The sequence below is a fragment of the Lichenostomus cassidix genome, chromosome 6 (assembly GCF_008360975.1).
Source record: "Lichenostomus cassidix isolate B80296 chromosome 6, HeHo_3.0, whole genome shotgun sequence".
Taxonomy (NCBI): Eukaryota; Metazoa; Chordata; class Aves; order Passeriformes; family Meliphagidae; genus Lichenostomus; species Lichenostomus cassidix.
This window is the reverse complement of record NC_139487.1, coordinates 6,595,264-6,706,934: the sequence shown is the minus strand read 5'-3', so window position 1 is coordinate 6,706,934 and position 111,671 is coordinate 6,595,264. Positions and strand designations below refer to the sequence as shown.

The 111,671-nt window shown below is 40.7% G+C and overlaps 3 protein-coding genes across 7 annotated transcripts; 2 read left to right on the top strand and 1 right to left on the bottom strand.

Moving 5' to 3' along the window:
• Nucleotides 1-317: 317 nt before the first annotated feature.
• LOC146435129 (pancreatic lipase-related protein 2-like) lies at nt 318-15,095 on the top strand. 3 transcript variants are annotated; one of them, XM_085064746.1, is made up of 14 exons: nt 318-451; nt 3,364-3,461; nt 5,336-5,384; nt 6,193-6,347; nt 7,349-7,474; nt 8,920-9,054; nt 10,761-10,869; nt 11,457-11,573; nt 11,652-11,774; nt 12,664-12,782; nt 13,330-13,459; nt 13,644-13,755; nt 14,288-14,455; nt 14,936-15,095. In XM_085064746.1, the coding sequence occupies exons 2-14, from the start codon at nt 3,459-3,461 to the stop codon at nt 14,997-14,999; spliced, it is 1,410 nt and encodes a 469-aa protein (XP_084920872.1). In that variant the 5' UTR covers nt 318-451; nt 3,364-3,458; the 3' UTR covers nt 15,000-15,095. The 3 variants fall into 3 exon arrangements, with proteins under 3 accessions (XP_084920872.1, XP_084920874.1, XP_084920875.1); XM_085064748.1 differs by lacking the exon at nt 3,364-3,461; XM_085064749.1 differs by lacking the exons at nt 318-451; nt 3,364-3,461; nt 6,193-6,347.
• Nucleotides 14,936-29,393, top strand: LOC146435128 (inactive pancreatic lipase-related protein 1-like). Of its 2 annotated transcripts, none has more exons than XM_085064751.1 (13): nt 14,936-15,010; nt 18,201-18,249; nt 18,999-19,153; nt 19,574-19,699; nt 21,628-21,762; nt 22,774-22,882; nt 23,968-24,087; nt 24,327-24,446; nt 25,889-26,007; nt 26,486-26,615; nt 27,495-27,606; nt 27,911-28,078; nt 29,274-29,393. In XM_085064751.1, the coding sequence occupies exons 2-13, from the start codon at nt 18,201-18,203 to the stop codon at nt 29,335-29,337; spliced, it is 1,407 nt and encodes a 468-aa protein (XP_084920877.1). In that variant the 5' UTR covers nt 14,936-15,010; the 3' UTR covers nt 29,338-29,393. The 2 variants fall into 2 exon arrangements, with proteins under 2 accessions (XP_084920877.1, XP_084920876.1); XM_085064750.1 differs by lacking the exon at nt 14,936-15,010 and adding an exon at nt 17,618-17,801.
• Nucleotides 29,394-39,699: 10,306 nt separating this feature from the next.
• HSPA12A (heat shock protein family A (Hsp70) member 12A) lies at nt 39,700-91,522 on the bottom strand. 2 transcript variants are annotated; one of them, XM_085064744.1, is made up of 13 exons: nt 91,295-91,521; nt 80,233-80,385; nt 78,334-78,419; nt 76,318-76,445; nt 69,970-70,156; nt 68,993-69,097; nt 67,047-67,163; nt 52,263-52,434; nt 49,187-49,273; nt 48,541-48,645; nt 47,870-48,128; nt 46,125-46,228; nt 39,700-44,871 (listed from the first exon to the last, which is right to left on the bottom strand). In XM_085064744.1, the coding sequence occupies exons 2-13, from the start codon at nt 80,246-80,248 to the stop codon at nt 44,237-44,239; spliced, it is 2,001 nt and encodes a 666-aa protein (XP_084920870.1). In that variant the 5' UTR covers nt 80,249-80,385; nt 91,295-91,521; the 3' UTR covers nt 39,700-44,236. The 2 variants fall into 2 exon arrangements, with proteins under 2 accessions (XP_084920870.1, XP_084920869.1); XM_085064743.1 differs by lacking the exon at nt 80,233-80,385 and having other exon boundaries at nt 91,295-91,522.
• Nucleotides 91,523-111,671: the final 20,149 nt, after the last annotated feature.

Here is a 111,671-nt window from a genome sequence, read left to right as displayed (position 1 = left end):
TGAACTCCCCCCCAGTGGAGGGTCAGTCATTCCCTGTAACATGAGCTCACAACAACCAGCTGAGAAATACGAGAAAAATTTCTCTTTCCTGAGAAAGCATTTCATGTTGGCTGTTTGATTGTTTCACCCAACAACCCCTCCGAGGGCTCAAACAGCCTTGTCCTGCTTTTCTTCCAACCAACAAAACTTCAGGAGGGGGAAAATGCTGACTAATTAGATAGAGAGAGAGAGACAAGAAAAGGCAACATCTGTTCTATCCAGCATCGAGGGGATCGCTCTTACAAAGGTTCTCAGTCACCCACACCAAGCCTGTAATTAGAGCTGTGTGGGCAGGTCTGCACCTACTGTCGTGGGACTGATTCCAAGAGAAAAGGGCCAGCAGCCACCAGGGTTTGACAGGGAGCTGGCTGAACAGAGCCTGCAAACAGCAGCCCTTCCTGCATTCAGAGGGGTAAGTGCTGAAAAATCACTGGGGTTTGGGGGAAATGTCTGTACCACCTGCAGGTCTGGGCTGGGAGACTCCAGATTAGAAATAACCAGGCTGAATGCTGTGTGAATGTTGTGAACATGCAAAAAGCACACAGCAGAACTCAGAGGGACTCTGAGGACTCCCTGGCAGCAGCTGTGAGGCTAAAAACTTTTCAATTCCAGGAAATCCCGGTAGGAGATGGGAGTTTCTGGGCTGTGACAATGCAGTGAGGCTTGGAAAACAGGGTGGATTCAGTGGGGCTAAGGTAGTTGGAGAGGGAATATGTCCCTGTTTTTAAAGGAAGAGCAAAATGACAGTGTTTGCAGATGGTATCTGGACTTCTTTTATTTTTAAGGGGAAATGCATTAAAACACAAGTAACAGCAGGAATTAAAAGGGAGCATAAAAAGGGCTACTTATTTAAGCATTTTTAGGAGCACTGCAAATTTGAAGGGAGAATGGAAATGGGGAAGAACTATGGAGCTGTTTTGTGGAAGGATGGGAAAAGTGAGACTTTTTTTGGTAGACTACTGTACACAGGAGAACTTGAACTAGTCATTGACAAGGGCAATTCTGCACTTCAGAAATGGTAAAAGGCCAACAGTGTTGGTCTTGGAGTTGACTAAGTTTAAAAGCAGCTTAATCATGGAGACAAGCAGTGGAGATCACCCTGGAGAGAGAGACAAGAGGCCTGGTGGTGGCTGCAAGTCACTTGAAGGCTCCCTGGTCACTCAGAATTGGCACAGCCACTTCCCAAAGCTGAATCACGTTTGTTGTTGGATTGTTTTGGTTTTTTATGATGCTTGTAGTCAGATTAAATTATCATAATTGTCTCTGTAAACTTGAATATAGGAATACCAGTGTAAGGTCAAGGTAAGAACCCTATTATTTAGAAAATCTGAACAAATAGTTCACATTAGGAAGCCAGAGACTTGTTATTAAATATGATTTCTTCACTATTATCCTACAATTTCTTTAGATTGTTCACCAGTTCTAAGCAACTGACCTAAACACCTTAAAAGCCAAAATCTTACAGCACCCTCCAACTAACATACCTACTAACCTCTTATTGGAGCTCTTCCCACATTAAATACCTCAAGAAAATAATTTGCATCACTATTCTGAGTCATTCAGGTTAATTTCCTAGTCCACTGTTTCAGATTCAGTTTAAGAGGTCGACTGGCACTCAGAAAAATCTACTACCCAAGCAGACAAGGTGTGTGAGTCCTGCCTTGCTGTGGTTATTGCTTTTTATTGGGTGGTTTGGAGGGAGAAAATCTGCAAAAGGTTCTGCACATCTTTGATCTGCTACAAAACTGATTTCTCTTATATTAAATTTGTGGGTTTCAGAGCTAATTCAGTTAAGGCCACTTTCCTCCTGCAGAGCCTCACTGTGCATAAAAGCTGGTGAGCAAGCAGGACAGGAGGCTGACCAATGTCAAGATGATATTTTACTTGTTGTTACTCATTTGTATTGAAGCAGAGCCAAAGAATCTTCATCCAGAATCAGGACCACACATTGGGCTGTTCATGGGGAGGAGCTGGTGATGAAATTAAGTCTTTAACAATTATGCCAGAGATTAGCAAGTTCCTTGACACTTCAGAATTTCCACTAATATATTAGGAAGACTTTTAGGGCCTTTTCAGTTACAGCTTCCTCAGATTCACCTCAGCTCTGCAAATATGACAAGCAGTGTGACAGCATTTACTGTCCCAAACACCAAAAAATAATCCTACATTCAAAACCTTTGCTTTTTTTACTATACTTTAGTCTACATCCAGTATCTTTTCAGTCTGAGCATAAGTCCAGCAATACCAGTGTTGAAAGCTGGCATTCAGTGTAATGCAGGAACTGATTCCTCTAAATCCTTCATCAGTGATAACCCAGCAGGAGCAGTGAGTAACTACAGGGCAAAAAACCCAAAAAACTAAAAAGCTAAAAAACATAATCACAGCTTGATCATGGTATGATATGATGTATGATAAGATATATTATATGTGGTATGATGGTGCACTGTAGCAAGAACTGTATTTGTAAATCCAGGAGCTTCCTTCTAGTTCTTCCAACTGTAGCCTGAAATGCAACAATTACTCAATTTTTAATCTACTTAATCCATGCGTTTAATTTTAATCTACTTAACTATTGTAGTACTGCTTGTATATAGTTTTCTTAATGGAAATATCAAGTGGCAGAGAAGATCTTAAAATCCAAGTATCAGGTGACTCAAAATCTTGACTTTACAAGACTGTCAGTTTGTCAGGCCATGTCACTAAATTCAATTATACAGCTTAATCTTTCAACAGTTTTTCCCAGTTTTTCTTTCATCACTGAGGATCCTGTGAAGAGTTTCATTACTCTGCCTCAGGGTGATATCAGACTGAAATCTTTCATTCTAGTTTTTTACCTGTTATTATATTAGTTTTCTTCAAATCACGTATATGGAATTTTCTTAAAAATCAATGACTTAAAAAAAATTGTCAATAATTTTTTCATAATTTTTAAAAAGAATCTCAGCTATGAGTTACTGAAGGCCAGTGATTTTTGAATATGCAGTTCCAACAGCTGTTCTGCAGATTTAAAATTATTATCTGAAGAGAGAATCACCCTGAATACTTTTTTTTCTCTGTTGTGAATTTCACCTGGTTTTGGTAAAGATAGACAAAAAACATTGCATCTTTTTAATTCTTTCATGCATTCAATATTTGTTCTTAATTCTGATACCCATAAATTATACATGTTGACATTGTTATTTTCCCTATGAAATCTATGTAACTTCTATCCAATAATTCCCAGTTAACAATATTGCCCTTTTTTGCCCTGTTTTATTCTAGTTTCTTCCACTTTATCAAGGTACCCATAGGTTTTAAATTACTTTTCTATTACTTTCTTTTCAGCATAAAGCTGTCCAGTTTTCATTGAAGAAAACAGTAACCATTTTGTATCTTGGTACTGCTCACCAGAGAAAGAGATAACAAAGGGTTTTAAGAGAATGGTGAGTAAAATTCTCAGCAATTCTGCTCATAACAAATATAATTTTAAAAATCTATTGTTTATTGTTGAAAAAAAAATTTTATTGGAGCGAAATTGTTGGGTTAAAATGCTGATTATGAAAACTCCTGAGATTTGGCCTTGCTTCTCATTTAGAGTCTCTGTGAGACTACTTAGTGCATGTGCTAAGGAAGGTGTGTGGGTACATGTGTGGGACTTCAAAATGCTCTGCAGACACTCATTATGAGACTTTCTCATATCTCGCCAACCCTCCACTCTGGCCATGAATCACTGATTGAGCAATGCTGTCCTGAAGGTGACTTGGTGGCCTCTTGTGTGGGACAACAAGTGGAGCTTTTATACCTTAGGATGGCAGCCCACGAATATTTGTGGATTTCTTTTGAGCTGAACGTCAACTGACAAATATTCAGTGCTGGTTTTGCACATCTCCTGTCCACTGAGATGGCACCTGAGCTCAGCACCTGGCAGCCTTTTGCCAGCAGCTCTGGGTAGGCTGAGATCAGAGTCACAAACAAGTCATTCCAGTTCCTCTCGTTCAGCACTACGCCTCCTGAATGCCCAGTGGAAGAATTTTCAAATGGCATGCTGCCTGTGCTCCTTTTATAAAGACATAATTTTTTATCCTCTTTGCAATCTTTTTGTCATTAACATACACTGATATAGAAAGGCTTCCCACTAAAAAATTATCTTCTACCCAAACTACAGCACTCTTAATTGCAGAATGCATCAACATTCCACAAATGATAAATTTCTGCTGCTCCTTTTATTTCCTTTTTTTCCCCACATGTTCATTTCTCATTTCTGCCTACAAAGGAAGATCCTTTGAAGGAAATTACTGATCACTTTTATTGGGAAACAACCTCCCACATTTTCTTCAATCATTGCTTGCCTTTCAGATTTTAGGTCTGAAAAGAAATTCCACTCTCCTTCCTGCTGTAGTGCTCCTGCCATGGACTGTACATCTCCTGGGTATGAGGGCTGTCCATTACATATTAAATCCTGGGGAGCTCTCCAATTCATTTGATGAGCCACATCAGCTGTGATTTTCCTGCACTGTCATTGGGTTCTCATCATGATGATGATAACCCAATGACAGATATTCCAGCTGCTCCTTTTGGCTAACAGTTGGGACATCTCTGTTCTTGTCCTTCACCAGCTGCTTACAATAACTCCTGATCCTTTTCTCTCGTGTTTTACTGCCAGACTTCCTCTCTGCTTTCCACTCTTCTCGAGCAGATCATTTTCCCCTCTGTTAACTACATCAATGGATAAATTAGACTTAAGATCAGAGCTGTATTTCCACAGAAATTTCATGATTCCTCTCAGCTCTGCACTTTGCAGCTCCTGCTCACTGCTGAGATATTCATCCTCACTCCTCTGCCCTAACACACAAACAAAACAAGCTATTACCAAACAGGGACTTCAGAGTTTATTAGAGAGTGCTGTGGCCTATCCCGTTTGGCTTTGTTAGGAAACCATGTCATTACAGCCAAGTAATCCCACTTCCATCAAAAACAAGCCCAGAGGTGGATCACATATCCCTCCTGTCTGACATGTGCCACAAAAGCTGCAAGGACAAATTCTGTAAGATTCCCAATTATTTCTTCTTTGTTTCTGTAAGAATTTTGTGGTGTCAAGGACCTTTGGAGTGTTGTGTCACTGTTTTGTGGTCAGTTGGTGTCTGCCAGGACCCTCAGGTCTCTTTCTGGCTGGTGGATCCCCTCAGGGTAGAGGCCACTGTGTGAGGCTGTTTCTTTCCAGGTGCAGGTCTTTGCATTTCTCTTTGTATTACACTCTTTTAAAAAGGACAAATCACTCAAAATAAAATGCTTAACCTGTGTATTCAATTTCCTTTAGGTGGTTGGAATGTGGATTATTGCATTTTATCTCCTTGGCACAGTAGCAGGTGAGAAATCATATCTTTAAAAATTACCACTATAAAGTGAATTCAGATGAAATGGTATATAGGAGATGATGACTGTTATTTTCCTTTACATTGAAATTGTAGTATGATTTGTGGGTCATTGTATGGCAATGTCTATTACTGTGCTTAGAACTAATGCTAAAAGGCTCTGCTGTGTTTAAAATTTATTATTAAGAGCACCAGAGACACAACTCTGTGCTGAAAATCCCCAGAGAAATTCAGTCATGAGTCCTACTTCTGTCAAGGCAATGCAAGATCTGTCTTTATATTACTGCTCTATACAAGGAACTGATCAGCAACAGGGTGCTCAGCACAACAGTGCTAAAACATAAAAGTTGAGTGTAAATGAGCATGACACCCATTTGATCTAGAAAAAAGCTCCTATATTGAAGGAAATGTTCATATCATTCATAGTGCAAGGTTACCTTCATTCTTGTGGCAGAGACACAATGCTTTGGAGTAGCAAGCTTGCAGGAGCAATTCTAACAAGCATTTCTTACAAGGCTGTTTTTTAAAAAGGAAGTGAAGTAATCCTTTACAAGCCTAGAAAGTGGTGTCAAAGCAGTGTGTGGGTCTTTACTTGGTTTATGCTCAAATTATTTAGCTTCCCTTGAGTTCCCACTTCAGGCAGTACGCATAAAGGAAACAAAAATGACCTTCAAAAATGGATTTCAAAATCAATCATAAAATGAAATCCTTTGTTTTTCGCTCTTCCAATTGCTGTAGTCTCGAATGCATCATCAAGCATAAGGGAATCATATATATAAACAAGCTGTTTCTTCTCCTCTAGGTAAACAAGTTTGCTACGACAGAGTTGGCTGTTTTACAGATGACCCACCCTGGTCAGGGGTACCAGGGAGACTTCTGCCAGGGTTGCCTGATCCTCCAGAAAAGATGAACATCAGCTTCTCTCTCTACACCAGAGAAACAGGAAATAACTCACAGGTGACATTTATTTTTAACATCAAAAGCTGACTGAACCTAAAAACGTTTGTTAACTTGGCACAAAGTCTGTGTCAGTCACCATAGGCAAACAAGTCAGAACCAGAAGATAGTCTGAAGGTACAGTAATGAATGTACTTTGGGGTAAAGCACAAAAAAATTGTTATGAATGAGCTGTAGGGCACAGCAAGCCCTCTGGTATTTTCCTGAATGAGGATGTAGGTTATGGCAGACTATGTTTTGCATATATTTAAGTCTCTGAGGGAGGCTGAAGCACATAAGACACACTCAGCAGCAGGTTGCTCAGCACTTGTTGTTGATAAAATAAATCAAAATACAGCTTGCACTACTTCCCATTCAACTTTAGCATATCTGTGATCTAGAACACAGCCCTTCCACACCCAAAACTCCCTGAGCTCTCATCACAGCCCCTGTGTTTGTCTGAAAACAATACAGACAGATAACATTCTCAAGGGAAAATAGATAATTAAGCAGCTTGCAGCAATGTGTGAAGATCAGCTTCACCTACTGCCTGCAGCCCTTGCATGAAAATCTTCCAGGCTTTCTGGAGTGGCTAATGGGAAAAACAGGCTCAGCTTAGAAGCAGAGCAGCACATTGGAGCCAAAGGTCAGAAAAAGGACAAGCTGGAGCAGGAATTGTGGAGCTGGGGGGCTGCTCCCCAGGGAAACTCATCCAGCTCAGGCCGAGTCACCCTGGGACAATGTGGCACTTTTAGGTTGCTTCTTGTTCTGCAAAAGAGGTTTCTTCATGTAATTAGCAAAATAGATGGGAGCAGAAGAAACCACATGGGCACAACTTCTTTGAAACCACAGTGGAACTGAGAAAGAAGAGATAAAGGGATACCCCAGTTGCAAACACCACAGACTTTGTCCTTTCAGAGTAGTTCCTTTAGTCCTAAGGGGATGACCTAGCTGACTTTTTAAAGTGTTTGAAAGTATGAATAGATAAACCTTTTTTTTTTTCTTTTTTTTTTAACCTCCAGGTGATCTCTGCGATAAACTCCTCAACCATCCAAAAGTCACATTTTTCCCCACAGAGGAAAACCTCCTTCATCATTCATGGATTTGGCAGCACTGGAAAAACAGGCTGGGTGGTAGAAATGTGCCTGGTATGAGAGAAAATCCTCATCAGCTCTGTTAGCATCCTTTCAGCATTAATGTCCCCCATGCATTTTACACTTCATTAGGTAGTAGAAGATGCAAACCAAGAATTAAATGTCACACAAGCCAAAATGTTCTCATTCAGGAAGACACAGAATACCTCAGCCTCCTTGGTCCTATCTGACATAGTTTTTCTCTAGTTTCCATTCCCAAGCCCTGCAGCTCAGATTAAAGCAATAACTGAGCACAGCTGCCCCTGATCTCTGCAGAAGTGTCTAGATATGGGTTGGACACCAATTCCCTGCTGCTCCCTTTAGCAGCAACTAAACCTTCCTTCAGTCCAAAGGCCCTCCTGACTTGTAAAGCTCAAGTTTCAATCTATAAATACCACTCTGGTTCACCACTACTCGGTTCTTCAACAAAACACCAAGCAACCTAACAACAACAAACCCCAAACAAACAAACACAAGGACACCACCAAACTTTTTGCTTTCTGTTTGATTACAGAGTCCAGTGAAACAATATTTCCAATACAAAATGTGGAAGCTCCCACAAAACCAGCAGTGTGCACCTTGGCTCTGGCAGATGAGCAAGATCTGCTCTAGTTGCTGCTGCTTCTGTGCTGGCAGGGGAAAGGCCAAGTTGGAAAAAGACACCACTGGATACCAAGTCACAAATCTATGAAAATTGTAAATCTAGAATATTAAATTTCCAATTTTTTTTCTGTTGAAAAGAAACAATAATTCTTTCTGGCTCTCTACACTACAAACTTTTGGTCCCCACAGCAGAGAGTCCAGGATGCACTATCATTTCAAGCTTCTGTTTTCTTTTTCATTCACTTTTAGCTGTTTTTCATGGATTCATTTTTGTTACCATTCTTTGTTCTATTCAAACCTTAAGTGAGACTTAGTCACAGGCAGCTGTAACTGCAGACTAACACATGATTCTTCCACTGGAAAAACTACTGATCTCTGCAAGACCAATGTTTCCTTTGCTGAAACAGAACCTTTCTGCTCTCTTCCAAATTTTTTTTCAGTCTGACATGACTTTTTCAGTTTTAAACCCACTTGGTAAATAAGACTATTCTTATACAGTTCAGTTAAACTACCAACATCCCTCGAAGAAAGTCACAGTACTGTACATAGAATCTACTGCACAGTTGAATGGCATTTCAAAAGTATTTCAAATATGTATAGAAATGGTGTATAAAGTAAAATATTTTTAATACAGTTTTCATCACTGATATTTTTGGAAGAATTATTTGTTATATTCTGTCTTGTAAGAAGATGCATGTTTTAGTGTGGTACAGGCTACAGTGAAAAGTCCCATTTAGTAAAGAATGACAAAAATCATTATTATTATGTTCCCTTTTAATACCTATTCTGATTTAAGCTGATCCTCTGATTGGTGTTTTGTTTCTTTAAATACTTTGCTTTTTGTGTTCCCACACCAGCTGCTACTGGAAGTGGAAAACATCAACTGCATTGCTGTGGATTGGAAGGATGGAGCCAAAGGCACCTACGTCAGTGCAGTGAACAACATCCGTGTGCTGGGGGCTGAGGTTGCTTATTTCCTAACGACTCTGCAGGTAAAGGACCCTGCTTTGTCACCTCAGAGGGTGCAGAGGGGTTGGGACATTGCTGCTCAGGGGTTGAACCTTGTCCACTAAGGCCAGGCAGAGCTGTGCAGTTGGGATCCAGCTAATTATGGTAATTATCACCCCTAAGAGGGCTAATCACAGTCGCAAAGGACACAAATTGAGCTGTGACTGGGAAGATTTGCCGATTAATTAGAGACCGGTAGGTGGCAACGTTTCCATATGATGTTAGAGGCAAGCCTGCATTCCATGGAAATGAGGCGAGTTCAGTGCTTTTAAGAGTTTTGCCAGCGTTATATACCCTGGCCAGAAGTGCATTAATACCTCAGCTTAGCACCACCGAAACGAGCAGTAGCTGCTTTATGTGAAAATGCCATATTTGCTGTCTAAAGGCACAACAAACTGTCCAGCTGCCTTCTTCTGGCTCTGACCTTGGGCAAGTCAGTCAGACCCCAAGGCAGTGCTCACATTTGCACACAGAGTGCAGAACTGCTCAGCTGCAAAGTTTGTGCATGAGCATTTCCCACCGATTTCAGAAAAATTCAGAATTACTTGGAGCAGCTGAAAACCAGAATCTGTTCTGGCACTGGACTTGATCCTGGCCAGGAGTTGCTCATCTTAATGAGCTGCAAGAGGTGGTTCAGAGCCCACAAGGCAAAGTGTCAACCTTGCCAGCACCTGAGGATTAAAGAGCTCTTTCCCAGATCTGCTGCGCTGCAATCTACTGTTCCTACCTAGGAAAATCATATCTAGCCTCACACATTTGGCTTTTGGATCATTCTCCTCTGTGTGTAATTAGCAGGTCATTTGAAGATGGGTTCAGTTTCTCATTTGCTATCCTTGTTACTGCACCATTTGCAGTCTAGAGCACCCTTTCTTCCACTACAAAAATGCATAAATGATGCTTGGACTTCTTTTTTTTTCCCTAATCTACAAATTTCTGGAGTTTGGTTGTAGGAAAGGTTAAGCTGCATTGTAAATGGAAGCACTGCAGTAAAATGTATTCAGGGAAATCTGTCATCTAAAAGTAAAGGCAGACAGACCCATTCTCCAGATCTGCTTTAATTTTGGTAGGCACATTACAAAACTTAATGTAAAAAACTCAAGCAATTAGCAGCCTTGCTGGTTTTAATTGGTGCAAAACCCAATGAAATATGTCCCTTCTGTCTCCCTTTCCACCTTCAATTCAAGTGTAATATCTCAGCAGTGCAGGTCTTGTATAATGAGATCTGGCAAAAAGCAGAATGGATTTCACCCCACCTGAGCTTGTCAGTGAAAATCTTATTTATGATATGATCACATATTTGAAACAGACATGGAGAATAGATATGTGATAAAAAGGGGCTACAAAGTAGAATAAAGAAAAAAAAAAATTATGTAAGATTGCATTAGGCATTGATCCAAATGAGAAAGGTGGCTCTTATTTTGTCCCCCATGTTAATGGAATTCAGTAAGCATATTCCAACACTACAACAGAGAATCCTTCATCACTATGCATGTAAAATTCCAGATGGGATCATTCTTCTGTCAATTCTTGGTCTAATTTAAACAGCAATTAACTCAAGGAGCTCACACCCTGTTTGCTATGCAGAAAGTCGGTCTAGCTGTTCCCAGAGGCCCATAATGTCAGACCTTCTCTTTGCTTGTTATTCAAAGCCTGTGTTCTTATCTCCTACCACCACCACTCTAATGGTCAGAAAATGTTCGGGTATTCCCCTTACGAAATCCATTTAATTGGCCACAGTCTGGGAGCACACGCGGCGGGAGAAGCAGGAAGAAGGATCCGAGGCATCAGGAGGATAACAGGTAAGCTGCTCACCGAGATGCACAGCTAACAGCATGTGTTTGAAGGAAAACAACTAGCAACACGCTGGAATTAAATTACTAGCAGTGCTGGGGATACCTGTCGTGAGAGCAGACAAAATTTGTGCTTCTCAGAAATAAGGATAATTATTATATGTTCTTCCTCTGTTTAGGTTAAGTGCTGTTTGGTGGAAGGACAAGCATGGTTAAAATGTTTGCAACATTACCATCATTCACTGGGTTACATCATGCCCCACACAAAGCTAAAGCAATAAGAACTCTTAGTTTTCTCCATTTGTAAATCTTTACAGGACATTAATAAGCTCAGAGATAATGAAATACCTCCTTCCTAGTAGTACAATATGCCATTATATAATCTATTCAAAAGATATTTTACTTGGAATAAGTTTTAAAAAAGGTTCACAAAACCATACTATTTACATATTTTTTACAGCTTGGCTTGGAATTCACATCATTATTTGGCTTGCTTTCTGCAAAACTAGACATCTGATATCATAAGTTGGCAAAGCACATATTAAAAAATGCAACAATTCTCTCCTCTCTCCACCAACAAATCGTTTTTTCCCTAGGTTTAGACCCTGCTGGGCCCTATTTTGAAGGCACTCCTCCTGAGGTGAGACTGGATCCCACAGATGCAGGCTTTGTGGATGTTATTCACAGCAATGCTGCTCACTTTCCTGCTGCAGGTGAGTGTCCCTGTGCCAGCAGGTCCCTGCAGGGATGGCCATGGCACCAAACTCTGACACCTTCCCTGCCTGTCTCAGGGCTTGGGATGTACAACACCACTGGGCACCTGGACTTTTACCCAAACGGAGGAACTGTGATGCCTGGATGTGCTAATTTACTTCCAGAGGTGAATAAAAGTGACTTTGAACCCATCATTGCAGGTAAACTCACAATTCTGACATGTGTTGTACTTTATTTTTGTTCAGTTCTGAAACATGAACGGTGAAAATTGCCATCTGTTTGGGAGAAAACAGGAAAACAAAATGGCTTTTTGCCTGTTTACTCCTAAGTTAAGAAGGAAGTAAGAAACAATAAAGGCTGGGACAGAGCAGTGCTCCACAGAGAATGCTGTGGGGAAAGGAGCTGTCATGTAAGCTTTGCTTCTGTAATTTGAAATCGGATGCTAACCCCAAAAAGGCAGGAAACAGGGAGTCTGCAGGTTCAACAACCCCAGAAAGAGATTTTCCAGGCTAAGATAGGCCAAATCAGCAGCATGACAGCACCACATCTTCTTTCTTACAATTTCTATGAAGAAGATCCATCACTACAAGTCATGAATTAGGTAAAAGCACTGAGTTTTCCCAGTGGACATGCCACACCTTTGAACCTGAGATTTCTCTCTTTTCAGAGATTTTGGGCAGGTTGGCAGAACATTGGTAGGGTCTTCACGCTTTGTTAAGCCCTTAAAACTGTAATGAATGTTGTCTTGCTATGACATCTCACATATACATATATATATATTTTTATATATATGGCTGTCTTACTGTCTTCTTAAAAGCGACTACTACATCACAGCAGACCAATGCATCTCATTTGAAATCTTGGGGTAATGGTACACCATTTTCCAGACAAAACACAAACAAAACAGCAATTTCTCCTGCGACTCGAAACGCTCAAATTCAGACCAAAAAGAAATTTTTACAGACCCATGCTGCTGTTCTGTTCTGTTCTGTTCTGTTCCTCGGCTGTTTCCATGGTGAGGCAAGTGCAACTCTAGTAGAGGATAACAGGAGGTTGTTTCACCCAAGCTCATCAACTTTTCCCCAACAGACACTACACTCATTGGGGGATGTCACCACTCTCGCAGCCACGAGTATTACTTTCACAGTATCCTCTATCCCACTGGATTTCTTGCATTTCCCTGTGAGACATATGAATGCTTCGAGGAGGTAAGTACATCAGCCCAGGAAGGGGTAAAGGAAATATTCCAGGAAATTTGGAATCAGAGTCTTCACCCCAAGCCTTTAGGCAAAGGGAAAATAGGTTACATAGATCCCTCTTACTGATGCCTGGCTGGAAGAAGAAACATTTAGAGCCCCCAGAATCCTTGGCTGCTCTCTAATTTATACTGGGCACTGATTAGAGCACCTAAATACATGTGCTTACAAATGCTGCAGTTTCATTTCCCCCCATTTGCGAGTGCAGGCAAGTCCCCCTCCACTAGGAGGGTAAAATGACTTATATTTTGCCCTAGAATATAACTGAAAAACATTTGAACTAACAACTTTCAGGCTATTGCCCTACACAGGTATCAAACCTGCTCCTTCTGCAGGAGCCATTAGCTAAAACAAGTTTATAAGGTTTTGGTGTTAAGTTATGAAAGTACAACACACTGCCACAGCTTTGCAAGATCAGAACAGCATCCTGAGCCTTAATTTCATCAGGGCTAGCATGAAAAAAATATTTCTCATTAACTGATGCTCTTATTTTCCCTAGGGAGAATGTTTCCCATGTCCAGAGGAGGGATGCCCAATGATGGGGCACTATGCTGACAGATTCCCATTTAAATTGGACAGGGTAGACCAAAAGTATTTTTTAAATACAGCAGCAGATGAGCCTTTTGCTGGTAAGTGGAGAAGGTTTGTTACAGTTGTTCACAAGTTTGAAAAGTGCCTTGTGATTTACAGCCATTCACCTGTGCTCCTTCTATAAACAATTGCTAATAGCTCTGAAAAAGAATACTACATTACTTACCAAAATTCAAGCTCACCAGTGATAATCTGCATTTCTTTTTGCTTTCATTTATGCAGCTTGGAGACAGCAAGTATTTATTAAACTGTCTGGTGTAAGGAAAATAAAGGGAGACATAAACCTGATTTTCTATGACACACAGGGGCACACGAAAGATTATGAAATTGCCAAGTAAGTTAAATTAATAATTTCTCTACAGTATTTAATACTGACATTAATCTACACATTTTCCACATATTTAAGCAGTGTGAACACTAATTCTGCATTGCAAATATTATGCTTAACATCAGATATGAAAGAAGTTATTACATAAGTAAGATCCACGAGGGCAGATGGATGGTTGTAAAAAAGGAAATTACATTTCCATGAGTTCTGTGTTTCTGATCCCTGCAGTGATCCCTGCAAACTCAGCACTCATGGGCTCTGGGGATTACCCCAGTGTCACTCTTGTCATATCAATTTAAAGTGCTCAGTAGTGGTTTCCAATCTCTCCTTGTTCAGAGCCCTGGTCCAGTACCCTGTGATCTTAAAAAAAAGCAAAAATGCAAATTTCTATTGTCAAAAAGGGAAAACCTGAAAATTTGTGGAGAATGGGATTTATTTCAGTAATCTCAGAATTACCGAAACTAATGTTGCTGTTAAACTTAATGTTGCTGTTAAACTAATGTTAAACTTAATGTTGCTGTTTTCATTCTATTTGCAGTGGAGACCTCTCTCAAGATGAAGTTTACACAAAATATCTTGATGTTGAAATCAACCCCAAAAATACTACAAAAATTGAATTTCTCTGGAATAAAGCCATATTCTCTCTGCTCTGGGCTAGATTGGGAGCAGAAACAGTCAATATAATACATGGAGAAGATGGACGAAGGTAAGTATATCCCATTTACAGGTCAGAAGGCAAGTGAAAAAACTCTGGGAGACAAGAATGAAAAATGGTCTTAAATTGGACACGTGGTTTGTAATCAACAACGTGAATTTCAAAAAGGACAAGGAGAAGAATTGCACTTTGGACAGAAAATCAGATGTTTGACTGCACACCAGGGAATAACTGCCTGGAAAATAATGCAGCAGTGAATAATTTGAAATGTACAGTTTTTTCATAGCAAAACAATTACAAACCAAGATAAAAATATTAAACCTCCATTTTTACAGCTGGTCCCCAAAAGAAGGAAATTCACCTTGTTGCTGTTAATATGCAGATGGTAATAATTTGTGCAGAAGGCTTTTAGGAAGGTTTAAGTTGGATTATGGGTTGGACTAACAACCTTCAAGGTGACAGCTGACAGCCTCTCATTTCTCATTGGGTGAAAAGACATAAATCTTGATCCAAGCTTTTTTTTCTTCCCAGATCAACATATTGTGGCCATGGAACTGTGGCATACGGAGTCCCTCAGTTACTCACACCTTGCTAGAGGTCACCAAGGTCTGTACACAGCAGCTGAGTAAACCCTCAGCCTTGTGCATGGAAATGTTGGCACAGAAGGCAATTAAAGGAGTGTAAAAAATAAGTTTGTTGCTCCCTTTGGTTTTTTTTGTTTCTTTGCAAACACACTTGTCAGTGTTTTTCATGTTTGAACCAAGTTTGTTGCCCTTGTTACTGTGGAGCAACTGGAAATCACATGTGCTAAAATCCATTTATAATACTGCACAGTCTCACCTTACCAGCTCCTCAAGGCAAGAACTGAGCCCCACCACACCGAGAGACAGAAAATCTGGGATATTATCAAATGCTCCCAAGGCAATGTCCTCAGGACACCCCTGAGACTCAGAATTTTCCCAAACACCTCCTTTCTGCAGCCTGGGCTGCTGCTCAGAGCTTTCCAGCCCCACGGGAGAGCATTGTCCTCAGGAGACACCCTGGGAAGAGGCAGGAGGTTATTCCTGCAGGTTATTCCTGCAGGTTATTCCTGCAGTTCAGCACAGCCCTTTGCCCCTGCACCTGCTTGGAAAAAGCAGGTAAGGCAAACCTCAAGTGTTCCCCACTTTGGAAGGAACTAAACACTGAATCCCAGCTCCTGGCTGCTGTTTACTTTCAAACACAAACCTTGGCAGTGGCCACTGACAGTTCTGGGGAGAATCTCTGAATAACCAGGCTTTGCAAAACCTGGGACTGACCATTTCCCATTAGAATGAACACTCCTGCTCTGAAAAATGTGGCATGAGTGAGCCTCCTGCAGCTGTAAGACACTGAGGCAGTGGATATTTTTCTAAGCATAAAACTCAAACTCTGAGCTAATGAATAGGAAGAAAGAGTTAATAATTTATTCACTCCCATTTCCCAATGTTTGAAAAATGATGTACAAGCACTTAGATAAACTTCTAAGAAAGAGGGGTAGAAATACCATAGGGATATATTTATGAGTATAAACTTGTGAATGAGATGTTGAAGAAGAAAAATCCCAGCCTTACTGTATCCTTGACTAAACACAAGCCTGTACAAAATTAAAAGCATAATTAAACACAAGTCTGAGGTTCAGCCAGACAGACCTGCAGTTCTGAGTCCTGCAAGTCTCCTGGGGGTTTGACATGTGGCAAGGAAAACAGGAACAATGCTGGGAAGCACTGCACTGTGTCCCAGGAGAGACCTCAGCATCCTGCAGCACCAGAAATCCACTCCTCTCCTCTGCCTGCTTCCTATTCCAGACTATACCTTCTTCAGGATTGCAGAAACATAGCTGTGCCTTAATTTATCTTTTTTTTTTTTTTTTTTTAATCAAAAACCATCCTTCTTCCAAAGCCCCCAGCTGTGAGGCCACAAGGAGCAGAGCAGCTCCTCCAGGCTCAGAGCAACCTGCATGGTGCTGAGGGATCTGCACCCCAGCCTGCCCAAAGGAGGAGAGAGCAGCTGAAATCCAGCTGACCACAGCCTAAGGAATTGTCTATTTGTTCTGACCTGTATTGTTACAGTGTTGAATAAGAGCAGCAGGCCAACTGATAAAATCCTCACTCAAATCTCTTCCAGCAGCTCTTAAATTAAATGGGAAAGACTGCTCTCCCCTCATTTTGAAGGAGTATTAAAGCACTGGGGCATGTACTGCTTCTCCTTTACCACTGATAAAATCACATTTAATTAAAATTAAATTAAAATCCCACTTCAAATACAGACAGGAGGAGCACCAAGCTCTACATCAGCATCAAAGGTGGTATTTTAGTAAGAAAAAAAAAAAATTTCTCCACTGTTTAAAGAATCAACCCATTAGTACAGGTGATAGCAGAGTAGCACCTGAGGTCCATCTGGTCATTCCCAGAGATGGAGATTAGGAACATCAGCTCTGCAAACATAGAAGGCCATAAAGCAAAGCCCAGCTGACGAAGGTCTGAGTGGAGTCAGCTCAGGTCTCATTTCTTCTTGAGTCCACTTACAGCCTTCTCCTGAAGATAAAGAGGTCCAAGAGGCTCCCAGACCTAGTCCTGGGCTTTTGCACAGGCTGTTTTCCACATATTAGTTGATGTTTCTACTGGAAGAATTTAGTGAGCTTTGTAGCATTCCAGCCATGTCCCAATGTCTGGGGGAATTTTTATATTATTTGTGTATATTTCCAGTGTGTTTGCTCTCAGTTCATCACTCAAAACTTTTCTCAAAGCTTGGGTTACATGAGTGGTACAGAAAGGATCCCAAGGGTTACACAACCATTCTTCTATCATCTACTTATTTAAACAAGGAAATTAAAGTTATACCAGGAGAAGGTCAGACTGTTTCACTGTGAAAAGAATAAACCAAGCCCACTTAGAGGTTTCCCAAGGGGGATAAGCCTTCATCAAAAGACCCAGAAAACACAGGAGCATTTCACACCTGAAGTCACTTGATGCAGGGCAAGAAAGGAGACTTAAAAACCATGTGGTTCTCTACTAACTCCCCCAGCAGAGCTTCTACACCCCAACTATATAACACCAAAAATAAAAGCTTGTCACAGCCAAGACACAAAGATCCATATAATTCTCTTTCATGTACCACTCCTGATGAGCTGGGAATGACCAACCCCTGGAACTCCAATCCTATTGTGGGCTCCAGCTCACCGACTCAAGAAATTTATGTCCATGGATTTTGGAGTTATCAGAGAAACAAACCATTAAAGTGGTTTTCCAGATCAGTTATAAACTGTAATCTGAAATAAATATTCCTATCTTTCTAGGAACGTGTCCAAGGATAAAGCAGACTATAAAAAGTTCATGCAAAATTTAAAGGTTAATGCCAGGAGCTTCAAGGCTGCATCGTAAGTAGTTCAGATCTGGGGTTTTTCTTGTACCTCATCAGATTTGTGGCTTCTCAGAGCACAGGAGTGCAAAGGGGAATGGCAGCTCATTTATGTGAATCCTTATGTTAATCCCAAAGTAGCTGCTGTACATCTGATGGGAAGTGTAGCCTCAACAGGATAGAAATCACCCTGGAGTTAAGCTCTGCTTTAGTTTTTTTATGGCCCCCCAATGTCCCGAGGAGCAAGCAAACAAAGCTGACTCATCCTTGTCTGGCACACACAGCAGCCAGGCATTCATCCTGCAGGAACAACAGGCACTGTTCACCTTGAGAAAACTCAGCACCAGAGGGCTGAGTGGGCTGCTTGCTGCTCGAGTAGGTTAGCAAATCCTAGCTGCTTCTTTTTCTGCTGTTGCAGATGCTTGGAATTTGGATTCTCGCCCTGGTTCTGCTCAGTGCAGCAGAAGGTAAGCATGTGGGGTTAGTGTTTGTTTTGCCTTTCTACACTGCTGTGTTTTTCACCTATTTTCTGGGTATTATTCTATACCATGGTGCCTTAAAACTTAATGATGGAGGTTAATAGGATTCACTTTCCCACACAAGGATGGTGAGATGTGTGCATGTCAACTTTCATCTCCACTCTGGGAATTCTACCCCAGGAGTGATCAAGAAAAGCTGATTTTTCTCACCTCAGAACAAAGCAACTGCTCTATTAAATATAGGGAATTATTTCCTGTACTCTTTGTAGTGATGGAAGTGGAGAAAAAGCCAGGGGCAGGGGGTGGAGGCAGTCTGATGAAGGTATAGCTTTGTACTCAGCAGAAGACACTGACTTGTGTAGAATGAGATTTCTCATGTCAGCTGTTCAACACCATCTCAATTTATTGCTGATTATCTGCAATATTTTGGCTTGGTGTTAGGAAAAACTCATCAGCTGTCTCTGCCTTGCACAAAGCACCAGCTTGGGAAGATACCCAAGGAATGGCACAGGAGGAACTCCTCTGAAGACTTTGTTGATGAGAAATAAGGTGGCTTCTCTCCTTGGGGTTAACTGCAGCTTCTCAGGATGTAGGAAAGGGCAACTGCTGGTCTTGGCTTTCTGTAAACCATGGGATTTTCCAGGAACAAAGAGACCCCCAGAGAAACCATGCTATGATTCTTACTGCTCCATTCCTCTGCTCATTCACACATTACTGTTTTGATCTTCACGCTACAGGCAGAGAAGTTTGCTATGACAGGCTTGGGTGCTTCACAGACGATGTGCCCTGGTCTGGGACCACGGAAAGGCCAGTCTATAAATTACCCTGGAAACCAGAGAGTGTTGACACTCGCTTCCTCCTGTACACGAGAGAAAACGCTGATGACTTCCAGGTAACAACTCTTGTGGTTTAAACATTAGTGAATCACATGCAAAAGTGGTAAATAAACACAGACTCCAGCTGTGTTCCTGAAAAGTTCTGAACTTCCACTGTATTCAAAAAACCACCTCTTCCAGGAAACTGAGAATTTTTGGGTCTTTCTTTTTCCAGAAATAAAATGAAAACACATTAAAAGTAAAGTCTTGTCTGCTCTAAGAGAGGTGTCAAATCTTGCTCTGAATAGAGATACAGACCTGAAGCCCTAGCCAGGTGAACCCTTGCAGAAGAGTTCAACATTGCATACCTTTTAAACACCTGCACAGATAACCAGAGTTCAAGTCTTTGCAATTTTGAAAACTTATTTGCAGAAAGCAGATTTAAAGGTTTATTAAGTTATTATCTACACTAATTTGATTTATTATTTTAAATGTAGGAAGTCTCTGCAGTCGACAAGTCAACAATTGAGAACTCAAATTTTAATACAAGCAGGATGACCAGATTTATTGTGCATGGATTTGTAGACAATGGAGAAGAAAACTGGCTGTCAGACATGTGCAAGGTAGGTACCACAGGGACACCCTTAGTTTGCATTTATAAACACATTCTTATAAATGGTCTGGTTTTTCTATTTCTAACCAATTCTTCTCATGGTATTTGTAGTGATAAGAATGGGAAAAGAGGTCACATTTTCAGATTGTATCCAAATTAAATATGTAGATTTACACCTTGAGGAAAGGCATGAAGTAAAATGCATTCAGCTTTTCTCTTTAGAGTGAGTGAGAAGAGGATTTGACTGAATAAGTGCCCTTTTTCTTGGTAAAAACAACACAAATCCTGGAGAAATATACTGGTCAGGACTGGGGTGATTCCAGAAATACCTGCAGACTCATAGCTCCTGAATGCTAGTTCTCCAGCCAAGAGACAATTTCTAGATGGGAAAGGTCTATCAGAAAGCTTTGGGCTGCCCTGTGGGTGCTGCAGGGTGAGCACATGGCCATGACCAAAAGCAATGAAGATGTACAAATGTAGATCCAGAGGAACCTCAAGGGAAGCATTTCCAACAAAGCTTTCGATCTAGGACTTGCTATGAGCACTGAACGTTGCAAAGCACTCTGCTTTATTGATTTCTGTGCTAATTCCACAAATTATTTCTAAGCCCTGTCCCTACACAAAGTGCAATTCCAGTTTGTGGTTTTCTAAGTCTTCCAAAGATGCTTTGTATTGTAGCTGCAGCTCATGAAAGCCTCTAGTCCTACAGCACAGAGCAAAATACCAGCTGATGGCACTTTAGGGACAAGGTTTTTCAACCATTAACACAATTAAATTTTTTTTTCATTATTATGTATTCCTATCTTACTTATGAGAACACTGGAAAAAATGTGAATCTAAAATCAAGGTCTTTCACATTTATTGCATTGCCATTGTCTGCTTCTTTTTGATACTAGATCGAAAGAAAAGAAAAATGAGGAATTATTGGTGGATTTGTTAGTTAATAATTTGTTGAAAGTATCAGAAGCAGATTGATGGTTTTATAATTTTCTGTCTCACATTTTGCACTCTTAAAATAGAGAGCTTTTTCCTGGAACTTCAGAATCAATGAGGTAGCTCACAATTTATTTCAGCTCACAATGTGCTTCAGCTAGTCCCTTAAATCCATTTGATCAATTTTCCAGGATGTAGGGGCATGAGATAAATCCTTAAATTCTTTACGGTAACCAGTGTTTTATCACAATACTCTAATTTATTTATATGTAGAGACAAATTGGTCTCAGTGAATATTTGCAATAACGAGTGGAGCAAAGGGAATTGTGAATACATCAATCCTCCTATGTGTATCTGTTACTTGCTTTCCTTCCCATTAAGCAATAATTCTATATGCATATTGATTTTCACCTCTTCTAGCACAGTCACAGACTTTATTGCCTTTTTTGTCCTTTGCCAGCTGTTGCAGCCAGTTAAGCTGCTAAAGCAAAATACTTTTAGCCAAACAATCCAGCTCAGTGGAGAACAGTACAGATTCTGATTCTGTGGCAAAGTCTCTGCCTGCATATACATATTTCCAGATAAAACCATAAATCTGAAACAAATATTCAGGGACACCAGCAGTTTATACGTCCTCTTATAAAAATGCATTCTCTTTCTCACAAATCTCCATCAGAAAACAACTCTTGACTTTTATCATCAAAAATATGACTCCTAATTGAGTTTGAATTAGAGTAGTACTTTTAAATCACTGAAGTGAATCAGTGCATAGGCAGAGCTCTTATTTAATGTTACACACCAAACTTGATTGAAAATAAAAATTGAAAGTGTTGATATTGTTTTCCCTTCTGTAAAAAATACTGCTCTAGGTGTTTGAAATAATTACTCCATTCCATGCCACCCATTCTCATACAAGTTCCCACAACATTTGGGATTTGAATCAATTCAGCATGAACAATTCCATATTGTATTTACCATGGTTTTTACTTTTGTTTTCCCAAACAGAGGATGCTTACTGTGGAAGATGTGAACTGCATCTGTGTGAGCTGGAGGAGAGGAGCAATGTGTCAGTACACCCAAGCATCCAACAATGTCCGTGTTGTGGGAGCTGAAATTGCTTATTTTGTAAATGTTCTCATGGTAAGAGTCTGCTGTTTCTAAAGCTGTAGTTATAGTACTGATTTGAAAGGAATACAGCTCTGGAACTCTCACAAATGTGGATATAACCAGCAGAAAATATTGTCCTCTACTCCACAATCAGTTGTGCTGAAAAGAAACTTTTTTTAAAAGGAGAGGACTGTGTGACAATGGCAGGGCCTGCCAGCTTAGGGATAGGAAATTCTACAAGACGTTCTCTTAGTACAGCCAAAGAGCTCCTCTGTAGATGTTAACAAATGCAGTGTAAAATTTTAAATATGCAGAGATAATGGATATGGCAAACTGCTTTCTCATGGAGGCAGAACCTACCAAAACCTAGCAAAGGGCTCCCAAGAACACCAGAAAACCAGCTGGCAGCACTGGCTGGGGACAAGCAGGAGCCACCAGGGAAAGCCATGGTGGACAGGACAGTGCCCAAAGCTACAGGAGGTGCCACATGACCCCTTTTGTAGCCAAGTGAAGCTTGGTTTGAAGCCTTCTTTTAATCTAATTGCTTTCAACACACATTTTCCATAAAAGAGCTATAAGTAACTAAAACCAGAGAGTGTGCTGGGTCTTTGAGTGCTCTGACCCATCTCTCACTCTCCACATCTGCATTGCAGCTATTGAATTAGTGTGCAAGAAGGCTGAAAACATCTCTCCTCTCCTGCCCTCCTCCAGCTGTGCATGATGCTTAGCCTGCCAGGTGTAGCTAAAAGTTCCTGCCAGGACAACTCTTGCAAGCCATCAAGCATCCTGTGAATCTTGAGGAAGGATACAGAGCCCCTCAGGACTCTTCAGAGCTGTCTGGAGCTGTAACAACCTCCAAATGAGGGCAGCACCTGAATAAGGAGGTTTGGAAAATCTGTGTTGGACAGAAGTGGCAAACAGACTCTGAAACCCTATAGGAGCTCCTGAGTCAGCAGGGAAACTAAAAGTAGCTTTTCACCCCTAAGCCTGCCCTGTTGGTGATGCAAGCAGACCCAGCAGTGTTTCTCTGTTGCTGTTTCCTAGGATGAGTATGGATACTCCCCAGCTGACGTGCACATCATCGGGCACAGCCTGGGAGCTCATGCTGCGGGCGAGGCTGGCCGGAGGCGCCCGGGCATCGGCCGCATCACTGGTCAGTCACTGCTGCCGCAGCCTGCTAGAGCCACCTAACACAACCCTGCTGCCCACTGGCCCTTGGGATTGCATCTGTGGGCTGCAGGGTAGTCAGGGGAATTGGAATATTACAGAGCTCAGCCCCTTCTCACTGTGCCCCAAGGAGGAGAGCCCTGGTCAGTGTGGCAAAAGTGTGAGGTTTATTCTGCTTGCACACATTACACAGCAAAGGGATTTTTTTTAACATATTCAGCACTTGCAGAGGTTAAAGCTGTGGGTTTGATCTCCTTATTCATCACACAGGCAATGCATAAGGGCATTGTGCATTAAGCAGAATGGCCTTTCATGCATAAAAGGCAATTTTGGGTATTGTTAACAAAACCCTCTTCAGTTGTTACTTTTCCTCAGGGATTTCAGGCTAGGTGAAACTTGGACTAATAGTCTACAAAATTCAGTTTAAAAGCAAACCCAAAATGTGCTGCCCAGGGACAAGAAGAAATGCAAATATAAGGTAGCAATAATTGTGCAATTTGCAAGACTTTACAAGCACCTGAAATTGCTGCAGCAATTTGGGAAGCAAATTGATTCCATTTTCTGTTAGGTTCAAAAGCAAAGCTTTTTGCTTCAAAACCAGATGTTTTTTCCCCAAAATCTGACTGCAGCCAGAAGTAGACAGGCAGGTTTCAACACCTCCAAGCAGGTGGGGTGATATCAGCAGAAATTTCCCTTTGAGTACTCTCAAAAAATGGACTCTAGAAACCACACACAGGGATCACACTTGGGATGCAGATACAGTAACCCCAGTTTGGGTAATGTTATTAAAGAGAAGTTCAATTAAAAAAAAAATTATTTCCAAGTGTTGGGATTCAATATTGCTGTAAGTATGTAAAGCAGTAAAATTTAATAGGCTTCAGGTAAAAGGTGACTTCCTGGGAGAAAAGCCACTTCTAAGAGAGAGTACACATCCTCATTTTATTAATGCCTGTCTTATTTAAAGAACCCTAGGCAACTATATGTGTGATATTCATTATGTATAATCAAGCAGTGCTATGTGAAATGATTCTACATCTTTTTATCCATACATAACATGACTTTTTCTCTCAGGACTGGACCCTGCACAACCTTACTTCCAAGGCACTCCACCTGAAGTCAGGCTGGATAAATCTGACGCAGACTTTGTTGATGTTATCCACACAGACTCAGCGCCCACAATCCCCAACTTAGGTGAGTATGCAGCTCTACTGTTCTGATACAAATTATTTGTGCCCTGTGACACTTAAGTTTTCTGACTTCTCCCTGAGAATCTTGTGCTGTGTCACAGACACAGAAATACAAATACACCACTTCAGTCACTAACAGTTCTTACCCTAAAACACCATGCACAGACAAACTTGAAGCCAGAAGTTCCAGGTAGGAGACAATATTAATTTAAAACATGCTTACCCCTGTTTTAAATGCTTCAGGCTTTGGCATAAGCCCAGCCATAGGACACATTGACTTTTATCCAAATGGAGGAGAGCAGATGCCTGGCTGTGGGAAGAACCCTGTGTCACAGATTGTGGATCTCGATGGCATCTGGGAAGGTGAGTGAGTTGATTGCATTACAAATTAATGGGAAGGTTACCCCTCACAGTGTAGCCACTTATCTTTCCTTAATTCAGGTGTTTTCCATTAGTTTTTGTGTATCCACCAGCAGTGGCAGCTGCAGAATGCAGTGAAACTGTTCATGTGCTCAAACCACACAACTTTTCCAGAGCTTATTAAAAAACAAACAAGGCAAAGGGTTTGCCTCTGGAAAATGTGTTTCCTCTAAAGGATCTAATAGCAGAAACAAAAGTCACTGGAGCTGTGCCAAAAATTCAGAAGTGTCTGTAAGAACATATTGCACTTAGTGTGCAGTTGCCCAGCAGCAGCACTGGTGGAATTGGGCAAAGATGTTCACAGTTCTCCTGTGAGAGCATCTTCAGCTGAAATTCTTCTGAGATACAGCAATTAATTCAATTCCTTGTTAAGGTACCGATTACAATCTGAGTTGCACTGAAGTGATGTCATTGTGTCTATTTTTAGGCAGCTAAAAAAAGATTGGCACAGTTGCTCAAATACACAGTTCTTTGTTGCTTTACGTGGTTCTAATAAAATCTCTAAGTATCGGAGAACCCTTGTTTGTCTTTCTAAAATTAAATTGCACACAAGATTGAAAAAAAAAAATACAGAAAAAATCCAATAATTTCTGCTGCAGAGATTTTTCAGAACATTATCTGAGCTCTTTCTTACACTACTGCAAATACCTCAAACTCTGGGAATCCATTAACTGATTTGTGAAAAATAGCCTTTTACTCCAGGCTTTATTCAGTGCAGCTGGAGGCATTACTTCTTCATTCTCCCCCCTCCCTTTTTTTTTTGATAGAGAAAACTTGTTATCAATAATGGGGAATTAAAGCACAAAGAAATAACTGCGTTGTGTAGTCTACTTTTTAACCTAAAGCCAGGAAAATAAAGGTAACACAAAGGAAAATAATATATTCATTATTTTAATTTTAAGAGTCTCCCTTTCATAAGCACCCCCCAAATAATAATAATTTTGTTTTGAAGTCCTCAGCTGGAGCAAATCAGCACTGCCCTAGGAAGTTCACTGTTAAAGACTTTTCATTTGGTTTTCCTTTGTTATGGTAATGAAACTGTTGCCTACAAAAGACCTGCTTCAGGCAGCTCTCGTTTCTATTGTTCAACTCGGTCAGATTGCTTGAATAAGTGTTTTTTGAGGGGCAGGGGCTGGGCTGAGCTGCACAGCCAGTCTCCACACAGCATTTCGAGTTTGCATTTTCTACCTGTTGAGGCAGTGACATTCCTTAGGGCATCAGCTCATCAGAAGTTAAGGTTCCAACTTCATGTTTGATCCTCCAAGAACTGTGAGAAGGCTTTTGAGGAGGAATGATGCATCCCAGTGCCATGGCTAGGGCTGTGCTGGTTTCTTTTTTCCAATGGTAACAGAAATATGAACTAACCTGAGGACATCTTTTCACAGGAACTCGGGACTTCGTGGCTTGCAACCACTTGAGGAGTTACAAGTACTACTCGGACAGTATTATCTACCCTGATGGATTTTTAGGCTATCCTTGTGCTTCATATGATTTCTTTCAAGCAGTAAGTATTTCCCAGAGCCTCGGGATGGACCATATAGAAGATTCTGGCTCTTGTTTATACATCTGAAATTCAGTTTATTCGTGCTAGCTTGCACCCTGTGTGCAAGAGGAGCATCAGACATCCTAAAGTGCTGCAGCACTGCACCAAGAAGTAAAATTATACATGATAACCTGCTGGGGTCAGGCTGTGATCAAAGCACTTTGGTGACTGAAAATGGCCCCAGGGACAAAGCAGTGGTTTATGGACCAAGGTCAGGAAGCTCTTCCTTGTCCCAGACTGGGAGACAGGGAACTGCAGCCCAGGAGTTACCTAATTTATAGCATCTTTCCCAAGTCATAGAAAGAGTTACTTGGAATTTCTTGCTGTGGTGCAGAGCCAGTGTGGTGGGTATATTAAAATGAAATCCTTTGACTAATTTTTTTTCCTTTTCCTTGGCTGGCTGGATTATGTTATTAATAGATATATTTGTTTTCACTAGGGAAACTGTTTCCCATGCCCAGCAGAGGGATGCCCAAATATGGGTCACTATGCCGACAAATTCAAGGACAAAATTAAAACTGATTTCATGAAGCTTTACCTGAATACTGGAGAGGCCAAGGATTTTCCTCGTGAGTTTTGAATGTTTCCATTGCTACATATTCCTTGTAAAAAAAATTTTATTTTCCTGTTTGCCAATTAACTGTAGCAGATGAACACATCACAGTGCAAAGTCTCTTCAGTTCTTTATATTTTTTAGCTATTTTGCTTCACCACTAATGCCAGTTTGGGGCCCTACAGTATGGGAAAGTTGGTGACAAATTATAGAGTCTATTGGAGTTCACTGAGACGTTCAGTGGATTTTAAGGTGCAAGGAGAAGGGAGGAGAGACAATGCACAGCAGTTGCAGCAAGGGAATTTCTTACTCAATAGCATGAAAATTGCAGTCACAATGGCAGTGGTTAAATGCAGGAAGAGGGTCCAGGGAAGATGGGAAATCTCAATCTTTGGAGCTGCCAAAAACTCCATTTGACAAAGGCCAAGAACAAGCTGATCACAGCTGGCCTGGTTTCATAAATGGGTGGACCAGACAACCTCAGTTAAAAGAAAGTTCCCACCCACAAAAATTATTTTCCTTGAGCTTCAGATTTTGTTCATGCTGCTTAGATTCTGTAAGTATCCATATTTATTCCTGACACCCCCTTATTTCCAACTTCACTGTGTATGAAACCTTCATGGTCAAAATGCTGAGATTTGTATCATATTTACCACAATATAGACTATTTTCCTCTTTTTTTCTCTCCCAGAAAGTAACACAAATGTCTACCACGTCTCATGTTGATGTCATTAGGACATAATGATAGATTTAACTCACTAGTGTTTTGTATCTTCTGCTCTCAACTGCACTGTACAGACAAGAAAACAAAAACCACAATCCACTACTAGCATTTGATATATTAGAGGTGTTTATCCCTGGGTGCAATCTAACTCACTGTATTTCTTCTGTGTAGTTTGGAGGTACAAAGTGACTGTGACCCTTGCTGGAAAGAGTAAAGTAAGAGGATATGTAAATGTTGCCCTTTATGGCAGTGATGGGAACACAAGGCAGTACCAGATCACCAAGTAAGTTAAAAATTCATCAGACAAGAAACTTTTCTTCTAGAACTCTTAATTCATATTTTTAATTAATAATTCTGTTTAAATTGATCTTATAAAGAGAGACACAAAGAGGCAGCAGTATTGCTGCCTCTGAAAAACAGTGATATGGGATGAACTACATCAGAAATCTGTCAATACTGTTGTTGCCATATAATAAAATAAACACTGTCTTCCTGCTAAATGTCTACCCTCTTGCCACCACAGCAGAGCCTTTGAGATGACTGAAATTCTGCCATGCCTCACATCCTTAAAATGCTGTTTTTCACAGGGGAACCCTCAAACCAGACAACACCTACACAGCCTATATTGATGCAGAAGTTAATGTAGGAAAAGTAACTAAGGTTAAATTTCTTTGGAACAACAACTGGATAAACCCAACTCTTCCTAAACTGGGAGCTGCAACTATCACAGTGGAAGTTGGACAGGATAGAACAGAGTAAGTATATCCATTGTGAAAATCTTGAAAGTTACTTGAGAAAACAGGTGACAAAATTATAAGTGGGGTGAAAGCCTTTTCACAAGAAAAGCTATTCAAAGCATTAAAAGGAAGATTCTCAAGGAAACCTTTTCTTTCCATCCTTTCAAGACACTGTTCATCCACAGTTCAGTTTCCTACCACTTCAACCCTTTGCCTTAAATAATCTCAAAGAAAAACTTAAAGTCTTTCCAGGCTTTAGAAGAGCAAACTTTCTGTACAACCCTTTGGGTGAGCAAAATTAATTCTGGCTTGGACTGTCAGCATCATTCTTGCCAAGCTCCCCCTGTCCTGTTTGTGGCTCTGGTTTGCTGTCAGCTGGAAGCAGCAGAAATACTCCATTGGTGATCCCTGGGGTCAGGATTGACAAAAGGATGGTGAAAATGATCCTGTGCTTCCAGTGAGGGAGACTAACACTTGGAGCCTGCACTGAAATTCTGCATATAAACATGAGGGAAAGAGGCTAAAATGGATTTCTCCAGACTTTGTGAAATGTGGCTTAGATGTTCTGATTATAGAAGCAAGATTTCCTGATCCAGTTTTACTAATTTTCCTGAACTGCTAGACATGAATTCCCTCATTTTCTTGATCAGTTGTTTTATTTTGTCCACACTGAGATTTGTTATGTAGAACAGGAGGTACAGGGTAAGTTTTAGACCTATTTACAAAGGCACTGTTAAAATTCCATCACTTAAAAGATGACATGGGAGGGGAAAAAGTTTCAAGCAAAGTGAAATTATTACAGCCCAGCACCACTTTAATTTACCTTAAAGCAGAGATCCTAAGTCTGGTTGTAGTTTCTATCACCAAAGCACATTGCTGACAAGGTGTATTCCTGTAGATAGGAACTCACACTTCTACTCACTTGTGGCCCTTTGCACAAGTAGTTGTGGCCATTTACACAGTGATGGTAGCAAAAACTCTGGGGAAAAAAAACAAAACTGTAAAATTAAAGTAAGGCAGGCAATGGAGCAGAATGAGTACAGCCCATCAATGCTTTCCCCAGCAGCAATATTTCAAATTTAGAAGCTCAAAGTTCGTTCTGCTCAGTTGTGTCAAGTGACAAATCAGGTTGAGTTAACATCAAAATAAATCCACTGGTATAATTTCAGCAGCTGCTGACAGCTCAAGGTGCTTGCATTTGTTTTCTCCTCAGGTATCGTTTCTGTGGCTCTGGGACAGTGAGGGAGGATGTTCTGCAGACTCTGACTGCCTGCTAACAGCACATTTGGATGCCCAAAACCTTGCTCCTAATAAAAGCTACTCACACACAAAACACAGAGTCTGCAGCTGTATTACTGATGGTGGGTATTGTTTTGGGTGGGGTTTTGCTGGTTTGGGAGATGGAGGTTAAGTCTGTGGATATTTCTCTATAGACAGAATTTTGAGAGTAGTTTTAGGAGTGAATGTGCCAAAACCTGTTGAAGAATTCCCCTGCTTTCAGCCTGTGTCAAAAGAATTTCAGGCAAGAGGAAAGGAGGCAGGTAACAGAAATAAATTCATTTCTGTCCCCATGTAATCCTGTCTCATCTCCCTCAGCATTCTGCTGGATAAGCAGAATCCTGTGTCTCCTCTGCTGCCAGAGGAAGTTCATCCTCACTGGAAAAACCCCACAGAACTGCTGGGGATTTGCTGCTGCACAGATCTGCTGTTCCTGGGCACCTTTTCTCTTGTGCAGTTCCTCCTGATCTGCCCCAGACTGGGGCACTCTGCTCCTTCTGACTCTCTGGGTGACCTTTCCTCCCCCAGAACACCTTGTCCTGAAGGACATCAACCCTCCAGCAAGGTTTTAGATTCTCCCTGCAGTGGTGGAGGTGGAAGCCAATTTATTTTGTGTTGGAGCACTACTTTTCTAGTACAAAAAAAAAAAATCAACATTTTTGTTTTGTTTCGGTTTTTCCTGGTTTTTTTTAATTGAGTGCATTCTGCCAGCTCTCACAGGGTGGTGGGAGGGAGATGGGAGCTGTAAATAATAGAAAAAGAATCATCAGCCCTGAAGATTACCAACCTGTGGGCATGCTGTGAGCTGGAGTAAGTTCTTTATGTAAAAGCCAAATCATTCCTTGCTTTAATACAACTGAAGAGAATATCCTCCAGCAATTTCAATTTTAGTCAGAGACATACAGGCTTGCTTTTATGTTTAAAAACCTTCTAAATTGCACTTTTGCTTTTTGCCCAGATTAAAAGGCACTATTTGATTTAGGTTAGATATATGGGAGAAGTTCTTTATTACAGGAGTGGTAAAACTGGCACAGGTTGGCCTGAGAGGTGATAGATACTTCATCTTTGGAAATGTTTAATGCCAGGCTGGTTGAATTTGCTGAATTCCTCTAGAATTCCCCTGTTCCATGCCTTCTCTCCCTGTGCAGCTCCTCAGGCAGCAGCAAATTCAGCAAGTGCAGCAAGCACCCAGCAGAATTCTCTTTGTGTGTTTCCTTCCAGGCTATGCAGTCCAGAAGGACACTTACAAGCTGGCACTTACTTTGTCTCCAGTTTTTCCCAACTATGGTCAGTCTTACAGTGGTAGAATGAGATGGTCAGGCCTAATAAACTCAAGGATTTGGGTTCTTTGTACTGCTTCAGGCTATGGTAAATCCAGCTCTGGGTTGCTCTTGCAGAGCCTTCCTTGACTCTCCAAGGCTGCACAGCCACAGCTGGGCAGGAGGAAGAGGATCCAGCCACAGGAATGGGGGTTTTCGCACCTCATCTGTGCCATCCAGTCCTTGGAGGAACCCACAGAGCCTCTCCAGGGAGATAAATAGTTCTGTTCTTATGCACAGCCACAGCCACAGAGCTGGTGTTCAATGCTGGGTTTTCCTGCACCCCAATCCCTTTGGCATCTCCTGCTTCCTTCTGCCTTCACTGTGTCTCCCAGAATTTGGTGTCCTGATCTCAGTGCCTCCTGCTGAGGAACCCTCAACAGGGTTATTAACTTCCTAACACTGGAAGAAGAGTTTCTCCTTTGTCTTTTGTTCCACTACCTTGGAATAGGCAGATTCTTGCCTACGCAATTGTTTTGACAGTTATGATATTCTCAGCATTATCCCTTGCCATAGCCACTTCGGCAGCCCATGTAATTTTAACAAACACCTAACAGAATCAAGACGTTAAAGTTGACAATAGCATAATAAAAAATCTCCTTTTAACAATGAGCCGGAGCTGCCGTCATCTTGTTTCAGCAGAGTAAAATCTGCCCCCCCCCACCCCGACCACTTTACAAAGCTATTACATAAAATGCAATGTTAAATGAACAACAAATTACTTTCCCTTTAGCTAGCTTTTAATGCTAATGGTGCTATTTATTCCTGACCTTTTGAAATATTAGATTTTTTAAATGACAACATAAAAAGAATTCTTGTTTGAAAACGCGAGCGACTTTAAACCACATGTTATTACTTGTAAGTATAGCATGCACATGCATCATTCATTTCAGTGTCCCATTTAGGGCTAATTGGTATATATTTCAGTTGACATATATTGTTCTCCTGCAAACGTGTCAAATTCCTTAACGATGGCAGTGACAAAAGCAGAACGCTCGAGATATATAAATTACGCTCTTTACCATATAATCATTCTTATCTATTGGGAATGCTATTTGTGACAAACCATGTTCAAAAATACACAGCAAATTGATTTTATTTTTTTTTTTTAAACTTTAATATCGCACCATTCATGGCGAGTCTTTGATTGCATCCTTAAATGTAGAAATGTTTTGATTTTTATCTGCATCGTTTTGCGGCTTTTGAAAAGCTCACTTTATTTATTAAAGGAAGAGTAGCACAGCGAGGATCTTAAAATGTGTCTTTTGTTATCAGCATAAGAAAAAAAATGGGCTGTAATTGTGGATATAGAGTGAGTAATTTGGTGAAAAACGCTTTGTGCTGTAGTTTAGATTTTATAATTCCTGCCAGAAATTACTATTATTTTGTTGGTGGGCAGCATTGCAAGAAGAATTTTAAATATTTTAAATATGGGAACGACTTGGGCCACGTATTTCCATTACATTTCAGATTACCATGTGCGACGCATTTTTCTCCTTTATTACAAATCATCTTAGAATTTAAAAAAAAAAAATAGAAGATTTCATGTGACTCTAATTATTACTGCGATATAGCAGTGCTCATTGTTGTCTTTAGACAATGCTGTCCACAGTCATTACTTTGCTCCATAAATCAGCAGCATAATGAGGTTCTATCTCTCAAGAAATATTTGAGCGTATCTTAATTTGCCATTGATGAATTCTCCTTCCTGGATCTCTGGAGGGTTTTTTTTAATCTAGTTTGTCATATCAGAGCTTTCATCACCTAGCCCCAGCTGACAGCGTTATGTCTGCCTATTTATTTCCATACCTTCCTGGGATGTGTCCTCAGAGGTTGCAAATAGGAATTTTATGATGTTATGCCTTGAAGGCTGGTTTTTCCTGACTGGAGTGTAAATCTCAAACTGTTTTGCCACACCCTCATCCTTCAGAAATATATACTGTGTATGGTTGTATTAAAGTGTGGATAAACAAGGTTAAATTTGTTAACATCTTGTTGGTGATATGAACTGGGAACAGTTTCTTTGACAAAAGAGATATTCACTTGAAAAAAATACCATCTTTTGCCAAATAAATGATATAATAAGTTCAGATACACATTTTTTCCCTAAAATTTGAAGACAAGAAAAGGGTAAAACGTATCCCCTTTCTTAATAGGTCAAAACAGGTCAGCAGAGGGCAGAGGAGAAAAGGATAGGGTTGATGTGATGCTCCTCAGCTCTAAATGAAAAAAATATTAATAGTGCCCTGCATGACTCTTACTTCTTAACTGTGCTTGCAGACAAACAGAAACAAGGAGCAAAGTACTCTTTAAATTAGTCTAAATGCTGTATTCAATTACCCACTAACAGTTGGGTGGCTACTGCACTTGCTATCACTTTGATGACCTATATTTTGTGAGACCCAAAGAAAAAAGTTGCATTCAAGTCCCTCTTTGTGCTCTGGCCCATGGAATTATTGTTGTGTGTTTATCCTGTGAAAAATATTACCTTTAATTGCATTAAGTAGATAATGGCTTCACATCTAACCAATTAGGGAGGTGAAGGGGAAAAAAAAAGAGATCTAAACCTCCACAGTAATGCATTTGTTCAGATAATAATTCACATTATTGTAATTTAGCATATAATTTATATAACCTAAGTCTCACTTCCTCATGAAAAATAACAGCAATGAGCATTACTGGTGGCTTGGGGTGTGCAGTTTCCAAGGATGGATTCCCTGGGAATCTTGATTCTCCTCTTTGGAAATTGAGGTCTCCTGACTGCAGTGCCATTTCTCACTCAGAAGAAGTTCTTCATGGAGGAGGAGTACATGTAGTCATCACCCAGATTATATGGGAGGCAAAACCCAGTTTAAGGTTGTGTGTGTCCTGCCTGAGGTGATGGAAGAGTAGAAGCCACTCCTTCCTTCTCCCAGCACAGAGCACTCTGTCTTCTGGCTGCAGCCCAGGTCAGACTGCAGAAACTACCACAGGAGCTGCTCAGAAATAAATTAAACAAACTTCTTGGTTTAAACTGACAACCTCTTCTGTATTGTCTTTAAATCTTTACTCAAACAACAGCTGTTTCTCTTTTGATGAAGGGAAAAAGTCATCAGGAGGGAAGTATGGAAGAGTTCTCCACCACCCTCCAAGGTGCTCTTGGTCCCTCAGGGGATTCTGTGGTCTGACCTCACAACTTTGCACCCTTTCTCATCTCCCCCTTGGTTGCAGATTGGAAATCAGTGCATCTGGCCATTTTGTACCCCTGCACAGGCACAGCAAATTCAGCAGGGAGTCAGAGGCAATGGTTTTGCCTCTCTGCACACTCCCTCTGCCATCCTCCACCTCCCACAGAACACAGGCAGCACCTGGGACAGGAGACTTCTCCCCTTCAGTAAGGAGAGACTGCAGGTCCTCAAGCCTTTGCTTTAGTTCCAAAAGGAGCCAAAATATCTCTGCTGGGTCATGAAAATCAGCCTCTAGTTGCCTCTCATGGAACCTGAATTAGGAACTCTCTTCCAGTGGCTGTGACAGAGGGGACACTGCTCATGAGCCTTCCCTTGTGGGTCTGAGGGATGACAGCACAGCAGCAGAAAGAAGCACATTTTTATTGCATAGGACCCCTGTGAGGTATTAAAAACTTATTTTTAACAGAGGAAAAATGTTCAAAGTGGAGAGCAGAGTGACTGCACTGAAGAATAATTCTCCTTTTGACCCGCAGAGAAAGAGGTGCCTAATGAAAATATATGATCACGGACAGTGTGAAGATAACTGTCTGATCAGATAATGGAATTGTTTTCAGTGATAAGAATGAATCCATTACTAATGCAAATAACTATAATAATTATAATTTGCAATACAGTAAAAATCACCTAGTCTACCTCCTCCTCTGACAGGAGACTGTATAATAAATTATAGGCTGAGAAAAAAAAAATCAAAGGGATAAAGGTTAAAAGATTAAAAAAAATTCTGAAACTTAAATGCTTAACAGGGAAGTCAAGACCTGAAAGCAGAAATTGGTGCTATTAAATAAAGCAATTGTGAAGAAGGAGATATTATGGAATTGATTAACAAACCAGAAACCAAGCATTTCTTCATATCACTACCTCTTGTCACAGATTTCAATAATTCTGAAAGAACAAAAAATTAAGAGTTGGCGTATAACAAGGAAATTAATTATTTAAATGTAGGTGAATATGCTAATAGTACTCTGGGAAGATGAATATAACTTCACACACAAAAAGCCCCCAGAAGGTTCAATAAATTTGAGGAGTTTTTCCAGTTGTTTTTCCTTTGCTTTAGTATCCAAAAGGAGGTCCAGATGTTCTGTTCTTCCCAACCAGGGCTGCTCTTTTAGGGTTTTCTGGGCACACCGAGATGCTCATGACAATCCTATAATCTTCTTTGTTCATGTGAAGGGTTTTGGGCATGGAGACTGTGAAAAATGCTTCATTTCAGCTTCAGTGGGGTAGAACAGAGCAGATAAAACAAATCCTGTATGCAGAGTTTGCACTAGAGTGAGCTGTTTTCTTATTTACAGCACCTCTGCTTTCTCCCCTGGTTAAGCAGAGAGGAAATAGTGATGTACAAGGTTTGTCATTCACTGCTGGCATCACACCAGTCCTACAGTTTTAGGGGATGGAGCACTGGGAATCTCCCAAGAGCATGTGATTCTTCCACAGCCATTAATATGAGTTAAACAGCTATTAAATAACCAAGTCTAAAGCACTGTCTTCCAACACTCTTCATTTAGATCTTCGTTTTCCAAAGGACAGGATGTCCCATAACAGCCACAGAGAAAAGGCAGAGTTTTTAATGACAGGGGTGTGTAAGTCAGACTTAGACAGCCTGAGGTGCTGACACTTAGTCAAAAGTAGGAGTTACTTCCAAATTAGATCAGTCTTTAACCCAGAGTGGAACCCAGTTTTTTGTGGTTGGAGTATTTTCCTGCATTTTAAATTTCAGAGTAAAAAGCTCAATGTTTCCTGCCAAAACTTCCCCCTCAAGTCATTCATGAAGTCAGAGATTTCTCACTCTCTTTGAAGATTTTCACTGTGTTACTTTTCATGCAGCTGAAAAGCTCAACTCACATCAGGCTAGTGAAGCACAAGCAGTTTGTCAGAACTTCCAGAGCATTGGAGTTAAGGAAAATGCTTTAATGATGGAAATTCTAAAAGCAAAGTGAGTGGAAAACTCCGTCTGCTTTGTAACCATGATTTGTGGTTACCTCACAGGTGCCATTCACCAAAAACACACCCAGCCAATATAACATTAATTACTATACCAAGTTCCTAAGGTTGAGCACACACCTTTCAGCTTAAGCACAGCCTTTAATCAGTGTTTGCAAAAGACAAAACCACACCATGCCTCAACTACACATCCCATTCCATTGCTTCAGCTGGGCTGTTTTGGAGAGGGATGCTCCCAACACGAATCCTTCATGTGTGTTCACACAGAACAACTTCAGCATCAGTTTCCAAATCTCCTCCCAGCAATAAGGTGCTTATCTGCCAGAAATCAGCATCCACTGCCTAATCCTCAAAGATGCCAACAGAGCCATAAAAAAGATCACAGGTCTATAAAACACGACTGAAGGAGCTGGGATTTAATTAAATAATTAAATTCAGGGCATGCATGGAACTGGTCTTCAGATATGTCAAAAGCTGTCAGGGCAGGAATGAGATGAATTGTTCCTGTGTTCTCTAGGGGTAGGACAACCACAGAGAGGCAGAGCTGACATTATGTAAGACTGCAGAGAGATGAGGACAGTGAAACAAACAAATTGCCCAAGCAGGTGACACCACCTCAGCATCAGAAGTTTTAAAACCAGGCTAAACAAAAGTTGGGAGCAGTTTAGGGAGAGCTAATATTGTTCTGCAGCAGGAAGGTGACATTTGATTGATGCCTGAGGTCCTTTCCACTTGCATGCATCTCCTGTGATGCTCTGACAGAGCTGCAGTTGCAGTCAGCAAAAATATTGGGTGGATCTGAACAGAGAAGAAAAAAGGGAAAAAAATCTGAATTATTGTATGTTACTTGAATCTGAAGGAGAGAAACTAATATTTCCTCGGTGGCATGTGATCAGTGTAGTTTGTCACATCCCCTCAGTCCTGTAGCATCCTTGATAAATGTCTGGCACTTTTTGATCTTCAATCTCATGTGTTTTGCCCCTAAGACAGCACAGAAGAACTACAACATTAAATGTGTTTTGGAACACCCTCAGTGATGTTACCTGATTCTTCAACTGCCTTACACAATAATCTGACTGAAATGTTGACCTTGTTTCCTGAGCAGACAAATCTATTCTCCTGCCGACTGTGTAAGGAATTTTTTAAGGACAAAACTGTGTGTTCACTACACCCTGCAGATAGTACTGCTATCCAGACTTCTGCCAACACGAAGAGCACAGGGAGAAAACCATCTGCAGAAGGATGCTGGAATGTTGTTTGTGGAAAAAAACCCACATTTAGATAAAGCTCCTGCACATATCATGCAGAACCAGCACCTTTTCTGCTGAATCCTGCTCTGCTTGCAGTTAACTTCCTTCCACTCCACTAATTTTGAGGAGTCAATAGTCACCTAGGCAAAGTGTTGGTGGAAATACACCCAGTATGACTTTTACTAGATGAAAAATAAACCTTCTGAACAACCCATCACCTGCAGTGCTTTAAGAGCAACCTGGTGTGTGTTACCAAAGGCACAGCAGGGCAAGCAGGGTGTTTGTGTCTGAGAAGCACCGAGGCTCTCTTTGTACTCCAGAGGAAGAGGATATGTTCAGTCTGCTGTCTGCTCTTATCAGCTGCTGGCAGGCGGATGTTCCTACTAGAGGTGCAGAGATTATTCCTCAAAGGGAAGGAAATACTCCTTGTTGCCCTTAGGAAAGGGAGAGTCACCTTTCTAACTCCTTAGATTACCATGGTTTAACAAACTCTGGCATTCACAGCTCCATCTCAGCACTCTCTGCTTTGAAACCACCCCTGGTCCTGTAGCTGCTGGAGCACTCCAATGTCTCTATTCCAGCACATCCAGGTCCTGCTTACACAACTCTCCAGCCAATTCCTTTGTTTCCTTACACTCAGCCTGGTATCATCCTCCTTCTACATCTTGGCTCTGCTACAGCACACAATATTCCCAGAGTAAGCCTAGATTTATTTTCCATTTCTCCATGTCTGTGTTAGCTCACCTGTGGACACTGACAGAAGGATCATAGCGGCTGCAACCCACCAAGTTCTTAATTTTTATTGCCATCACATGGTAGTGAACACCATGTCTTCATTCAGTAATTTCTGCTCTGGGCACAAAGCCACAGATCCTGGGATATGGCATCTAAACTTTTCCCTATCATTACAATCCTTGAAACATGAGAAAATAGCTACTACTTTAAAATTATAGCCAGCACCTAATCAACTGTATGTTAATCTAAGACAATATGGAATTTATTTGTACAAAAATGTTTGCAGTTAACTGACTCAATATAAGGCATGAAGATGCCACAAGACAGTTTTTCCTGTAAAAAATTGATCTGTGGAACTGCACAGTCTGTAGAAGAAATTTCTTTTTTGAATACCCAGGTTCAGGTCTCTAACTTGAAGGAAAAAAGCACAATACCTTATTGTGACTCTGCATTGGTTCCACCACAAAAATGTTTTTGTGTGTTAGAACACAGCAAGGCATGAATGAGAATAAAACAGAATTTATTCCTGAAAAAAAAGCAAGTGCAAGCTTTCCAACTTTAGTACCTACGGAGACTAGCAAATAGCAGCCCTGAATCCCAGTCAGACGAAGCATCTGCACTTCTCACGAATTTATCCAGGCTTCAACTCTTGAAAATCAAGCAGTTCTTGCACTGAGTAAAGGAATTCTGAATCCATTGTCCCTAAGACAGAGAGCTGGACAGTGCTGTCAACGAGGCTCTTTTACAAGTTGTTTTATTCCATAGCTATTCACATGAATACAAAATCTGCAAATTTCAGAAAGGACTTACGTGATTTTGCAGAACTAACAACTTATACAAAATCCCTTCTGTCAAGATGGGCTGAAACTTTAAGTATAAACACATTCATATGAGAAAGCCTTAAGATTTATAAAAGTCCAGTGAAAAGACCAAGTTCTGAATGCACATACATGAAACTCCACTGCAGTCTTCAGCAATGTGGTAGAACACTGAAAGCAAAATTTGGTTCTTAATGTGTCTCTGAAGACTGTAATTATATTTCCCATTGTACTAGTAACATTAATTGAATGTTTAGCTGAAATCAAGTTCATTACAAGTTAAATACAGTACCTAGCCTATTAGGATGGTGTTTATAATTATAGTCATAAAGCACTTGTAAAACACCTTCATTGCAGCAAATAGGTGGAAGTTGGGAGTAGTGGCTGCTGAAGCATCTCAGTTCACTTTGCAGCTTTGCAGCATTGTGGACCAAGGTCACCCATGGCACTGAATCACCTCCAGAGCTTGTGCCAGCACTGCTGAATTTCAGAGGGACATGGCCTGCAGCTGGGAGCAGAAAAACAGAATACTGCACAAACTGCTGTGCAAGCATTATTTCAGTGCAGCTGGACCTCATCAAACATCCCTAGATCTATAAAGAGGCACATTCTCATGCAAATACACCTGGTTATTGGCCAGTTTATTGGCCTGATAATACATTTTTAACAATAAAACCTCTTTTATTAACACAAGACCTAAGAGATTAGAGTTCTCTTTGATATATCAAATTTTGTATTTTATTTGCCCACTCTCTGAGAGCATCATTACAGAAAATACCTGATCTGCTTTTGGTATTGCCCAAAGTCTTTCTGTCTGAACTCCAAGAAACACCCTATTCAGAAATACACCCATTTCACTGGAAGTTGAGTCATGAGCAGCAGTGAAGTTCCACCTGGGAGGACACAAGTGAACTAAAGCAGTGCAGATGCCTGGTGTCACTTCTGCTCAGTTACACACATGAAGGAGCACCCAATTTCAAGCATAACCACTTGGCCTGTCTCACTTTCATATCAAATTAGGTTTCTTTTTATAGCCCTTTTCGTAAGAATAGTCACACACCAAAAGATAAATTAGTTTTAAGGTATTTTATTTGACATGATTGAAGACACAAGAACACTCAAGATACAATCCAGACAAGTTGTGAACAGCTCCAAGTATCAGTGAAATCTGAATTTATCTTGCACAGAGGTGAACAAGACCACAATGGTTGGTTTTATAATATAGTTTAAGACTATTTCAAGCAGGTGAGTACTGTGACATTATGCCCAACAACTTTTATACTATTCATCCGCTTAAGCCACTTCATATCATAAATATGCAGCTTATCTTGGCTATTAAATCTCTGCAATATATAATTAGCCTTCTCATAATAACGCATTAAAACTCCTGTATATAAATATTGGTATATTCATACCAATGCAAACTGTCCTAACCACCACTGCACATTTATCATATTCTAGCACAATTAATCATTCCATCACAATTAGCTGCTAAACCTCAGCCTAGAGTTCAGTAACTTGGACCCAAACTTGCAAGTCGCTGCTTAGAGCAAAACTCCTGCCAAGACCTTCTTCTTTCCCTATGGATAGCAGGCCTTGTTGTCTTTTCAACATTAAGTTGCACAATGTCATCTGAAACGCCTACCAAAAAAAATGCTCTGCAGGGAATCTCCTGCAAAAGGCATCACAACTACAATTCTAAAAATGCCTCATTTCCTAGTGAATTTCATATTAATTTTACAGCCTAACATCCTTTATCAAAATGGGCATCCACATGCCTCTTACAGTGTAAAGTTGTTTAATTGGGTTATAGTCTACAGACCACAGCATAATGTTCTACTTAACAATTCTAATTCCTTAGAGAGACAAGCTAATTTTCCATTCTGAAAGAGGGCAACAAGGACAGCTGGGAGTTTGTTCAGTAGTTCAGTGCTCTGCAGAGATAAGCTTGATAGTGTTCTCATCAGACTGAAGGGGGAAGTGCAAAAATATGCAAACCATGTTTTACAGTTCCAGGGATTTCAGCAACAAGCCCCTGCTTGGATCCAGATGGGATCTTACAAAAGGTGAATCAGAAAGGGCTGAGAGTCACTGCTGTGCAGGGAACTACACTTCAGAAGAGCTGCAGAAACCACCTGTAGCCTTCCCTGCAGACAGGCTGGAAACAGCACAAAAATCATGGGCCACCTGATGTTGCAGGTCACCTCCTCGTCACAGGGGAGACAGGGGGTGGCAGCCTTTGTTAGACCAAATCCTGCATTAAGGCCACTGAAAACAAATCTGTGCAGAACTGGACAGATTCAGTTTAACATAGCATGCAAAGACAGCAAAGCCTATTTTTCTCTAAGAATTTTGTCTTTTGGCAGGTGGAAGTGGTAGACAGAGACTGGATCTTACCTGCAGCTACAATACAAGTGTTGCCTGGCTTTGGAAGGTAGTTTTTCATTTGTTGTTGTTGTTGTTTTTCAAACTAGAGAAGACCCTTATTAAAAACCCAAAACCTAGTGAAGAAGCTGTATACCTAGATTTTACAATCTGATTTTTGGTTTTACAGGAGGATTCATCCATTATTATGAAGAACTGCTGGAGATAGAATGGTCACCATCTGACACAAAGAAACAAAAACCCCAGCAACAGACTAGTGCATTTGTGTGATGTGCTTAGCTGGTAGGGCTTGCATTGCAGGAAGAATGCTGTATTCTCTGACACACCAACATTTCTTTCCTATTAGTGTAAGATTGGCCTTTTGCATTTCATATCTTACCATCTTTAAAAGCCTATAATTACAGAAGCTGATTGAGAAACTATGTTACTTAAAATTAACAGCTGAATGAAATCAACAGAGGCGAAAGTGCGTTTTTATACAAGAAAATAGCACTGTAGAAAGAAAGAGTCTGTACAATATTTAAATATTGTATATACATAAAATTATATTGTTCATAACTCATCTTAAAGTTTCTCTTGTTTGTAAACCATGGAAAGCAACACACAAAAAAAATCCCAGTATTTAGCTTTTAAAGCATTTAGCAGGCAGCAGGAAATCGACTGCTAGCAAGCACACTTTGTAATTATAGAAAGTATCCAGCAGGATACTGTGACTAGCATTCTCCACAGTCCTTTATTTATTTATTAATTTATTTTAAAGCTGAATGCAGAACACATTTCCCATTCAACCAGGGAATTCTGCAGGAGACACAGAAAACTCAATGACAAAATGCAGTGGATCAGTTCTGCAGCTCTCTACTGTGGCAAAACTCTGGAATAAACACAGAACATTTAAGTGCAGGATTGGAACATAAATTAATGAAATAACTGATAAAGCTTTAATCTCCCAAAAGTGTCAGTAATGGATTTGACTCATGCTCAACTTTTCAAAGAGGAAGGTTTAGATTAATAATTAACATTGCAAAGTTTTGAAAATGTAATGAATTCCAGCAGGTAATCAGGCAGCTCTGTATAAATGCTCTGAAAAGTGTCAGCAGTTTGGGGTGATTCTACAGGTTGGTACCAGTCTGCTAATTTGGAGTGGGATTATGATTTGAAGTTGTTGGTTCATGGCAGAAAACAGAATGTAGGTTTCAGAAATTTTCCTCCTGTAGCATTTTGCAAAATAAAAACTATTCAAGTAGCAAAATAATTTTTCCATGTGAACTTGCTTAAGAAAATGCTTCCAGAAAGTTGTTATTTGGAAAACAAGATGCTAACATGGCCATCATTGCATTTCCCCTGCAGCAAGAGCTCTGTGCTCACTGCCAGGTAAGGAATGCCTAATTTAATGCTATTTGTAGTTTCATTCTATTGGCTCCTGCCTTCCACTCCACTGGCCATTCAACTCAACCCAGCAATATATTTTACTAAATTGAAATGTTTGCTACAAAAAACATATTGTGGTACTTTTGATCTGAATGTTTTGTTTCTTCTGAATTGTTCAAATGTCTGTGGACAGCCATCATCTAGCTGTGCTTCCAAATATTAACACAGGAACGAACAAGAAAAGAAATATAATCACTTGGAGAAACACTTGATAAACCAGATGGCTCAGAGGGACAGTGACAGGCTGGAGCAATGTGCAGACAGGAACCTCATAAAGTTCAACAAAGACAAGTGCAAAGTCCTGAAGCTGGGCAGGAACAACCCCACGCACCAGGAGAAGCTGTGGGAAGCAGCTTGGCAGCAGAACAAGACCTTGGCATTGTGGCAGACACAAGGCTGAGCGTGAGCCAGCAATGTGCCCTTGCAGGAAAGAATGCCAAAACCTCCTGGCTGCACTGGGAACAGCACTAGCAGCAGGTCTAGGAATGTGATCATTCCCCTTATTCAGCCCTGGTGAAGCCATGTCTGGAGTGGCAGCTCCAGTTCTGTGCTTCCCAGGACAGGAGAGACAGACAGATGGCACTGAGACCAGCAAAGGGTCGTGAAGGCAATGAAGGGATTGGGGATCCTTCATGTGAGGAGAGGCTGAGTGAGCTGGGGCTGCTGGACTCAGGGAGGCTCAGGGGATGCTAGGAATGTGGACAAGTGCCTGAGAGCAGACAGGAGAGAGGATGGAGCCAGGCTTCTCAGAGGTATCCAGGGAGGGAGCAAGAAAGAGGCAACACACACAAATTTAAACTCAAGAAACTCTTTTTAAGCATAATAAAAGTATTTTTTGCAGTGAGGGTTGTCAAATAAGTTGCCTGGAGTTGAAGGATATTCATTCTGGAGATAATCAAAATTGCAAAAAGTAGCTTGTTCTGGTTGATAGTGCTTAGAACTGAGAGGTTTTATCAGATAGTCAGCGAATGTCCCCTTCAGGCTCAGCTACTCTGTGGTTCTGTGGTTTCAGATGGAGACTAATAAAAGTAAGTTTAGAAGACTCAAAAGAGAAATAGGTTTGTTCTTAATACGATTTTCTGAAGTATAATGAGGGTAATGCTAGCTAATTCATCTGACAGCTTGTTCTGAGAGCTTTGACAATAAAGGCCTTGTTTTCAAACTGGAGCAATCAGTATCAGGCTCCCAAAACATGCATGTATTTCCTAAATATAATTTTAAGGATTCCAGAGGATTTTCTTTACTCAGAATTTAAGTAATTTAGTTCCCATTTCTTTGAGTCATTGATTTTCAGCACTTTAAATTCTGAAAGCACTGGGCAAAATCAAAAGAATACTATAAACTTCTAATTTGTTCCCATTGCCAGAGGATGGTGCTGTTTAAACAGATATCCCACACAGATACAACCCCTACAACAGCCACGTGTGTTAGTGAGTTTTTCTCAGGAGAAAGAGGGAGAAGAACAAGGCAAGGAGATTACAACTTGTTTTTTTTTTTAACTAACCTTCAGGACCCAACAATAATCAGTGTTTACTTAATAAATGCAGATCTTTAAGCATGCTTGAGTAACTTGGTAACTTTTACTACCTCTGGAACTTTTGCTCCCTAAACTTTTTAAGGGTCTTCCGAAATCCAGCCTTTGGTCACCAAAGGGCACAAACACAATACCCCACCTCACTAGCTGTTCTCCTATAGCCTGCTGAAATTCACGGTGATGACATGACAGACGAAAGTCAAAAAATGGAACGGTGGAAGATCAGTCTCACAAACAGGCTGCGGTGGGGGGAAAGGGCCGTTAGTAGTTTAGGAAATCAATACCGACTTTGACACTTTTAGAGGTCGCAACATCGACAGCCATGGCTTTGATTTCAGTGTCCCCAAACTGCATGAGCGTTTTGATCTCGCGCCGGTTGGGCACGGCGGCGTCAGTTCCCGTGAGATCCAAGCGCAGCGTGCCGCACTTCTTCACGCCGGGCTCCGTGATGAAGCTGACGTTGTCCTGCTCCGAGCTGTAGATATTGATCACTATTACTAACTGGGAAGGCTTGGCAGGTGTGTAACTGCGTGTCACAGTCTCTCCCAGGGCTACAGACTGGTCGGCTGAGATGAATTTGTCGAAGACGTCGGTGCACCAGCGCGTGCCGTCTTTGACCAGCAGCTTCTCCGGGGGATGCTTGCCCTCCACGAAGCGGTTGAGCACCCCGACACCGTAGGTGAGAGGGGAGCGCCGCACCTTGATGACAGCAGGGTCGAGGCCAAAGAGAACAGCTCCCTTGAGGATGGTCAGACCCACATCCTGAGGGATGATCACCCGGCATCTCGAGCCAAAAGCGTTCTGGACGGCTTGCTGGAGCAAGGGGGATTCAGCAAAGCCACCCACCAGGAACAGGAACTTCACGTTGGTCACCTCTGGCTTATCAAACACTTCACCTGAACAGAAACAGAGACCATTCAATAAGTAAGTGAAAATCCCAGTATTTGAGTGCACTGAGTGCTCCCTGCACACACACAAGATCTGAAACTGCCACAGCTGTGCCCACACTGCCCCCCTCAGCATGCACTAGTCCCACTTCTGTAGTCTCTACCCTATTTCACTATGAATTCACTTACCTCAAAGCATACAACATCTCTGAAGTGGCATTTAACACAGACCCTTTACTGCATTCCAGATAAGTCACCCCGTTTTAAATTCAGTTATTATTTCTGACCCCAACATCTTGACCACAATAAATACCACCTGTAAAATAATGCCTCTTTACATTTTTACAGATGTTCCTTCTTAGCTTAAGCCCCCATCCCCTACTGTCAAGAAAAATCATGCAGTTCAGTTGTAGGCTCACCCTTAGTCCAAACAACTGAATTACCTGTCACAACTGTTGCAATTCTAGGTCTCTCCCTCCCTGTTCACATATAAGCTGCTCTATCCTTGTTTTCTCACTAAGTTCTGAAATTTATTTAATAATCCCTCACATATAATGAGCAAAGCAGGATATTCCATTCCAAACAGTGCTTTGTAATGTGTGGAAAGCAACACTTTTCTCACTACAAGCGTTATACTCTACTTGATACAATTTCATCTTCCACAAGGAAGACCTAAAATAGTAACTTTCCCAATAAGCACATGTCACTTTCCATTACTGAACAAATAAATTCATTGCTGCTTAAGCCATGCCTGGAAGTACTTTTACCATGATGCATCGTTTACTATTTGTGTTTTAGAGATGTCAGTGATTTGGATGGTAATGAACAAATGTGACCTTCCACTGGGGAGAAATGAACTGGAGGCCTTAATAGCAGCAATAGTCAGAACCGAGTTACATCTCTGGCATTATTTAGTTGTTGCCTGAAACATGAAAAAGAAAGGCAGGGTCTGGGTTTCTCAGTGCATTTCAGCCTTCTGAATGCTTGCAGCCCTGGAAGCACAGAGTAATTGAAGCTCAGGCAGGAACAGCACTGAATCACACTCAGTAACTGGTACTAGAGCTAGGTAGGAGGATGTGGCTCAGGACACATCCCTTACTTTTATTATTTTCCTAACAGATTTGTAGAGAGCTGCAAGTTTCAGAACTGAATTCCTTGTGCACAACTAGTGCACACCAGAAGGGTTGTCACTGGGTTGAAATGGGTGAGCAAAGCTTCAGTTTCAGCCCAGCCAGGAAGTGGAATCACACCCAGATACCTACTCAGGTGCTCAATGATCTGGTCAATCGTAGGTTTGAAAAGAGCATTCATTGCATCTGGGCTCATCCTCAGCATCCCCTGGGAGGACCACTTCACAAAGTCCACACTGCAAAAAAAAAAAAAACAGTGAGAAAGAACATTAAAACATTACAGCTGAGCTGCAAAACAATCACATTAAATAAATGAGTTTACAGAATCTGCATGCATTTTCCTTGGAAGAAAGTGCCCCACCTCACCCTAGCCCCACACCAACTGCAGTTAAGTAAAACTTGAAAGGAGAATTATTATTTTTGCTTGTCTAATTGCTGTTTTCTTTGCCTGATTGCCTTCTGCAGCATTAGCAATGCTCAACTGCTCCCTGAAACAGCTGGCAGTCAATGCAGTGCTCGCTCATCTGAAACAGCACTGATTCATCCCCAGAAGGGCAACATTTAGATTATAGCAGGAGCAGGCCAAAGCCACTGGAAACACACAAGGAAAACAAGCAAGTTGGGAAGCCTCAGGAGGCAGAAGAGAGAACAGCATTTTTAATGAGGCATAACATTTATTAAGTGAATACAGGCATTATGCTATTCTATCTCTGATACACATCTGTACTGCTCAGTAATCTCCCTTTCATTCATGCACATTATATCTCAGCCTTTACACTCTTTCTATCCTGTTATCCAATTATTTTCATTTCATTTGAAGGGAGCATTTTGCATTCCCTCTAAGATTCATCATTAAGACTATTAATAAAAAGGAGATGGCCTTGTGAGGGGAAATATTTCCAGAAATTTTTAATGATTTCAGAACCTCAGTCTCATTTAGAAAGTGATTCTTAGCTGGATTCCAAGTCATTTAAGCTTACAGTAAATTTACCAATAACTTTTGAAAGGTATGCAGGAGTTCCAGCCTGCATACTACATTCAACACTAGCTAGTTAAAAAAATTAAGGTACAGGTACTAAATATCAAATCCTCCCCTCTCAGGTCCCAAGCCTTTTGCCCCAGATTCACAGGTTCTCTTATCATTCTCTTTTACACCACTAAACTCCAGGTTTTCTGTAGTATGTAACTTCAAAAGATGCAAAAAGCCCATTTTTACTTTCTTCTCACTTCCTTTTCTACAGCAGCCCATGTTCTTGTCATTTAGGGTGAATTCTTGATACTGGAAATCATGAATAAAAGTCTCTGGAGGGGATTATGTCTCCCTTCCTTTTGAGTAAATTATCAAACTTGTAAAATACTAGAAGCAGCAAAGGCCTGCCATCACTTCAAAAGCTGAATGTTTTCCCCTTGCAGAGTTTTATGCAGTAGTGTATGTTTTCTCCAGTGAACTGATCCTGTTAATAACTTCCCTCAAGACATGAACATATTTACACATCTCACAATCTTGGATTTGTTCCAGGATCCAGGCTGCTAAAAATTAAGGTTCTAGGCAACAAATCCTGTGTTTGATCTGACATTCCTAATCGACATGCAAGGGACTCAATATACAGTAAAAGAGAGTGATGCAGTGGTGGCCTAACAGAAATCATAGAAAGCAATACCTGAAAAGTGCAAATCTTGTACAAAAAGCTTTTGCAAGAGATTGGTCAGAACTTTTCATTCTGGAATCTGCACTTGAGGCAAATCTATTTTCTCATTGTTGTACTACGGTTTTGTACTATTATCTTTCAGTCCTAACGTAATTAGGACATTTTAATTATTTGTCTTTGCTACCAGTGGTTAATTCTGCATCCATTTGGTTTCCACTGACTACTCACTTGCTTTTCCTCAAGGCATGTTCCACGCTGTGCCCTCGAAACTTCTTGTAGTAGTCGATGAAGGAGAAAGGCAGGGTGATGTTCAGGGGGTTGGTCCTGTCGGGAGCTGCTGCTCTCTTGCGGGACTCAAACGCGATCATCAGATCCACCCAGGCTGCAGGGCGCTTGATCTTGAACTGCTCAATGAAATCCTCCCCAAAGATTTTACACAGGAGCTTCTCGAACTCGTAGTCCACTCCTAGAGAACCGTATGGCCCACCTGTAGCACAGACACAACAGAGCTTTAATATTCTGCATGTTCTTTAATATTGTTATGACATTGCATGCTGCTCACATGCACATCAGAACAACACTCTCAGGACTGTCATGGGAGAAAGTCCACAGAAAGTTCTTTCCTAAATGTAGCAGCTGGTCTAATACACAACAGGATCTCACCTTTGCTTCACTTTTACTCTGGTGTCATCACAGCCACTGTAACACACTGTTAAATGAGTGATTCAGCCAACCAGCAGCTGGGTTATATTAATTTTGACTGCTAGTCTCATTTCAGGAAGAACTGTTAGTAAAATGCAATAAAGGCATACATTTCCATCACTGACAAGTCAGAACATTACATAAATTATGCAATACATAATCCAATTACATAAAGCCAGCAGTGCAAGTGCCATTACCTGTTGCTTTGTAGAGCTCCTTCAGATGTCCTTCAGGGAGCCTGATCTGATGGACTGTCATATCCACTGTGCCCCCTCCGCTGTCAACCACGATGTACCGATCGCCTGCAATGCCAAGGGAGAGCTCAGGGGATTTACACCTCTGTGGGCACAACAGCTCCCTGCACTGAGAGCTCCTGAGGGCACCAGCACCAGGGGAGACAATGGCCTACAGACAGCCAGGAGTGGCTTGGTCTTTACTAGTAATTATAATGCAATGATTGATAACAAATATGAAAGTCAGATGTCAAAAGCTGTTGATGTAGCACAGCTGAAAAGTAAATTAGTGGGACTGCTCATGCTGCTGGTGTGCATCCTAGTGAGCTACCAAATATTATAACGTATTTACAAGGCCAATTCTGAGGAAAATATTCTGTCTGCATTGCTTTCCACCATCTCCTTAATACATCCTATTTTGCTAGAGCATGTAGAATTGCAGGTCAGCATTTGTAACTCAGAGCAGCACATGAATTACTGGTTTTTTTTCCTTTTCCCCTTTATCATCACTGTGAGAACAATGCAGTGCACAGCACCTTTGTGGGAAACACAATATTTGCCTGCAATACAAAACCAGTGAGAGCAAAGTTTGTCCAGGAAAGGACAGTACCTTCCTCCAGCTCAGACCAGATCTCTCCTATGACATTTTCCACCATGAAGGTTCGACTCTGCCGGTTCCGACGCACGTGTTCCTTCCCTAGGGAGTGACCGAAGAAAGGTTACTGAGTATAAAAAAGCATAAAGAAATAAAATCACAAACTGCAGGGAACAAGTGCAAGCAGGCTGACAGATCTGTATGCATCACTTCTTAAAACAAATGTACAAAAATTATTGTACTGGAACCAGGAACGTTAGGATGTCATTCCTAGAAAGAAGGATAAATGATTTATAGCCACACTGACCATCCTTCATATTGTTATATATTCTTATGTGTATTTTAAATAATAGAAAAAATGCAAACTAATCATATATAGAAATAACCTAATAAGAAAGCTATAAACTGGTCTGACTTGGGTTTTTTTAACATACTCTGGCTTGCAAAGTGTGTGCTGGCAGCAGGGTGGGGGCTGACAGCCAGCTGTGCTCACAGCAGCCTCCAGCAGCAGGTGGCAGCCCCAGCTCACTCCCAGACAACCTCACACCACACAGGATGGGAGAATACTCCCACATTTCCAAAAGCCACTGCTCATTTTGACTGCTCAGGCAAATACACCTTCCCAGCCTCTCAGGATGTCAGTCTGTCTCAAAACAAGCAGCCAGAAGCACTGCTGCTCAGATTAGTAACTTCTGAAGGACACAGTGATCACCAGGGCTGACCCTCAGAATATTTAAAATATACACCAATTAAAAATGAAGTGTAATCTTGCAAGAGTGTCATGACAATCAGTTAACTTACAAGACTTAACTGCTACTTAGACATTTAAAAGATGCAGAACAGTCTGTGAAGAGAAAGCAGAGTAGTGAGAACCTTGGCTATTTATGCTTCTAAATCAACCTCCACAACTGAATAATCAAAAACCCCTACATTCCTGGTGTTATCTTCACTCACCTTCAAAGGCACTTCACAAAACACTACAAGAGAGGCATCTGGTCATGAGTGAAAATTCTTTCTGAAAATATCAGCACACAAATCACAGAATGCACTCTGCTTCCTATTTCTATAGTGCCTGTCATCAGAAAATAGAGCATCAGCCCCACTTGCTCCTGCATCCTTCCCCCCAGAAAGACCCCATGATGCAGAGAAGCTGCCCCAGCCTCAGTGCACTGCCTTGGCAGCACAGGGAGAGTTCAAATGAAGTATTCCATGACAAAACAAGCACCAGGTCCAAGCAAGGGCCTGTCAAGCCCACAGAAATCAATGGCAATGCTTTCATTCCCTCCTGTGGGCTACAAGTGAACACAAGAGCCAGTCTTTAACTACAACTAAGGCAAGCTTATCCTTGCTACTATGAACACTAAATTTTTTGTTTTGACTTCACAGCAATAATATGGTCCTTGGAGTGCTTCTCTCTGTTTATATTTAAAGGGTTTTTATCCTTAATCTGTTCTCAGCTTGTCTTGGGTGCCTGCCATGCCTTTATGAAATTTTAATTCCAACCCCAAATTAATTCACTCCAAACTTTGTTTTCATTAATTTTGACATGAAACCTTTCTCATCCCCAATAGCTTTTACCGTACAAAGTCAAGAATGAGAGTGGTACCCCCACCCAAGGAAAAACCCATTAGCAGAAATCCACAATCTGCCAGATTCTGCCCAGCTTCAAAACCTTAACCAGACAAACTCTTTTATTATTTTCCCAGAAGCAAATCCCTGTGTTGTCTGAAAGAGAGTTCATGTAAAATCACATGGAACTGGAATAGCTCAGGACACAAATGAAGGGGACAGAAGCCAAGGGGCCCTGAAGGGACTGAATCCTGAAAACAGATTGTGTCCTGTACTCTGCGTGGGCCTCCAAACACTGAGCACATCTGACAAGTGCTGGCTAGGACAGCCATGGATTTGAGAGAATGATGCAGTGACTGTGCCTAACTAAAAAAAATATGCTCTGGTAAGTGCAGAAATAGTTCTACTCGCTTAACCTCCCACTTGTCTCTACTGTTTTGACCTAGCAAATGTGATAAAATACAGACTCTTCTGAAAAATTCCTTCTAGGATAGACTGTCACACTACCATCAGTTTCAGGGCAACTGTTACAATTCAGAGATGGAATATATGCATATCATGCAGCTATCAAATCTTACTGCTACAGGCCATTGTCCTTTTTTGTTTCCTCTATTTCCCTGCAGTTTCAGTAGACTACCAAGCTCCAAAAACTCTGGTGATGGAAGATCTTTTGGCAAGTGACTTACAGTGGTCCCATATCTGTCCCTCCCCTTCAAACATTGACAGCAGCAACAGATCCCAGGTCAATAAATCAGAAATGCACTACCCAGTTGCTCTTCAACAAGCAGATAAATTCATTGCTACATTCCAAAACCATTTGTTCCACTGAGTGTTGAAAGTCATTAATGACATTTCATAATGACGACATCAAAAAGCATTTTCCAATACTCTGGAACACCTCTGACTAAGAGTTTCATTGCAGATCCACTTATTTAACACTCAATAATGAGATGATCAAACACATAATTGCAAGAAACAATTGCAAACAAATTAAAAGAAAGAAATTGTCCAACACAAAGTACTAACTTAAATTAAGGCAGAAAAGTATTGTTGCGAAAATACTAAAAGGTTCCCACAACATCCAAATAAAGACAAGACAAGGAATCTACCTGCAGGCTAAAATTCAAGTGCATATTAGGAAGAAATTCTTCCCTGTGAGGGTGGTGAGACACTGGCACAGGCTGCCCAGAGGAGCTGTGGCTGCCCCATCCCTAGAAGTGTTCAATACCAGGCTGGATGGGGCTTGGAGCAACTTGGTCTAGTGAAAGGTGGGAGGGGTGCAGGGGGGTGGAACGAGATGATTTTTGAGGTCCTTTCCAACCCAAATCATTCTGTGATTCTGCTGGGTCACCATCTGAACAAATCTAACTATGGTAAGCAGCGAAACAGTTTATAAAGGCAAACTGATGCCAGCCTGAAATATTTCAAGAGAACAAGGACAACAAGCAATGGTCAGAAATCAGCCCTCAGGAACAAAGCAAACTTAGGCACGAGAATCTAAAAGGTGAAGGAAGAGAAGTACCCTGTGTAAATCCAGTTCCAATGGTGTCAGTGGGGCTGTAGCCATTGACAGGTGCCCTGCTGCTCAGGTCTATCATCTGGTGCAGGCGCAGCTTGCGGCAGTAGATGGAGGCAGCCTCGGGCTCCAGGGCAATGATCAGCTGCTCGGGATTGTCAGGAGATGCCATTCCTGCCTGCGAGAGAGAATGGGTCAGGAAGAGGGCTGGGGATCCCACAGCCCAGCACACCCCTCAGCACAGGGCTCTCCCCAGCTCGTGGGCTCCGTGGGTCACCCCTGAGAGCTCAGCCCACGCAGGAGCTGCTGCCAGGGGCTAAAGGTCTGCTAAAGGTCTGGCACTTGTCCTGCCCACACTGTATAGCACAACTCCACAGGCTGCCACAGGAGGTTTGCATGCACTTACCATGCTAAGTGTCTAACCGAGCACTCGTGTACATGACAGGTGGAGAAACGAAGAGAATCGGTTTGAAACCTGTAATAATTGGCCTAAAACCTGAACTGCTAATTAACCTGTGAATCTGCCAGGTAAGAGGGACTCCAGCCTCCTTTGGCCTCTCCTTGCCACAATAATATTTGAAGTATGTCTTTCTTTACGTCCCAGATATTCACAGTCCTTGCCAAAATGAGGTTCCTGCACTGTTTAACTGTATAGGAATATACAATACACTTTACCAGTAATGCATCTTCTGTCTTACAACCAGCATTTTCTATTTCAAAATCCATTGCTTTAAAGTACATTTGCTTTTATAACATCTTCAAAATGCTCAGTTTATTCAAAGAGATGAAATACAACAGGGCAGGTTCCCTAAAACGTAATGAGAACAAGCCTATAAATAATACCACATTATAAAATCAGCATTTGCCATTCTTTCTATTTTCTTTCTGGATTTTCAGCCTTCAGTCAGAGATATTTTCAAAAAGCCACAAGTTCTTATGTAACTACATCACTCTCAGAATGGGGCTTAGAGAAAAATATTCAAAGAACAGTTCACAAAACCGTATTTTAATTTCTTTTCCCCAGTACTTCTGCCTACTGCATGATACTCTATTAAAATAGACATCTTTTAACTTTTTCTCCCAACTTTTGGGTTACCTGCTATTACTTTTCAGTGAAGTGCCTGAGTGCTAAAGCTTGCTAAGCAAACAAATAAAATAAAATGAACATTTTTCTGTTTCCACAGTCAGTCTTCCAGCCTTCAATTAAAACACACACACTGTGGTGTCTCCAGAGCATCCCCAAAAGAAGGCAGACTCACATGGAAAGACTGCAGACCTGGAGTGGAATTTGGCTTCTTTCAAACAGCTACAACTGTGGGCTTTGGGATTGCTGGCTGATAGACACCTGCAGCCATAAATTCAAAGTAAAGTTGGTTTTAAAAGTAATACCAGGGTAAGACTTGGAGACACAAAGCTGTCCTTCACATTTATTGGCTCATTTTACCCTCTCCATCTTAATAAATAAGATAAACAGATTCTTACAGAAAGCATCTTCCTCACTGTTGGTATGAAAAAAAAAGGGCAAAACTACAACAAATAAATTCCAAAATAAGAAAGAGTTGAGAGTTAAACTAATGATGGTTGCTCAGTATTGTAAAAGTACACCATGAATGGGATTATGGTCACTACATCCTTTATTGCTCTATGGCAAAACTTTCTGCTTGTTACATCCACTGGACTAAACAACACGATATGAAATTAGCAGAACTGTGTGGGAAGGAAAACACTGTGCAAATACTACAGAACATCAAACCTTGCCAGCTCTGTGGCAACACATATTGAAAGAATGTTGTATCAAAAAAATGTTTGCAACCAAACTTTCAGACTTTGGAAAATACAGATTTACATCAGTCAGAGTAACCCTCAAATGTATAAAAAGAATATCAATCAAGTACAAGTCTAAGTGAGACTCTGCTGCCACCACAGCAGTTGTAAGTGAGCATGTTGGCAGATACAGGCTCAGATAAAGCCCTGGAGCTGTACTGGGGATGAAGATGTGCCTCAGCCTAAGCCCAATCCCTCCTGTGACCCATCTGGATGCAGCAGGCACAAGCAGGGCTGGTTCCATGCCAGCTCACTTCAACATCACTTATCTCCAGCTGAGCTTTTCCACACAGGAAGCTTTGGTTTGCTGTGCTGGAAAGAGTAACATTCCAGATATGAATCAATACTCGGGTCCCTGACAGCCATTTGTCTAATCTGCTTAAGAATTCCAAAAATGTATGGTCTCTGCACACAAACTGTCTTTGCCTTTGGAGAGTTTTGCTAAAAGCCTAATCTTGCTGCGATTCTAAGGGCAGCACTTCTGCTCTATCCTATAAGGGCTTGGAGAACAAATCGCTCCTGACTACCCTGCTGCAGTTTTCACTTATATTAAATCCATTATCACATTTTGTGAGAGCTCTGAGTCTGAGCAGCAAGTGGGTTTTTTTCAATATCCAGCAATGGGGATGAACTCCAGAGTGCTCAGGCTGCTCCTTGTATATGTCAGCAGCACAGACAATTCTTAGTCTCAGTCTAACCTACATAGTAAAGAAAAAAATTGTGTTTCAGGGAAAAAATAGTTTGTTGTCAAGGATATTAAAATCCAAAAGCTACAATGTAAAGCATTTGCAGAGGTGACAAGAACTGAGTTGGACACACTTGGACTGCACTGGTATTTCCTAACCTGAGGTGGTGGTGGGGGGCAGATTGTATTAATTGCCAAATCATCTGCTCTAGGGGGAATTTTAGTACAAACTCCCAAGGCTGGTTCTGCTAAAAGCAAAGGGCAAACCATTAACAATAACATTTGCTTCCTCCCCTCCTCCCCTCCAGCAGCAGCCTCTAACCATGAACTTTTCACACTGCAGGCAGGAGAGGAAGGCAGTGACCTGCAGCGGATGGGCTCAGATCTGTCTTCTCAGACCCTCCATGCATAGCAGATGCTCTTCCTGCTCCTTTTTCTCTCTAGCTATGATTTTAACATACCCAAAATATCTCCTGAGGAAAACATCCAACAGAAATGACAGTTTTTAACAGTTCAAAGCACAGCTGATCCTAACAGAACCTCACGAAGAAAATGCTGAGGTTTTTCATTTAAAAGCTTTTCTCAGAGTTTGAAGGGCCAGTTACAATGAAGAACATGTTGTTTCACATCACAAAAAGACCACACAGAGAATTTTTCACAGTGAAAGTACAAGGCATCCAACACATATTTTTATATGTAGACACACAATATATGCACATATATACACACACATATTTATGTATGAATATATATACACGTAGCAATCAATATTTCATACCTAATGTATATAGTATTTCTACTTAGACCATGAGAGAGAGCACATTACTTCACATATATATCTATATATCTAAACACAGCACAGAGAGAATGGGGAAGGGGAGATGATAAGGAAACATGAGCACATAAATACTGCTGGGGAGGAATGGAGCAAGGAGGTTGTTCTAATAGAAGCTCTAAGATGAAGACTTAGGCAGTACATCTGTCCCATCATTACAGCCAAGGGACAGATGGGAGAAAAATATTGAGCATGCAGAGAAAGAGGAGTGGAAACAGCAGGCAGTCAACATGAAGAAACAGTGCTGCATTTGTTAAAATTATTAATTGCAGGCATTTGGGAATTTGCTGTATTTTATGCTTTCTGCTTTCTATCTGCCTCACTCAGTGTTCTTGCCCACTGCTGCCCACATACTACTGTAATAAAGAACAGGGATTCATAAGTTAACAGGCCTGAGCAGGACAGATCTAAACAATGTCTCAATATTCAACATTCTATAGATCATTCTAGCAGTGGGACAGACACATCAATTTGCCTTTGCCTGGGGCAGCTCATAGCAGACTTTAGAACAAGGCAGTGTCTTGACTTAACCCTGCTAAGGAGATTTTCCTTCTCCCATAACACTCACTAGCAGTATAAACCCAGTCATCACCTATGAAACATGAAGGAAGCAGACAGCAGTTTCCCCAAGAACACAAAAGTGGAAAACTCATCATGGGATTACAAAAACTCTTTGAGCACAAAAAATTTCTTAAAAATTAATTTGCAAGATATTGCTGCATTTATATACCTGGGATAAACAAAGAACATTATGAAAAGAGCTGCTCTAAAATTCAACTTTGCTCCTATGCCTGAGGACTAGGACTTCATTTTTTGACAAGAGAACTCCCAGTCTTTCACCCACTGCAGTAGCACAGGTCTGTGTGCTGGTATCAGTGCATTGCTGCTCATTTGCCAAGATACATCAACAACAGCAAACTTCAAAGTGATTCAAAGTCTCATGGACTGGAGCATAAATAACTTCACCATCCAGATGCAGGTGAATTCTCACCCTGGCCCACCAGCTCTGTTTTTATAGCCAGAGATTTGTCACCAGGAGAGAGCCAGAGCTGACCACAATACATTCCTGATTCCCTGAACAGCATCAGCTGCCAAGTGTTAGACTAATTCACCATTAGCAAATATTCAGGTCTGGACTGCAGCTCAGTACAGCAGCCTGGGCACTTTCAGAGAACTGCTTTCACTCACCCCACATGCAAAATCACCATTACTACAGATTAAAAGATGCTGCTTTGAAAACCCAGCCTCACATGCCACAACACACAGCAAAAAAAAAGAGCAATGCACTTTTATTACAATGTATATGACCTTAAAGATGGAATTATAATAGAATATTCCACGTAGTCTGAGTCTTTTTAAGGTAGGCCTAGATGAAAATGTCCTATCTCTGAATGCTGCTGTAATTAGAAGCATTTAGCTGTAGATCTCCATAGCTAGGTGGTTTTCTCTGGCTTTGTTTATTATACCACAGTGTCCTCAAAAGACGTAGAATGTTAGAAATGCAGCATCATTGACAAAGTACCTGTTTCCTACTCCTATCCTTGCAAATTATTGACAGCAACAGTTAAGAGTCTATTTTTATTGTTTCCCAGAGAGATACACCAGATATATTTTTAAAGGGAAAAAAAAAAAAAAAGCCTGACCACTGATTTGTAACACAATGAACATGCCTTACATGGAGTGCACCTGTTTGAGCTATAAACTGATTAAAAGAACTGACTGGATGAATTCTAATTTACTACTTCGATATATTTTGTAGTCATATAAGACCTCATTCGGTACTGCTGCAGGGCTGTAGGTACTGCATTCACAATTAATAAGGCGTTTCCACATATAAAAATGTAGCATAAATAAACAGATAAACATGTGCAAAAGAGCCACCCTCATTACACAGCTGGAAAAACAAGGCACAGAGACTTAAAAGGCTTTTTTTAATGTTGCACAGGAACCCACAAGGTGGGAATTCTCTCCATAACCCCAGAACTCCAGTTCAGTGTCAAAATCCCACTCTTCCCCAATCAGCAAGGTTCCATTTCTGCCTGTGGCATGGAGCACATGCAGAAGCTGCAGGAACAGCTACATCAAAGCTCCACCACAGCCTTAGATCCCCATTCTTCTCTCCCACTTTCTGACCTCCACCAAGTGCACTCCTTTAATCACTACTGAAACAACACTGCAGACCAGATGAGTCCAATGATCCATTCTTCTGCTTGGCAGGAAAAGCCTTTTAAACCTCTTTTTCCACTAAGACCCCATTTGTAGGCACCAGAGACAAAATTTAAAAGTTGTATCCCATGAAACAGCTCCGTAAAGATGATGTGGTTCATTAGGAAATGAAGCCCTGCAGGACAACATCATTCAGCCAAAACAACAGAAGCTGAGAATTAACATCAACATTTCTCTATTTTCCAAGATATTTATTATAATTAGCAACAATAGGAAAGGCGTGACTGCAAGTTAAGCACTGTGCAGATTGCATGAAGAAAGAGGCTGAATCAAGGCAAGACAAAACAGCGGCTGGAAATGAAGTGAAACTGCCACTGTTTAAACTAATCAGTTCATTGTGTTAAGGGATTCATGATAACACCATCCACTTAGTGCCTTGGTAAGTGAGCTCCTCTAATCCTCCTCCTTTTTCACTAGCTAGCACTTTCTCCAGTTCTATGGCATCAGACTGGGATGTGACAAATAAACGACTGAGATCTAATTACAGAGGCAGAGCGTGCCAGGAAAGGAGATGAGCAACATGGGAAAAGGCTCCCAGCATTATCCCAAAGGGGCACACCAGGGGAAGCTGGGCTGGCAGGGAGTGGGGCCAGTGGGGACCACAAAGCTGCAGCAAAAGCACAGGGCAAGGATCTTCAGCCTGGAGAAGCCTTCACAAAAAGGGTTTGAAAATCACCACACTGTGACATATCCTGATGCTTTGCCCTCAGACTTCAGAGTGATGAAGAGTGCTGCAGTACAAGACATATCGTGGGTAAGCAGAATAGAGTGAGGTCAGACAGCCCAGTTAGCTCTGCCCACTTATCTCTTCAAAGACAGATTCTTCAAATTACCCAACAGCCACAAAATTTGAAACAGGATTTTCAAAGATTGCTCATAGTGACCACAGCAAAGAGGCAAGAGGAAGAGCTGCTGGGCGCTCCCCACCTTTCAAAACTGTATCCTCTGGATTTAAGAGTCTAGATGAAAACTGAATATTGACTTTTTGTAAAAAATCCAATCAACACAATGTTTGGGTGGTGGTTGATCCTGCAGTGATCTGACATCTACAATGTCACAGAGGCACTTCTTGCTTTACAGAACCAGGAGTATTTTGCTTTCTCTTAACATTTGCTACACATATATGCATATACATAACAGATATACATGAATGCATACATTTCACACAATTATTACTGGTTGAACTAAATTATGAACTAACTAAACTAAATGTTTGTGGCACAGGCTGTCCTTCATCCTAGTCTGATCAGGTGTTGCTGATACTTTGCATTTCACAAGTGAGAACACTGTGGATAATTTTCACAGCTGCAGAATTCTCTCAGCATCAGCTTCCCCATCTGTACAGCTCAGGCACAGGACAAAGATACTCAGCTCTCTGTGAAAAAACTGCTTGAGAAAGCATAAAGGACATCCCAGGCTATGGTAAAATAGTACTAACTTCATTTTGCAGACAAGGGGAATACAAGCTATGGAAGATGAAAAATAGCAAAGCCAGTAATGGAGGTTGCACAAAACAAGAAGTTAAGAGACTCCTGTAATAGTTTTCATTTATTCACTTTGCACAAACCTATGTGATGAAACAACATGAAAGGCATAAAACGATGAAATGGTCAAAGTAAAATCAGCCTTTAAGCTGTCCTTAGGATTTTGGGTCTATCCTGAGACCTCTCTTTTGAAGGCTCAGCCATCTTCCCTTCTGCCATGAGGAAGCAGATACTGTCACTATGTATTTATTCACACTTTCCCTGCTTTTAAAATACCACAGCGTAGGCTTGGCAGTGCTTTCTGAATTCCCAGGGCTTTCCTGTACCAGAAGCCTGCACAAAGTAACTAACTCACAGACAATTCGCAACATTCCCACAGTTTTCACCTGGCCAAACCTATTGCTGCTCCCACTTCAAATGGAGAACTCACAAGCTGTGAGCTCCTGTGAAGAAAGACATCTCTGTCCCCAGAGATTTTTAAACCTTGACTCGATAAAACCACTGCTGACCCAGTGCTGGCAATAACCCTGCTTCAATTGGAAGGTCAGCCTGAATGATCTTCAACCAACATTCCCACTTAATGCTTCCATGACTCTGAAGAGGTGCAAGCATTCTACACTGAGAAGGGCCAGAAGTGCAGGAAGGAATCCTTCCCAAAATTTAAGGACCTACACACTTGTAGGTCCTTGTCTTTGTGACTCTTGTGTCAAACCCTTGCATGTGTCAGTGAGAGGGAGCCCATCATGTCTGACAGGGTGACAGCAGTGCCACACTCACTGCTGCAAGCCTGCAGTTATTCAGGTCCTCAAAGGTTTCTGTATGGATTGTAATTAGAACTTTTGTTTAAGTGTCTTGGGATGAAAAGAAAACATTGGTCACAACACACTTTTTTAAAATCTGAAAATACACAGAGCAGAGCAACCCCAAGCAGTCCAGTAATCCTAAATACCAGCCATGAGTTGCTTTAAAAAGTGATGAAGCATATGGAAAGCAATTACCTTAATGCATCAAGGATGCACAAGTTGAATTTACAACACTAACACAATCTGAACTCAGAAAAAGATCTGCCTCAGTCCAGTGTCTTGTCAGAGAGGGAAAATCAGCTCCTAATTAATTAATTTTCCTGTATTTGTTTGGGAAGAAAAAATGGTCTTTATGCTTAAAAGTATGAGGATACAAATAGCAGACATGGACTTGAAACCCAACTTTTGCATTCAGTTCTGCTACAAGTTTCTTATATAACATTCTGCAAATCACGAAGAACAAATTTTGCGAAACAACCCGCTAGAGAAAAAGCACCAACTTCTGAGTATCCAAATCAATATTGAGGTTTTCAATGGATCTGTGGATGTAGTTTGTTGGAATGGGGGATGCTTGGACTCTGAAAAAAATCACCCTGGCTGTCTGTGCATGCACATACCTGAGCATGCTACTTAGCAAGTTGCTTTGGACCAAAGCAGAACCCATTTGATATTTCATTTCTGTTAACTAACCTGTCAGTAAAGCTATTCCTGTGGTAAGAAATAACATGGAACATTTCTCCCTCTTAATGGCTGTCTAGAAACTATGACATTATCTCATTCTGAAAAGCAAGAAAATAAATGGGACACCTGGAACCATAATGAAGTGTGACTTTTATTTTCAGCACACTTAAAATAATGAATGTGTGGAGCTGCAGTGGCTACAGCCAGAACTGCTGCATTTGTGTGGCCACTGATTAGATGAACCAGTTTGTTTTAGAGAGCTAGGCTGTCTGATTGAGATAAATGCCTTTGCTAAGCACAGTCAGACTGCCTCAATTTATTCTTCTGGTGTTGCTATTACCCAGCTAAGAGTGCAAATTGCTTTACCTGAGCATTTCTATACTTCATCTTTTATACATTATTTTTATTATTTATTCTTTTATTTTCAACCTGAGTTTGGAATTCTTTGGGACTGTTTGACTCTATTAATAAAACCTATACTTATCAGGTCTTTTAGACTTTGTATTACAATTTTCCCTTTTTCATTTATAATTATTTTTCCTTTAGGAAGGAAAGTGGAACATAAGGCAGGAAATATCTGAATTATAACCACTGGCTACCAATCATGAAGCAGCCCTTTTGTTTACAATTCGTGGAAAAGGTTCTGCAGTTTACCTGTGCCTATTTCTCAAAAAGCTTTTATGAACTGCTCATAAGAAAGATAATTTCTTGCTACACACAGGAGAGGCAGAAGCTTTCTGGGTCATCATGAGAGAAGAGGATTTCCTGTATCTGTGAGACATGAAAGAATACCAATTGCAGCAGACCTCACTTAGGACATTCGATCCAGTCTCACATTTTGGTCTCAGAAGTAATCCCAGAAATACAAAATTTTCTAAGGAGAAGAATCTTGGATCATTTATTAGGCAAGGAACAACCACAAGACTCTGAAATCACCAATATATTTCGTTGCACCAACAAATCTCCAAATTGCTTGGTTTTATTGTGCCTCCACCTTTCCATTCCTCCAAAAATTTCTCAGGTTTTGGGACCACAAACAAATCCAAATTAGCATTACAAAAGCTGAGTCACACATTGCTGAATGATAACACGGTAAAGCAGAAGTTATGTTTTTTGACAAGTTGAAGATAAATAGGACCACAGTGGCATTTGGTCCATATTTCTCCAGGGTGATGCTGCTGCAGCTCATTCCCAAGGGATTGTTGTCACAGATCACATTTGTGCAGTAACTGAAAGCTTAGCTCCAAGTGGCATTACCAAGAATTTTTTGCTGCATTACATTATATCCCCCAAGGTGCAGGAGAACATTACGTGCAAGCCTGATGAGTAGCGTGCATTAGAAAAATGAAGCCATTAAATTCTCATAAGCTTTTCAATTTTTCATGTTATAATATTCTAGAAATGCTTTTTGTACCCGGGGCATGCACCAGTTACCACAACAGCAGAACCTGACTCTTCCTATTTAAGTATCTTCCTAATGTCTCAAGCTCTCTCCTTCCCTTTATTTAGAAATATCCTCATTGTGGGTCCTTATGGCTCAGGCTGGTTTTACTAAAAAGACACAAGTGGCTCTGACTGAGAGCACTTGCACTGAGAAAACCACTTGCTTGCTATTTTCTGTTAGTTGCATCTTATTCTGTACCTTGGGCTTTCTGATTTTGCCTTAATATTTTTCACTACAATTCCAATTCAAGCTCGTATTTCTTTTCTCTGTAACTGAATATGGGCATCTAAGTTGTTTTTTAGACCAACCTATTGTCCTTTCTATGAACTTATTACAATCAAACCGATTAGCTTTAGTCTCTGTCCACACTGGTTTGTATCTGTGGATTTCTCTCACTCCCTAATGATTACAGTTTTCAGCCTTCCAGACCATCATTTTCCTTTTTAGCTGGTAAACCCTATCTAGCACAATCTTTGCATCAGGCAGAATGAAGATTCTGGGTTTTTGCCATTTCTGTTGCTTTCAGGCAATTTCTAAAAACCTGAGAAATGTGTTTAACAAGGTTTTAAGATAGGCACAGATTCACTCTTACACAGAATGCAATAAAAAACTCTTGTTTTACATGTTTAGCAAAAGAAAAACATCCAAATACTCCAATTTATGCCACAAAAGTGGACAAACAGAAATGGACAGAACTGGATTAGCAGATGCCTCTGCCTTCATGTGAACCTGGCTGAGCAACTCAAATGTGTGACCAAACATCAGTTAGTACATATTTTCCACTCAGTAATCTTCATCTCTCAATTAGTTATCCTTTCCTAATTAAGCACAGCTATAAGACACAGAATCCTCCTCAACACATCACTCAACAAACATTTTAATCCTCATGATTAAAAAGATCTTGATATCACAGAAGTAAAAGCATGGACTTAAGAGACCCCCACAAGCTACAAATGATCAGGATAGTTGATGTATTAACATGTTTCTGCCTCATCTGCCTCACTAACAAGTACAGTTTCAGAAAAATAATCAGCTTCCCAGTGCTGCTTACACCTTTTTATGGAGTTTATGCAGTATATGCAGTTTATATAATTTTTTTTTTATTGTCACTCTGTCCTTACACAAAGAAATTTCAGTTGTGTTTTATGTACAGAAGAACAGACTTATGAGGGAATAAGAGTAGCTCAGCTTCACAAATTTCCATCTGGTTAACCCTCCCATCTTTTTAAAAATCAAACATCCTTCATATCACATTTTTATTAGCAAGGAATTTCTTGTGCTGTCACATTATTCTTTCACCAAGTTTGTTTGTTTTTCTCTGAGGGTTTCCACAGAGCAATCCAGTTCTAATCAATGCAATGTCATGTGAACCCAGAATACAACATGTTAAATAATTCTCATTGTGCACATTCCATGACAAAACTGATGTGAAAACAACACTAAATGTTCAGCATAGGAGCTGGTTAAATAAAGCCTGAGGAATTTTAGGCTCACATGCTTAATCCTATAACCTAGACTGACTCTCTTTTTGTTTATGTGAGCTTGCCATGCAAACGATTTGCTATTTGTAATGGAAAGATAAATCTATTTCAGAGCTCTAGAACACAATTTCCAAATTCAACAGTTCATATGAAAATGAAAAGAACCCCCAGTACCTCAGACCAACCGACTGATATTTGAAAGCCCACGAAGTATTTCAAGCAAGCTCATAAAAATGCACCAGCCTTCCCTTTTCTTCACTCTGCCCTGAGTGCATTTGTTATGCCATGTTTTACTTTCTTATCTTGTAGCTTCTGCACTCACATACTCCTGTCACACTCCAAACTCTTCCTTAAAACTTTATTCCTATTAGCATGTTCAAGGAATTCCAGCCTGCAGATTCTGTTCTGCACTACTTGTGCCCGAAGAATGTGAAGCAGAGCAAATGGGACACAGGAAAGTTAATGCTATTTATGACACCTTGTATTTTACTGGTGGGGACAATGGCAAACGTGACTATAAACCCTAAAAGTCATTACTCAGGATGTAGTGAACACTGATGAAATCCACACTAATCCCAGCAGATATATTTTGGGAAAGGAAATTTAAGGCTGAGTAGGTTCTACAAAGTTGACACTCTGCTCTTGCCACAGAACTCTCTCTAGTTGTGACCAGACCTCAACAAGTGTCACAGAGCTTTAGAACCATCTCTGGACATACAGGAATTAAGCATGAGGGACAGAAGAAGCATCTGTGAACTGTTATTCAGGAATAAATTAATTTTGATTCAGCAAAATAATCTGTAAAGATATGCAACCCTCTACAACTTGCCAGACTTAGCCCCTCAGAAGGCCCCAGAGAGCAAGATAAATGAGAATAAACAAATACCTGCTTCAAAGAGGTAATAAATAAGGTATAAAAATAGTTAAGGATGCAAAAAGCACAATAGATGAATACAGCTAGGGCAGGCAGAGTAACAGCAAGAAGCAATGAGGAGTAGTTTTCCCATGTAAATAGGTTAATCACAGTCAAGTTTTTATAGGCATGAAATAACCCAGTGCTTTAAAGAAGGATTTCAGAAGAGGAATATGAATGAGCAATACAGATGTTCATGTCCAGGACATGCAGCTCATGTCTGAGATGACACAGATGGAGTCAAATGTGGGCTGATTCCCTGTCAAATGCGAGGCTACTAAACTCTTGAGTGGCAATATTCTGAAGAGATACAAACCAGGCCAGACTGCAGCTGCTGAAGCCAAGGAAATGATGTTGCAGTAACCAAGATACAAAATCACTGACAGCTTGGATGAAAGCTCAGCAGTGTGCAAAGACAGGGAAAGCTGTCATGCAGACAGAATTAGCAGGATTTCGATAGGCTGGATGGAAAGGAGAGAGGAAGAGCTGTGAGCTGGAGGGAACACCCAGATTACTCATTCCATGAGAAAGCAGCACAGCAGCTGGAAGGGGACAATGCAGGAGCCTGTGGGCAGATGAGGAGTTCTAGTCAGCAATGTTCTGTTTAAGGCAAAAAGGAGATGAAGGGACAGCAGAGGTGCACTGAGATCGTAGGTTGGTCAAAACCTGATGGATGCTGAGGGCAGAAGCAGATTTCCAACACTTCTTACTTTATTAATTCCATTATGTTTGCCTAGACAACCACTTCACCATTCCAGAAAGGCTGTGCTTTGCACTGTGAACCAGTGACTGAAGCTGTTTTAGTACTTTAGTCCTCTTGCAGCTACCTCTCTTGACACAGATAAGTCAGCACATTTCCTCAGCTCATTAATATTTGCTGCAAGTTAACTCTCAGCTCAGACTGGTGGATGTGCTTCAGCATGTCTCCTGTTACAAGGTTTCAACCACTGCCTTTTCACACTTTTCTCTACATGATGCTTCCATCTTCCAATAGCTAACAACAAGAGCTGCAACTTCTGATCCATCCACGAGGAACATTTGGATCCAGCAACAGGAATCTGAAAGACTGAACGGCAATTCAGAATTCTCTGCTTTCTGCAATTGTTTATTCATCCCCAATGCTTTAAAAAAACAAATCAGCCATGTGTCAAGTTAACAGATTATTTCCCTGAACTCATGTTTTCCTGCAGTGGATCACACACCCCGAGTTAAAAGCCTTGTCAGTCCTTGCTGTTTATCAAGCTTGCCCATCGAAGTACACAATCACAGACACAACCACAGACACAGACACTAATTAACAACATTCCATTGTGCCACAAATGAGAAATGCCAAGAGATCTACCTTAACCCTGGCCCTGCTCCTTACACAGCTCCCACTTCACGAGCACACATGCACACAGACAGCAGGCAGACAACAATATACAGAGAGAATGAATGGGTCTCTAGTGTTTCAGATTTACCTACAACCGTGTCCTTCCATCAGAACTTTAAGAGTGTTTTGCTTCTGGCACTAGCATTAGCAATCCCACAATACAGACTGTTAAGAAAAACGTTGCTCAACATTAGAGATAGTTAGAAACAGAGTTAGAAAAAGCTGGGTGCTTCCCAGGAGCACTCTGCAAATTACTCATGAACTAGAAGATATCTTACAAACTCTGCATTGCATAGCTGCTGTCAATGGGTTATGCAAGTCTCTGACCAAAAATAAAAAAGAAACACCAAAACCCAAAAAACCCTGAAAATGAACATCCTGATGAAAAGAAGAATGTGTACATCTCATGTATCAGAGACACAAACTGAATTTGAAATAAAGGACATGCATATGGAAAGTGCACATATTTGGGGGGTGGTTGGGGGGAAAGAGTTAAATGCAGATAAACCTCTTACTGGTGAAAATAGCATTTGAATTTAATTTTATATCCAGACTATCCAGTTCACAGTCCTTTCATTCCTACTGTGGGAAAATGGGAACTGGAAAAAAAAGTCCCACCAAGGAGGCTCTTTTCTTTCCCTCCTTTTTCCTTTTTTTTAAACTTTAAAAGTCTGTGATGACCTAAAGAAAGTAACAAAACAAAACTGTGTCCAGTATTTTAAACTCAACTCTCCCTTGGGTCTCAAAACTGCATCTGTTCCATGTGCACTGAATTCAGCAGGAATCCATTGTCCAAGATGACTAAAATATCAGAGTCTGCAGTGAGGGACACCAACATATAAAAGTAAATAGAAAGAAAAAGGCATTTAAGAGGTGAATACATATGACCTACAACTACTGCTTGGTAGAGTTAACTCCTCTTTCCAACGTTTCTAGACTGTATTTATACAGCTTATACTAAATTGCCCCAAATGCAATTTATTATTTAGGCTATAAACTAGGGCTTTAAAGGGGTATTTCTACATTCAGCCTGTAATATTACCTTGTAGGCAGCTTGTCTCATGAACTGCTTTGCAGGCTGCTTCCAAATAGCAGGCACTGTAATGACCCATCTTACTTCAGTGTTTTCAAAGTCTGAGCCTCCTTGGTCACTGAGCTCCTAAAAAAAAGGAAAACAGAGGTGAATGCAAAATGATGGGTGTCTGCTTTACAGGAAAACATTATTTTCAGTGGGATCTAGCAACAGTAACTCTCTTTTCAATCTTTTTCCTGCTACATCCATGCTACAAATCAGAATTACTTCCAACCTGCCAAGAACGCTTTACTGTGCCAAAAGGTGGGATTAAGGTTGATGCTTTCTCAAGGAGGCCTATAGAAAAGTTTACTGTTCAACATAAAGTAGAAAAGTTGGCTTTTGCAAAAGCAGCAATTTACAGAATATTACAGCAAATTTATGTACATTCTTAGCCATGGTGTGGGACTTGCTGCTAGCTTGAAGAATTCACACTTACATCTTGATTAATACAAGAAAAATATTTGAGGTATCACTGATGAACATTATGTTTTACAATCTGGATTTTTCAATGACTTCTTTATACATCACTTACCTTTAAATCAAATTTTTATAATGCAGTTAACAAGGGGAAGTTACAGTTAACCCCTTTAAAAAATGACTGATTGGTCCTTCAAAACTTTGCTTTAAGCAAACATTCAAGACTAGTTTAGTACTTTTATTGTCCTTTTTCCCTCCTCTTAAAAAAGGGGAAAGTCTGTACTGCGTTTGCAAATTAGGTGATATACTGACATGTTTTGGGCAAGGTTCCAAGTAAAATGTCATTACCATATGTCCTATCTAAATCTCCATCCAAACAGAGAAAGGCTCAGAAAGGTGGACAACAGGCCTTTAGAATGTAAAAAAATGTTTCTGCATGTGCTGAGCCAAGGTGTTGTGTTTGTTTAGCTATGCTGCAGTTCAAAAATCCATACTGGAAAAGTAGTACCTTTATACTGCACAGGGCACCACAGACAGACACATTACAGTCCAAAGCAACAGCTCACTTACATGATTTTGTCTAATTAGTTCCAGGATTCACTCACAAATGCCAGGGGTTTAGTTATTAACATCAAGAAAAGCATGTAGCCCTGAATAGGCAGCTCAGCAAATATATGGGATTTTATCCAACATGCATATTTGCTAAGAATATCCCCAGTCTGTGCAGATGTCCAAGCCTGTGACTCCACAATCAACCCCCAAAAAATATAGTTAAAAATGTATTTGACAGGATGAGGCATTTGAGTTGCAGTGGCAGGACTGTTTCTCAGCAGCCATAAGGAATAGATTGAGATCCCAGAGAAAATAAATTAAACCCATTCAAAAAAGTGGGTTAGCTTTTAACCACAAGGCTATTTTAAACAGCACTTGCTTGGATGAATACTCTGATTTGACCCAGGAATTGCTCTGCTTACATTGACATTATAGTGGCACGTTGGAAGCCAATGTTTACTTAACTCACAATTGACTGTTTACAGGAGATTTAAAAATCAAAACCTGTTTACTGGGGAGATGTATTCCATTGGAGAATAAGAAAAACAATCTTGTGATCCAAGAAGAACACTGCAAGAAATGAGCACTGCAACATTTCAAATAAGAAACAGAAAATGATAAGCTTTTAAATTTTCTTGTCAAATCAACCTTTTTTTTTTCCTTTAAAAATATAATAGGAAATACCTAAGCCAGTAAAAAGCTATTCAGAACTCTGCATCACAGTGATGCTATTAGTGAATCAAGCTTAACCTGTGCAAGGGGAAATTACTTCAGGCTATTGTGAGCTCTCCAGAGTCCACAGCCTGCCCAGAGTTTCCACACCTGCCTTCCTTTGTTTACATCAAATACTACTTAGGTCAAAGCTTGGCAAGGTTAAAAATATTAAGCTCATATTTATACTAGTTATAAATACAGAAAATCTTGATAAGGAAGCATTAGCCCACCTTTAATGCCTGTTCCTTAAAGAATTGCAGAGCATAAGCAAATATCTCAAGTGCTTTGACTTTTTTGCCATTTGCAGCTGTCAGGTCTGTCTCCATGGTAAGATTCTACATGAAAGAAAATAACTGGAAGTTATTAAAAGAAAAAGGCAAACATCAAATCAATTCCCACTGCTTGAGGACAGGGGACTCTTCATCATTCACCTGGTTAGGAAAAAGTGACAAAACTATTCTGAAGAGGATTTTACTCATCACTTGGATTTCCTGGAGCATGACATTCTGCTGCTTATTTTAGACTTTGTTTTCAAGCACTTACCATGCCTACAGATAACTGCAGGCAGAAATATGGACTAAATATTAAATAATTGCAATAGACATACCTGTAAATAACTGCAATAAAGTTGGACATGCAAGATATTTCATCCAAGTTAAAAGCACAGACTTTTGGCATCCCACCAAGACAACAAACTAGAAAACACCTCAGTACAGAAAATACTGGCTGATTCCCAAAATCCAGAATGGATTAAAGTCAAAAATACAATCAGTAGGAATAACATCAAATTAACAGCCTGATTCACACCTGCAATCCTGGCAATGAATTCTGGGTGAATTTGCTTTGCTGCTCTAGAGCTCAGTATGGCTCTTATATCCCATTTCTGCTGACCAGATTTATTGAACAAACCAACCACATGCAGACTCCCCAGACAGCTGTGAATTTCACCCAGGCAACTCAGGACATGAAGATCTAAGCAAAGCAGATATTGAACATCTAAGATCTACAAGAAAGGCTGGCAAGATTCAGTTGCCAAACGCAGTGAGAAACAATATGAATCATAATGCTAACTACAGAGTATAATTTACTCAATTCACTCTCTAAACTTAGAGATGCTTCACATCTAGCTGACAATTTTCAGGCATAAATCTAGTCTTGTTCAGAGGAAAACAACTTGAGTAGCAAACACAGCTTGGTTATTACTTACACTAGTGGTATGTAGCTTCATCTTAAACTTTTCAAAATACAACCAGTGCTTTGATTCAGTGGGATCCAAGTCGTGGTAGAAGTCTCTTGCTGCATAGCCAAAGCTATGGAACTTTCTCTCTGGAGTTAGGAGGATAGTGGTTGGTGTCTTCTGATTGGAAACACCTGGATCTCCACCTTCCCATCGTCTGGCCAAAAAGTGAAACAGCTCCAGTGAGTGATGCTCAAGTTTAGAGCAGCACAAAAAAACCAAGTGAATCATGAGAAAAAACAATGTGCTGGCACACTGTACATATTGCTTTTTCCCTCCAAAGATACTAGTTTCAAACCTTGTAATACCAAAACCAAGTGGTTTTATTCCCACCTAGGAAAAAAGGATTGCAATTTTCATTTCAGCAAACTTAATACATTTTTGTGGTTGGTGTATAATTTTTAAGGACATAATCACACTCATAAGAAAACAGGTTTCTTGAAGTACGCCATGCACTATTAACAAGGAAAGTTTTGTACTTAAAATTTCTACCTAAGCCAACACAAGTAATAAATATTGTTGAGAAAAAAAAATAAATCAAGTAATTATCCAAGAATTCTAATAAAACTCTAAATACAGCCTTTCCAATTGTGATTCAGACTTCATGATGGTTACTTGCAAGGGATATTTTTCTCATTTTGAATCCAGGACCAGCTTAAGTCATCTGCACATCACCACAGAGAAGTCATTAAATCCCCATTTCTGTCCCAGAATACTCTCTGAAACAAGCCAAGCCAGTTCAACCAACATCTGATCATGTGCCTCATTTCCTAGACACCTGAAACTCCAAAGACATCCATGCCTGCAGATGTTGAACTCTCTGCATTGCACTTTCATATGTGAACTCTCTGCATTGCACTTTCTACTCGTCTAAGTTAATGGATTTTGTGTTTTAAGTACCCAAAATGCTGTACAAGTTTTAATCTGTCAAAACTAAAGCAGACTCCCCAACCCCCAAGTATCTTAAAGGCACCACAGTATTTGTCACTACTGGTGAATAAAACTATCCTATCTCATCAAGATTGTGAAGGCATCTTTGTAATGCCTTCAGTAAAAGTAACCCAATGCTACTTTCACAGAACGGATAAGGAAATAAATAAGGAAATAAATAAGAACATTGAATATGGGAACACCCACCAGCAGGAACTGAAGGGGGGCATGGCAGGACAAAAAGGTCAGACAGTAGAAAGTTGTAGAAACAGCTGTGAACATTCCTGTTTCCTCATTTCTCCATCACCAAAAAAAAGGCAGAATGGAAGAAGCTCACATTACTGTTCCTCCCCCCACCATATACAAGCACTTTCTGTATGAGAAACAAACATTTACCAGAAAACATTTTCTGAAAAAGGCATCAGTGGAAAATCTGTTTATAATCTCAGACATAATCATAACACAGCTCAAACAGGAGCCAAGTTAAGATCACACAGGCAACTGCATTCATTATTAAACTACAAGTCGATTGCTTTTTTCTAAAGATAGCAAAACGCACTTTTCAGAATATACTCCTGCCAAAGCCCTCATTCTGAAGCATAAAAAGGCTGCCTTGCTCTGTGGTAGTTGTTTACTTGATTTAGGGAGAGTATGTAGAAAAAATAATTTCTACTTTGCTCTCAGAAACAGCCAAATCCATTGAAAATTAACTGACCTCCAGACCACGGCAGAAAACTGACATGGAAGACTGCAATCTTAGGGTTGGAACCTGGCAAAATAACAAGGAATGGGATCTTCTGAAGTGCTGGGATCCCTTCAGACCATCCAGTTGGATCAAACAGAGCAAAATCTCTCTCTTTTGTACAAGCAGCAAAGAATAACATCTCTGAACTTCCTTCAGTGCAGAGGACAATTCCACTGCTCTGAAAGTAGAAACAGAATGATGAGGAGTGGAATGATTTCCACATTCATCCACTTCAAAAAAACTTTCCTAAACCTCCCCAGTTCCGCTGCTCAGCCCCTGAGCTACGATCAGCTGGCAAGGGCTCTGCTCCAGGTCATTTCTTCTAACCTGCTGCTAGAATTCCACGTGGTCAGCTCCAAAATCTTTTGAGTAGGTGTTAGAGCAAACATATGGTTCCAATGAGAAGAAGCTGGGATCTCACAGCTCATGAACAGAAAACACTGCTATTCCACCAGATTGTTAAATCCCACACACCCGCTGCAAGCAGAGAGGAGACAGACTGGTATCGCTTTTGCTTGGAATCATTAATGATTCATTCTGAGTCACTGGTGGGAAATGCCATAAATAGGCTGTGGCTAATAACAATGCTTCTTTGTTTTTCATTCCAGCCAGGCACATTTTCTCTTTCCGGGATAAGCATGCCGAAGGTGCAGTTTGAATGAAGACAAATTTATGTTTCAATACTACAGGATGAAATTTTCAAAGCCACCTGGAGAATTGGATGTTTGCTTCCCGATGAGATTCTGATGGAAACTGGACACGATAACTGCTCAGCACATTCTAAAGTCCTTGGCTTGTATTACTGCTCAGTCACAGAAAGGACAGTAAGGAAAGAGAAGGGTAAGCATGACTTTACCATTTCCAATCAGAGACTTAAAAATATTCCCATGTGATGTTTTTCTAGAGAGAAGCAGATGCAAAAGCACAGGAATGGTAAAGTTAGGTGGAGCTCTGGACTCGCTCCAGTTAGGGAAGGATTTTATTCAGTAGGGCAGGGACTGCAACACCCTTGTTTGCAGTTTTCTTTCATGGTACCAATAGAGGCAAAATAATGGTAATAATGCTCTTAGGAAAAAGAAAAAAGAAGTGCCTATCAAAAGCATAAACCTATACAAGCCAGAATTGCTCTAAATACACGTGGGAGATATTTTTGCAGAGCAGAATCACAGTTAAAAAAAACTATTCAAACAGAACCAAGGTAGATTTATTTCAAATGCAGACATATGAGTTCCTAGGCTGACATAAAGTGGAGTATCTCAACAGAGATATAAACAACACAGACCTGTTTATAGCCACAGAGCATCTAACTGTATACTAGAAGTGAAAACACAGACAAGAGGAGAGTCAGTGAGGAAAGGAGCAGGAGGTTATATGAAGGTTAGAGAAATGCCCTTACTCACACTTCAGTCTGGCTAAGACAGACCAAAGAGTGACTTTTGCAGAGTGATGACAATTTGATCCAGAGTTGCAGCACCACAGTCAAGGAAATGAAACACCAGGGTCATCAAAATGCAGCTGAACACCACTAGCAGTGTGTATGCAGAGGAAAGGCAAGTGTGTGTCTCCCAATAATTACCATCAAACAGGCAAGGGAGGGAAAAGGGAAAAACCTGAAGGTTGAAGTTGCACTAAAAAGCAACCACAGCCTCCCTCCTTCCAAAGACAGATTGCAATGTGTTTCATAGCCACATGCATTTTTCATTTATTCTTCTCCATTTGTGAAATACTCCCACTCAGTTTGTTGCTATTTAGCCAGTAGCCAAAACATCTGTAGCTCCATGTAAGTGCATATAAATCAAGAGGAGTTTTTTAAAAACTGTGTGATATCTCATGTATTCCCTCCAAATTTAACACATTCACTCATTCTACAGCAGCAAACTTTCCTAATGGCTCTGCACTGCCCTAAAGTGCTGAACTCGTGGCCAGGCTGTTCAGATGTCTTCACTGCAGCCTCAAGTTATGGTGCAAACAGCACTCATTGCAACACATTCTCTCTGCAAAAAGAATCTGAACCACAGCTACCTTGAACAGAAGCTGGGGGCAACTATCAAGGGTTGTCAGCTATGAAGCACTACCCAAAACTGATAAAACAGTAACCAGAGTTTTGCAATCAAAGTGAAGTCATTCACTGAACATTTACAAACCCACACCCAACTCCAACAGGCTGAGATGAGTGAGGCTACTCATACATTTAAAGATAAATATATGCTTAAAGAACTCTGTAAGGTCAATGCTTATAAACTCATTTTTTTTAGCACTGGGCATCACAGCAAATAAACATACAATCAAAAACCTGACTTTGTCTGCCTACTAATTCCACCACAAGAATCCTGGCACTGCTGGCACTACACTCAAACCTGGTGCTAAAGCCCAGTGTGTTCACTCTTTTCCAAAGTAGACCCTTCCAAATAAACCCATCTTACCCTTTCAGAGAAAAGCAGCTTTGTTAAAAGGCAGTCAGAAATCTAAGTATCTGGAAAGGATCAACACTAAGGAGGGAAGGTGGAAAAAATGTTAGGAAGTAGAGAGGACCACGCATCACTGGTATGCTTTATTTTAATGTAAACATTCTCGAGTGCCGGCGGGAAGTTACATTTGCTCTGCTGAAATATTTGTAAGTTATCCTACATGTAAGCCTCATTATATACAGAGTTTGAGCCCCTTAATACCTACTGAACTACTGAAGACTTATTTTAATAAATACACCATTCTTTTAAACTGAATTCCATAATTTTATGAGTATTTATATTTAAATATATATATAAACATTACATATAATATTTGATAAGTCAGTTTCAACTTTATCTTGCCAAAATCATTCCTGGTCAGAAATGCTTATTTAAAAAAAAATTTAATAATTATTGGTATTCATATGTTTTCCATTGTTTGAAATACCTGTTGGAAATATGAATATATTCCCCTCCTCCCCCCACTCAAAAATAAAAATGTCCCTCCCTTCTGGTCAGAAATACATTAAGTAATTTATTTAATTTCTTTCAAAGTCAGTATCTCATATAATAATTCACAGGTCTGAAATCACAGTCATGCTGCCATTATTACATAAGGAAGAAAACGTGTTTTGAACCACAAGTAGCAAAATGTCAGTGAAGATTTGGAATATACTCTCAGCACCTGGATTTCACAGTCATGTCCCAGTGACTGACAGCAGGAAGCCTGGTAAAGAGAAAGGATTTCTCCAGGGAAGGAGAATCTAATCTGCAATGTGAACCCAATGGCAAAATCAGCTCCTAAGGTAAAACCTGAATCCAAGGCACTCAAAGGACTTCCCCAAAACCAGCAGAGATTTCACACAGTAAAATCTCCACAGAGATTACAGGAAAAACAGAGTTGCTCCAAATACAATTTAGGCTTGCTTAGGTAAAGCTTCAGAGATGCTTTCTCTCAGTACATCCAGCTTTAAGAGCTTTCATTAATTACTTGCTGCCAAAAGGGAATGGGAATTGATAAACATGAGTTCCAACTGACCACCCTGAGCCCTGTCTGAGACCAACACACAGCCTGTCCTTTGACTTCCAGCCTTGTGCACCTTCCTCTGCTGCCCAGAGAACAAGAGATGGCTGAAATGCAGAAAAGACCTGGAAAGCACTGCTTGTCCATCCTGCAAATAGCAGATATCTTTGCAACTGGATGACAGAACAGCATTCCTAAATTTACCTCCCTTTAGACAGTATTTCAAATCCCTCAGCTGCATTAGATCTGTGAAATACTTACAGCCACACACAAACCAGCTATGCAGGCTGACTGCACAATCAGTGCTGTCTGCTGGGATTTAGGGAGCTGCATTCAGCTACCACCTCTGCTTAGAAGAAATGCAGTATATCACACTGGACTGCAGCAAATTAGGCTTTTTGACCTTTTGTTCTCAGCATTACAGTGCAGTACTGCTATAACAGCAGCATTGTTTAGAAGAACCTCTATGGCTGAGCTTTTCATATATACTTTGCTTATGTCTAAAATTATCAATATCTTGCTCTTGTTACAACATAGTCATTTTAAATATACAGGATTAAGAACTGTATATGTTTTAAGTTATAAATAACTTTTTAAAAAAGACTATAAAATATTATAACAATGGTTTGCGGGGAAAACCTTTCAGGTAGATGACAAAACAGCTTTTGCATTAATGACTGCATGGATTTATATTGTGCTGATTATCACAGATTTGATTCAAATTTAAAGCTACAAAGCTTAAATCACCCAAACAAACTCCCAGTGCAAGTAACCAGGTGTTGTACACCCAACCATACCCAGTGTGACTCCAGGGGATGGGCAGCTGCTGGGAAATGCCATGACCCTTAGAAAATCAGTCTCTGAGATAAAGGCATCGTGACTTAATAATTAACTCTGCTCCCTGAACAATTCTGAACACTCACTGATCCCTCCTTTTACTCATATCATCCTGTGAATTTGGCAAAATAAGAAAGAGGATGTGTTCCTATTGCTACTAAGTAAATCAGAATACAGTAAGATGCAACGAAAAGTCATAACCATGAGAAATCTGCACACTGTGGTAGTGCTAGACAAATCCAGACACTTCAGGCTCCTGTAGAAAATATCTGTGGCTACTGCAGGCAACCCATGTTATCACAGTGACAAACTAAATGCTGCATTGCAGCCCTTACCTCATTACATGAATACATTCTGGCTCCTTGGTGAAGCTGTAGGCGTAGCCACTGGATGTTGTGCCAAAATCAATAGCCACAACAACAAGAAATAACTGTTCTACAGCATCGTCTGCATCAGAGTCCTTCTGTTAAACAGCAGAAGCAAAACAGACACTGAGTCACTGATCAGAATAATTGTAACCTGGCAGAACTTTTGCTCTGCAAGACCTGCATATCTCTTCAGTGAAAATGAGGACTTCCCTAAAGTTGCCTTTGTGACCAAAGTTGATACCAGAAAGCTGCACATTCATATGGAACTGGAAATTCAAGACATGACTCAACATATATCCTAGAGCCTTTTATACATAATTTTCTAATCAAAGTTTCCTTCATAGTCATTTCTGGAATACTTATTATCCTGTACTGTTAAAACTTATGGGTTTGGGGATATTTTTTGTTGGTATTTTTCTTAACCTGATCAACTGAAGGACATGCTTATGTCTACCAATGTGCTGTATTTGGGACTTACTTGCTGGGCTTACAACTTAACTATGTCATAACCTTGAATATGAAATCATCATATCATAAATCAACATATCATTCTAAAATAATGGAGATAAAACCACCCAAAATACAGCAGTAAGTTTTATATCCCATGATATAAAGAAGAACTTATACAACACCTATTTTAGCCAGCACTACATGCATTCTTTCCTCTTGCCTGTGCTAGAATGTGGGAAGCTCTTCAGCTGCTCATGGTGAATTTGAATCCTTCTCCCTGCCTTTTACCTGCAATCCCTGAAAAGCACAGTCAAGGGCAATATGCTCCAGACCCTTCAGCAGCCTTGCTGCCCTAAACCCACCATGGCTGCTCAGTCTGTACTCTCAGAAACACTTTGAAGCAACTGTTGTTATCTTTCACAGAGGAGCTGCCAAAGTGTTCCCCCATATTCCTCACAGATCTGTTAATTCCATGCCTCCCACTTCCAGCACATTTCTATTGCACCCCTACATTTTCCAAGATCATTCCATACACCTGCTGCTTGAAACAGAGAAACAAAAGTAATAAGCTTTGGCCTCCAGTCATGAAAGATTTGTTTGGATTTAACCAACAAAGCTCTTCAACTAGGACAATGTCCTCCTCAAAGAGTTTAAGCAGCAAATATATTAGAAATTAGGTCATAATTTATCAGTATGACAGAAGTAAAAGAAGAATTTCAAGAGTATATGGAGAAAGAAGGGAGTAACAGCCAAAAACTATGAGTGAGAGCACTGGAAAACCTGAAGATGGGTTTTTGTACAACTCTGAACTTGAAACAGAAAGCTAAGGCAGAAGCGTGCCAAAGATAAAAACGTGTTCTGAACATGATCCCTTGCAATATCATTAAATACACTGTGCATGTACTGTGTTACAAATCATACAGATGATCTTAAAAATGGCTGAGAGCTAGTTTTAACAGGAGTTTATCAACAAAATCAGCATGATGTACAAGAGATTAAAACACACTGCCTATGGGACATTCTCTTGGCTCTAAAAGCTTACAGAAGTGGCTCTTTTCCTTAAGAAATAAAACCAGTTAGCTCTATTTTGAGCTTCTACCTCTCTCTGTCTTTCTCTCTAGGAGCAGATTCTTTTCTCTGGGAATTTTGTTTTTACTGCTGAGTATCATACATATCCTTTTTTCCTTTTCTGAAAGGAAGGAGACTTATCAGGGGCTGCCTAAACAAATCAGTAATAAAGAGAAGGACAGACCTTGGGAACCCTGAGGATCAAGAAGTCCCCATGTTTGATACAAAAATATGCAGGGGCAAATCTATGAGTTTAGAAGGTGAAAAACAGCAAAACCAGGACCTCAGTGAAAGGAATGAGAGCTCTGTCACAAACCCCAGAGTGACCAAAATCTCACCTATTACTATAGATAGCATGAAGGGGATCAGTATGGAGGAAATGACAACTCTGAAGAAATTATGTCCCATTAAATAGGCAGGAGAAGGTAATGTAAGCATGCAGTTTGTTAAGAGTGCATTTCTTACCACAATATGTGATGGAGACAGTGGAGTTATTCCAGGGTCTCCCAAACTTTTGGCTGGTGATGAGTAAGCAGATGTGGAAACTGCATCTGAAAGGAAACAAACACCCATCAGTGTCAGCAAGCAGAATGAGTAGATCCAACAGTTACTTTGCATACTGCTATACTGTTTTCCAGTTGCAAAATATTTACTAAAACAGAAAGAAAATTCCACAGCTGCCACCTAAAATACATGTTTTGCCCTTAAAACATGCTAGGAAAGCCACAGTTTCAGTTTTAAAATGTATTTCTGACCTTCATGATTAATTACAATTATTTTATTACATTGGCATGTACAATTTTAAAAGTCTTCCTGAATATATTCAGAAATCATAGCTGGCACAAGCAGCTTGAGCACCACACACTCACATCAAAGGTCTGAGATCCAAAAGTATGAATGCAGAAACTCAGCACAAGTTGTGAGATCCAAAAAGACAGACTCTTTTTACAAGAAAAAGAGCAGTTGAGAGCAATGGGACAAAGCAGGAAGAATAAGCTGCAATTCCTCCGTCCTGAGCCTTTATTCTGAAACTTTCCCAACACTGTCTCTGTTTTTGTTCTTCACTACACTCTGCACTGAAACATCTTGCAGCTGTTAATACTACTGCAGGACAGAGTCCAGCTGGGAAAAAGGAAAGCATTATTAACAACTCATCAAAGAAATATTTCTACTCGGCATACAATACTAAAACTTCATTTAAAGGCACAGACCAAATGAGTAACAAATACTGTAATGCACTATTTTTATTTTTCATTGTTTTATTTACACTGTTGACGACAGAAAAGGAAATGGCCTATTAAAACAATTCAGCACTGGTGACTTAGATGGATTTATATTTAATATGCACTCTTATGAAGAATGCAAGAGTTTATCAAAATGGAATGTGGAAAAGGTACCACACACCCTGGCCCTGCTCAAACTTCCCTGCTCTCAAATTTAAGCCCTGAGCTGGCTGAATTCTCTTCTGTAGGATACAAGCTAATTAGATGGAAAGCAGAATGATGTAATAGGCTCTGAAGATTAATAATAATAATAAATATTAAATAATACATTTCAATATCTTTTTATCACCTACTTGGATGCATCACACATTTATTCATAGCATGTAATTCCTAGACATGACTGACAACTCAGAGCATCACTCCAAGATGACACTGGAGCTGCTCTCCAAGACCTTAGAATTACTTAAGGAAGAATCCTGTTTCCTGGTAATCAAATGTCTTGCTTCCCAGGGAAGATTCAAAAACCCTGCAGTGGGTAAGTATGAGATAACATGCCCACAGAAAAAAAAAATCTTCCTCCAAATCTTAATTGCTCTTGTAACACCATTTATTTCTTTAACTTATAACTTGCATGTTCAGCCTGATATTCAGAAGCATTTGCAGGAGCACAATATTTGCATTTTCCACACAGGCTCTCCAGGAATATATTAAGTTATTCCTCTTGCAGTGAAGTACAAAAAGTCACAGGCCAAATGCTACAAGCACACAATCTGCATGGTTCATTAAGATATCTTTGGAACAGATGCTGTTATCAGCCTCCTTTGTGCAATTCTTGCCTCTTAATTTTTGCACCAGCAACATGGCATTTTTTTTTAGAATTAAAGAACAGTATTTTGACATTAAAAAAAATAATAAAATAATTAATAACAAAATATATTCCCTGCATCCTGCTGTCATTCCTGGCTGGACCTCAACCAGTACTTCCTAAGCAGACCAGGACATGGCAACACTGACTCAACATCTTTGCAAACTGCCACTTTACCCCCACTTACCATGCTGATTGGAAGCACAAAAATGTACACATCAAATCACTGCCCATGTGTTTTCAGCATTTCTTTTTGTCACTAATTCTTTCAATTACCTGTTTCGGCACTCATGTTTCAGAGATGAGCTGCAGCAGGTCCAGAGGAGGCCACAGAGATATCAGAGGGCTGGAGCACCTCTGCTCTGGAGACAGGCTGGGAGACAAGGCTCCAGGGAGACCTTGGAGAACCTTCCAGAACCTACAGGGGGCCTACAAAAGAGTTGAAAAGGGACGTTTTACAAGGGCAGGTAGTGACAGGACAAAGGGTAAGGGCTTCAAAGTGAAAGGGGGTAGATTTCCATTAGATATTAGGAAGAAATTCTCTACTGTCAGGGTGGAGATGCACTGGAATGGGTAGCCCAGAGAAGCTGTGGTTGCTCCATCCCTGCAAGTGCCCAAGGCCAGGTTGGATGGGGCTTGGAGCAACCTGGGATAGTGGAAGGTGTTCCTGCCCTTGGCAGGGGGTTGGAATGAGATGATCTTTAAGGTCCTTTCCAACACCTCAAACCATTCTGTGATTCTATGATACGTTTTCCAACCTCTCTTCAGCTATCAGCCTTGAGAAGTTATTTACATCTCTACATGCAACTCAGAAAATTCTGTGTGACAGGATACACATGTTTTTAAAATTTCAGAAAGCAGTGATTGAATAACCAGTGTAATATTCATATCCATCCAATGAAACCATTAAACTGGGTAGTGTCCTATGAAGAATTGATTCAAATTAATTAGAGACCCTCCGAAACCCATGACCATCCTGCACTGTATTCACTGTTGTTCCTACAAATACCCAGCTAGATAAAATAATTCTACAATGCATCCTGGATTTAATGCCAAGACTTCTCAACAAGTAGAGAAATTATTGTTAAAAGCAAACTAAATTAAGATCTTTGTAACATTATATCATCCACCCCATCTGAACTGCAAGGTGTTAAAACATATTTGCCCATGTGGGAGCTTCCATATTTTGTTGAGTTAGTGCTTCCTTGGTGAAAAAAAAGTGCATGTGTTACAATTTTTACAGCTGTGTTCTGAAGAGGAGTAAATGCATGGATATTCCAGGATATTTAAAAATCCCTTATCTCTAAAGCACTGTGATTGGTTGATCTGAAAGAAACAAAAGCATCTGTTCCAAGCCAGAGAATGGGAAAAGAGCTGCAAGGAACATGGTTTGCCATCATGAAATTGAAAAAGGATGTCCTGGACAGGATCAGGGCATTTGGAACAGTTCTTAAAAGCAGAATGACTTATTATGGCTTCTGTAACAAAAAGCCATGATCAAGTAAAGTTCCACATAGCTCAAGTTCCAGCTTTATCTCCATGTTTATTTAGGATCTTTATCTGTGTCAAACTACATGCTGTGACAAAAACATAGCTAAACAGTATGCATTAAATAAACATTTAATTCTTGCCATTTTGCACACCAAATTAAATGGAGGAATCTGATTTAGAATCCAAATTAAAGTAAGTCCTCAAACAAACCAATATTTAAAACAATAATTTTGTAAACATAATGCAAACTTCTTGATTAAAATTTATCACATTTACTTATGATATTCATATTAACCTGGAATATGGTCTATATAAGGGGCTTGGGTGATTTCAATAAATGTGTATAGAATAAATCTGAACACATCACAATTTCTGACTTTAGTCCTAACCTAAGCAACTGCCAAAGAACACCTTGTGCATTTTCAAGATAATCAGAAGCAGAAGGGAAGATAGAGGAGGCTCCCATTTTCAGACTTTGGGGTTTTTTAACAATTCAAAGAACCCTAATCTGCGGATTCTGAAACAATTACAGAATTGGTGAAATTATGAGATCAGAAGACACTGTATTAATAATGAAATCATGTCCATTATCACATTAACTCCAATTGCTGGTTTAGCAGATTTAATTTAAATTATTCTTTCTTTTCATCTAAACAGATGCAAGAGTTTATTTTCTGTGGTTTCCTGCAATATCTAATCCGTTTAGCTTCTTCCTTTTTTCAGTAAATGATCAGCAACATTGTAGATTCCAACAAAATGCAGTGAAGGATTAACCTTTAACTGTCACAGAATGCAGAATGAAAGCAAAGTCCAGAACATTTCTGAAAACTTTGCTGATGCAGTGTGGGTATTTCACTGATTGCATGCTCTGAATCAGCAGAATTTGATTTTCTAACAGCTCTAGAGAGCAGGACCAAGGCAGCTGGAAGGCCATCAGTCCATTCTGAATATTTGAGAGCCCCAGGCACACATTTCTACTCAGGACTGGATAAATGAACTTCAGGGAACTGCTAAAAAAGACAGACATGGACCAATACAGCCCCAGATAATCAGTTTCAAGCCAGCAACTTAAAGAAAGGTGACTGCTAGACCTCCCATACACAAGCCACTAAGGTGGTACTCAAACAAAACAAAACAAAAAAAACAAAACAAAACAAAAAATCAGCAGCCACACAAAATCTTCTCTTTTCTATTAAATATTTCAGCTATATATAATTCAGCTACACAAGGCATCAGCAAAATTTTCTGCTTCACGTATTATGGAACTTGTTCATTTCCCCAGCAAAGCAGATGCCATAGAGTGGATTCTGTCTAACAGAAGGTTCCTTCAAGCCAAGTGCCATCAAAAATGGATAACCTAAAGTGGGCACTGTCTCCAGGTGGAATTTAACAGGACAAGTAAAAGCAGGAACCTGGAAATCAGGGAATGAGGTTCTGCAGCACAAAGCCCAGAAATGCAGTCAAACCAGGGAAGGGGGGACATTTCTGAATGTGCCACAAGCCACCAGTTCAGTGTACGGAAAAGAAACAACTTTTAAAAAAGAAGAATTAAGGATTCAAGCCCCAGCTCTGCCATCAGAAACCTTTTCAGGCACATTCTGCACTACTTTAGAGTGATGCCTACAAAAGCAAAGGCTTGGCCAGAGAAGCTGCACATATAGGTACAGAGTAGCCATTTTGCAACAAAATAATGGTAATAAAGCCATCATCTTTCATTCAAATGATTGTACAACTTTTTGAGCATCAAAATAATTTTGACACAAGCAAACCTTGCTAATGATGTTTGCACCACAGGAAAAGAAGGGTTTACCATATTGCTATTAGCTGGCAACTGCTGCAGTGATGAAGAAAACCTTATTCAGCTTTTCCCATTGCTGAGATTTTCCTTTGCATGAAGCACAAAATGTCAGAGCTTCCAAATGTAACGTGACAACCTAGAGCATTTCACTGTAAATACAAAGACGGCCTTTAAAAACAATTACAGAACAACAAAAAAGAGAGGGAAAGAAGCAAACACAAAAAAAATTCCGCTTAAAAGATTCTTATGCATAATAAAAAGATCCCATATTTCATATCAGAAGTAAGAACCTTCTGTTTCTACTGAAACCAATGGCACCACTGTTATGACAATCAATCAGAGTTCTTTGTTTTAAAATGCCAGTAGGCATCCAGCTGGTTTGCTGGAGACTGCAATCCACTTCTCTTCCATGAATACAGCCATAGCTAATCTCTGATACAAATCCAAGTTTCCTGAAACCATTTCATAATATCTGGTCCCCCAAAGAGCTGGTATTCATTGCACTGATACCAGTTAGAGCGCAGTGATTTCCAAAGTAAAAAAAAATAAAGTAAATCTGCCAATACTTTGGAATGAATTCTAAAAATAAGACGTGTTTGACATTACAACTTTAACCTTTTCCATTTTTGCTTTTACACAGTCTCCCATCTTGATTATGGCTTGACTAGAGGAATTACATTTTCACTATACTATCATGCTTTGGAAGCTAATTTAAGTTTTTACCCTCATTGCTCATAGTATCAGAAAACAGCCCCAGCTGCATCCCATCACTCACTCTGTGGACAATATTCATCTTCCTGCACCTCACCAGCAAAGGGAAACCAAAAGACACCACTTATTTTCTGTGAACCTAATTTGAGATGAAAGAAACACAGAAGAACTCACAATAACCTCCTGAAAATGCCACATGGGCATTTTCACTTCTCTATTTGACAAGATAAAGACTAAACTACCTACATTTGATGTGACTTCACTAATGCTTGGTAAGATGGACTAAAGCCAAGCAATCACACTTCCCTGCACACTGGGTCTGTAATGCTCCAGCAGGTCCTTACCAAAAGCTAAATCTGCCCTTAAGCTGCCTTAAACTCAAACCCTTTCACCATCTACACTGCAAGGTCTCAAATCCAGCCCCACCTGAGAGCTTTCCAGCTTCTGTGGTCAGTCAAGCTCACTTTTCCTTCCCAGTCCTGATGCCATTCCAATGTTCTCACAACCTGCTGATGCCCCAGAGCTTGGGGTTTGGGGAATTCACCAGCAGTGATCCCTCTCTTCCCAGATTCCAGCTCTTCCATAGCCATGTACTAGTGCCAGGAGAGTCAGCTCTGATCCTGGCTTACCTGTTGCAAAGGGCAGGCTGCATGTTGTGATAAAGAAGGCTTAACAACAGATTTGGCAGCTCAGAGTGGTAAAAGACAATTCTCCATGATCTTCCTAAATATTCCACAGATACAGCTCTGACATAGCCACCTTTAGTACACACTAACTAAAGTTCTCTTCCTTCAACAAGCTCTTCTTTGGACTTGCTTCCTTCACACTTCCTTGCACTATTTGCCTCTGTGCAAGTGCTGTTTTCCTGTATCTCTCATTTCCTTCTACGAGAAGGAACACATAAGGAACAGAAAACAAAACCCAAGATGTACAGAACTTAGGTCCTGTGAAAAGACACCTTTCTAGAAAAGGCCTCTTGCTGCTTCTCCTTCATCATCATGTCTGTCCTCATCTACCTCCTCTACTTGGCTCACTGCAAGGTTGTCAAGTAATAAGATTATGCTCTAATTCCCAGGACCATACTCATAAAACAGTACATTTGTCATGTTAATCACTCTTTGAGAAAAACACCATTTCCTAGCTCAAACTGGACTGGTTCACACTTTTCTTCTTTTCAAAAAGCAAGATCAAAATATTACCATTTATAACCCCTGGTTTTCTACAAGTTTCTTCCTAAGAACCATCTCAAGATGCAATTGTATCCTGAAAAGAATGCTAGCCTAGATTTACTTTTCTCAATCAAGATATTCAAAGGAATATTATTCAAAGACTGAACAAGAATCACTGTTCAGCTTTTCCAGACTGTGCATCCAGCACACAGGAATCAGAACATTTTGGGGGACATTTGTTTACTTGGAAGGCAAAAAGGTTATTTAGTTTTCAAGCATTTCTAGATTCAAGCTGGATGAATGTAGTGACACCTTTTTCTTAAAACATGAATTGGGAAAAAAATTTGAATATGTTTGTCTTCACTTTGACAATCTTCTGGAAGGCTTAACATGATTCACACATTTATAGAGTCTTGACAAGAGAAAACCAACCACTCTCATCAATTCATAGGAAAAAAAAGGATAAGCAGGGGGCAGGATACGAAATAAAAGCCACACTAGAACAGCCATTACTTATAGTAGTCAGCATGACTGATGCTGTATATAAATCCCTTCATAATTCTTCAAGGCTGTTAAACCCAATTTTGTTCAAAGACAGAAAAATGAAAAAATAGTAATTGCGACAAAACTGCAAAAATTGGTATCACATTTGACAAGTCATTGGCAAATTTATAGTCTATGGCTATTGATTTAGTTTCTGAGTGACATTGCATTGCTATATCAAAAATAAGTTTTAATTTTTTATTCTTTTTATTTGATGGTCTTCAAAATGCCCCAGTTATCAGGCTTAAGGGAAAGATTAAAGGAAAAATACCTTGTGAGAAAAGAAGAAAGCACCTGATTAGTAGAGTAGATCACAAAATCATGCAGTCACCAACCAAAATCCATCTGCAGAGGTTTTTCTACTACCACCCATCAGGGTTATGTTCAAGTGCCATGACTGTGCAGCACACAGAGCCCACAGTGACCAGCCAGAAAACCAAGTGCAAAGTTACACTGTCACGGTGACAAACCCCTGGCACAACCTTCAAAGGAGTTCCCGTGGCTAAAATCGTAACAGGAGAGTAGCTGAGTAAGCAAGAGAGCTCCTACAAAAGGTTGATTTTTGAATGCAGCACTTCCATAGTGACAATACAGAAAGCTTTTGTAAATGGCATGCCCTGCCGTTCTGATTACAGCGAGTGCTCTACTCAGGTATCCATGGAAACTTGAGAAATAGATGTTAAATTTGTTGGATCTGTTTGGCACCACGGAATGGACTAGTTGCCAGTCAGCCAGCCTAACCACAGGTATTTTGATCTTTAATCGTGGAGAAGGCATCAAGAGTCCTCCAAGCATGATGAAATGCACAATTTGGTCACGTTTCCAAAACAATGGCAAGGAGGAAGCAAGAATGCACTGAAGAACTGTTATTTTAATGCTGTTGTTATCTCTTGACAGAGAAAAATATCCCAATCCCTGTAATGAGGGAAGAGACACCCAAATATTCACTCTTCCAGCCTCATAGGGAATAGGGAAAAAAAGAAAGCATGGATACAAATGCACAGAACCTCGTGAGGACAGCTGGACATGGAGTAGTCAGGACTGTAAAACTCTTCCAGAGAAACTGCTTCAATCCTAGAGACTAGTCCTGAGTACCACTGAGAACTAGGGATGTATCCAGAAATGGACAAAATGAAGCAGTGTTCCCAGATTATTCCCTCTGGGAGAAGGAAGTAGCATAGGGAGAATAATTTATCTCTGCTTCCTTCCCCAAGGAAACTACTGCATGTTGAGCAGGCTCCTGCAATAGGAACTGATTTTATTCAGGGAGAGGATGTGAATTAACTCCCCCAGATGACATGGAATTGCTATTATTGAACTCCATTCACATCCACATTTTTCTGGACTCCAACTGGTTATGATTACTAGAAATCTCTCTCAATATTCCCCAGAAACTGCATCTGCAGAGCACAGGCTGAGAGTGTTGACTGAGGCACTACTGACAGAAGCACTAAAAGCAAAATCCTCTCCAGATCTCCTTTTCTCGCAAATTTAGGCGTCCTTAGCACTGATCCATGTGCTCAGAGCCAACAAATCAATCTTGGCAGAGCTCCCGATCTGGGCCAGGGAGCACCCAGTGACTCACTGGGAGTGGAGAGCACTGGGCTGGGGCTGGGGAGCACCAACACAGCTCACAGAGCCACTCTCTGATGTCCTTGACACACCCTCGTGCAGACCTGAGTGAAGAACAAAGGCTTTCTAGGCTTTCTGGCCTTCATATTCTGAGTAGTTTCATTTATTTATTTGCTTACTTCTTAGAACTGACTGCATTTTCCTCTTCATTTACATGAAAACGCTTCTCAAATCCCCTGAGACAGCCTTAGAAGGAATTTCCTGTTTTAATACTGATTACTGTCACAGATCACCATTGCTATCCTGATTTTAAAACATTGTAAAGTCACTGTTTTAACAGCGGTTATGGCAAAATTTTAAACTTGCATTCGTTTATTTTAAATGCATATCACTATGATTGTTAACAGCACAGCACATGGACCAAAGCTGATACATTTGGAATAATGAGAGCCATGGAATGCTCTTTCAATATCAAAAATGTGCCTGGTCACTGAGAAAAGGCAGATATGGTGTAATGACCCAGCAGCCAGGACACTTGTCACAGTGAGGAGGACAAAGCCTGCAGATCTGTCAGGGGCATTTCAGATCACCCGGGCTCAGCCTTGGCAGCAGCACTCCCTCAGCACAACACCAGCATCTGTGACCTTACAGCACCAAACAGCTGCACTCTGCAGTGGAACATCTGTGGAGCAAGTGTACCATTTACAGGCAGGGCTGTGGACTTCAGAGCTCATCCCTGAAACAGACTACAAGTCCTCCTGGCACCTCTCTCACCACTGCACAAACTCAAGCCTGATGCAACCTGGAGCTTCACCCATCCCTGTTTTCAACCAGCAAGGCTGTTTGACAGAAAAGTGACAAGTGCCATACAGAAGCTGAGCAATTATGTAAGAACACAAGTCATCTGTGGATAGGCAAAGATTTCACTACAGCTGCATATGGAAAATATCAACAACTAGTTCACTTAGGGAAAATTTAAAAAAAAAAAAAAGGAACAGATGCAAACTCCCCAAAAAGGTCATGTTGCTTCATACCAAATTAAGGTCATGAGTGTCCTCATTCTGCTAATTGAAAGTAGCATCGTTTGAGTGCATTGTTTTTTATTCCTTTCACATTTTCCATTATCGTTTAGTGGGAGCTAACACAGCTTTTTTAAATATCCAAAAAAGCTAATTTGCTTCTTCCCAATACCTACAGACTAAAACAGCCACAGGGAGAAGTTTCTAAAACCATAAATGGTGTGCTCTTTGAAGTCAAATACTTGTGAAATCCCATCTGACACATCGTCAAAAGGCAGAACCAATTCAGGTACAGAAAACTGACACAAAGGGATCTTTTAATATGATTGTTTTAAAGAAAAAAAGTACATCCTTAAGATTTTTTTTTAAAGGGATGGTTGCTTTGTGCATTTATAGGGAGAATAAGAGAAATCATAGCAGAGGAGAACAAAAAGGAATTAATCCCTTGGAACAGCTTAGAAGAACAAGTAACTGGAAATTTTAAAATATTTGACCAGATCTGTAACTTTAAAATGAAAAAAGAACAGAAATCCAGACTTAATTGCAACAGCAGATATGACGTCCAGAAGGGGCCTAAAAAATTTCAACAGCATTCCCAAGAAAGTGGGAGAAGTTGGCCATGGCAGGTCACATCAACTCAACCAACAAAGGAAGCATTCGGCAGAAAAGAGCACAGGATGAGACATCAGTCAAGTCCCATATAACCCCAACCACCAGTGACACAGTTAGAAAGCAAAACACATCCTAAACCCTGACATGTTCATGAAGGGATCAGGGCTTTTCTAGCTGAGGCAGCATTCTGGTCCTCCTGCACAGACCTGGCCTCCCAGAGGCTGCTTTAACTTGAGCTGACATCCAAGGCTGCAGCAACCTCTTCCAGCTCCTGGTGACAGTTGCATTTGACAGAAACCCTGGTCACTCCCTGTGGACCAGGATAAAGTCCCTTTACACCACACATGCATCAGCTAAAAATGCCTCTGGACAGAACAGACCTCTTGGGGTCTCTCTACAGCTGACTGAAGCTTTGGGGAGACTTTGCAGGTACAGAGCTCTGTTGAACACCAACTGCTGTCCCCATGGGAATGAACAGATCACTCAGACTGAAAGCTTACAGAGTGACAGTGTAGTAAAGGAAAACTTGTCAGCTCAAGCAGCATTACCAAGTTATGAGCCAATGGCTTTTAAAATGCCAAAAATCAGTATAATTAGAAGCTTTCCATGCAATAGCTCCTGGGTATGAACAATTTCACTAACCAAGCTGCAGATACCGCAGTGCTGTGCTAAGTGAAGCCATAAAGATGATGGGCAGGCACTGCATACAGCACTCAGCTATTTTACATACAGACATTTCTCTCACGCATTGTACTGTGCAGCAAGAAGTGGCTGCAGCTTCAATACTGTCAATACAACACACACTAAATCACAGTTTATCCCTGAAGCCTTTTTTTCCTCTGACAGCTTCAGCATTCCAGCGCATGGAAAGAACATAAAGATTTCTGGCATAACAAATCATTGCTTTACTACCTGGTCTTCTGTCTTCTAACCAAAACCCTCCTGCACAGATTTTCCCTATGCCACAAGTTACTTCATTTCAGTATTGCATTGCACCAACCCTGCAACTTGGCAGAAAACAAAACGTGATGCCCTGTCATCTGAAAGACAAATGAATCTGTCAGTCTATCCTTCCCTTTGTCAGCTGCATGCTAGAAAATTGTTACAGGTTACTTCAAACCAAAGAGATATCAGACACTTCATTTAGGAAGCACTGAGAGAACATTTAGATATTGGGGAGGGGGAATCCAGTAGAGCACCCTGAATATTCAACTAGTTTCTAAGTATTCTTTCCTGGTTTGGTTTGGGCTTTTTTAATGGATATTATGATTCTTTTACACCTCTTACACTGAAATTAGGCTATGTCATTCAAAATGTTCCCCAAATCCTACTATAATCAAACTCAACCTTTCAAGTTTCCCCATACATTTCTGCCAGCACCTTCAGCTCAGCATTACAGTCTCCTCAAGCCTTTGCAGCACACAGTGAGGAAGAAGGCATGGAGAGATCGAATGAAATCAGGCTGAGTCTGCATTTCCCTTAGGGTTATTCACCCATATCATCTGTATCCTAGGAACCCTCTTCCCTCCCCCAGCTCCGTTCCCACACAAGGAGAGACCACCCCGTCCTGAAAAGGCTGGGTTATTTTTATCAGGCACAGTGTAACCCCAAACGGATCAAACCCACAGCACCCTCGTTTCAGGCAAAACAAGATTCAGCTCAGCCCAAGTTTGCAAAATCGGAGCTAGGTGGTAAAAGGGGACCGGTGGGGGTTTCCCCACCCCTGCACCTCGCCGGGAGCTCCCCGGAGCCCGAGGCTGCGCCGGGATGCTCAGGCGCTCAGCCCAGACAGCGCTGTCTCTCCCAGCCGGCTGCCAGGCTTTTCTTCCCCAGTGCATCAGGCTTCTCGCTACACAGGGGTGCTGCCTCCATGTCAGCAGCAGCTCCTGCGCTGCAGCCCGAGCCCTCCCCCTTCTCCCTCCGGCCGCTGCCGGCAGCCCCCCGGCCCGCGGGGAGGACGGAGCCACAAAGGCGCGTCCGGCGGGGATGCCGCGCCCGCCGCATTGCCCCGGCGCCGGGTGAGCTGCCGCCCCGCCTCGCCCCCGCCCGCCGGTGCCGCCGCATTGTTTGTCACCTGGGTCCCCCCGCGGTGCGGCACCGGCTCCCCGGGCCCCGCACGGAGCGGAGGAGCCGCGGCGCTGCCCGGCGGGCGGAGGTTCCGCGGGGTGCGCTCCGCACCGAGCCTCCCGCCGCACGGCCGGCCCTGCCCGCGGGGCATCCCCGAGCCGGGGCACCGCCGGCCCTGCCCTGCCCTGCCCTGCCTGCGCGGCCACGGCCGGGACATTGTCTGCCGCCTCCCGCCCCTCCTGCTCCGGACGGGGCTCCCTGCGGCTCCACACCGTTTCCCTCAAGAGCCGCGGCCGCCGTGCCGCGCCTCGCCCGCGGCCGGCAGCGCTCCTGCATTGCGGCGGGGCCCCGCTCACCTGCGGCACCGCTGCCCGCCTCCGACATGGCCCGCTCCAGCCGGGGCACGGGCCGGCGGCGGAGCTGCGCTGCCCACCCCGGGGGAGGCTCCGCTGCTTCCTCTCGTCCCCGCCCCGCTGCGCCTTCCTGCGGCCGGTGCGGAGCCGAGGGGAAGAGGCTGCGCGCCCGGCCCGGCGCTGACGGGCTTCCCGCGCCGGCTGCGGGGCTGCGCCGCCCCTCCCCGCCTCTCCCGCAGCCGCACAAGGCAGCCGGCCGGCGGGGGGGCTGCCTGCGAGGGGCGGCGCGGCCCCAGATGCGGATTTCACGGCTGCTGAAGCGGAAACCCCGCCACGGTGACAGCCACAGAGAGAGACCCCTCTGTGCGGCCGGAGGTGACAGCCCGCCTGAGCCCTGTGCGCCAGGGAAGGAAAGGGTGCTGGAGTCCTGCGGGAGATGCAGCCGGGAGAAGGATGCGCAGGTTACGCTGCCTGTTCGCCGGGCTGGCAGGGCAGCGTAGGTACGGCTAAGCCGGACAGTCAGAAATCATGAACGGCATCCACCCCCGACATCAGGAATTACGGGGTGGCTTGTACAGCATGGGATTCTTTTTATTTGCTTCGGAGTGAACTCTCCCACATGGTTCTGCAGTGCTATCAGGCCAGAACTTCTTGTTTCCAGTGATTTTTAGCTACTTGTCTCCAGGACCTGGGAGAGAGACAACCCTACTGTCACTTGATCCACGGTGAAGTTTAAGAGTTTTCCAAACTAAGTAAGCCATTACAAACATGAGAATACAAATAAGGCTGGTATCCTCCCATGAACAATCACAATATGAAAACAGTCAGCATTACATGCCTGAAATACAAGGCATGGTCACTGACATTCATCATAGTGCAAAATCCACCCAAAGTTCTCCCAGGTCCCCTTACCGGGGACTCAAGGTGGGATCCCTGTGAAACCCCTGAGGACCAGTGAACATTGCAGCAAAGCCCCAGACACTGCAGGTGCTTACTCAGCACCTCTCTCTATTTGTTCCCTGGCTTCTTGCTCTCATGGCATTAGCTCTGCTCCTTCTAAGTTCTATTGCCTCTGAGGACAGAAGGTGTGGCACAAAAGTTAAAGCAGTAAATTTCTTCACATCTGCACATGTGACTGATCTCAAAAGCCTTCACCCACCCTGTACACACACTTAAAAGACTATCTCACCCTGAAATCCACCGTCTCGCTCAGGGAAAATGCAGAGCTCATTCTCCTGCCCCCCAGAATGAGCTGCACAAAGGGATTTTCTAAACTGTTGAGGAGGAGAGAGGGAAGGAGCATGCTGGGATGGTGAGACAGCAGCTCATTCCCCTGCTCACATCAGTGTAACCTTATGCTCTTGGGGACACTCAGTGCCATGGGGATCCCTCAGATGACTTCCAAAGCCAAGGACAGCATGCAGTGGGACAGTGTGCACTGGAATCGCTGCTTCCTGCTCTGCCCTCAGCTCCACGCCAGGCAACAAAGGGGAACATCTGGCCAAGAGTCAGCTTTAATTACCTATTCAGAGTCAGCCTGAATATTTATGCTGTCATTAAACAGCCTCGGAAATAAGAAACCAAACAACTCTAATACTTGGTTTCCTGACAAGAGACTTAAATAGCAGAAACTTTTGCTTCAGATTAAATGCACTTCAATAGCAATTAATGGTAGGCTTTAAACATGTATTGAGGTAATTAACAAAGGCAGAGGGGAAGACAAGAAGCAACCAAGAAACACATAAACACATATCCAAAACATACACTTCCTGGGAAAAAAAATGTAGTACTCAGGCTGGTTTTTCATGATCCCTTGAGCAACAAGACAACACACACAAAAATAGCATTCACTGGGTACAGACATCTTTCCGAATGTCACGGCACTGACTACATTATTCAAGATCAAGCCAGGTTGCCTAAGTTACACATGCAGCTGTAGGTGTTTGGAATAATGCAGATGGAGAATATTTGAAGGCATGTGACTGACTGCTAGTTTCAGAAATTGGACCCTTTTCCAGACAGCTTAGTATGTCCTTTTAAAACCTAATGAGAGACCTAATGAGAGGAACCACATTGAAAAAAAGAAGCATTTGAAGGAAAATTAGATTGTCAATCTGAGATATAAAATTAAGAACTAAGGCCTCTCAAATTTAATTAGGTTTTATAAAGAAAAAAATCATAGAAAAATAAATTAAAGAAAAAAAATTGTATTTTTTCCCTTGTCATCTCTCTCTCCCTTGGAAATGAAAAAAACCTGTACATTTCATATGGAAGAAAAACACTTTTTGACAAGGTCACTGTCTCAAGTGAGCCTGCCCTGGGGCTGAAGAGATTTCATTTTTGTTTCTTACTCCATAGGAAGTTCGTCATTCTTATGGTCATTTTAAAAAGTTGTTTGGAATTTGTGGTTTTAATGGTTATCTTATAAGCAAAATGGGAAATGAGTCAAAATACAGTGAATAAAATGTAAAAATGGATGGTCAGATTTTGGAAAGGATGGCACGAGTTAAGTCATCTACATCTCCTGAACACCTGTTCCTACAAACACCTTAGCTTGTCCCTTACACAAGATTCAATTTTAGTGTCTGGAAAGAATTTCTTTCTTTTGAAGGGAATAACATACTTTTTAGTACACTTTTTACACAGTGTCTGCTTTAAGTTCCCCATTACATCTGCTTGGGACTGAACACCTCTCAGGAACAATCCAGACGTGATTTAATGCAGTGTATTTTGCATCTGCAGCCTAGGTGATCCCCAGAAAGCTGCAGCCTCAAACCAGTCTATTCATCACACAAAGGGTTCAGATACACTGGCATAAACTGACAGCACAAGAAAAATAGCTGCTTAACCTAGCTCTGACTTTAGCAGAGCTACCACGTGCATGTTACCCATTAGCATCAATAAAAATTTCATGAGAGAATTGGAGATCACCAGAGTGTCCTCTCAGGGCCATTCCCACATGCTGTAAGAGCTGCACAAAACTGTGGCTGGTCAGTGAAAAGAGCTGTGCTCTTCTCACTCCTGAGTATGAGAGTAAGTGAGGCACTGATGGGGTAGGACTGGGAGCCAGTGAGCTGGAAACAGCAGGCACAGAGATCTGGAAGAAGTACAGGCATTTGAATGTTGTTTTCAATGCACCTGGCAGCAAGATGTACAGACATTATCATAGACACAGAAACCAATGAGCCACTGAATCCCAACAGCCAGTCCAACACTGGCACCAGGGAGAGCTGAATCTTTAAAAACTACACCACGTTTAAAACAAGAGAATAAGAAAGCAGGTAAGCATGCCTCGCATCTTGGCAGCTCAGGAACCCCTCATCAAGCACAGTGTTCATCTGCTCAATTAAAATTCCTAGAGTAATGGTTTCTGACTTCAAATTTTTCTTTTCTGTAGTTTCTGGAGCATCATTAAACACACAATACCTGGGTTTTGTTGCCACCTGCATAACTGTAATTGTAGTCTCCTCCTCCCTTCCAGCTGTTCAGTTTTTCACCTTACAGCACTTTAACCTCTCCAGTTCTGCTTATTCCTGTGATAAAAACTTAAAAATTATTTTTATTACAGAGCCAACTGGCAATCTGTTTCCCTAGATGCAATTATATCTTCCCCTTTCCTAAAAACAGCCTTTTATTTTAATACTCAAGAAATCTCTGTAAAGATAAGAAGAACGAAAAACTATTCATCACTGTCACAGCTTTTCAATAAAGGAGCTTATTGTGCACAAAGGAACATGAAGGGTTTCTTCAAAAGGAACAGGTTATATAATTTTCACCTGTCTTTTCTACATTTCTTATTCCCAGTATCCTGACATCTGTTGGAAGTGTATCACTCTGGAAACCCTGCCTGCAAAGAATTCTCCAGCATTTCTCAGCAGGATAGTTTTTCAGGAAAACTGCTAGGCTGGGGACACTGAAAGTGTGTGGTGCTCACAGATCTCTGGCTCACTTACTCATCTCAAGAGTACTTTCAAGTATGACAGTCCTCACACTGTCTGGGTGTGTCCAGCACTCCCAAAATAGAAATGTTCTGTTGTATTCTCATGGATCCCAGTGGTCTGTGGCAGCTGCTGTGTGCACAGAACTAAAAGATAAGTTTGGTCCCAAAAATCTCCACTTATATATCCTAAACACCTTAAATTTTGAAATTTTTGCTTAAAATTCATTGTCTTTCCTCTACTTTGGATGTATTAAAGCCAAAGAAAAACAAAAACACCCCACACAAACCCCAAACAAACAAAACGCCAGAAGAAACAGATTTATTATATAACTTGAAGTTGTCACACCGTCATCTATTGCTCTCCAAACATGCTCCCATCCATATACAGTAAAACATGCTATTCTGTCAAGGCATTTTTAAAATATCAGCCAGATTGTGCATCCATATTGGCTTGTTTCACCACACATTTCTCATCACTCCAAAAGAAACAAATCTCTAAAAACATCAAACAATAAACTTAGTTTTGTGACATGGCTCCTGTGAACATGTACACTGCTTAGGTAAGTGATGAGAATGTTGGCTCCCACTGAAGTCAATAAAACTGGCAGATGGCTCAGCCACCTCTAAACCCAAGGAACTACAGTTGGGTAGGACAAAATTCTGCAAAATCATGTCTACCTTATTTCTTATTTTTCTGTTCCAGAGAGATCTGTACCCCTCAGGAAGCAAGTTTAGGTAGTATTGTTCACACCCTTGCTTGGCAGACTGTTTCACTGAATTACACAGCATTAGCAAAATTGCAGGGTCATTTGCAGTGCAAGTAAGGATTCTGTCCCTTAAAAATACCCTGCACCAGCTCAAGAACATTGGAATTTGCCAATGCAAAGGGGAAAGGACTCGAAAAATCATCAGACTCTACAAGTGACATGGGAGTACATTTCTCACTGCGCACCTGTGAGAGATAAAAATGTCATCACAGAAATACACAGAACATATGACAGTTTCCAGGCTCCTTCCTAGCTGCTTTCTGAAGCTTCCTGTGGTCCAATTAAATATCAGAAAGAAAAGGCAGCATGCTGAAAGACAAGCAACACATGATTGACACGATACCCAAAACAAACTGAATCTGAGGGGAAAATCTGAAATTAGAATTATATGTAGTCACCACAGATTGATTACTCATAGGAAACAGACATTTAGGTTTCATGTAGGGACATATCAACTTAATGGTTTTGGGGTTTTTTTCCCCCTAAGATGTTTGAGAAACTGAGTGGAAAATATCCAAGCCTAATAAAAATGTCACCCAAATCCTCCAGATTATTACAGAATAAATTGGAAAATTGGGAACTGTGATGCACATCATTTTTCATCCATCTTACCCTCTGTCTAGGGGGTAGAAGTGATCACACTGAGGCACACATGTACAGAGGAATAAAAGAAGTTTAAAGGCCTGGAATGCAGGTGAGCAAAGTCACAGAGTAAATGAGAAATAACACAAGAAAGTACTTGCAATATACAGAGGAATCTGCAGCTCAACCTAAGGCTGGACAAACTGATTACTTACTGGAGTAAATCCTAATGGATTCCATTGACCTGCAGCTTCCATCTGACATTTAACAATGCAGCAGGAATGGGACATTTTAGATTTTGAAGGGAAATAAAAAATAAGCAAAAACCCTCTGATACTCTTGAGAAGTGCCTGGTGAATACTGAAAATTTTTTTACCATTACAAATATATATTTATAGCTTTTGCAACCTTCAACATTTCATATATATGAACATCATATATATAAACATTATATAATTTGATTTTTACTTCTAAGAATATTACTCAAAAATATAAGGCTAAATTCTTGTAAAAGATGTTTTACAAAGATATGTCTTAGGAATGCTCATGAAATATAAATCTGCAGATATAAGTGATGTTGGATATTTTCAGAGCATAACTTCTTTTAAAAAAATACTTGATAGAAAACTAAATTTAGAACATCAAATGGTACTATTTATTCAGCCATGGGTAAAAATAGCACAGCAAATCACACACAGGAAGGAAAAATAGAATTGCTCCTAGACATAGCAGAAATAGATACTTTAACATGAATCCACTGGTTGAAGTATGTTCTCATAAAACTTTTGAGAAAATTCCAATAATTAACATATTTGTAAAAATTAAAAGACTAACTCATCACTCTGTCACCGCTGTGAGTAATTTATTTACTCTTGGCTACAATGTCTGACACGAATGGTGCCATGAGCATCACCAACATTTTCTCAAAACCTTGATGTGCTTCTCCTCTCTGCATATTCTCTTTTAATACCACATTCTTCTATTTTTGGAATCTTTAATGAGGGCATGCACATAGAAATGGAAGCACAGAATATCCCAAATGAACAGAATGAGGTTTTCCACTCAATGTCTAATTTATCTCACCACAGGTTGCACGAGCCCTGTGATAATTTTTTTTCTCCCTGATCACTAAAGGGATGCAAATTCCATATGATACCATTCTATCACTTGTTTTAAAATCTCTCTGGGGAAAGACATCAATACTAGATTTTTGCAATTTCTAAGTATAGAGTCTAGTATGCAAAAACAAAGACTATGAATCAATAAGTCATATTATTCCTGCAAAGATGAGGGAATACCATGGGTAGTACCAAGTAAGTAAAAATTCAAATAATATAATAAGTAATAATCCAACAGTCATCTAACAAAGACATGATTATTTTTAAGTAGTTCATCTTACAAGATTGGCATCACTGAAATATCCAACATATCTAGCTTCTATAAATAAATACTGAATTAATTACAACAACTATATAAAAAAACAGAAGCAAAAAAGAGCCATTTCCTGTATTTACACAAATGTAAATGAGAATACAATTTGTCTCTGACTGACTTCAGAATTCAGTAATTAAAAAAAAAAAAAAGATAGCAGAGGTCTACTGTCTTAAAATATGTTCTTGCAATCAGAAACCACAATTCAAATCTTGCTTTGGTGAAGAATAAAGCTGAGAGTTGGAGAAGTCGTCGATATTTTCATTCTCATTTAAATACAACAAACTGTACCAAAATCTTTAAATTGGCACATACAATGCAAGAAACATCCTTCCTCCTATTAAATCTGTTGGATTTGCTTGAGGTATTTTCAATAATGATTTATTATTTTAGTCTTATTTTCCAGCAGAAAAGAGTGTTGTTGCCATTCCTATAAGTGTTTAGCCTAAATTATTACTAAACTGCTCAGGTCTGGCAATTCAATAAACCAAGAATTTGTTCAGGAGAAGTACTAATACTCATTTAAATGTTGTCACTTTCTTGAACTTAAATACCAGAAAAATGATGCTTTAATCCCTTGAGGAAACATAATGAAATCATCTTAATTTGCTTTTTCACTGGTGAAAGAAGAATTCCACAACATCAATCCCTTTAGGTGCAATAAAAGATCTTTTTTTTCCTTGTTGAAGATTGACATTTAGAAAAAGACATAGATTATTATTTTACTATTCTATATATTAATGTGTGTCTCATAAAGCCAAGATTTTCACTGACAACAATAATACTGCAGGCCTTTTTGTACTTATGACATGATGGCAAATCCTGGCTACAGCTTCTTTCATCTGCATCCAAAGTCTTTCCAAAGTGATGGAAAAATCTCCCATTGATTTGTTTTAAATTTTATTTTAATAATTTCCAATCAGGTTAGGTGATAGCTGCCTTGGTGCTTGGGAACTGTATAATAGGGTGTGAAACATATGCTGATGTTTTTAATACAGATATCCTACAGCAAGCACATCCTTCACCTGTGCTGTTCACAGGAACTGTGTCTGCATCCCCACAAAGACTTACAGAACTTGGATTCAGGTGTTTTAAGAAGGCTGCTACACACTAGGGGTGTGGGTTTTTTAAAAAAAGGGACAGGCCATGCTGGAAAGGAGACTGGATTGCTTTCAGAATCCTGCAACAGCAGCAGATCTCAGGAAGGATGTTTGGAAACACAATAGAGGAAATGCACTGAGATGAATCCATTCACACCTCAGATATCTTTGTCTATCCAAGATCTCCTGGCTTTGGAACACAGGGCGATGAAAGTAAATGTAGGGACTTCTTTAAATCAGTTCTGAAAAAATATATGTCATATGGGCAGGGTGCAAGCACAATAAAAAAAGCCATCACCACAGGAAACTGTGTTTGGTTTGCTTAGAATGGCAGCATAGCATTTCTTATGAAAAGAAATGCTTGACAGTGTTTATAAATAGTGAAATATGTGTAAAAATACTCTTCAAATCTATTTGACATCTCTCTTCCAAAGGACTGTATTTTTGGCTAAGTTGTATTTTCAATCTTTTGCCCTAAACTTGCATATGGTTGCTCTGTTATTTAGAAAGTAGTGACCTCCTTTTACTAATATAAAGAATGGGCAATTTTAAATTGAAATGTGCAAAACTACTGCCATTAAATTATAATTTAGTGCAGTGCTCAATGCAGAAGCAGTCCTCCTCCTGGAATAGCCTTCTCCCAAAGAAATGGAAAAGATACAGTCAGAGACAACAAGTTTGCATCACATTCAAATGGTTCACTAACGTAATTCTAGTGCTAGCATAAAGTAGGCCTTCAGATTGCATGACTTAAACAAAAATGGGTAGTAAACAAAAAAAATTCTGAAGGCACTGCTAAATAAACAGAAGGAGCACATGGTGAGGAATTTACAGCAAGGAGTCATGGCCTGGAGAAGAATAAGCATGAGGAGATAAGAATAGTATTTTTGAAAACAAGGTCATTGCAGAAAAGGTTTCAGATTCCAGACTATGTTTATAGCCTTTGGTGTCAAGCTGCCTAAGAACAGATTCAGAAGGACTGACTTTATGAAAGTAAATTTTCTCTGTCATCTTTTTTCTCACCCGAGGTGCTATCTGTCAAGGCCTATAAACTCCACTGTAGACAGATTATGTTAATAAGACATGAAATAATGTATATGGCTACAGGGAAAAACAGGGTGCTTGTATCAAATACATTTTCCTGTTCACCGACGCAAGAGCATTTTCTGCAAATAAATGAGCCTGGAATGATGTTAATTTAAAATTGTATTTCCTGTTATAAACACATGATGTAGCCAATGGACAAGTAAGCAACCCAAATGTGGCCATGAATAATTATTTATAGTCACCCTTCCTTCTTGAAACTTTTCAATGCTGGAAATCTAATCCATACAAGAGCAACATACTTAAATCTCATCATCTCAATTTTGCACTTGAGGTCACTTAAACGAGGGGTTATAAAGTCAGTTGTTCACAGGAATCCATAACTCATTTTCAGTAGCACTACATGGGAGCTGTGAGGGTTGGGTATACCTCAAGACTTTAGGTGGGACAACAATAGTTGGTTGGGTATACCTAAAGACTTTAGGTGGGACAACAATAGTTGTCCCCAATAGTTCAGAAATTCTCACTAACTCAGAATGGTTAATTTTAGATTTTCACAGAGCCTAACTTACTGCTGCTTTCTCTGAGCTGCAGCTGCTGAACATCAGAAAGAGCATTTAGAGTACTTGGATACAGCTAGATGCCTATCTTGATTTTCAAATCCACAGAGGCACCTAATCCTTAGTGAAAATCACAGGAGATAATTGTAAAATTGCCTTTCAAAGCCAGCTGTAAAGTTATCTCAATCTCTAGGTCCTTTGACAACTTTACTGGCACAAGTGTACTCCCCTGTGATAGATATTTCTGTGTACTCAAGCATTTGCAAGATTTTAGAGTCTGTTAGCAATTACAAGGATTTTTGCTGGAAAGAAAGTTAAGTTTGCCTTGAAGTAGTTCTCTTAAATCTGTGACTTCCTACAGACCTTTGCAATTTCAGGGACTTTGAACTGGAAACACATAGTTATCTCAGAAAAAGGGGCGTTGTGGTACTTACATTTAAAATTTTGTGTGTTATGTGTGACCTGGTTTTATGTGAACACATACCATAATTTCCCATCAATGTGATAAATTCATAAGCAAAATACAATTTTAGATGAGTATTTACAATCATTATTCCTTTCAATCCACTGCTAAGTCTCCTCTTTATAGGCTCTTCTGTTTGTAATGTTTCTTTATGGGTGGCTGGCCCTTCTCAGCCTCTACACCTGAGCAGGAGCAGACAAGAGTGGTGCACTGACCTCTTTCTGGGCTCCTTTGCTCACCAGGCAGGGACCAGTGCTTTCACCAAGCCCTGATATAGCATATTTCTGAGTCTGTAGGTACCTGAATTACTGCCAGCTGGCAGATGCTGATACTCTTGCACAGCTAATAAGCTGCCTGCAGTTTTGGCTCCAGCTGAGGCCTCAGGAACAGAAGCAGGATTTTGAAAGTATGACTTTCTGAGTTTTCATTGCCAGTTCTTTCTGATCCTTTTAGATGCTTTGAACACACCTAAGACAAAAGGTGATTAGCTCTCCAGATGGATATAATGTATGAGAGAGGTGTCTGTCTTGCCCTGCTGTCAAACAGGTGTTCTGGTATGCAAACAGGGAGATTTGAACTTTCTCTTGCTATCAACATGCAGAGGTTCAGGACCTTTCCAAATCATGCTGAGGACATGTCAGCATTCTGCAGGTGTATCTACAACTTCCTTCATGTCTCTTGCTCACACACTCATGGTGTGTTCACACTCTGTGAACTAGACATATCCCTAGTTCTAGGAAAGACCTCACATCTTTAGGAATCCCAGTGGAAGTGTCTGCTTGCTCCAAGACCATCTTAGTCTCATCACAGTTCTTGATGTTCCTGTCTTGTCTAGTCAGATTTTCTCTCCACACAGCTGACATATGTGGGGCTGCTCTGGGTTACCCAGCCCTTCCCTATAAATTGCTTGAGGGAATTCTGGAACTGAGGACTCAGTTTAGCTACAAGACTCACTGGAGACATGGAGAAAGGCAGTGCCAGAGACTGAAGTGTTCAAATACCTCTAAAGGTCTAGGTTGAAGCCAACTGGATCTCTTTTTGTCCCAGCAAGAGGTCTTTTAAGTACCTTCATGTAAGTAATGTCACTTGTCACAATAAATAAATCAAAACAATGAGCCTGGAAAGCACTTTGAATTTTAAATCTTTAAGGAAAAGATCACCAAAACTCTTTAAAATACAAAACCTATTGAGAGTTCAGAAGAGTTCGTTAGTTTCAATGCGAGAAACCCACCTTGAATATGAAAAGAAATGCAACTGTGTGAATCCATTGAGGGATGAATTTCTGCTCAGTGTCTTTGTTTGTAGGTAGCCAGCAGGTAGACTCAAACTTCAGACTTGTTTGCCTGACAGCCATTCCCACAAACTCTGCAAAGAATTTAATTTGGGCCTTTTAGCTGAGTTTTGTAGATTTTTAGGTTAGTGGGGGTGGAATGCCTGCTGGTTTGTGCCTGCAGGTTCCATGCTCCTTCCTACTGAAAACAATCATTTCTACAGGAAAATCCATGAGAACACAAAAATATTACGCTCAATATCAAAAGCTCAAAAGGTCACAACATGCAAGTTAAACACATGGCCAGTGGCTCAAAGCTCCCTAGCTCCCTGTATCCAACTCCCCCAAGGTCTGAAGTAGGGAAAGGATGAATGTGAGGCTCTAAGACTGAACTCTTACTATAACATCAACTTCTGCAGCTAGCATTCATCCAGGCAGATGACTTCAAAATCATGCTGGACACAAATTCTTTAGGAATTTGAACACTTGAATCAGTCTCTTTAAATAAGGCAGCAACTGCTTTTTACAGCAGCCAAAGTTTCCAATGCTTGCAATAAGTGTGTTATTCCAGATACCATGTACTCCACTAATCTCCTCAGGAGGTGATGGAGGCACAGAAAACTGTGTAAGGCCAACCTCTGAAAGGAAAGGTTGCAGACTCCTGGGCAAACACGGATGATAAAAGCATTCCTGGCAGCTTTTGCTATCTAAGCATTCTGGAACAGTCAAGGACATCTTCAGAATGGCACAATATCATCTTCAGAAATCCACTCTCATTATCTATTTTATTTGTGCAGTGCTTGTTTTGCCCCTCACCAACCTTGTGTGACCCTGTTTAAAGCTAATGGATGTTAAACATACTCAGGCGAGAGCAAAATGGAAATCAACTCCTTGCAAAACATACACAGTCTTTGGGTTTATAGGCAAACCTGAATCCAGTAATTTTTTTGGATATGCAACACTTTGATTAGCCCCTCCAGACCCAAACACATAACATAGAACCAAAACCAGAATTGTCAACATATTGGTGGTGAACTGAACATACCCTAAAAAAACCAGAAACAAAACCACACACAAAATCCAAATGCAAGATCAACAAAAATCTGAACAGAGAGCAGCAGTCTGAGGTCATGGCCCTACATGTCACAGAAGCCACATTGCTTAGACCAAACCTGCTTTGTCCCAAGGCGTGGATTTTACAATAAATTTGTATCCTTGGGTTACCTTTTCTTCTCAGGCATAAATGAAACAGCCAGGAGGTCTCATTCAGTGCTCCCTACAAAACCTATAAATGCTCAATCACTGACAAAAATATTCATGCCTTTTCAGTGTTATCCTCACAGCACCTGCTTTTGGGCATCCACATGCATGGCATTAAACATACCAAAAAAGTGTTATTTCAGGAGCTCCAGAAACACAGAGCCAGGACTTTCTTAATAGCCAATGACACTATTCCAGCTGATTAATCTGTGCCCTTTGATGTGACATTTTTCCTTCATCCAAGTTGATAAGCAAGCTTACCTTCATGGAGGAAATCAATCAAGCTCTGCTTACAATTCCAGCAGTGTAAACCTGAAGCCAGTTCACTGTTCTATTCCCAATGTTACAGAGGCACAAAGAGAGCATTTTAGACCTACAGCACTGTGAAAGGTGATGCATATCTAGAATCAGACATCAGTAATGCTGAAAGATTACATTTTAGATAAGCAACAATGTCCCAACAGTGCACAATGAAAACAAATGCAAGGAAGCTTCAGGAAGAATAATTTGAATATCCTGTACCTACCACTAAATTCCAAATTAAAGGTGTTGAACTCTTCTGCCACCTGCAAACTCTGACCAGTCAGAGTCAATGAGCAAGAAGTTCTCAAACAACTGTTGTGACTGAACAGCTCCCAGCTGCACATCAGTGGGAAAAATCTGACCTTTCCTTTCCCAAACTGACCCAAAAGATGTCATGTATCTAATACATGAATATGTGCATAAACACACATCATTTAAGAACTGTGTTGATAGTTCCTTGTTGTCTTCCTATAGAGAAAAGATTTTTAGAAGCAAAAGGATAGAGGAGCCCCAAATTCTCACCTTCTTTTCTTTTGGAAAATCTCTGCTGAAATATCATCACTGGAAAGTCCTTACTTTTATCACATATTTGTTTGCATATCTTATTAACTATTCCATAGATTTAGCTTGATGAAAATTCTTAATGTCATTTTGATGCTACACATTAGCACTGGTATTTTCTGTGGATGGCTCCTTTAATCCTTTCCTAGTGGCCCTTCAGATTTTTTTTTTTTTAAGTTTACAGCTTATTCAGAATCACGCTGCTCTTTTAATCTCTTGCTGAACCTGCTGTTCTCTTTGTGATAACTATGTTATGTCTTGAGCTACATTAAGATGACTTGGAAATTGAGAAACAGGATTAAATCTTTGTTGTTAATCTTTATGACTGTAACAAAGCCTAATGGGAAATTGGAAGGGATTCAGAGAAGAATGAAAATTATTAAGGTGCTTGGGTAGTACATATTTAATTACCTTCAGAAGGCAGCAGCTCACTCACATGGGTGTAACCAGTGTTACCTAACCTTTGACATGAATCCAAGGAATATGGGGTCAGACTCACAGCAATAGGAAATAGTTTCTTACTGTTAAAAAAACAGAAATGGGATAAAAGGATGAAAAGTTGTTTATACTAAATACCAGAAAGTATTTTAAAACTTTAAATCTGATGTTATGAAGAGATGATGTCACGTAGGAAATAATTTGGAGATAGAAGTGGGCAGCTGCTGTCAACTGCCCACCCAGGCTGCAGCCTGTCCCTAAGGCATTCTCAGAAAGCCATGGCCCAAGCATCTCCCAGACTTTGTGACCTGCTCTGCTGCACAGCTGGTATCCCACTGGCTGGAAATCAGCCCTGGTGTTCAGGGTACAATGCTGCACATACTGGCTGCACCTGTGCGAGTTCTTCTTAATGTCTGGTTGCATAACTGCCTGTAAAACCACAGAGCTGGGAGTTTTCTGCAGCTTTTAAAGAAAGCTGGGCTGCACAACCCAGCAGAGTATAAAGATCAAACACGTTACCCACCTTTGAAAATCTCAGCCAAAATGACCAGTTTGGTTTCCCCTGAAGCAGCCTCTCTCACCCATCTGTAACAGGTAAGATTCATCAGGCCTTAAGCTACAACAGTTCTCCATTCAGATCTGTTTAGGGGAAGGGAGGGAGTCTTAATTCTGGAGTTTGTTTTGCCTGTAATCTAGCAGAACTCAGCTATCAAACCACACTGTGACACTTTTTCATTACACATTGGGAGAAAGATAAATTCCAACAAATGTGAGAGGAGGGAGGGATGGGCTGTCCCTCATTGAAAACCCTGTCACACTTTTTGCATACTGCATTTTGCAATTGTTTTAAAATGTTTACAGATTTTATACAAATGTATACAGAGGATTACAGATAAGAATATTTTAGGCCAAATAAATAAATGGGACAGAGCAATTTTGCTGTATCATTCTCTCCTCTCTCTTTTTTTTATCTTGCTTTGAACAGTTAAGACCATTGCAGAGAGTATTTGACTTGGCAATTAATCACCAAGGCAAAAGATCAGTACAAAATCTTAGCTTCCAAGAAACACTCAGTTTAGCAGTTGCCACTAATTGACACTGAGAAAAGATCACACTCCAAGCACTCAGACACTCCATTTCTCCCTATCTGTCAGGGAGTTAATTGCTGCCTCTTTCTCCCCCTCAGGAGAGGCACTGGCCACTGATGAAACCAGAGTGCCCAACTTTTGAAGGGAGTCACACACATTGACCCAGGCTTTTGCAAGGGACACTTCAAAGGCCATTCTCTGGTGCTCCTTACGAAACACATTGAAATTGTGATCTTTCTTTGCTGTCCCTAACTATAAAGCTTATCCAATCCTCACTAAATGCTACAACAGTTTTAATAGTGGCTCCAGCAGGAAGGGGAACATGGATTTATATTTAGCATCCAAAGATGATCTGCTGTTCACAAGGTCATGGAGTCTGGAACGGAGAAGAAACTGCCACTTCTTCAAGTTGCTCTCATGCTCCAGGGTTTATTGGAAAGAAGCTTCTGTTGGTTTTCAAAGAGCTTCTTTGCGGATATATTTAACCAGATCCTTGGGAAAATCCTTCTAGTGCTAAAATTAGGATTCCATGAGCCTAAAAGACAAAGGTTTCAGTAACCCTAGGTGAAAGTACAGTGAGCAAAGTTGGTGTCAGGGCCAGTTTAGCAGTCCTTGTTCTTAGCCAACAGCACACTGCCATCGTGTGGTTCAGGCTGTGGTTCACCAGCAACTGTGGAATATCGGGATGTTTTCACAGAGCTCGCCTAGTTTTAACTTCTGTTATGCTAATAATGTACTTTTATACTTTTTACTTTTTATACTTTTAGGGTATTTATTGAAAAATAAATATTTAAAAAAAAAACTTTATACTTTTAGGGTATTTATTGAAAGATTTTTTTTTTAATGAAGCGATTTATGTGATTCCCTCTTCGGCCAAGAAAAGTTAAAAATGTTCAATAAAATTATTCAAAATGAGCTGTATTTTGTTTGCTTTACTTTAATAGTGGGCTATTTCTAATGCAGACCACTGTCATCCTTCCATTGCTTTCAATTAATCCAAAATGTGTGGATTCTTTGAATAATTATGTTATTTTTTATATTGTGTCTTCTTGCATGTGACCTTACTGATCTGTTCTGTTGCTTCTCTGACTTGAAAAAGAACGAATGGCTTTCTAGCCTCAATCCTCTATCTTCTAATAATAACTTGCCACTTCTCTTCCAATTTATATTTTTGCCTGGTTTTACTCCATCCTAGGTGCAGAATCCAGCATTTGGACTTGTCAAATTTCATCTCACTAATCATTGCCAATGCTCCAATCTTTCAAGATCCCTCTGCGTGGTGTCTTGTTCCCCAAGAGAGTCAGCAGCACCTCTGAGTTTGGTATCAGCAAATATGTTCATGGTGCCTTCCACTCTTACATCCAGATTGTTGATAAATATATTGAACAGAACTGGCCCTAAAATTGAGCTCTGAGGAACACTGATGATATTCTGGTGTGGTATCTTTTAGGAATTTGTCTTTGAGAATACAGGCTGTCAACAGCTGCCACTCATAGCTGTTACTGTGCAGTGAACAAGCAACAGCTCACTTTAAAAGGCTTTCTTTATTTGTATTCACAGGGATTGCAGCAGCACCTCCAAGGGACACTCAGTTGTTGCTATCAAATAAGCAACTTGCTTGGAGAAGAGAGCATTCAAAGCTTATACCAGGTATTTGTTACCACATGTCCACAGAAAAAGGTCTTCCTGACTCAGTCACTACCACAATTACATTACATCCTGGAATGTATTAACAAATTTTTTTCTGAGCTAAAATTTGTAAGAAGTCCAATTTGCTTTCCTTCTGGCATTTCCATATTCAAACATTCAAAATTTATTCATGTGCATACAATGATGTACATATAAACATATACATTTACATTACCTTTATACATTTTTTTCCTTTTTTAATAGCGTAGCCCTTAGCTGTCACACTGGGAGGACAGATACTCTGGAATATCCCACAGGTTGTTCAAGATGTTATGCCATACACTGTATTACATCATTTTCCATTCTGTTCCAGAAAACAGAGTTTATAAAGAAGCCTTTCCCAGACCCTCACCCTTCCCACCTGCCCTGCTGGGATGTCTGTGTTCCCGGGGCGTGTGAAGGATGCTCAGCTGGACACAGCGATCCAGAGGAGGGCGATCTGCTGCTTTGGAAAGTGACCGTGTCCCTGGAGCTCAGCCCAGACTGGCAAAGATCCAGGGTAAACAGCCCAAAGTCAGCAGCGGGAGCAGCACAGCCATGCAGGGGGAGGCAGGTGAGTGCAGGAAGGCAGGACAGGCTGCATTCCCCAAATCCTGGGCGCAGCAGTGCTCACTGTTCCCGCTGCACATCCCCATCGCTGCTCTCCCCGGCAGCTCGGAGCTCTCCGGCTGCCTGCACTCCCAGCCTTTCCCTTGCTCTTCCCTGCACTTCTCCAAGCAACTACCCTCAGATTTCTAGAATTTTTGCAGCGTGAGAGGTCTGGAATGAAAGGTGAAGATTTTAAACCTGGTCAGTTGTCTGAGATGCTAAACATCAATCGCTTCTCAGAATTTTAGTCTGATCTTGCTGAAAACCCGTATTTAACATTGAACCTGAGCCATTTGCTACCAGAAAAGAGCTCCCATATGCCCTTATGAAAAAGGCTGTTCAAAAATTGGACACTCAGCAGGTCATACAACCATTGAAAGTATCTCTTTTCTTTACAGATGGCAGAAGAGACATCACAAAGATGAGCTCAGGTGGTCAGAGCATGGTGCTGAGAACACCAAGGTTGGGGGTTCAATCCCTGGAGGGTCCATTCACTTCCGAGTTGGACTCGATGATTCCTGTGGGTTGCTTCCAACTCAGGTTATTTTCTGGAAAATATCGTGAAGTTTTGGAACGGGAGCAAACATAAAAACTTATCAGAGGATTTGGATCTCTGAATTTCAAAGGAAACACCTGCAAACTCTGCCCTCCCCAACAATTTGAGACTTACTTTATCAATTCTATGTCTGGGGAAACCCTTAAGAATCATGAAGGAAAGAAATTCTGCCTCTGCATAAAAGTTCTCATTTAAGTTTAACATCTTTTCTACAGTTAAAGAATATTTTTAAATGGGAGAAGATAGTCTTGTTAAAAAAAGCTGCACTAACTGCTGGAAGGAGCATTTTTGCTTAAAACAGCAAATCTATTTCAAACAATTCAATGATGAAAAGGAAAAAAAATCCTGTAGGAATGGTGTATTTATAGGAAATTGTAATGTATATTAATGTTTCAATATTTAAAGTATTGAGTATTTTTAATATTATCAACTTCCATATAACCATATTATGCAGCAATAACTATTATAGGCATTTTTAACTAATTTAAATTCTATTACACTTCAATGCCTTCATTTGGTAGGGATTTTATTAAATGAAAGCTAGGATAGTTTTCATGTCTTCTAATGCATCCTGCTGCTCTGTTGCTGAAGTCAATGGGGGCTTTTTCATTGACTTGAGTAAGAATTGAACTTTACAGTTCCAGTCAGAGGGAGGGATCTTAGTTCATCTTGATGAAAGGTAGGAACTTTGAATTGCTAAACACAGTTTTTCATAACTTCTGATCAGATGAATATCTTGAGGCACCTATCAAAAGAGTAGATGATATCATATTCTGCTGCCCTGAAAATACACACTTTTACCTTTTCAAGGTTTTTTAAAACTGAATTTCCTGTCTTGACCTGTGAAGTGTCATGATACATAGTTAAACAGTTATGACCTTTTATTTCTGTGACATTTCATTCCACAAGACCTGCATTTTAACACCACACAAGCTGGTGCTGTGTCTGCAGCACAATTTGCAAAATGCTCTGAGTTCCTTTCAAATGAAATATAGCACGGATTTAAGATGGTCAAGCTGATCACTGTAACACATCAGAGAGATGGCAGCATCAGTTATATCTGTCCAATGAAAAATCCTCATTCTTTCCACAAATTCAGCAGGTCCTGCAATTTTTCTCTCATCAGGAGACAAAATGTTAGGTTGCAGAACCCTTAAAATTCCCTGCTGGATCTCACAGAATCTGCAAGTCCCACCCTGTGGAGAATGCCACTTCGCGGCAGTCTCTGCACATTCCCTGAAAGAGTTCAAATTCTTTACACCAATTGAACGCATTTCTGTCTCCTTTGAATGGCAGAGTGAATGGAGACACTTGAGAGTTCTTGGTCGCAGACATTCTAATTGATCTCTTGGCTGCAGTATACTGTAATTTGTATGGAAATATGCATTTCTCTGTGGAGGCTGTCCTGCAGTGGACTAAGCATAGCCATGTCACCTAACAAGAGCACTTTATGAACCATAATTTTCTCTGTTCAAATTATATCTCTCAACTTAGGACGTGCATGAAGAACCTTTCCACATACACACACACAGGAGAGAACCTGTCAAAACATGTAGCTTGGATAACATTGACTCAAAACCTGAACACTTAACAAGAGCTCTCTATGAAATAAACAGAGAAGAGGCTAAAAATCATATTCTCTTAGGCTAAAGTGCTTTCCACACTATCTGCAAGACAACCTCAGCTGTGGTGTCCATGGTGCAAATCTCATTAGGTAGGCTGGTAAGTTATACACGCAGAAACAGACTTCTAAGGACTGCTCTGCCAAGAGGGGAATTGGCAGCACACAGAGCACTTCCCTTCCCACTCCCTGTGCTGTGGGATGTGGTGAATCCCCAGCTGTGCTCTAAAGCAGACCTGTCAAGTCTCATGCACCGACTCACTCTTTTGTATCACACTCTGTCACCGCCGGCATTGCACATTTTTACACGGCGGCACTGCGGCTTCGCTCTCGCTTCGGGATGCCACACATCACATGCAGGTGGTCAGTCTGCTCGGTGATTATCTGACCAGCTGCATCTGATGTGAGGGTCAAGGAGCAAAAGAAAGGTCACAGTGCTGGCACTGCAGCTGGGGAATGTGCTCTTTAGCAAGAGCCGGTGCTGACAGGAGCCCGGCTAGAAGGCGTGCTCCCCTCCCAGGGCTGTGTGCTGCAGGATTCTGCTCTTTAATGACTGGACAGATGCTCATCTCCAAACCCTGCACTGAAATCTGTGCCCCAGGACGTGGAACCTCATGTCTGAAGACCAGAGACTTAGGAGGTTTGTTTCATAGGCTTAGCTTTCTCACGAAATTTCTGCAAGAGACACGATGGGACCTCAGAGATCTGGCTGGCATTTCCACAAGAAACCTTTTGTTGACCTTACCTTTACCCTTGTGCTATTACTGATCAGCTGTTGGAGATATAGAAACAACAACATTAATGCTGATTTTTTTTTTAATTTACAGAATAAAAAGGCAATAAGGAAGTATTTATGATGAAGGTAACAGTTGTGAACTGATTTATGCCTACTCCTGAGTCCCTCTTGGTGGCAATCAAAAATTACATTTCATAAATACATGTTTGTATACAGTCACTTACAATGAAAAAGGCAAGTTTTTCATTCCTGAGGTTTTAAATGTCATCCACCCAAAAAAAGAACTGTTAACATTTTAGCTGGTCTCAGTAGAGGAGACCAGTGACTGACATATTAAAAGCCTCAAGGCTGCAGTTATTTACAAACTTTGATTTTCTGGATTC

Coding starts and splice junctions, on each gene's coding strand:
- LOC146435129 (XM_085064746.1), top strand. Junction 10,870..11,456: donor AGGCATCAGGAGGATAACAG/GTAAGCTGCTCA, acceptor TTTTTTCCCTAG/GTTTAGACCCTGCTGGGCCC. Junction 13,756..14,287: donor AAAGATTATGAAATTGCCAA/GTAAGTTAAATT, acceptor TTCTATTTGCAG/TGGAGACCTCTCTCAAGATG.
- LOC146435128 (XM_085064751.1), top strand. CDS start 18,201: ATGCTTGGAATTTGGATTCTCGCCCTGGTTCTGCTCAGTGCAGCAGAA. Junction 22,883..23,967: donor GGGCATCGGCCGCATCACTG/GTCAGTCACTGC, acceptor TTTTTCTCTCAG/GACTGGACCCTGCACAACCT. Junction 28,079..29,273: donor GTTGGACAGGATAGAACAGA/GTAAGTATATCC, acceptor TTTTCTCCTCAG/GTATCGTTTCTGTGGCTCTG.
- HSPA12A (XM_085064743.1), bottom strand. CDS start 91,322: ATGTCGGAGGCGGGCAGCGGTGCCGCAG. Junction 67,164..68,992: donor TTAAGGAACAGGCATTAAAG/GTGGGCTAATGC, acceptor CCTTTTTTTTAG/GAGCTCAGTGACCAAGGAGG. Junction 48,646..49,186: donor CTGGTCTGAGCTGGAGGAAG/GTACTGTCCTTT, acceptor TTGGCATTGCAG/GCGATCGGTACATCGTGGTT.